Raw genomic sequence first — 144,179 nt, forward strand, 5'->3', positions numbered from 1 at the left:
CTGTGTTTTGAACTATCCTAAAGAGAGGCCAATGATTTAGTGGCTCTGTCATAAACAATATGAAAGTTGTTATATTAAAAGGGAACTGCAAATCACAAAAATACCTAAGGGTCTGGGAGCATAATGCTATGATAGTCTTTGATACCCCCCACACAGGACTAAATCTGTCACAAAGGTTTATGGCCAACTACAAAATCTGAGGAATCTGCTCCAGAGACTGTGAAGGCATCAGATCCCTGATCTTACATGGATATTGGGACAATGAAACTTTCACACACTTAGCTGAGCTAATTAATTCACTCTCTGAGGTCAGTTTGTTTGTTTTTTAAGTGTCCATTTATTACGCCATGTCTCTGCTCTTTATGTGTATATACAGTACAGACCAAAAGTTTGGACACACCTTCTCATTTAAAGATTTTTCTGTATTTTCATGACTATGAAAATTGTACATTCACACTGAAGGCATCAAAACTATGAATTAACACATGTGGAATTATATACTTAACAAAAAAGTGTGAAACAACTGAAAATATGTCTTATATTCTAGGTTCTTCAAAGTAGCCACCTTTTGCTTTGATGATTGCTTTGCACACACTTGGCATTCTCTTGATGAGAGGTAGCCACCGGAAATGGTCTTCCAACAATTTTGAAGGAGTTCCCAGAGATGCTTAGCACTTGTTGGCCCTTTTGCTTTCACTCTGCGGTCCAGCTCACCCCAAACCATCTCGATTGGGTTCAGGTCTGGTGACTGTGGAGGTCAGGTCATCTGGCGTAGCACCCCATTATTCTTCTTCTTGGTCAAATAGCCTTTACACAGCCTGGAGGTGTGTTTGAGGTCATAGTCCTGTTGAAAAATAAATGATGGCCCAACTAAATGCAAACCGGATGGAATAGCATGCCGCTGCAAGATGCTGTGGTAGCCATGCTAGTTCAGTATGCCTTCAATTTTGAATAAATCCCCAACAGTGTCACCAGCAAAGCACACCCACACCATCACACCTCCTCCTCCGTGCTTCACGGTGGGAACCATGCATGTAGAGTCCATCCGTTCATCTTTTCTGCGTCGAACAAAGACACGGTGGTTGGAACCAAAGATCTCAACTTTGGACTCATCAGACCAAAGCACAGATTTCCACTGGTCTAATGTCCATTCCTTGTGTTCTTTAGCCCAAACAAGTCTCTTCTGCTGTCCTTAGCAGTGGTTTCCTAGCAGCTATTTTACCATGAAGGCCTGCTGCACAAAGTCTCCTCTTAACAGTTGTTGAAGATATGTGTCTGCTGCTAGACCTCTGTGTGGCATTGACCTGGTCTCTAATCTGAGCTGCTGTTAACCTGCGATTTCTGAGGCTGGTGACTCGGATAAACTTATCCTCAGAAGCAGAGGTGACTCTTGGTCTTCCTTTCCTGGGGCGGTCCTCATGTCAGCCAGTTTCTTTGTAGCGCTTGATGGTTTTTGCAACTGCACTTGGGGACACTTTCAAAGTTTTCCCAATTTTTCGCACTGACTGACCTTCATTTCTTAAAGTAATGATAGATAATGATATCCACCAGACTTCTGCACAACACAACTGATGGTCCCAACCCCATTTATAATGCAAGAAATCCCACTTATTAAACCTGACAGGGCACACCTGTTAAGTGAAAACCATTTCCGGTGACTACCTCTTGAAGCTCATCAAGAGAATGCTAAGAGTGTGCAAAGCAGTCATCAAAGCAAAAGGTGGCTACTTTGAAGAACCTAGAATATAAGACATATTCTCAGTTGTTTCACACTTTTTTGTTAAGTATATAATTCCACATGTGTCAATTCATAGTTTTGATGCCTTCAGTTTGAATGTACAATTTTCATAGTCATGAAAATACAGAAAAATCTTTAAATGAGAAGGTGTATCCAAACTTTTGGTCTGTACTGTATGTGTGTTTCTTCTGATACTTTGTTATAGCATAACCTAAAAAAATTGAGCCAGGGCATATGTTGGCATAAGTGCAATGCCTAGGTGTGCATTCACACTATGGACACAGGTAAGAAAACCAGGATTTGAAGTTAAGGGTATGTCACACACATACCAACAGTGATCAAACACATAAATTAAAATATACACAAATTAATATGTAAAAATAACAAGCACATAGGGGACACAAAAGCCAGGAGAACAACAATGCATCAGGGAACCTGGTGGCTGCTCTGCATAATCATAGCTGAGAATGCTGGGCACAACAGCTTCAGGACCCATGAAGAAATCGGTGAAGGAGTCTCTCTCTCATAGTTGGATGCAGGGCCAAGGCCGCAATAGACATGGTGAGCATCAAAGCTACTTTGTGTCTCCACTTCCAGGTCCAGGTTCTCATAACTACAAACATAGTTGTGGAGAAACGGGCAACTTTGATGACTAGGTCTACTGTTGCCTCATCCAACTGAATGCCACCGGTGAAGACCCTTCACTTATTCACCAGTATTCCAAAGGTGCACTCCACAAAGCAACGTGCCCGGAAGAGATGTTAATTAAATGATCTTTTCCTGGGCATCTAATCCCCTACGTGGGTATGGGTGTAGCAGGTTAGGCAAAAGTGTGAAAACTTCACTCCCTACTAGGATATAAGGGATAAGGTACCTGGAATTCGGAAGAAGTGTAAGGGTGTGACAAGGACTGTCCTATGCCTCTCCCTCTCTAAACAGTGTTAGTGCAAAATGTGTGCTGATTTGTGACTGTTATCATATGTGGAATTGCATAGAGTTCTATGAGCACTAATGTGCTCAGTTAATGTATTGTAATATAGTGAATGTATAATGTTCTTTATGTATAACATATAGGGAAAGAATAGGGTTAAGAGTAGGACATAGGTATAGTATAGAGTTCATAGATTAGGTTATTAATGGGAAAGGCAGAGTGGAGGGCACTGTAGTTCAGGAAGTTTGTTAGACTCAGTAGAACATATGCACAGCAAGTAATTTTGACATTGTTGTGCATACAGTATATTTCTTCTTTTTGGTGTCTTTTTCGTGCTTTTTCAAGTGGGTTTTAGACATTGTCTGAAAAAGACATCTTAAGCACACAACCTAAGAATGAACACAGTTCATAGTAATGTCAAAAACAACTTTGCTGCGCACATGTTTTGTCTTTTGTTACTTCTTTTTATCACTTCAGGTGATGTAAACCATGAAGCGGATAAAAGAAGTAGCATGTTCCTTCTTTGGGCGACTACTACTCAGAAGCCACTCAGAATGCCGGCGGCCGAGCCACCACAGAAGCGCCGGCAAAGTGGCCAGTGAAGCCGCCTCAGGGAAAAGATCACCAGCTTTTTCCTGAAGCGACTTTGTCTAGGAAAATCTCAGCAGGTGCTCCTGCTTCTTCAAGGCTCCATGTGCATAATGAGTTTTTCGAGGAGTCTTTGGAGCATAAACTGTTTGTGGCTATGTGCACACGGTGTCTTCAAACTGGAGCTGCCGGAGTTTTGTTTCACAGGAGAAATCCACTTCTATTATAGAGAGTGGGCAACTTTCAAACAAAACCACCCGAATATGAACATATTACTTCTCTTAACTGCTCTGGGTTTTGGCATTTTGACATTGCTGCGCATTATATTTATTTTTTAATGCAGTTTTGCGACCCTTTTTCAGGGATATTACGGGAAGAATCTGCCTAAAAAAGTCATAGCCTCTAGGTACACAATGTCTTTTAAACTGCGTCAACCCAACAGGTTTTTCAAGCAAAGGATGCTTAGGAAACTCTGGAATTTCTTTTTCATGTAATGTCTTTTGTGACCTTTTTTGGTTGTTTACGCCTGAATATTTTTACAATATTTTTGTCCACAGGCGGTTTTTTGGAGAGTTTTCTCATCGGTTTTATAAAGTCTTTTTTACTGTTATTTTTTTCACTCGATTGAACAATAAAGAAACCGCTAGCAGTTATTTAGGCAAAAATGATGCCGAAATGCTCCAAATACCGTCTGGCCGTCTTCCGGGTATATTTTCTCATTGAATTGTATTGTAATGTACAGAGCATCTTTCGAGCAGAAAATGACAAAAGAATGGACCGGTCACACTTTTAACCACTTGGCACTTTTAGAAACCTGAAGTGGTTAAAAGACGCTCAAAAGCCTGAACATGCAAAGAAACATAGAAATGCTTGTGTTCATTCTTTTGAATGCTTTTTGAAAATTTATTCAGGCAGAATCCCAGAAAAACTCCCGGTGCATATACAGCAGCCCAATGCCCACCTGGAGTCTGCTTAAAAAAGTGGCTTAAAAGTGTCCCATAATATAGATATAGCGCAGAGCAATGTTAAAACGACATCGCTGTGCATGTGTTACGTCTTATGTCACTTCTTTTAACCACTTGAGGATTCGGAAACCTTGGAGGCGGTTTCCACCACATACAGCGTCTGAAAACCTTTCCCATTGAAAAGAATGAACAATTAAATTCAATTAAAAATGACATTACTGTGCACATGTTATGTCTTATGTCACTTCTTTTAATCATTTCAGGGCTCGGAGCAGAAGCAGAAAAATGCAGAAAAATCCACTATGTTCATTTTTTGAAGACAAAGTGTAATTATATGATTTTGTATAATGATATTAGATCCGAGAACACAGTCTGATCACAGATTCACAGGGATACATACACTTTGCTGTTGGTTTACTTTTCATATGTTCCAAGCAAAACTGATTTTAAATAAAGATAAAATAATGTATTTGTAACCCATAAAAATCAAGTTTTTATTTTAGAAAGCTGTGAATGAATAATATGCACAATCAAGTAACAGAGCACAGAAATGAATTTTAAGTGTACTATTACATGTTCACCAGCAGATGACGACATCGAGCCAATAACCAATGATGAAAAGCAGCTACAGCCAATGAAGTGAAGTAGCATTTATACTAATACACCAGCAGAGGGCAGCAGAATACCAGCTAAGGAATGTAATCCCATCCTAATTAAAAAAAACAGATCACACAAGCGCAGCTCCCCGTCTGAGAACGACAAGGTCAATGTCTGATTTATTGCAATGCATGGGATTAGGTGTTATTTTTGGATTTTACGGCCGGGATGGAGGCAAGGTAGGTGCATGATCGTAGCTGGGTCGTTTAGGGGCAAGGGGTCCTGTCTTTTGGTGTCAGTGCCATGCATAGCGAGTGTTTGGAAGATTTGACATTCCTGGTATGATCCGATGGTGCACGTAAGCCTGGCATGTGATGGATGCTGCGAGGAGGGGCGCAGGTTGTAAAGAGCAAGAGATGAAGAAATGATCCATCAGATGCCATCGCTGGGTAAATTCTAGTGCCCGGATGCTTTGCAGGCTGTGGCACCAGCTGGCACGCTGCAGCTGATCTCTGCTCTACAAGTGATGTCCTCTCACAGGAGAACAGGGACTTCTCCAGCTCTATGGGAACCTACGAGGCACATCTGTCCTCAGGCTTCTTCTTACCTACTTTCCATGTGGGCAAAAACCTCTAAGTGGTGGGTGACACTGAGAAGTCAGTCATGGATGTCAGAGGATGGAGATGACATAGAGACTGCAAGAAAGGCATCCCTGATGTAGCAACAGAAAATCCTTATCTAGGACAATCTGATGGGGGACTGTAGATAAGCTGAACATGATTTTTCCAATGAAAGGTCATGAACTGGTGAAGTATATGTGTAACTGCTGTGTACTCAGGTTGTATAGTGTGTGCATGCTGCTGTGTATTGTATAGTGTAAATTCTGCTGTGTACTTAGGTTGTATAGTGTACATGCTGCTGTGTACTGTATAGTGTGCATGCTGCTGTGTATTGTATAGTGTATATGCTGCTGTGTACTGTATAGTGTGCATGCTGCTGTGTATTGTATAGTGTATATGCTGCTGTGTACTGTATAGTGTGCATGCTGCTGTGTATTGTATAGTGTACATGCTGCTGTGTACTGTATAGTGTATACGCTGCTGTGTACTGTATAGTGTATATGCTGCTGTGTATTGTATAGTGTGTACATGCTGCTGTGTACTGTATAGTGTATATGCTGCTGTGTACTGTATAGTGTGCATGCTGCTGTGTATTGTATAGTGTGTACATGCTGCTGTGTACTGTATAGTGTATATGCTGCTGTGTACTGTATAGTGTATATGCTGCTGTGTACTGTATAGTGTGTGCATGCTGCTGTGTACTGTATAGTGTGTGCATGCTGCTGTGTACTGTATAGTGTGTGCATGCTGCTGTGTACTGTATAGTGTATATGCTGCTGTGTACTGTATAGTGTGCATGCTGCTGTGTACTGTATAGTGTGCATGCTGCTGTGTACTGTATAGTGCGCATGCTGCTGTGTACTGTATAGTGTATATGCTGCTGTGTACCGTATAGTGTGCATGCTGCTGTGTACTGTATAGTGTATATGCTGCTGTGTACTGTATAGTGTGCATGCTGCTGTGTACTGTATAGTGTATATGCTGCTGTGTACCGTATAGTGTGCATGCTGCTGTGTGCTGTATAGTGTATATGCTGCTGTGTACTGTATAGTGTGTGCATGCTGCTGTGTACTGTATATTGTATATGCTGCTGTGTACTGTATAGTGTGCATGCTGCTGTGTACTGTATAGTGTATATGCTGCTGTGTACTGTATAGTGTGCATGCTCCTGTGTACTGTATAGTGTATATGCTGCTGTGTACTGTATAGTGTGCATGCTCCTGTGTACTGTATAGTGTATATGCTGCTGTGTACTGTATAGTGTATATGCTGCTGTGTGCTGTATAGTGTGCATGCTGCTGTGTACTGTATAGTGTGTAGATTCTGCTGTGTACTGTATAGTGTGTACATGCTGTTGTGTACTGTATAGTGTATATGCTGCTGTGTACTGTATAGAGTATATGCTGCTGTGTACCGTATAGTGTGTACATGCTGCTGTGTACTGTATGGTGTATATGCTGCTGTGTACTGTATAGTGTGTGCATGCTGCTGTGTACTGTATAGTGAGCATGCTGCTGTGTACTGTATAGTGTATATGCTGCTGTGTACCGTATAGTGTGTACATGCTGCTGTGTACTGTATGGTGTATATGCTGCTGTGTACTGTATAGTGTACATGCTGCTGTGTACTGTATAGTGTATATGTTGCTGTGTACTATATAGTGTATACATGCTGCTGTGTACTGTATAGTGTGTACTTGCTGCTATGTACTGTATAATGTATATGCTGCTGTGTACTGTATAGTGTACATGCTGCTGTGTACTGTATGGTGTATATGTTGCTGTGTACTATATAGTGTATACATGCTGCTGTGTACTGTATAGTGTGTACTTGCTGCTATGTACTGTATAATGTATATGCTGCTGTGTACTGTATAGTATATATGCTGCTGTGTACTGTATAGTGTCTACATAGTGCTGTGTACTGTATAGTGTGTACATGCTGCTGTGTACTATATAGTGTGTATATGCTGATGTGTACTGTATAGTGTGTATGCTGCTGTGTACTGTAGTGTGCAAAATCTGCTGTATACTGTATAATGTGTACACGCTGCTGTGTACTGTATAGTGCGTACATGCTGCTGTGTACTGTATAGTGTATATGCTGCTGTGTACTGTAAAGTGTGTGCATGCTGCTGTGTACTGTATAATGTGCATACTGCTGTGTACTGTATAGTGTGCATTCTGCTGTGTACTGTATAGTGCGTGCATGCTGCTGTGTACTGTATAGTGTGTACATTCTGCTGTGTACTGTATGGTGTATATGTTGCTGTGTACTATATAAAGTATACATGCTGCTGTGTACTGTATAGTGTGTACTTGCTGCTATGTACTATATCATGTATATGCTGCTGTGTACTGTATAGTGTCTAAATGGTGCTGTGTACTGTATAGTGTGTACATGCTGCTGTGTACTGTATAGTGTGTATATGCTGATGTGTACTGTATAGTGTCTACATGGTGCTGTGTACTGTATAGTGTGTACATGCTGCTGTGTACTATATAGTGTGTATATGCTGATGTGTACTGTATAGTGTGTATGCTGCTGTGTACTGTAGTGTGTAAAATCTGCTGTATACTGTATAATGTGTACACGCTGCTGTGTACTGTATATTGTGTACATGCTGCTGTGTACTGTATAGTGTATATGCTGCTGTGTACTGTATAGTGTATATGCTGCTGTGTACTGTATAGTACGTGCATGCTGCTGTGTACTGTATAGTGTGTACATGCTGCTGTGTACTGTATATTGTGTACATGCTGCTGTGTACTGTATAGTGTATATGCTGCTGTGTACTGTATAGTACGTGCATGCTGCTGTGTACTGTATAGTGTATATGCTGCTGTGTACTGTATAGTGTGTGCATGCTGCTGTGTACTGTATAGTGTATATGCTGCTGTGTACTGTATAATGTGCATGCTGCTGTGTACTGTATAGTGTGCATTCTGCTGTGTATTGTATAGTGTGTACATGCTGCTGTGTACTGTATAGTGTGTACATGCTGTTGTGTACTGTATAGTGTATATGCTGCTGTGTACTGTATAGTGTGCATGCTGCTGTGTACTGTATAGTGTATATGCTGCTGTGTAATGTATAGTGTATATGCTGCTGTGTACTGTATAGTGTGTGCATGCTGCTGTGTACTGTATAGTGTGTACATGCTGCTGTGTACTGTATAGTGTATATGCTGATGTGTACTGTATAGTGTGTATATGCTGCTGTGTACTGTATAGTGTACATGCTGCTGTGTACTGTATAGTGTGTATATGCTGCTGTGTATTGTATAGTGTGGGCATGCTGCTGTGTACTGTATAATGTGCATGCTGCTGTGTACTGTATAGTGTGCATGCTGCTGTGTATTGTATAGTGTGTACATGCTGCTGTGTACTGTATAGTGTATATGCTGCTGTGTACTGTATAGTGTGCATGATGCTGTGTACTGTATTGTGTGTACATGCTGTGTACTGTATAGTGTATATGCTGCTGTGTACTGTATAGTGTGCACATGCTGCTGTGTACTGTATATTGTACATGCTGCTGTGTACTGTATAGTGTATATGCTGCTGTGTACTGTATAGTGTGTATATGCAGCTGTGTACTGTATAGTGTGTACATGCTGCTGCTGTGTACTGTATAATGTGCATGCTGCTGTGTACTGTATAGTGTGTATATGCAGCTGTGTACTGTATAGTGTGTATATGCTGTTGTGTACTATACAGCACACAGCAGCATGTACACACTATACAGTACACAGCAGCACATACTGTACAGTTTGCATGCTGCTGTGTACTGTATAGTGTGTACATGCTGCTGTGTACTGTATAGTGTATATGCTGCTGTGTACTGTATAGTGTGTGTATTCTGCTGTGTACGGTATAGTGTACATGCTGCTGTGTACTGTATAGTGTATATGCTGCTGTGTACTATATAGTGTGTATATGCTGCTGTTTACTGTATAGTGTGTACATGCTGCTGTGTACTGTATAGTGTATATGCTGTTGTGTACTGTATAGTGTGTACATGCTACTATGTACTGTACAGTGTATACATGCTGCTGTGTACTGTATAGTGTGTGCATGCTGCTGTGTACTGTATAGTGTGTACATGCTGCTGTGTACTGTATAGTGTGTGTATTCTGCTGTGTACTGTATAGTGTGCATGCTGCTGTGTACTGTATAGTGTGTGTATTCTGCTGTGTACGGTATAGTGTGTGTATTCTGCTGTGTACTGTATAGTGTGTGCATGCTGCTGTGTACTGTATAGTGTGTACATGCTGCTGTGTACTGTATAGTGTGTGTATTCTGCTGTGTACTGTATAGTGTGCATGCTGCTGTGTACTGTATAGTGTGTGTATTCTGCTGTGTACTGTATAGTGTGTGTATTCTGCTGTGTACTGTATAGTGTGCATGCTGCTGTGTACTGTATAGTGTGTGTATTCTGCTGTGTACGGTATAGTGTACATGCTGCTGTGTACTGTATAGTGTATATGCTGCTGTGTACTATATAGTGTGTATATGCTGCTGTTTACTGTATAGTGTGTACATGCTGCTGTGTACTGTATAGTGTATATGCTGTTGTGTACTGTATAGTGTGTACATGCTACTATGTACTGTACAGTGTATACATGCTGCTGTGTACTGTATAGTGTGTGCATGCTGCTGTGTACTGTATAGTGTGTACATGCTGCTGTGTACTGTATAGTGTATATGCTGCTGTGTATTGTATAGTGTGTGCATGCTGCTGTGTACTGTATAGTGCGCATGCTGCTGTGTACTGTATAGTGTATATGCTGCTGTGTACTGTATAGTTTGCATGCTGCTGTGTACTGTATAGTGTGTACATGCTGCTGTGTACTGTATAGTCTGTGCATGCTGCTGTGTACTGTATAGTGTGTATATGCTGCTGTATACTGTATAGTGTGTATATGCTGCTGTGTACTGTATAGTCTGTGCATGCTGCTTTGTACTGTATAGTGTGTATATGCTGCTATGTACTGTATAGTGTGTACATGCTGCTGTGCACTGTATAGTGTGTGCATGCTGCTGTGTACTGTATAGTGTGCATGCTGCTGTGTACTGTATAGTGTGTATATACTACTGTATTGTGTGTATATGCTGCTGTTTTCTGTATATTGTGTATATGCTGCTGTGTACTGTACAGTGTATATGCTGCTGTGTACTGTATAGTGTGTATATGCTGCTGTGTACTGTATAGTGTGCATGCTGCTGTCTTCTGTATAGTGTGTACATGCTACTGTGTACTGTATAGTGTATATATGCTGCTGTGTACTGTATAGTGTGTACATGCTACTGTGTACTGTATAGTGTGTATATGCTGCTGTGTACTGTATAGTGTGTACATGCTACTGTGTACTTTATAGTGTATATATGCTGCTGTGTACTGTATAGTGTACATTCTGCTGTGTACTGTATAGTGTGTATATGCTGCTGTTTGTGTACTAAACAGTACACAGCAGCATGTACACACTATACTGTACACAGCAGCATATACTGTACAGTTTGCATGTTGCAGTGTTCTGTATAGTGTGTATGCTGTGTACTGTATAGTGTGTGCATGCTGCTGTGTACAGTATAGTTTGTATATGCTGCTGTGTACTGTATAGTGTACATGCTGCTGTGTACTGTATAGTGTATATGCTGCTGTGTACTGTATAGTGTATATGCTGCTGTGTACTGTATAGTATGTATATGCTGCTGTGTACTGTATAATATGTACATGCTGCTGTGTACTGTATAATGTGCATTCTGCTGTGTACTGTATAGTGTATATGCTGCTGTGTACTGTATAGTGTACATGCTGCTGTGTACTGTATAGTGTGTATATGCTGCTGTGTTCTGTATAGTGTATATGCTGCTGTGTACTGTACAGTGTATACATGCTGCTGTGTACTGTATAGTGTGTACATGCTGCTGTGTACTGTATAATGTGCATTCTGCTGTGTACTGTATAGTGTATATGCTGCTGTGTACTGTATAGTGTGTATATGCTGCTGTGTTCTGTATAGTGTATATGCTGCTGTGTACTGTACAGTGTATACATGCTGCTGTGTACTGTATAGTGTGTACATGCTGCTGTGTACTGTATAATGTGCATGCTGCTGTGTACTGTACAGTGTATACATGCTGCTGTGTACTGTATAGTGTGTACATGCTGCTGTGTACTGTATAATGTGCATGTTGCTGTGTACTGTATAGTGTGGATATGCTGCTGTATATTTATTGTATAGTGTACATGCTGCTGTGTACTGTATAGTGTGCATGCTGCTGTGTACTGTATAGTGTGTATATGCTGCTGTGTACTGTATGGTGTACATGCTGCTTTGTACTGTATAGTATGTATATGCTGCTGTGTACTGTACAGTGTATACATGCTGCTGTGTACTGTATAGTGTGTACATGCTGCTGTGTACTGTATAATGTGCATGCTGCTGTGTACTGTACAGTGTTACATGCTGCTGTGTACTGTATAGTGTATATGCTGCTGTGTACTGTATCATGTGCCTTCTGCTGTGTACTGTATAGTGTGTATATTGTGCTGTGTACTGTATAGTGTGTATATGCTGCTGTGTACTGTATAGTGTATACGCTGCTGTGTACTGTATAGTGTATATGCTGCTGTGTACTGTATAGTGTGTATATGCTGCTGTGTACTGTATAGTGTATATGCTGCTGTGTACTGTATAGTGTACATGGTGCTGTGTACTGTATAGTGTGTACATGCTGCTGTGTACTGTATAGTGTGTATATGCTGCTGTGTACTGTATAGTGTACATGCTGCTGTGTACTGTATAGTGTGTACATGGTGCTGTGTACTGTATAGTGTGTATATGCTGCTGTGTACTGTATAGTGTACATGCTGCTGTGTACTATATAGTGTGTATGCTGCTGTGTACTGTATAGTGTACATGCTGCTGTGTACTGTATAGTGTGTACATGGTGCTGTGTACTGTATAGTGTGTATATGCTGCTGTGTACTGTATAGTGTATATGCTGCTGTGTACTGTATAGTGTACATGCTGCTGTGTACTGTATAGTGTATATGCTGCTGTGTACTGTATAGTGTGTACATGGTGCTGTGTACTGTATAGTGTGTACATGCTGCTGTGTACTGTATAGTGTATATGCTGCTGTGTACTGTATAGTGTGTGCATGCTGCTGTGTACTGTATAGTGTATATGCTGCTGTGTACTGTATATTGTGTATATGCTGCTGTGTACTGTATAGTGTACATGCTGCTGTGTACTGTATAGTGTGGATATGCTGCTGTGTACTGTATAGTGTGTACATGGTGCTGTGTACTGTATAGTGTGTACATGGTGCTGTGTACTGTATAGTGTATATGCTGCTGTGTACTGTATAGTGTACATGCTGCTGTGTACTGTATAGTGTATATGCTGCTGTGTACTGTATAGTGTGTACATGGTGCTGTGTACTGTATAGTGTGTACATGCTGCTGTGTACTGTATAGTGTATATGCTGCTGTGTACTGTATAATGTATATGCTGCTGTGTACTGTATAGTGTGTATATGCTGCTGTGTACTGTATAGTGTATATGCTGCTGTGTACTGTATAGTGTGTATATGCTGCTGTGTACTGTATAGTGTGTACATGGTGCTGTGTACTGTATAGTGTGTACATGCTGCTGTGTACTGTATAGTGTGTACATGGTGCTGTGTACTGTATAGTGTATATGCTGCTGTGTACTGTATAGTGTACATGCTGCTGTGTACTGTATAGTGTATATGCTGCTGTGTACTGTATAGTGTGTACATGGTGCTGTGTACTGTATAGTGTGTACATGCTGCTGTGTACTGTATAGTGTATATGCTGCTGTGTACTGTATAGTGTATATGCTGCTGTGTACTGTATAGTGTGTGCATGCTGCTGTGTACTGTATAGTGTATATGCTGCTGTGTACTGTATAATGTATATGCTGCTGTGTACTGTATAGTGTACATGCTGCTGTGTACTGTATAGTGTATATGCTGCTGTGTACTGTATAATGTATATGCTGCTGTGTACTGTATAGTGTGTATATGCTGCTGTGTACTGTATAGTGTACATGCTGCTGTGTACTGTATAGTGTGGATATGCTGCTGTGTACTGTATAGTGTGTACATGGTGCTGTGTACTGTATAGTGTATATGCTGCTGTGTACTGTATAGTGTACATGCTGCTGTGTACTGTATAGTGTATATGCTGCTGTGTACTGTATAGTGTGTACATGGTGCTGTGTACTGTATAGTGTGTACATGCTGCTGTGTACTGTATAGTGTATATGCTGCTGTGTACTGTATAGTGTATATGCTGCTGTGTACTGTATAGTGTGTGCATGCTGCTGTGTACTGTATAGTGTATATGCTGCTGTGTACTGTATAATGTATATGCTGCTGTGTACTGTATAGTGTACATGCTGCTGTGTACTGTATAGTGTATATGCTGCTGTGTACTGTATAATGTATATGCTGCTGTGTACTGTATAGTGTGTATATGCTGCTGTGTACTGTATAGTGTACATGCTGCTGTGTACTGTATAGTGTGGATATGCTGCTGTGTACTGTATAGTGTGTACATGGTGCTGTGTACTGTATAGTGTATATGCTGCTGTGTACTGTATAGTGTACATGCTGCTGTGTACTGTATAGTGTATATGCTGCTGTGTACTGTATAGTGTGTACATGGTGCTGTGTACTGTATAGTGTGTACATGCTGCTGTGTACTGTATAGTGTATATGCTGCTGTGTACTGTATAATGTATATGCTGCTGTGTACTGTATAGTGTGTATATGCTGCTGTGTACTGTATAGTGTATATGCTGCTGTGTACTGTATAGTGTGTATATGCTGCTGTGTACTGTATAGTGTGTACATGGTGCTGTGTACTGTATAGTGTATATGCTGCTGTGTACTGTATATTGTACATGCTGCTGTGTACTGTATAGTGTATATGCTGCTGTGTACTGTATAATGTATATGCTGCTGTGTACTGTATAGTGTGTATATGCTGCTGTGTACTGTATAGTGTATATGCTGCTGTGTACTGTATAGTGTGTATATGCTGCTGTGTACTGTATAGTGTGTACATGGTGCTGTGTACTGTATAGTGTATATGCTGCTGTGTACTGTATATTGTACATGCTGCTGTGTACTGTATAGTGTATATGCTGCTGTGTACTGTATAGTGTACATGCTGCTGTGTACTGTATAGTGTACATGCTGCTGTGTACTGTATAGTGTGTACATGGTGCTGTGTACTGTATAGTGTGTACATGCTGCTGTGTACTGTTGTAGTATGGTGGACTCTATGTCCTCTGGATTTTATGTACCATTGCACCTTTGCGTTTCTTATGACGGTGTCTATCTTGTCCCACGCCAATCACTGTTGCTTATATCAGTGTGTACTGTATTCTTGGTGATGTTGTGTAGTTTTTTATGTCTTTGTATGAGCTGTAAGACACCAGTTAGTTCTGGCGAAGACTTGTTGTGGGTCTGCAGAGCTGAGGGTGTATTTATTATGTGTATCATCTGTATACAGAAGAACTTACAGACCATGAATAGGAGGAGTACGGAGGATAGTCACTGGAGTAGAAGTCATCAGGCTGGTACTTTAAAAAAGGACGGGTTCATTTTTACTCTCCGCCCCGAAACAGGCTGATCTCTAAGAGCCAACCCCACCTGCTGAAGTCTGAGGGAGATGGAGGTGGTGGGACCCTATAAAGTCCCACGAGAAAAAGCCTGGTGGCTGACACTCACTCACTGGCAACCAGCAGAAGGACCTGTCCAGCAGGAGGAGCTGAGATCAGAAGATAATGGCACATGCATGGGGATATGGTCCTGACAATGGTGAGTGATGGCAACTCTTGACAGCTATGTTAGGAGAACAGGTTGTGGCATGCGAACTAATAAGGTTTATTTCTGAAACCATTAACTAAGTCTTGCCCGTGTGTATTATTTGGGTTGACGGATCGTTGGCAATTTTTTGGGGGTAACGTTGGGGACAACTTCTATTTTTGAATTCTCCATCTTGTATATCAGGTCGGTCAGTATCGGTTTTCATGGCTGTCCTCTCGCCATAAATAGAGCGGTCTGCTTTATTCATTGCAGTAGATTGCCTTTTCATTAACATGGAGAGTTTCCCTCCAGGCAGCAGCGCTGGGGAGACACATCCAACTAATTGCATTTGGACGTGTTTCAATATCCTAATCGTTCATCTGACTGTACGGACTCACCCGACACTCAATAATGAAAGGGGAAGTAACAGATGTCCAGAATACTACCATGTCACGGGTCCCTTTAAGAGAACTTACACCAACGGACCAGTGTTCATTTCCTAGGGGTTTAGGAATTTTATTTTGTGTTACCTTGAGTCATCTCCATGCCGGCTAAGATTTTCCAGCTCTCCGTCTTTATTCTAGCGTGACCTTGAAATGACAAGATTGCTAGAATTAAGATAATCTGCAATATTTTTAGCATTTCCTCAAGCTGCCTCTTCATTCTAACCTATTCCGGGCTAATTATTGGTCATGCGATGCTGTGCATCCCCGTGTAGGGTTTCCTGAGAGAAGTCTCAACGTGGAATTGGAAATCTCCTGAATGGGTTAATGTCGTGTTAAGGATTACTCCGGTAAATGCAATATTAACTTTTTAAAAGCTACTGATTAGACTTTGAAAGATGTTGCAAGATTTGTGACCTTGAATCACCTTGTCAGGACTCCCGTTGTTCTCAGCCCTCCCTGCATCCCCTATGGATGGAGCTGTCATTCTCACCATATGTTACAACGGATCGTATTGTGCATTTACATTATTGGCTTTTTTTTAATAGGACCCAACACCTGGCACAAAAGCTTTCCGATTGCACTGGATGATCATCAGTCCCCTATAGATATCAAAACAAGTGACGCCAAATACGACTCCGCTCTTAAACCATTGAGTATTAGCTATGACCCCTCCACTGCAAAAGTCATCCTAAATAATGGCCATGCCTTCAATGTGGAGTTTGAAGACTCAGAGGACAAATCAGGTGAGTTTTTTTGGTTTTCCGGATATTAATATCTCTTTACCATTTATGATAATTAATGCTAAAGATCGTCAAAAGATATTGTATTGTGATGAATTGTCTTGTCAATGGAAATACTTGGGGAGTTCATATGGGGTCATTCATATAATATAGGATAATGTAACCCAGCTCTTTAGTCCAATGTCCTAATCATTGTCATTCATTCATTCATTCATCCATCCATTCATTCGTACTAGTGATAATTCTGTGACATCATGCACTTATTTGACGCTTAAGAAGCCTTCATGCCTCACTCAGATATCTGTTTTTTTCTTGTTCTTGAATGAAAAAGGAGGGATTTCCATCAGTTTGGCCAGTATGTCAGGTTTTACTGTCAGTTAGGGGTGGATATACCAGTGGTGCAATCTGTGCAGCTGCACAGGGGCCCAAGAGGTGAGGGGGACGTTTCTACCTTCAAAGCAGATGGTATATTATGATGAGCTATTAGACTGCAAAGGTCCCATATATTGTTCTTGCACAGGGACCCCTCTGTCTGTGTCTGCACCTGCATCAGTGGTTTTCCCATATGCCAAAAATAAAGAGTTGCGAAGCTTCTCCTGCCCATTACAGAGTTAAAAACATACAGCACACCAATGCCATCCCTGATTTTCACACACTCATTGACCTGTATGGCTAATTTTGATCCGTGATTTGCATCAGAAACCAACATCTCCTACATCTTTTTTGATCCTCTTCACTCGCTCCCCATCCTCATGTCACCACTTCTGTACCTTGGTTCTCATGATTGGAGGGCCGGATCCCACCATATCCTGTAGTATACTGAGCCACCACATGATGGGAATACTCCTTTATTTATCCTATGAGGTTGATTATTCCATATCTAACATTACCATTGGGAGATCTTCCTATAAAGCTCCTGGACCTAGATGCATGTAGAGGTCTTTCCAGTGACCCCCAGGAGAAGGGTATACAGCCGCCCACAATGTGCTCTATTGTGAATGACAACCTAACCTCAATGCTGGAGAGTGGTGTATGCGGCTCTGTGCCTGCGGCTCTGTACCTGCAGCTCTGTATCTGCGGCTCTGTACCTGCAGCTCTGTATCTGCGGCTCTGTACCTGCAGCGCTACAGCCCCACATTCAAGGTTACTGCCGGCTTATCTGCAATAGATATGTTGTGTACACAAGCTTAGAAATGTTCAGCGCTACTGTAATACTTGCTGCAACAGCGGACATTTCTATCATGTGTCAGTGATCACCGCAGAGAACCAGAAATGATCATTATTAGCTGTAACTGTGTAATGTCCTCATAGTGGTTATATACCAGCTGCATACATAATCCCTACAGCTGTGGGGGTCTGCTTTCTATACTCTATATACCTCATTCTTTAGGTGTGTAGCTATTTAGTATTTTGTTCATTGTTTTTGTATTTTGGTTTTGTGCGCATATTTTGTTTGAACATTAAAAATCTTTGACTTTCAGATGTAGCAGAGGTTAGTGTGTGACATAGAGGAGAGGTATGAGTGCAGCCAATGGGGAAGGAATCAGTAAAATGACAAATGCATATGTCTGTCTATTATCTATCTATCTATCTATCCATATCTATCATATCATCTATCTATTATCTATCATATCATCTATCTATTATCTATAATATCATCTATCTATTATCTATCTATCTTTTTCTACATCTAATATCTATTATTTACCTATCAATTAACTATCTGTATGTCTAATTTTCTATCTCTCTATTGATTACATGTTGCCTATTTACCTACATATCAAATATTTATCTACTTATCTATCTATTTATTAAATCTATCTATCTATCTATTTATCTATCTATCTATCTATCTATCTATTTCCATAATCTTATCTATCTATCCACATATCTATTTATCCATCTATCTATCTATCTATCTATCTATCTATCTATCTATCATCTATCTATCTATCTATCATCTATCTATCTATCTATCCATATATCTATCTATCTATCTATCTATCTATCTAAATCTGTGTACATATATCTGATATCTGTCTATCCATCGCCAGCTCTCACGCTATGCTATAGCATAGTTCACGTCCTTACATTCCTTACATATCACAGGTAGCGCCCATCCCGGATACGGAGTCATTGTAGGATTTATTGACTGCACTAAGTGCAGGAATAGTATTAAAATCCAGTTTATGCGATCATTATCTTTCACCTTGAGAGTAGCCATTTCAAGGAGATCATCTGTTTTACAGAAAGAGTCATTCACTTGTTGCACATCTGTACGGTGTCCACCATTCTCGCTGGTTCACCTTCAGGGGCTGCAGAGTCAATGGTGATATAGTGTGAAGTAATAGTGATGAAGGCTGAGGTTCCTGTGGCGCACAGCAGCCATTAGTATCTGTGCGGTGCTGCGTTCCTGCTAACAGCTTGCAGAGTCCCCAGACAGATATAAGCAGCATGTTGGTAGCAATAAATTAATCACTTAATTATTGTCCTCATTTACTATCCTGCGCCTGCAGGTGTTTTACACTTGGACAAGGTGCTGGATTATTGCTGCGGCTGTGTGGGAAGAGCTGGAGAACTTTGCTGCTGACATTGTGTCTGTGCATTGCAGCTCTGCGGTGTCGGCTCGGGCGTTGGAGGGGCTCTTCAGGTCTTTGTGCTCGATCACAATACAAATGTATCAGCGTGGCCCCCGAGCCTGTAGGACGGAATGAGTCACCAAAATAATTTGGTGGATAGTTCCGCAATTCGATCTAAGTAGCCGTCCTCCAGAAATGTATATATTATGTGACCTAGTTTTTCATTTAGACTGTAGCTGTGGTTTGGTATTGTACGTAGAGAAAAGTGGAGTACACCTTGATCTAGCCGCTGTGCATATGTCATCCCTGTGCCGTATATTTATAGTACAAGGCAGGAAGGGGTTAATGACGGTATGAAAAGTTCTGCTACTTTCTAATGGTTTTGTATGTCATTTTCTCAGTTTTCCGATTTTTGCTTGATTTTAGTAAATTAGTTATTGTTTCTGTCTAGAGGATGCAAACATTAGACATAAAGGTAAAACTCCTACTAATGTGTTACGGGATTTAACACTATAATGTACCTAAGTCCTGCACTCATCTTCCTAAATGGGTAAAATTGCAAATTGCTTGCAAAAACAACTTTGTCTCTCATTAATAATCCTCCATGTTCTTAAGAATGGAGGGACTTTTAGTTGTGCAGATTACTTCTTGTTGTCCAGGTGCCTGGCCACCTCTGCAGTCTATTAATAATAATAATCATCTTTATTTTTATATAGCGCCAGCATATTCCGCAGCGCTTTACATACATTATATGGAGACACTGCAGGCTATGGTGGAACATTTTGGCCATGCAGGCTTCTCACAGTAGCATGAGCAATATGCGCCCTGGAGTTGTCTCTACTGAGAAATGGCTCTTGAGACGCTTTCATGTTCCTTGGTGAAGGCCTCTTCATGGTGTTGCCCATTTATCACTGAAGAGAATAGACCTCAATTGCTGTCTTGCTCTACACTATGATAGCCTTGAGAGCGGTGGCGTGAGGTCAGTGGAACACCTGCAGCGGGACGTCTGGCTCGTAGCCCAATGTCAGGCAAATGCTTCTATGGACGCCTTTAGTCTTCATTGCAGGTACACTATCAGTTCAGAGTTACATTGATTTAGTTGTGGAACCAGTGGTACATCCATTTATCCAAAACATCTCAGTAGCCATTTTTCAACACAACAGGCCACATGTTTCTCTTGCTATTGTGAGCAACCTGCATGGTCTAAACATGCTACTATGGTCTGCAGTGTGTCCTGACTAGTGATGAGCGAGTATGTTTTGTTAACCCTTTCGGCGAGTATGCTCGAGCCGAGCACCGAGTAGTTACAGCGTGCTCGGTGATATGTTTGAATCGCTCCCGTGTGCATGATTTGCGACTGTTTGACAGCTTTGTCTATTTCTTACACATTCTTCACATGTAATAAAACTGTCAAACAGTTGCAAATCATGCACACGGGAGCGATTTAACCTTATCACCGAGCAGCTGTAACTACTCGGAGCTCAGCCCGAGCATACTCGGCGAAAGGGTTAACAGAAAATCCTGACTTGTCTGCCATAAAACACATCTGAAATGTCATTGGTTGGAAATTGCAAAGAAGCTGCCAGCAGTGGATCTTGATAATTTGCCCAAGTGCATTTAGCATGGTAGAACATTCCTCAGACAACCATTAATAACCTCACTGATAGCAACCAAGACCTGTAAAGGGTTTCTGCACGTGGCGTTCGTACTCGATACTGAATAAATTAAAGCGTTTTGAAAATTTTGTTTCCATTTTCTCATTATTTGCTTATCATTAACATGTCTATCCATCCCTCTCCAACATTTCCTTCTACAATTTCAGTGTTGAGGAGTGTATTTCATCTTACAGAAGCATTGTGAAAAAATAATGGCAGTGCAATGAAAAAGACTTGGAGACTGCCTATTTTGTATGTAGAGCAGGGATGTCAAACTCAAATACACAAAGGACCAAAGTTAAAAACTTGGACAAAGTAGTGGGCCATCCTTGATATTTATTAAAAAAAATGTCTACAATTGAGGAAGTTTTTCCTTATCATCTAATATGGAAACAAACTTAAAGGGGCTGTCCAACAAACAAAGTACATTTTAATTAATACATCTTAAGAGACAGACCACATTACTGGAGCATTGGGTATTTACTCGCAGGCAAAGAAAAACCCTTAATATTCAATAAGGTCATAGAAGAGCATATCTCACAACTCTGCAGCCCTTACAAAGTAATTTTCCTCCTATTGGAGCCCCTTGATTGCCCTTTCGTTGCACCCATAAAGTATGATGCCAACGCACGGTATCACGATCCTATTGAACCCCCTCAATTACCATGGCAAAATATGGTGACTCCAATACAGTATGATGCCCCAACTGTGATCCCCATACATAGTCCTCCCTACAGAATAACGGCCCCACATAGTCCTCCATACAGAATAATGGGCCCCACATACTCCTCCATACAGAATAATGGGCCCCACATAGTCCTTCATACAGAATAATGGCCCCACATAGTCCTCCATACAGAATAATGGGCCCACATAGTCCTCCATACAGTATAATGGGCCCCACATAATCCTCCATACAGAATAATGGATCCACATAGTCCTCCATACAGTATAATGGGCCCCACATAGTCCTCCATACAGAATAATGAGCCCCACATAGTCCTCCATACAGAATAATGGGCCCCACATAGTCCTCCATACAGTATAATGGGCCCCACATAATCCTCCATACAGAATAATGACCCCACATAGTCCTCCATACAGAATAATGTGCCCCACATAGTCCTCCATACAGAATAATGGGCCCCACATAGTCCTCCATACAGAATAATGTGCCCCACATAGTCCTCCATACAGAATAATGGACCCCACATAGTCCTCCATTCAGAATAATGGGCACCACATAGTCCTCCATACAGTATAATGGGCCCCATATAGTCCTCCATACAGAATAATGGGCCCCACATAGTCCTCCATACAGAATAATGGGCCGCACATAGTCCTCCATACAGATTATTGGGCTCCACATAGTCCTGCATACAGAATAATGGGCCCCACATAGTCATCTATACAGTATGATGGGCCCCACATAGACCTCCATACAGAGTAATGGGCTCTACATAGTCCTCCATACAGTATAATGGGCCCCACATAGTCCTCCATACAGAATAATTGGCCCCACATAGTTCTCCATACACTATAATGGGCGACACATAGTCCTCCATACAGAATAATGGGCCCCACATAATCCTCTATACGGAATAATGGGCCCCACATAGTCCTCCATACAGTATAATGGGCCCACATAGTCCTATATACAGTATAATGGGCACCACATAGTCCTCCATACAGAATAATGGTCCCCACATAGTCCTCCATACAGAATAATGGGCCCCACATAGTCCTGCCTACAGAATAATGGGCCCACATAGTCCTCCATACAGTATAATGGCCCCACATAGTCCTCCATACAGAATAATGGGCCCCACATAGTCCTCCATACAGTATAATGGGCCCACATAGTCCTACATACAGTATAATGGGTACCACATAGTCCTCCATACAGTATAATGGGCATCACATAGTCCTCCATACAGTATAATGGGCCCCACATAGTCCTCCATACAGAATAATGGGCCCCACATAGTCCTCCATACAGAATAATGGGTACCACATAGTCCTCCATACAGTATAATGGGCATCACATAGTCCTCCATACAGTATAATGGGCCCCACATAGTCCTCCATACAGAATAATGGGCCCCACATAGTCCTCCATACAGAATAATGGGCACCACATAGTCCAACATACAGATTATTGGGCCCCACATAGTCCTCCATACAGAATAATGGGCCCCACGTAGTCCTCCATACAGAATAATGGGCCCCACATAGTCCTCCCTACACAATAATGGGCCCTACATAGTCCTCCATACAGTATAATGGGCCCCACATAATCCTCCATACAGAATAATGGACCCACATAGTCCTCCATACAGTATAATGGGCCCCACATAGTTCTCCATACAGTATAATGGGCCCCACATAGTCCTCCATACAGAATAATGATCCCACATAGTCCTCCATGCAGAATAATGGGCCCCACATAGTCCTCCATACAGAATAATGGGCCCCACATAGTCCTCCATACAGAATAATGGGCCCCACATAGTCCTCCATACAGAATAATGGGCCCCACATAGTTCTCCATACAGAATAATGGGCCCCCACATAGTCCTCCATACAGAATAATTGGCCCCACATAGTCCTCCATACAGAATAATGATCCCACATAGTCCTCCATACAGAATAATGGCCCCCACATAGTCCTCCATACAGAATAATGGGCCCACATAGTCCTCCATACAGAATAATGGGCCCCACATAGTCCTCCATACAAAATAATGGGCCCCACATAGTTCCCCATACATTATAATGGGCCCCACATAGTCCTCCATACAGAATAATGGGCCCCACATAGTTCTCCATACAGAATAATGGGCCCATATAGGCCTACATACAGTATAATGGCCCCACATAGTCCTCCATACAGAATAATGGCCCCACATAGTCCTCGGTACAGTATAATGGGCCCCACATAGTCCTCCATACAGAATAATGAGCCCCACATAATCCTCCATACAGAATAATGGCCCCACATAGTCCTCCATACAGAATAATGGGCCCCACATAGTTCTCCATACAGAATAATGGGCCCCCACATAATCCTCCATACAGATTATTGGGCCCCACATAGTCCTCCATACAGAATAATGGGCCCCAAATAGTCCTCTATAAAGATTATTGGGCCCCACATTGTCCTCCGTACAGAATAATGGGCCCCACATAGTCCTAAGTACAGAATAATGGGTCCCACATAGTCCTCCATACAGAATAATGGCCCCACATAGTCCTCCATACAGATTATTGGGCCCCAGATAGTCCTCCATGCAGAATAATGGGCCCCACATAGTCCTTCATATAGAATAATGGGCCCCACGTAATCCTCCATACAGAATAATGGCCCCACATAGTCCTCCGTACAGTATAATGGGCCCCACATAGTCCTCCATACAGAATAATGGGCCCCACATTATCCTCCATACAGAATAATGGCCCCACATAGTCCTCCATACAGAATAATGGGCCCCACATAGTTCTCCATACAGAATAATGGGCCCCCACATAATCCTCCATACAGATTATTGGGCCCCACATAGTCCTCCATACAGAATAATGGACCCCACATAGTCCTCTATACAGATTATTGGGCCCCACATAGTCCTCCGTACAGAATAATGGGCCCCACATAGTCCTAAGTACAGAATAATGGGCCCCACATAGTCCTCCATACAGAATAATGGCCCCACATAGTCCTCCATACAGATTATTGGGCCCCACATAGTCCTCCGTAAAGTATAATGGGCCCTACATAGTCCTCCGTACAGAAGAATGGGCCCCACATAGTCCTCCGTACAGAATAATGGGCCCCACATAATCCTCCATACAGATTATTGGGCCCCACATAGTCCTCCATACAGAATAATGGGCCCCACATAGTCCTCTATACAGATTATTGGGCCCCACATAGTCCTCCGTACAGAATAATAGACCCCACATAGTCCTCCATACAGAATAATGGACCCCACATAGTTCTCCATACAGAATAATGGGCCCCACATAGTTCTCCATACAGAATAATGGGCCCCACATAGTCCTCCATACAGAATAATGGGCCCCACATAGTCCTCCATACAGAATAATGGGCTCCACATGGTCCTCCATACAGAGTAATGGGCCCCACGTGGTCCTCCATACAGAATAATGGCCCCACATAGTCCTCCATACAGATTATTGGGCCCCACATAGTCCTCCATGCAGAATAATGGGCCCCACATAGTCCTTCATATAGAATAATGGGCCCCACGTAGTCCTCCATACAGAATAACTGCCCCCACATAGTCCTCCTTACAGAATAATGGGCCCACATAGTTCTCCATACAGAATAATTGGCCCCCACATAGTCCTCCATACAGAATAATGGCCCCACATAGTCCTCCATACAGAATAATGGGCCCTACATAGTCCTCCGTACAGAATAATGGGCCCCACATAGTCCTCCGTACAGAATAATGGGCCCCACATAGTCCTCCATACAGAATAATGGTCCCCACATAGTCCTCCATACAGAATAATGGGCCACACATAGTTCTTCATACAGAATAATGGGCCCCACATAGTCCTCCATACAGAATAATGGGCCCCACATAGTCCTCCATTCAGAATAATGGGCCCCACATAGTCCTCCATACAGAATAATGGGCCCCACATAGTCCTTCATACAGAATAATGGTCCCCACATAGTCCTCCATACAGAATAACGGGCCCCACATAGTCCTCCATACAGAATAATGGGCCCCACATAGTCCTCCATACAGAATAATAGGCCCCACATAGTCCTTCATACAGAATAATGGTCCCCACATAGTCCTCCATACAGAATAATGGGCCCCACATAGTCCTCCATACAGAATAATGGGCCCCATATAGTCCTCCATACAGAATAATGGCCCCACATCGTGTTCCATACAGAATAATGGGCCCCACATAGTCCTCCATACAGAATAATGGGCCCCACATAATCCTCCATACAGAATAATGTCCCCAGATATTCCTCCGTACAGTATAATGGGCCCCACATAGTCCTCCATACAGAATAATGATCCCCACATAATCCTCCATACAGAATAATGGCCCCACATAGTCCTCCATACAGAATAATGGGCCCCACATAGTTCTCCATACAGAATAATGGCCCCACATAGTCCTCCATACAGAATAATGGCCCCACATAGTCCTCCATACAGAATAATGGCCCCACATAGTCCTCCATACAGAATAATGGGCCCCACATAGTCCTCCATACAGTATAATGGGCCCCACATAGTCCTCCATACAGAATAATGGGCCCCACATAGTCCTCCATACAGAATAATGGGCCCCACATAGTCCTCCATACAGAATAATGGGCTCCACATGGTCCTCCATACAGAATAATGGGCCCCACGTGGTCCTCCATACAGAATAATGGCCCCACATAGTCCTCCATACAGATTATTGGGCCCCACATAGTCCTCCATGCAGAATAATGGGCCCCACATAGTCCTTCATATAGAATAATGGGCCCCAAGTAGTCCTCCATACAGAATAACTGCCCCCACATAGTCCTCCTTACAGAATAATGGGCCCACATAGTTCTCCATACAGAATAATTGGCCCCCACATAGTCCTCCATACAGAATAATGGCCCCACATAGTCCTCCGTACAGTATAATGGGCCCCACATAGTCCTCCATACAGAATAATGGGCCCCACATAGTCCTCCATACAGAATAATGGGCCCCACATAGTCCTCCATACAGAATAATGGGCCCCACATAGTCCTCCATACAGAATAATGGGCCCCACATAGTCCTCCATACAGAATAATGGGCCCCACATAGTCCTCCATACAGTATAATGGGCCTCACATAGTCCTCCCTACAGAATAATGATCCCACATAGTCCTCCATACAGAATAATGGCCCCACATAGTCCTCCATACAGAATAATGGGCCCCACATAGTTCTCCATACAGAATAATGGCCCCACATAGTTCTCCATACAGAATAATGGCCCCACATAGTCCTCCATACAGTATAATGGGCCCCACATAGTCCTCCATACAGTATAATGGTCCCTACATAGTCCTCCATACAGAATAATGGGCCCCACATAGTCCTCCATACAGAATAATGGTTCCCATATAGTCCTCCATACAGAATAATGGCCCCACATAGTCCTCCATACAGAATAATGGCCCCACATAGTCCTCCATACAGAATAATGGCCCCACATAGTCCTCCATACAGAATAATGGCCCCACATAGTCATCCATACAGAATAATGGGCCCCCACATAGTCCTTCATACAGAGTAATGGCCCCACATAGTCCTCCATACAGAATAATGGCCCCACATAGTCCTCCATACAGAATAATGGCCCCACATAGTCCTCCATACAGAATAATGGCCCCACACAGTCCTCCATACAGAATAATGGCACCACATAGTCCTCCATACAGAATAATGGCCCCACATAGTCCTCCATACAGAATAATGGGCCCCCACATAGTCCTTCATACAGAATAATGGCCCCACATAGTCCTCCATACAGAATAATGGCCCCACATAGTCCTCCATACAGAATAATGGCACCACATAGTCCTCCATACAGAATAATGGCCCCACATAGTCCTCCATACAGAATAATGGGCCCCCACATAGTCCTCCATACAGTATAATGAGCCCCACATAGTCCTCCATACAGAATAATGGCCCCACATAGTCCTCCATACAGAATAATGGGCCCCACATAGTCCTCCATACAGAATAATGGGCCCCACATAGTTCTCCATACAGAATAATGGGCCCCCACATAGTCCTCCATACAGAATAATTGGCCCCACATAGTCCTCCATACAGAATAATGATCCCACATAGTCCTCCATACAGAATAATGGCCCCCACATAGTCCTCCATACAGAATAATGGGCCCACATAGTCCTCCATACAGAATAATGGGCCCCACATAGTCCTCCATACAAAATAATGGGCCCCACATAGTTCCCCATACATTATAATGGGCCCCACATAGTCCTCCATACAGAATAATGGGCCCCACATAGTTATCCATACAGAATAATGGGCCCATATAGGCCTACATACAGTATAATGGCCCCACATAGTCCTCCATACAGAATAATTGGCCCCACATAATCCTCAATACAGAATAATGGGCCCCACATAGTCCTCCGTACAGAATAATGGACCCCACATAGTTCTCCGTACAGAATAATGGGCCCCACATAGTCCTCCGTACAGAATAATGGGCCCCACACAGTTCTTCGTATAGAATAATGGGCCCCACGTAGTCCTCCATACAGAATAATTGCCCCCACATAGTCCTCCATACAGAATAATGGGCTCACATAGTTCTCCATACAGAATTATGGGCCCCCACATAGTCCTCCATACAGAATAATGGGCCCCACATAGTTCTCCATACAGAATAATGGGCCCCACATAGTTCTCCATACAGAATAATGGGCCCCCACATAGTCCTCCATACAGAATAATGGCCCCACATAGTCCTCCGTACAGTATAATGGGCCCTACATAGTCCTCCGTACAGAATAATGGGCCCCACATAGTCCTCCGTACAGAATAATGGGCCCCACATAATCCTCCATACAGATTATTGGGCCCCACATAGTCCTCCATACAGAATAATGGGCCCCACATAGTCCTCTATACAGATTATTGGGCCCCACATAGTCCTCCGTAGAGAATAATGGGCCCCACATAGTCCTAAGTACAGAATAATGGGCCCCACATAGTCCTCCATACAGAATAAGGGCCCCACATAGTCCTCCATACAGAATAATGGCCCCCCACATAGTCCTCCATACAGAATAATGGCCCCACATAGTCCTCCGTACAGTATAATGGGCCCTACATAGTCCTCCGTACAGAATAATGGGCCCCACATAGTCCTCCATACAGAATAATGGGCCCCACATAGTCCTCCATACAGAATAATGGGCCCCACATAGTCCTCCATACAGAATAATGGGCCCCACATAGTCCTTCATACAGAATAATGGTCCCCACATAGTCCTCCATACAGAATAATGGGCCCCACATAGTCCTCCATACAGAATAATGGGCCCCACATAGTCCTCCATACAGAATAATGGCCCCACATAGTGCTCCATACGGAATAATGGGCCCCACATAGTCCTCCATACAGAATAATGGCCCCACATAGTCCTCGGTACAGTATAATGGGCCCCACATAGTCCTCCATACAGAATAATGAGCCCCACATAATCCTCCATACAGAATAATGGCCCCACATAGTCCTCCATACAGAATAATGGGCCCCACATAGTTCTCCATACAGAATAATGGGCCCCCACATAATCCTCCATACAGATTATTGGGCCCCACATAGTCCTCCATACAGAATAATGGGCCCCAAATAGTCCTCTATAAAGATTATTGGGCCCCACATTGTCCTCCGTACAGAATAATGGGCCCCACATAGTCCTAAGTACAGAATAATGGGTCCCACATAGTCCTCCATACAGAATAATGGCCCCACATAGTCCTCCATACAGATTATTGGGCCCCAGATAGTCCTCCATGCAGAATAATGGGCCCCACATAGTCCTTCATATAGAATAATGGGCCCCACGTAATCCTCCATACAGAATAATGGCCCCACATAGTCCTCCGTACAGTATAATGGGCCCCACATAGTCCTCCATACAGAATAATGGGCCCCACATTATCCTCCATACAGAATAATGGCCCCACATAGTCCTCCATACAGAATAATGGGCCCCACATAGTTCTCCATACAGAATAATGGGCCCCCACATAATCCTCCATACAGATTATTGGGCCCCACATAGTCCTCCATACAGAATAATGGACCCCACATAGTCCTCTATACAGATTATTGGGCCCCACATAGTCCTCCGTACAGAATAATGGGCCCCACATAGTCCTAAGTACAGAATAATGGGCCCCACATAGTCCTCCATACAGAATAATGGCCCCACATAGTCCTCCATACAGATTATTGGGCCCCACATAGTCCTCCGTAAAGTATAATGGGCCCTACATAGTCCTCCGTACAGAAGAATGGGCCCCACATAGTCCTCCGTACAGAATAATGGGCCCCACATAATCCTCCATACAGATTATTGGGCCCCACATAGTCCTCCATACAGAATAATGGGCCCCACATAGTCCTCTATACAGATTATTGGGCCCCACATAGTCCTCCGTACAGAATAATAGACCCCACATAGTCCTCCATACAGAATAATGGACCCCACATAGTTCTCCATACAGAATAATGGGCCCCACATAGTTCTCCATACAGAATAATGGGCCCCACATAGTCCTCCATACAGAATAATGGGCCCCACATAGTCCTCCATACAGAATAATGGGCTCCACATGGTCCTCCATACAGAGTAATGGGCCCCACGTGGTCCTCCATACAGAATAATGGCCCCACATAGTCCTCCATACAGATTATTGGGCCCCACATAGTCCTCCATGCAGAATAATGGGCCCCACATAGTCCTTCATATAGAATAATGGGCCCCACGTAGTCCTCCATACAGAATAACTGCCCCCACATAGTCCTCCTTACAGAATAATGGGCCCACATAGTTCTCCATACAGAATAATTGGCCCCCACATAGTCCTCCATACAGAATAATGGCCCCACATAGTCCTCCATACAGAATAATGGGCCCTACATAGTCCTCCGTACAGAATAATGGGCCCCACATAGTCCTCCGTACAGAATAATGGGCCCCACATAGTCCTCCATACAGAATAATGGTCCCCACATAGTCCTCCATACAGAATAATGGGCCACACATAGTCCTTCATACAGAATAATGGGCCCCACATAGTCCTCCATACAGAATAATGGGCCCCACATAGTCCTCCATTCAGAATAATGGGCCCCACATAGTCCTCCATACAGAATAATGGGCCCCACATAGTCCTTCATACAGAATAATGGTCCCCACATAGTCCTCCATACAGAATAACGGGCCCCACATAGTCCTCCATACAGAATAATGGGCCCCACATAGTCCTCCATACAGAATAATAGGCCCCACATAGTCCTTCATACAGAATAATGGTCCCCACATAGTCCTCCATACAGAATAATGGGCCCCACATAGTCCTCCATACAGAATAATGGGCCCCATATAGTCCTCCATACAGAATAATGGCCCCACATCGTGTTCCATACAGAATAATGGGCCCCACATAGTCCTCCATACAGAATAATGGGCCCCACATAATCCTCCATACAGAATAATGTCCCCAGATATTCCTCCGTACAGTATAATGGGCCCCACATAGTCCTCCATACAGAATAATGATCCCCACATAATCCTCCATACAGAATAATGGCCCCACATAGTCCTCCATACAGAATAATGGGCCCCACATAGTTCTCCATACAGAATAATGGCCCCACATAGTCCTCCATACAGAATAATGGCCCCACATAGTCCTCCATACAGAATAATGGCCCCACATAGTCCTCCATACAGAATAATGGGCCCCACATAGTCCTCCATACAGTATAATGGGCCCCACATAGTCCTCCATACAGAATAATGGGCCCCACATAGTCCTCCATACAGAATAATGGGCCCCACATAGTCCTCCATACAGAATAATGGGCTCCACATGGTCCTCCATACAGAATAATGGGCCCCACGTGGTCCTCCATACAGAATAATGGCCCCACATAGTCCTCCATACAGATTATTGGGCCCCACATAGTCCTCCATGCAGAATAATGGGCCCCACATAGTACTTCATATAGAATAATGGGCCCCAAGTAGTCCTCCATACAGAATAACTGCCCCCACATAGTCCTCCTTACAGAATAATGGGCCCACATAGTTCTCCATACAGAATAATTGGCCCCCACATAGTCCTCCATACAGAATAATGGCCCCACATAGTCCTCCGTACAGTATAATGGGCCCCACATAGTCCTCCATACAGAATAATGGGCCCCACATAGTCCTCCATACAGAATAATGGGCCCCACATAGTCCTCCATACAGAATAATGGGCCCCACATAGTCCTCCATACAGAATAATGGGCCCCACATAGTCCTCCATACAGAATAATGGGCCCCACATAGTCCTCCATACAGTATAATGGGCCTCACATAGTCCTCCCTACAGAATAATGATCCCACATAGTCCTCCATACAGAATAATGGCCCCACATAGTCCTCCATACAGAATAATGGGCCCCACATAGTTCTCCATACAGAATAATGGCCCCACATAGTTCTCCATACAGAATAATGGCCCCACATAGTCCTCCATACAGTATAATGGGCCCCACATAGTCCTCCATACAGTATAATGGTCCCTACATAGTCCTCCATACAGAATAATGGGCCCCACATAGTCCTCCATACAGAATAATGGTTCCCATATAGTCCTCCATACAGAATAATGGCCCCACATAGTCCTCCATACAGAATAATGGCCCCACATAGTCCTCCATACAGAATAATGGCCCCACATAGTCCTCCATACAGAATAATGGCCCCACATAGTCCTCCATACAGAATAATGGGCCCCCACATAGTCCTTCATACAGAGTAATGGCCCCACATAGTCCTCCATACAGAATAATGGCCCCACATAGTCCTCCATACAGAATAATGGCCCCACATAGTCCTCCATACAGAATAATGGCCCCACATAGTCCTCCATACAGAATAATGGCCCCACACAGTCCTCCATACAGAATAATGGCACCACATAGTCCTCCATACAGAATAATGGCCCCACATAGTCCTCCATACAGAATAATGGGCCCCCACATAGTCCTCCATACAGTATAATGAGCCCCACATAGTCCTCCATACAGAATAATGGCCCCACATAGTCCTCCATACAGAATAATGGGCCCCCACATAGTCCTTCATACAGAATAATGGCCCCACATAGTCCTCCATACAGAATAATGGCCCCACATAGTCCTCCATACAGAATAATGGCACCACATAGTCCTCCATACAGAATAATGGCCCCACATAGTCCTCCATACAGAATAATGGGCCCCCACATAGTCCTCCATACAGTATAATGAGCCCCACATAGTCCTCCATACAGAATAATGGCACCACATAGTCCTCCATACAGAATAATGGCCCCACATAGTCCTCCATACAGAATAATGGCACCACATAGTCCTCCATACAGAATAATGGCCCCACATAGTCCTCCATACAGAATAATGGGCCCCCACATAGTCCTCCATACAGAATAATGGCCCCACATAGTCCTCCATACAGAATAATGGCACCACATAGTCCTCCATACAGAATAATGGCCCCACATAGTCCTCCATACAGTATAATGGGCCCACATAGTCCTCCATACAGAATAATGGGCCCCCACATAGTCCTCCATACAGTATAATGAGCCCCACATAGTCCTCCATACAGAATAATGGCCCCACATAGTCCTCCATACAGAATAATGGCCCCACATAGTCCTCCATACAGAATAATGGCACCACATAGTCCTCCATACAGAATAATGGCCCCACATAGTCCTCCATACAGAATAATGGGCCCCCACATAGTCCTCCATACAGAATAATGGCCCCACATAGTCCTCCATACAGAATAATGGCCCCACATAGTCCTCCATACAGAATAATGGCCCCACATAGTCCTCCATACAGAATAATGGGCCCCCACATAGTCCTTCATACAGAATAATGGCCCCACATAGTCCTCCATACAGAATAATGGCCCCACATAGTCCTCCATACAGAATAATAGCCCCACATAGTCCTCCATACAGAATAATGGCCCCACATAGTCCTCCATACAGTATAATGGCCCCAATAGTCCTCCATGCAGTATTATAGGCACCACATAGTCCTCCATGCAGTATTATAGGCACCACATAGTCCTCCATACAGAATAATGGGCCCCACATAGTCCTCCATACAGAATAATGGGCCCCACATAGTCCTCCATACAGAATAATGGGCCCCACATAGTCCTCCATACAGAATAATGGGCCCCACTTAGTCCTCCATACAGAATAATGGGCCCCACATAGTCCTCCATACAGTATAATGAGCCCCACATAGTCCTCCATACAGAATAATGGCACCACATAGTCCTCCATACAGAATAATGGCCCCACATAGTCCTCCATACAGAATAATGGCACCACATAGTCCTCCATACAGAATAATGGCCCCACATAGTCCTCCATACAGAATAATGGGCCCCCACATAGTCCTCCATACAGAATAATGGCCCCACATAGTCCTCCATACAGAATAATGGCACCACATAGTCCTCCATACAGAATAATGGCCCCACATAGTCCTCCATACAGTATAATGGGCCCACATAGTCCTCAATACAGAATAATGGGCCCCCACATAGTCCTCCATACAGTATAATGAGCCCCACATAGTCCTCCATACAGAATAATGGCACCACATAGTCCTCCATACAGAATAATGGCCCCACATAGTCCTCCATACAGAATAATGGCACCACATAATCCTCCATACAGAATAATGGCCCCACATAGTCCTCCATACAGAATAATGGCCCCACATAGTCCTCCATACAGAATAATGGCCCCACATAGTCCTCCATACAGAATAATGGGCCCCCACATAGTCCTTCATACAGAATAATGGCCCCACATAGTCCTCCATACAGAATAATGGCCCCACATAGTCCTCCATACAGAATAATAGCCCCACATAGTCCTCCATACAGAATAATGGCCCCACATAGTCCTCCATACAGTATAATGGCCCCAATAGTCCTCCATGCAGTATTATAGGCACCACATAGTCCTCCATGCAGTATTATAGGCACCACATAGTCCTCCATACAGAATAATGGGCCCCACATAGTCCTCCATACAGAATAATGGGCCCCACATAGTCCTCCATACAGAATAATGGGCCCCACATAGTCCTCCATACAGAATAATGGGCTCCACATGGTCCTCCATACAGAATAATGGCCCCACATAGTCCTCCATATGACATCGCGAGCCAAATATAATCACCCTGAGGTCCAGAGTTTGATGTAGAGGAATCAATACCTGTCACCTTTATTGCATTATCTGTTTTTATCATTATTGGACTTCATTATGTGTTCCAGCAATTTACGAGCAGCATTGGCTTTGTAATGCACTCATTGAATTATGTATATTATGTGCTCACGTGTCATACCTGGTACCAACAGCACCATTGAGTGGCTCTATAGAGACATCTCTGGTTACAAAATCATTTTTAGTGATGGTGAGCCTTTATCTCCTGTAATGATCCATGACATTATATAAATACTGCGAGTGTAGCCCTCCATTGTAGTAGTTTGTGACAGTATTACCAGCTACAAGGGCGTCCAGTGTTCCTGTCCTTCTCCCTTGCTGCTCCCCTCCTTCTCTATTTGCCTAGGACTTTGCCTGCCTGGTGACAATGCTTTCATTGTCCGTGTTTATTTAACTGTCCGCTGTGTTACTTCATGAGCAGCAAATGGTTATCAACCTGTCAGGATGAGATTCGTCAAACACGCTCAAAATCCAAAATAATTCACTGTGATAAAATAAATACCGAACCTCTGAACCTTCTCATATTTTATGGCTTTTGATGCGCCATATGCACAGATGTGTAATATTCTGCTCCCCTTTAATTAAATAGGTCTGTTTACTATTCTGCTTACATGGATTTGGCATTATTCCTGTTTAGACAATGATTAATGACATGATATATATTGAATGTTGAACCATGGCAGTGGAGAACACTATATTATCATTCATGACCTTCTGATTTCCATTAGTCCTCCGCTTTTCCCCTTTCCCTGTGTTTAATCAGTTAATTGAAGTGCTTTATGCTTAAATGCTATGTACACCTTTACAAAGATTTTTTTTATTATTCATTTGCTTCTTAAATGCAAAGTTAAGCAATTTTCTAAATAGTTCTCATTATTATTATTTACCATATTGCTACTGCAGCTTCTGTAAGTCCTATAATGTAACTGAATGATCTGTAAAAAATACAAATCTGTCAGAGAGCCTTACAACTACCCACATACCACTCTCTCGTCTTACTGTTATAGATAGCAGAAGGGAGAAAGAGAGGGTTGTACCCAAATCAACAGTGGAGAGATGGGAAAGCATGTAAAGTTTTATGGAGAGCAGAGAAAATAGACTATAGATAAGGTTGAAAACACATGGAAAGGAAATAAGTGCAGACCTGGAGCTATGCTGATATATGAAATCAAATGAAGATAGCAGCATCATGAATACACAGAGCTCACATCCAGCCTATATTACTGGGAGAGACACTCCCACAAGAGTAAAATCTGAAACTTGGATCAGGATGAAAATTGCATATCTTAGGGTCTGAAAATGAATGAAGAAATGAATATTGCTGACTTAGTGCAATTACCATATATTAACGAAGTGTAACCACTAACATACAAATATTATATTTCTATGTCAAAAGGTGTACAAAAGTGGCAAAAGTTTGGCCTTTTTACGCCAGTTTCTCCCAGCTTCGCTGAAATGGGTGATGCTGGGTCGGGAGGCAGCTTGGCGGAGGGCATGATGCCACAGCTTGGCTACTTCATGACGAGCTGTGGCATTCTGTGAGCCAGAAATTTCACTCCACTTGTCAGATGCACCAGATTCATGAACAGGCGTGCACCACTCCAGAAATATCAGTACAGTCAAAAACTGGAGTGAGATTTCTGGTGTATAGAACGCAACAGCTCGTCATGGATTAGACGAGTTGTGGTTTCACACCCTTGTCATGCCCTTTCCATCTCAACTCCGCCCAAATTGGTGTATAAAAGCCAAATGCTGGTGCAACTCTGACTTTTCCTAAATTTTACGACATTTGGTGTCTTCACACCAGTTTCTCCCAGCTTGGACAAAATGGGTGGAGCTGGGGTGAGACAGGCGCGCGTCGGGGGGCATGATGCCACAGCTTATCTAATTCATGACTACCTGACTGGAGTGAGATTTTTGGCGTGGTGCTCGGAGATGTACGCCACTTTTCAGGTGTGCATCTCTTCATGAATCATGCCCCCTTATCAAGAAAAAGGAATTTCCTGGGCCATCGTGCTTTAAGAGTAGACGGTAGCCACGTAGCTTCTAGATCTCACCCCCCTCTTTCTATCCAGCTCCATTAGTTAATAAATACCTAGATATGTCGCTTACAGAGAGCTTTTCCTTTAACTTTTTTAAACTGTTTTAGTCTTGAAAAGTCAGGAATAATATGAGACTTTTTTCTACTATTTATAACTAAAAAAAAGTTGATGCGTCTGTTATTTTGCATAATCTGGAGGAGATTGAGCAGGTTATTATGATGTAATTATCATCATTTTACAGTTCCTAGCTAATACTGCTAATGGGTTCCTGCTAGTATCCGAGCCCTATGCATCATTTAGAATCTTTATGACTCACCTCTTTTTTTTTTCATTGTCTCCAGAGAGAATTTTGGTTGTCTGTGATTTTTTTTTTGCCAACTTGTCCCAAAAAAAAAAATCAGACTGACAATTCTGACTATAGCGAATGGTTCTGTATACGCATCGTGGCTGTGTTTTGCATATTTGTCCAATCTGTCATAAATATGGGAAAAGTTCATTCTTTCACACATTTAATCTAAACCTTGAGGAGCGTTGGGCGGTTGAACACCGCAACAGTGCTGGGGTGGGATAATACATCTTGTGTGAAGAATTACCTTGGTCAATAGACGATATTGTCTAGAATCGGTTGTCAAGGCAACAATTCATTAGATAATACTTTTGCAAGAATAAGTATCCTCCATCAATTTTATCTAGATATCAAGGATTTCATAACAAAGCTGTGAGGTCGTTCATCACAGTCACTCAGATATACAGTTTATTGAGCCTGGACTAATATAGAGTAGAGGATATTGCACACTACAGGATAATTCACAGATAAACCTCCATATTTTTCTTTCCAGATAGTTGCCTGAAGTTCAGTATGATTTCTTGATAATCATCACAATATTAAGGATGTATTTCCTAGTGATATTCAGGTTATTGAAGTCTTTTCCCAAAACTTAAAGAAAAAGAAATGCGAATATAAAATAATGCTTTTATTGTATCAAATTTAAAACCATATATATTTCTTATTAATTGTGTCAATCATATTATATTTAAATTTAACTTATCATGTCACTAACAGTTCAGCTCACAGGGAAACAGTCGTGAGAAAATAGACTCCTGACGTACGTTTCGCCGGACTACCGGCTTCTTCTAGCGGCATAAAAATGACTTGCCATTGCTGCCCCCAACCTTTCTTTTTAAATAAATCCTTTGGAATAAAATTCAATTTGATACATTCAAGAGCATTTGCTATTTAAGCTAATATTAATTTGAAAGTTTTCAAATGTATTAATGTCTCCTCTTGCTGAATCTTCCTTTGGAGATGAGGACAGACCTCCCTTTTTGAGACAACCCCTTTAATATTAGAATAATAATAGAACTCTTTTATAACCTATTGTTTTCTCTATTGAAAGTGCCTTGTACAGTAAAATTGTGCTTTTACATCTCCGCATGCAAAGTATTTGCTTGTTTGTGCCAGTTATTTCTACACCTTGGTGCATTGCAGCAAACATCACTGCAGACATTTCAGAACTGGCCCAAATGAATTCATCTAATCAAACTGCAGTTTTGGTTGTCAATGTCACTCATAGGACGAGCCAAGCTCTATATGTAGGACAGGTTTGTCTAAGCTTTTATGCCATTATGCTTGCCGTTGGAACCCCCAAGTTCTGCAACATCTATAAGGCGTGATACTAGTAAAAAAAAAATATATACCATGCATTCGCTTAAAGGGAATCTGTCAACAGTTTTTTGTTATGTAATCCGAGTGCAGCATGATGTAGAGCCAGGGAGCCCGATTCCAGCAATATATCACTTACTGGGCTGCTTTGTAAAGTTTTGATAGAATTCTTCTTTTCTCTGTTATAGATGTAGCAGTGGTCAGAATGCTGAGCTATGTATAACCCCGCCCACACCCCTGATGGGCAACTTCCTGTGTGCATTATCAGCAATCTTCCAATCAGTGGTGGGGGCGGGGTTATACAGTTTACTGGACTGGTTTGCACGTGAGACCTAGTCATGGTAGTGATAATCTACTGCTGATAATACAATGACTGTATTGAAACTACAGCACACAGACCAGTAAGTGACACATCCCTGGAATCAGGCTGTCTTGCCCTTTATTATGCCGCTCTCAGATTAAAGTAATAACCTGCCGACAGATTCCTTTTAATTAGAAAAAGACATATTGTCCCAGCACATCAAGAAAATTCCATTTTATGGTTCCTTTCTTATGAAATTTGAACTGAGCTTAACTTAAACTGCACAACAATAGCAACATTGTTTTACTAGAATCTAATTACTGCTTCACTATGTGGCTTTATTGAACAACCTAATGGCAACTCTAGCGTCAGGTTTCTTGCTGCCTAAAATGGAAAAAAATGTGCAAGATATAGCAATGGAGTGATTAGCAGGTCTTCTCGATCCAGAAAGTAAACTTTTACATGCCGCTATGGTATATGCAGTCTTGTATATTTTTTGCTGCCAATCAATGCAGAAAGCAATCACTTAGAAATCCTTATAATCAGATCAGTGTCAGACAGAATGTATGATTACTTCTTACTGCTTTGTAATCAATGGCCCCATCATCGTATACACATGACATAACATCAATAAGGTCTAATAGATTTTCTGTGAATCATCCTATAAGAAATAGACCATGGGGACAAGTAATTAATTGGCTTCAAGGTCAGCGCTAAGTGGGGTTCTCTTCTGCTGACCCTTAGGGGGCTTTTTGCTAGAACCATGTAAAGTATTACTTTTTGGTCCCCTTGAGTTCAGATATGCAATGGATTTTCCATCATGTTTACCATCTGGACAATCCGCTGTGTATTACAGCAGCAGCATCGTGGATGAGGTTTGCAAAATGTCATTCACACTTTACAAAGAAATTCCGCAGCATGAAATGAGCAGCTCTGCGCGGATTTCACCTTTTCAAACTTTTATTTTTATTTACCCTCTGCCAGAAAATCCAACAGCATTTCTTCAGTGAGAGACCTGGCGAAACGATTTGTTGAGGAATTGTTACGGACAGAGCCCATCCAGGGAAAAATCTCAGCATGCCTGAGTTTGATCCGATATTCGGATCTCTCTCAGCCATGTAGGTCAATGAGTGCCTGGAAAACATCGGACTGCACTCAGATGACATCTGAGTGCAGTACGATCAGAGTTTGATCAGAGTATGATTTGCATAATCAACCTCATTTTCTCGGATGAGAAAAAATTCGGCTGTCTGCACATTGCTTCATCTGAGAGAATCGGGTCTATGGAAATCACACTCTGATCAAACTCTAAGCAGAGTTTTAACAGAGTATGATCATAGTGTGTTCCGATTTTCTCGGATGAGGAGAAGAAGGAGAAAAAAATTTCTCCATCATCTCCATTCTGTCAGTCCGTGGAAATCGGACTGCACTCAGATGTCATGTGAGTGCAGTGCGATGTTTTCCATGCATTAATTGACTCCCATGGCTGAGCGCAATCTTAATATCGGATCAAACTTGCGAATGCAGTGATATTTTCTCCAGACCGACTCTGTCTGAGGAAAAAAATCAGACATGTGCACAGACCCATAGAATAATATGGGGACAAGTGCTATCCATCAAAATGACAGATAGCACTCGTCTGACTGATGGTCATCTGCACGAGCCCTTATAGTATTAAATTGTACAAAATATTCCAGGTGATCTCTGGAGCTCAGTTTGCATTTTATGAACAGAGCTGTGAATTTTTCCTGCCCGCACATTCTGGTCCACAATCTGAGCCTGTATCATGGTCATGCCCTGCAGATCACATGCACAATAGACAAAATGCAATAATGACTGTACAATAGACCATTGTGATGTTTCAGTCTGAGGCTTGGACAGAAGAGAGAACTGTTGTTGTAGCTGTGAATGACTGGTGACAATGTCCAGCAGCAGCTTTGTATTTATTTATTATAGTGCCAGTAATTCAGTGCTTCACAGACATTATCATCACTGTCCCCATTGGAGCTCACAATATAAATTCCCTATCAGTATATCTTTGGAGTGTGGGAGGAAACTGGAGAACCTGGAGGAAACCCACACAAACAGGGGAGAACATACAAACTCCTTGCAGATGTTGTTCTTGGTGGGATTTGAGCCCAGGACCCCAGTGTGCAAGGCAACAGTGCTAACCACTGAGCCACCATGCTGCCCCACTTAGCACTTCTACTATATTATAATTTCACATATTATTGGGAGAGATCTGCAGGCGCAGCATTAAAGGGAGGAGCAGCATGGTGGTTAGCACTGCAGCCTTGCAGCACTGGGGTCCTGGGTTCAAATCCCACCAAGGACAACATCTGCAAGGAGTCTGTATGCTCTCCCCATGTTTGTGTGAATTTCCTTGGGATCCTCCAGTATTATTGTTATTAATAATTTATATAGCGCCATTGATTCCATGTATCCTCCCACATGCCTGATATTATCAACCATAAGCCAAAAAAAAGAGTGCTGACTTACAACCATGAAAAATAAACCTTGACACCACTCAGTAACACATTATTCTTTACCCTGGGTTCATATTTATTAGAACTACAGTCACATTGATTACAAAGATTTGTTAAAACTAGTGCAGAGGAAGAGAGCAACCAATCAGATTAATGTTTCTGTTTTTCTCAGGCCATTTTGAAAATAGAAGAAATAATCTGAGTATAATAATTGAGTATTCTGCATGACTGATAATAATCGTACGCCTGTAGTCTCAAATGGTGTGGTAAAAATAAAGTGGCTGTCCCAGGACGACAACCCCGGACCTCTCATGGGATGGGGATATCAAAAAAAAAAAGCAACAAGAAGGGGTTCATTCTTTGGATCCACACCATGCAGACACACTCTTGCAGACCCCTCACCTCCATACCTAGTGGTTTCCTTTTAGTGGTCAGTATATGCAGTGCCATATATTATCTTTGCTTATATAGCACCATTAATTCCACAGCACTTTACAGACATCATCATCGCTATCATGATAGGGAATTTAGACTGTGCGCCCCTATCAGTATGTTTTTGGAGTGTGGGAGGAAAGCCGCACAAACAACATACAAACTCCTTGCAGATATTATCCTTGGAGGGGGTTTGAGCTCTGGGCCACCGTGCTGTCCTATATACCATATTTCTACAGTGGTCGGTGTTGAGGACTTGTGTGCGTTGGTGATGACTTCAAGTTGACCGACAGAGCTGAAAAAGGCTGGACCCATAATAGTAACCCTCCAAAAATGTTTTTCCAAGGGAAACCTGAATCCTGGGGGGCTTCTGTGTACACCAGTGTTTGTTCCGATATGAGGTCTCTATGCACGTGGGAGAAGTCTGAGGCTGTATTGTCCTTCCTTTCTTCCAGGCTACTTATGAATTGTGCCATGTTCCATCAGATGCCATGCTATTTAGCATTTCACTGTAACATAGTGCCGTACCGTACACGGTCATACAGTGCGTCTTTGACTCCATAGTACAGATCCATTGGGACTCTGTCTCTCTTCACCAGTGACATCAGTGGGGATCATTAACCTCCACTCTATTAGATTTCCATTTGGCATTTAGTAGCTATGAAATCCCCGAAGCTGCGGACCGCTCCAGGTCTATGCAGACCCTTGGTTAAAAGTGTCTCAAGTGTCTCAGTTTCTTTTCCTTCTCCTTCCAAGAGTTTTCACTTTTTTATTTTTCCTTCAATTAATTTCTATCAGGGCTTTTTTCTACGGTACCAGCTGTAGATTTTTTCACTACCATTTTGGGATCCTAACTACTTTCTGATCTCTTTTTAGTCTCTTTTTGGTAAACAGAATGAACAAAAATTTTGGTCATTTCAGTCTTCCATTTTGGTGGGGTAAATATTAGGAAATATTATATGTTGGGACAGTTATGCATGTGGCAATCCCAATTAGGTTTATTTTCTATTTTTTTTTTAGATAATATTTGCATTAAGGCAGTAAGAAGGGGGCGATATTAACTCTTACATTTTTTTTTATTTTTTAATAAATATTTATTTATTTTTACCTTTTTTATTAGCCCCCCTAGGAGACTTAAATCAAGGATCGCTTGTACAATACACTGCAATACTATAGTATTGCAGTGTATTGAAAAATTACCAATCTCTTAGTTGTACAAATATGGCAGACAAGGGGGTCTTCGGTAGGCCTCCCAGCTGTTGTGCCATGTTGTAGGGATAGGGTCCAATGCCAGGGACACTTTCTCATTTCCATCCTCTTAGATGCCGCTGACAATCATGCCAGTAGCATTTATTAGGTTAAACTGCTGCAGAATTAGCAGATACTCCAGGGTGGTGGCTGTATAGCATAAATTGCTGTCGTGTTGTATCGAACGAGCCCAACTCCATGCATGCAGGGCGTACATCTGCTGTACACGTATGGCAGATGTCTCAAGTTGAAACCTGGACAGAGTGGGCCCCTCAGGAGCTGTGGTCCCTGGCACTTGCCCGGGTTCACTGGGTGCTTGTTCATGCTTGAAGAAGAGGATGGCTACCAAGTGAGACTCTTATTGGAGGACATCCCATTTATGCACTACAGATTTCGATACTCAACTTCTAATTCTTATCTCTAGAACAATGGCATCCCATACTGCTACAGTCAGACATCAGATCACAAAAATGTAGCATGGGACAGAGATTATTCAAGAGGAAATATGTTTCCGCTGTGCATTTCCAATGCTGTTCATTATCTTTTATGTCCTGCACTTGAACAATAGGTGCAGGCTCGTACGTGACGACTGATACCGCAGCGCCTTATACAAACAATAAGGTGTTATCTGCCAGGACGCCCAGCGCACGGACACAAAGGATTACTTAACTTCTGGATTGCCTATCACTAGATACACACGGTTACAAATTTCTGCCAAACTGCCTCAGAGCTTTAAGTTTTTTTTGGAGAACCATGAAACACTACCGGTCAGTATTAGGTTACACACTACTGAAGGATTAATTCAGATTTTGTAGAGGGGATAGTGTTGCACTTCTGGGTTTATTTGAGAGATAAGGTTTAACAATTGAACCTGTCCTGTGTGTGGCAGTATGGACATAGAGAACATTTACGGTAGTTGTTAAAATTATAACATCCCCTTTAAATAGTCATTGAGGTGTCTTCTTCCATATTGTGGGTACGTTTTTCTATCAATATTATGGCTGAAACACCTGAACTTCCCGCAGTTGGACTGAACTTAGATCACCATAGAACTCCATAATGATTTACGTTTGGTTCAGAAGAACCATTGGAGGTCCCGATATTGAGATTTCATTCTGCCACTATTAATAGTATTGTCAGCCCAGTATTACCAGAATGGTAACTAATGCGGCATAACTATAATGCTTAGCTATCAAGATGAAAGTTAGGTAACCTTGTGGAAGCTCTAATGGCCAATATGGTCATTGTCACCAATTGTCTGAAGGAACAGGAACAACTAAGAAATGCCTCAATGGAATTTTTGTGGTGTCTTGTATTGGAAGGACCCTCCAATATCCTGGATGGAGCAGATCCCACTACTTGCATCCAGGACCCCAGTAATTGAAATATCTATGGCATCACAATAACATCTATGCCATCCTGGAGGTTTATTAGGTTTCTGAATTTACCCTATACCCTGAAAAAGTGACCCTCATTATCAGCGAGCAGCATTTTCTGTAGATATTGAAATACCCCTTTAATTATGAGTAGTGTCTGATTGTATTATACCTATAATTGCAGTGCAAATAAGTGCTGATGTCTCTTAAATCAAGTAATGTATTCCGGGCACTCGTAACCTTGGTACTAGGAGTGGCATTAATTGATTTTATACCAATCATTCCATGAATTTAGTAGGTTTGAATATTAAAATGGTGTGAGCCTGGGTCCTGCTGAGTACTGATATGCCTTGTGCAGCAGGGTAGGGCACTATGCGTGACAAAGATAATGTGCTAAATATTCACAAATCATGCTGTGGGCCTCATCATCCTCCGAAGTAAACATATTTCCTGCTCCAGGTCATCAACATCTTCTTACAGTATTATATGGGACTGGTTCTTCCTGTTATGGTTCTGGTGCTGACCCTCTTCTATGTTATGGAAGGTGGTCTTTGTCATGCTTTGCCTATACTCTTGATTACTCAACTTTCTAACTCTAATATTAGTTTTAGTACTTTCCACAGCAGGAACCATTCTCTACTTTACATTACATAATGTTCTAGACCCTATGTGCTAATATAGGGACATCGGAGTCTCATGCTCTATAGACTCCCCACTGCCCACTTTCCCTTTATAGCCATACATATATAGAGATACGATCTGTAAATAAATTGCATTACTTAGTTTATACTTATCGAAAGGAGCACCCTTTATTTTATTAAATTTAGAGATGAGACAATCTTCTTCATTTCGGGCAGATTAGCTTGAGCCGCCAGATTCCATTCGGTAAGAATTAAATCAGTCCCGATCGACTTTGCTCCAATTGATGGTAAAAGACATTATTCTCTGAGGTCTCTACAGATCCCAAAACATAAAAAACGGAGACAAGAGGGTAAAATATCATAGCATACATTATGTCCTAACTCCTCAACTATCCGTACGCCGCCACCTCAGCTACTTGTTTCTCCATGTGGTGGACCGGTGAAGAATGGCATGGAGGACTGGGGAGCTGCAGCGGTAGAGGTGGTGTGAGGACAGGTGAGGGCTTAGGAAAGGTGAATATAATGTATTTTATTATTTTAACTCTCAAAAGAAGGCAGTAAAATTGCTCCCATTTTGCTGAATTCATGCAAATTGAATCCTCAAAAATTTCACCTTCAAGAATCAAAAATTTTGGGGGAAATCCTTAACGAATTTGATATGTTATGGAGCGATTCACTTATCTCTAAATACAGTGCTTACGATTCTGCAAGCTTCGGAGCTGAAATCTCCCAGCATTCCTCACTGGCTCACAGAGGTTGATTTTCAGTGCAGAAATTGGCATACAGTGTAGATTTTCATTGTAATTTTTTGTGTATAATTCATCTTGGGTTTCATCTTTGCAATGCCCACACTTGTAACAATTATCACCATGCAGTGCTGGCATCTACTTTATGGGTCCCCCACTGGTAAATGCTGACTTCTGTGGCTCCCAGTTGCTTATAACAATTTTCTGACAATTTTGGCTAAATAATAGCAATCACATTACGACTCTCAATCTATTCTTTACTTTAATTCTGAGTAAGGAAATGATTTATGACGTCATTCTCACCTGACATATAATCAGGTACAAGTAAAGTTCAGATGCCGCATTCCTCCCTCCACATACATCACTCGTCATGAGGGTATTGATTTAACCATAAATTTTGCTTGTTAATTAAAGCAATGTTTATGGGGCTCGTTTTCTGGTGAAAAGAACAATGTTCGGGCCGTATTATATATTTACTGAGCCCTATAAGCCCCCAGTGGATTTATAGCTGCAGACAGAAAAGTAGTTGTGAGCTGTGACAGGTAGGAACCTGACGGAGACTGGGAGACGTGCTGGAAATAGAAGCAATGCTGCATTCTATAATCTGACCTGAGCCTTGTTGATCTCTACAGCACGTGCTGCAGAGAACGTACGTCATGGTGCGGCACTTGGGGGTTCTCTAGTATTATCTAGTATTGTACATACAGTACAGACCAAAAGTTTGGACACACCTTCTCATTTAAAGATTTTTCTGTATTTTCATGACTTTGAAAATTGTACATTCACACTGAAGGCATCAAAACTATGAATTAACACATGTGGAATTATATACTTAACAAAAAAGTGTGAAACTACTGAAAATATGTCTTATATTCTAGGTTCTTCAAAGTAGCCAACTTTTGCTTTGATGACTGCTTTGCACACTCTTGGCATTCTCCTGATGAGCTTCAAGAGGTAGTCACCGGAAATGGTCTTCCAACAATCTTGAAGGAGTTCCCAGAGATGCTTAGCACTTGTTGGCCCTTTTGCCTTCACTCTGTGGTCCAGCTCACCCCAAACCATCTTGATTGGGTTCAGGTCTGGTGACTGTGAAGGCCAGGTCACCCCATCACTCTCCTTCTTGGTCAAATAGCCCTTACACAGCCTGGAGATGTGTTTGGGGTCATTGTCAATAAATGAAGGTCCAACTAAACGCAGACCGGATGGAATAGCATGCCGCTGCAAGATGCTGTGGTAGCCATGCTGGTTCAGTATGCCTTCAATTTTGAATAAATCCACAACAGTGTCACCAGCAAAGCACCCCCATACCATCACACCTCCTCCTCCATGCTTCACGGTGGGAACCAGGCATGTAGAGTCCATCCGTTCACCTTTTCTGCGTCGCACAAAGACACGGTGGTTGAAACTAAAGACTCAAATTTGGACTCATCAGACCAAAGCACAGATTTCCACTGGTCTAATGTCCATTCCTTGTGTTCTTTAGCCCAAACAAGTCTCTTCTGCTTGTTGCCTGTCCTTAGCAGTGGTTTCCTAGCAGCTATTTTACCATGAAGGCTTGCTGCACAAAGTCTCCTCTTAACAGTTGTTGTAGAGATGTGTCTGCTGCTAGAACTCTGTGTGGCATTTACCTGGTCTCTAATCTGAGCTGCTCTTAACCTGTGATTTCTGAGGCTGGTGACTCGGATAAATGTATCCTTAGAAGCAGAGTTGACTCTTGGTCTTCCTTTCCTGGGGCGGTCCTCATGTGAGCCAGTTTCTTTGTAGCGCTTGATGGCTTTTGCAACTGCACTTAGGGACACATTCAAAGTTTGCCCAATTTTTCGGACTGACTGACCTTCATTTCTTAAAGTAATGATGGCCACTCGTTTTTCTTTACTTAGCTGCTTTTTCTTGCCATAATACAAATTCTAACAGTCTATTCAGTAGGACTATCAGCTGTGTATCCACCAGACTTCTGCACAACACAACTGATGGTCCCAACCCTATTTATAAGGCAAGAAATCCCACTTATTAAACCTGACAGGGCACACCTGTGAAGTGAAAACCATTTCCGGTGACTACCTCTTGAAGCTCATCAAGAGAATGCCAAGAGTGTGCAAAGCAGTCATCAAAGCAAAAGGTGGCTACTTTGAAGAACCTGGAATTTAAGACATATTTTCAGTTGTTTCACACTTTTTTGTTAAGTATATAATTCCACATGTGTTAATTCATAGTTTTGATGCCTTCAGTGTGAATGTACAATTTTCAAAGTCATGAAAATACAGAAAAATCTTTAAATGAGAAGGTGTGTCCAAACTTTTGGTCTGTACTGTATGTGTTTTATATGATAATGGATGTATCTTATAGTGTAGATGGGGCAATAGATTTACTTCCGTATTTATGATGCAGTTACATACTCTCTGTATAAATTCTAATAAGGGGATTTTACAGCGCTCATCGCCTCTTGGCTCATCTATATGATATAATATCCTGTATATAGGTGGACATTTTTGCATTATTGAGAAGGGTAGTGTGACTGTGATAGTGTGCTGTGGTGCTGTCACTACAGCTGAACTAGTCCAATAATGGAGTTATATGGTTACTTGCCAGAAATATACATTTTTGTACCTGCTGTAAATGCTGCTGTTCTCTAGAATTTGGCATTGTTTTTCTTATGGTCTTGCCCCTCTCTATCCCTGAGATATGGCCCCTTCTATTTTGCATGTAAATCTAGTTTCGTCATGGTCTCTTTGCTAATTAGAATTGATTTACTTAGAGAAAATAGGGGGATATCTTAAGACCGGAGAGGGGAAGAAACAAAAGAAAAAATGTCAGATTCAAGAGAACAGCAGCATTTTCACCATGTTACATATTTATGGCAAGTGACCGGTCCTCGGAGAAGGTTTTTATGGGTCTTTACAGAGAATCTGTTAGCAGGTTTTTGCTATGTAATCTGAGAGTAGAATGATGTAGGAGCTGAGACCCTGATTAGTAGGCTGTGGGTTCTGTTTCAATACAATCAGTGTTTTATCAGCAGGAGATTATCACTACAGGACTAGGCATCTCGTGCCTCCTAGTCAACTGCTCTGTGTAACCCTGCCCCCACCACTGATTAGCAGCTTTTTGTTAATATACAGTGTACACAGAAAGTAGCCAATTAGTAGCTGGTAGATCTGCAGCAGAGAAAATAGTGTTTGCATCAAAATAACAGCAAGCAGCACAGAAAGTGACACATCACTGGGATCAGGGTCTCTGCCCCTACATCATGCTAATACTGATGACCTATGGTTAGGACAGGTGATCAATATCAGATTGGGAAGGTCTGACACACTCATGTATAAATGTGAGTTGGCCTTCCCATAGGAAATGTCAGAGATATTGATGATAATGTGATACTTTGGCAGACAAAGTGTGTGTATTGTATTGTACTGTTATATAATAATTGTGTAATATTAGGGGCAGAAGGTCCCCTCATGCACCAGGGCCAGGGTGCAATTATCACCCCTGTGCTTCCTATAACTATATGAAGTATATACATTGTTAATGTACATTACAAGTATCATCATGTCCATTGATATAACAAGAAGCTTATTGGAATCTGAATTGTGATTGTATATGTGATATGGATGGTGACTTATTTTACTGGTCGCGTATTCCTCAAAGTCTGTACATTCAGGACTCGGTTGGGAAGCGTGAACATCCATACAACCCTTCACAACCTCACTAGGAAAAATCTATAATGATGTATTTAAGCAGATTGGCAAGAGATTCAGGTCACAACTCATTTGGTTAATTAATACTGATTCTTAAGCCCTCGGCTATCTTTGAAGGCAGAGTCTTAGTGGGTCAATGGTCTCTTAAGAGTTTATTATAAGAACATGAGGATGCACATTTCCTCTGCCACAGATACCTAAGCACTGAGCTCTTGTTTCTTCTGGAATTACAGTACTTAAAGGTGGAGTTCTAGAAGGAACTTACAGATTGAAGCAATTCCATTTTCACTGGGGGTCTTGTGATGGACAGGGTTCCGAGCACACCATTAATGGACACAAATACGAGGCAGAGGTAAGTGTGGAAGATCAAAAGCGTAAAAATGCTCCTACAATGTGATCATTATTGAGCGGTGTGGGAAAGTGCCCTCCTTTACTCTACCTTGCCTCTCGGTGCCTCCAAACTCTGCAGGATGATTGATACTGAATTATAGTCATGTTGTTATGTATTTAGAAGGATTGGACTTTGGATTTTAAAGTGCCACAATCACATTGCTTCTTGTAAAATTATTATAACTATGAAGGACATGTCACAGTGCCAAGGGCCACTTCTGATCATCCAGGCAACAGATGGGTTTCTATTATTTTTATCATGTTTGATATCATTCATGCATTATTAAACATCATAACTTCATTGTTTTCATGTGCTTTCTCAGTTTCACCGTGTGTCAGTGACCTGTATGTGTATAACCTAAAAAGAAGTCCTAAAATAATAAAAAAGACCCTCTAAACTAATATAAAATCACAACCATATAGAAACGACCACCAGAACTGGAGGAAAATTGAGCCAAAAATGTAAGCTTTGGTTCCTTTGTAGCAACACTCTCCAACAGTATCAATTTATCAAGTAGACATAATATATAACACTAATGTGCATGTCCAGGCACAATGTCGTCCAATAGCGTATTAGATCTCCATTTAGATCAACAGATGTCCTATTAATCTGGTCTACAAGCTCTCAAGAATCTAAGATGTCCTTGATGACATTGGACAAGTGCCACAACTACATGGTTTAAACAAATTGATGAGAAGGCCACCAGGCATGAACCTAATTATAAGCATTTCTTTATCAGTGAGGAGCAGAACACTTTGGCACGTTTCACACTCCTCTAGCTTCATCAGGAGGTGTGATCAGTTAAAAAGATAAAACTAGGTTAAATAGTTACAATCTGCTTGTATCATGCACATTTATTCAGATCTATCACCCATGATCCTCAATTTTGTAAACCATACTATAAACCATGGAATGTTTTGTATCATGTTACTATAAATATATTCCATCACACAGCTTACAGGGCCCAGATGCTTCCTCCATCAGCAGTGCAAGCCAAAGGCCATGGCCCCAGTATCAGTATTTGGTCAGTATTCGGTCAGTATTTTTTCTCAGGAGTGGGAGCCAAAACCAGAATTGGGTGATAAATGCAGAATTGGTGCACGTGTTTCTATTATACCTTTTCTCTGATTGTTCCTCACCTGGTTTTGGCTCCCACTCCTGAGAAAAAATACTGACCAAATACTGATAGTGGGGCCATGGCCTAAGAGTCGAATATAGTGAGGCTTCTGAGGATCAGCCATTGTTGTGGTTTTGCTTTGTTTCGATCTCTAGTTCTCTGCAGAATATTAACTTGGTCTCATTGGTGTTTCATTGGCAGCTTCACTTGGTCCACTGGAATACAAAGTACAGCAGTTTTGGCGAAGCTGTGAAACATTGCGATGGACTTGCGGTAGTTGGTGTATTCCTGCAGGTAAGGAAACATAAATTAGCTCATTTAAAACGTTAATATTGGATCATGGATGACATACTATTGCTGCAACCTGCTTTTTTTGTTCAGTTTTGCATTACACCATTCACTTTGCCATTTAGTGAACTGAAAAAAGAAATTCATGGGGAAGTGAAATTTTGAAAAAAGATTCCATCATGAATTATTGGGTTTCAATTTTACGGTGTTCATTGTGCAATAAAAATGCAGCATGATTTTTCTTTCTAAAAACCACATTGGTTAGTGTCACCATTTTCTAAGACCCCATAACGTTTTATTTTTTATTCTAAAGAGCTGTGTGAGGGCTTGGTTTTATCCATGCCAAACTGTAGCATAGAATCATAGAATGGTAGAGTTGGAAGAGACATCCTGGGTCATCTGGTCCAACCCCCTGCTCAATGCAGGATTCACTAGATCATCTCAGACAGATGTCTGTCCAGCCTCTGTGTGAAGACTTCCTTTGAAGAACTCACCACCTCTCGTGGCCGCCTGTTCCGCTCATTAATCACCCTCACTGTCAAATTTTTTTTTTATAATATCTAATCTGTATCTTCTCCCATTCAGTTTCATCCTATTGCTTCTCGTGTTTCCATGTGAAAATGAGAATAAAGATGATCCCTCTATAGTGTGACAGCCCTTGAGATATTTGTACACAGCTATTAAGTTTCCTCTCAGTCTTCTCTTTTGCAAGCTAAACATTCCCAAATCTTCTAATCGTTCCTCATAGGACATTGTTTGCAGACCGGTCACCATTCTGGTCTCTCTTCTCTGAACTTGCTCCAGTTTCTTCATGTCTTTTTTTGAAATGTGGTGCCCAAAACTGGACACAGTATTCCAGATGAGGTCTGACCAAAGAGGAGTAGAGGGGGATAATGACTTCACGTGATCTAGACTGTATGCTTCTCTTAATGCAACTCAGAATTGTATTTGCCTTTTTTGCTGCTGCATCACACTGTTGACTCATGTTCAGTCTATGATCTATTAGTATACCCAAGTCTTTTTCACATGTGCTGTTGCTTTGCCCTATTCCTCACATTCTGTTTATGCTTTTTTCATTTTTCTTGCCCAATTGTAGTACTTTGAATTTCTCCCTGTTAAAAAACAATCTGATAGTTGCTGCTGTTAGGTACCATTCTGTAAGTTGCTGTAGTTTTTAATGATGTTATATTGATGTACATATGATGTTTAGATTGTTCCTCATTGCAATTTATGTCAGAGGTGCTGCGACCAAAAAACAGCAATTTTGTCATTTCGATTTTTTTTTTACCTTTTGACACTTACCTTATTTGTTAACTAATTTTATATTTTGATAAATTGCACTAGCTCCGATCACTGCTGTTAGAGGCAGGTGCTGGCTGTATAACACAGTCTGCTTCATACACCTGCACCTGATATAGAAAGAATGTCATCAAGCAACAAGGGTTTCAGGAGTACATGTCAGGTTCCCAAAGCTTCCCATACTGCCACCATTACTTTATATAGCCCTGTCCTACAATTCCTACCACTATGTCCTTGATGTCCCAATCAAGTATGAATAAGTGAGCGAAAAAAAAATTATTCCAGTCACTAATGACTTCCTCTGGATCATCAAGGTGCTGATCAATCCTGGAATAGTCTACAGACCCTGTAACAATTGAACAGGGAGATATGTATTGTAATGGTGGTGACAGTTTTCCTTGAACAGATAACAAATAAAGGTCACATTTTTTGTGTAATAATAGTAATAAAGGTGATGATAGTTCTAACAACTGTGGGCATATTGTGATTCCACACACGAAGTGTAAATGTCACTGTTTTGGGTAGTTGTTTGTAGACTAAACATATCCAGTTTGACCAGTCACCCATCCTATCTTCTCTTGTCCTATCCGCTTCCTAAGAATGGTGTTGTTATAGGCTTTATAATTGTGGTTATTATAAGAAAGTCACAGTAAACATTTTGCTTTAGGTACCATCTATAGACCTGAACATATGTATGTTTCTATTGTATATTTTTTCTTTGCAAAGAAAATTGAAATACAATATTTTTGCAATATTTCATATTGAAAATGTAAATTAAAATAATTTAAGCGTTTTTGAGCAAATACTTTGCTTTACTGTCCTTGTAAGATTGGGAATTTTTTGAAGTTGTGTTGTCAAGGTGCTTGACAGATTTATTTCTCTCCGTTGGCTTAGAGGTATTTTCTCATGGTTGCTTCCCAGGAGTGAACTACTCTCCAGCCGCCTAGCTTTTTGCTTGCCTGGGGTGGTGTGTTACTGTGACGCTGAGTCACTACTCCCGGACAGGGTAGTCAGGAGGTCCAAGGTCAGATACCAGGATGGCTCATAGTACAGAGGGGCAAGATAAAGACATGGTCAAGTAATGGTTCTGGATCAATTTCAAAGAGGGTGCGTCAAGATAAGGGGATAAGATAAACGGATAGTCAGAGGCCAAGTCCGGGGTCAGGTACCTGAGGTCACAGAGCATCAAGAGCTAAAGGGATAACACGAATAGTCACGACAAATCCTAGGTCCGGCAACAAGATCAGGGAATCAGACACAACAAACAAAGCAAAGCTACAGCTGACAATGGTCAGCTCATAGCCAGCCAGCTAAATAGCAAATGATTAAAAATGGGAGGCACCTGGGCTGTCACTCATAGCGTCTCTAGGCCACAATGAGTGATGAAACTGTGACAGTTACTGAATGATTACCACTTGGGACCTGTGGCATGGTTGCGCGACTGGCTAATACTGTGCGCTCTCCGATGCTGCAGGCTGAGGCAGCCTCGCCTCTGCTGCACAAGAGGAGCGCAGTAGCGCTAAAGTTTGCTGGATTGAGAGCTAACAATGCACTGTAGCAATCTGGTCAGCTTCAGAGCAGCGCTTACAAGCTCTAAAGCAAAGAGCTTGCAAGTGCTGCACTCCTTGCCTAGGACACTAGCTGCCACTGCAGTCTATCAGCTAGGTAATGAGACGTAAATAATAAAATAAAAATCACTCCGATCTTGAGAACAGAGTGGATTTTTAAAAAGAAGTAAATAGTAAAGTTGCTTGTTTTCACATGAAAGAATTTGAGAATAACCCTTTAACTATGTAATTGTCACCTGAGCTCCCACAATGCACTTCACTCCAGTAACATGACTCTAGAAGAACTCTTAATGTACCATTCTGCATAAAAACCCAATGAAGCCTCATGGATTTAAGAAATGGTACTAGATAAATAAGGCAAAAATTTAAACAAAAGTGCTTAATATTACACATTATGAAGTGAAAAGTTATTTTATCTCCTTTAATAAGAATATGATTTGAGAACAAGAATGATATTAAACATAGTATGGCCCGGGCAGAAATTATAATGGAGTTACTTGATGTTTTGATCTTCTGAAGCTAATGTAGCTTTGCCCTCATAAATTTGTGCCTGCTGGTGTAGGGACCAATAATCCCATTTCTTAGCTTTTCTATTTGAACTACAGTCTGTAGAGTAATTGATTTATTTTCCTCACACAGTAGAAGTAAAGTTCTGTAAATGGTGATAGTCCCTAAAGAAAGACACAATATGCCTAAATAATATAATATTCTTAATTAACAAACTACATGTACACATATAAAAAATATTGGCCTGGAATACAATATCCAGGACTTTTACTTTGGATTGGTCAATGTCACTTCACAGTACCACAGGCCAGGGTTATCCTCACACTGACTACCACAACAGGTGGTAACATAACTTCACAAACTTTTCAGAAGGAGGGACACTCCATGCCCTACTCTCCTACCCTACTGGGCCTACTGTCAAGAATCACCTATGATACCACTCCTACTCCTGTCTACTATTAATGCCCGAAGACCAATTATTCCAGTCACGTTACAGCACAGCCAACTGCCGTCTATATGCTAAAAGCTAGTTTCTCCTACGTTGAAGTTCAGTTTAGCCCCTTCTTGATAGAGCTATTGCCTTCCCCACAGCTGAAATTTCTTGCAACTCTCCGTGGCTTGTGACAGAGCTGACCTTGCCCTTTGCTAAAGATTCTCTTAGCCTACACCATACCTGTGACTCTATGTAGGCACTCTCGGCCCACGTTACTCCGTGTCAAGTGTACCATCTACTCTCCGGTGACTATGCATCAGTCTTCTTAGGTGGCAGCAGTTTGTCCCTTTGAACAGCAAGATCCTCACAAAACTCAAGGAACACCTCTGCATAGTGTCCCCTTAGGCACAATATAACCTGCTTTAGTCTCCGGCGCACCAACACTCGCACGATTGACGAGACCAGTCCTAACAGTTAAATAGGTGGCTACACACCGCATGTAGTCCTACAGCTCTCTACTCTCGTGACAAACGACTATCTTATATATACATCTCTTGCCTCCTATCAACGTCGTGGCTCAGCGCTCAAGTGCCACAATGCTCACGTTCACATCACTGTCAGACTTCTCCTAGGCCCACACTAACTAAATCACTTCCTAATTTTGGCTAACGCCTTGGACATCAACATTCCTGGGGTTAGCCATCTTGACAGGACATGGCAGCACTGTTTGCCGGTGCCGGTTCATACAACCCCAGATCTAAAGGTGCACACTTTTATAAATAAAATCAGTAAGAGTCCCAGAAGTCAGAGCCCCGCCAATCTAGAAGTGTTGGCATATCCTACTGATATTCAATTACTTTATAAAATAGGAAAATCCCTTGAAGATACAATCACATGTGTTAGTTTATATACAATATAAGGGAATTATCTATTATTTTTTAACGTTCAGCTAACTTTCTCCATTTAAGTTTAGTTTGCTTAGTACAAAATAAAATCATCAAAATGAAATTCTAATTGCTCTGCTGACCTGTAATGAGTATAATTACGGCTTTGTTTCAGAGACTAAAACAAAAATTAGTAGCCTTAAGTGAAAGTCAATTGTCTGTCGTATGTCATTATACCGTTTTATGTTGTAATATGGTGTTATGTGCCGTGTTTTCAAGTCACGTTTGTGTATTACAGGTCGGCAATTCCAAGCCTGAGCTCCAGAAAGTGATTGATGCCTTAAAATTAATTCCAACAAAGGTAATGATCATCGTTTTTATGTTCCCTGTCACAGAATAAGAGATTGGCGCGATGGGCATTTGAGGGATTCAGTTTTAAATGTGGAATATGTCCAGTAGGATGGAAATAAAAACTTATATGATCTTTGGACTCGTATGTGCTGAGGACACCGTATGACGTGGTTGCCAAATATATCTCATGTGATGTTACCGGTTTATTTTGTATAGTCAACAGCACCACATTATCGTTAATAATGGCCTTTAAGCTAAAAAAAAAAATTGTCCAATCCACAATGAGTATCCAAATAATCTGATTTGTATAAGGCCAGTCTAAGAGTGTTCCCTTCTGATAGCTCAGGTTTCTTGACATATTTTTATTTTTACCCATGTTCATCATGAGAATACCCAAAAAATGGTCATAAAAGCCCAATTCGGGACAAATCAGTGCTTTGGTTGGAGTAATATGAATCCATTTATATCCATTATGCTGTATCATAAATATTCTTATCCTTTTAGGGAAAAGAGGCACCTTTCCAGAATTTTGATCCTTCAGGTTTACTTCCAAAATCCTTGGATTTTTGGACCTACAAGGGATCCCTGACTACGCCTCCTCTCCTGCAGTGCGTCATCTGGAACGTCCTTAAAGAGCCAATTAGCGTGAGCGGTGAACAGGTGTGTAATTTATCTAATATTTATTCATCTTTTCAAGTTCATTCAAAAAAAAATTGATGGTGATCATAATTCATTCATTCATTTCTTCTTCATGCATTCATGTGGATTTGGATTCTGCATTCTCTACTGATTTTAATTTTAAATCTATCTTTATACCAGTCAAAGCTCAAACTTTTTGGAACAGAACTCCAATTCTCCTACATAGCTACAGAGGTAAATAACAAATTCTTTCTGCCTGTAGCCACCACTAGGGGGAGCTTAATGCATACTGTTGTATTAGTAAGATCCAAATATAAGTAGAGTGCAGTAAGCCTCTAGTGGTGGGTGCAGGAACTAGAATTTTATAATTTAAAGGAAGCCTGTCACCATAAAAATACAGTCCAATCTGCAGGCAGCATGTTATAGAGCAGGAGGAACTGAGCAGATTGATATATAATTTTGTGATAAAAGATACCGTACAACCTGGGTTTAAATAATTTAAACCTCTATTCTGCGATTTTCAGTCCAGTGGATGGTCCTGTCAGTGACTGACAGCTTCCTTTGTATAAGTGTGCATACAGAGGTAGCTGTCAGTCACTGATAGGACTGCCCACTGGACCGAAAATCTCAAACACAGCAAAGGTTTAAATGATGAAAAAACAGGTTATATTGATTTCCTTTTCACAAAATTATATATATAGCATCCCATGGTCTATAACATGCTGCCCAAAGATTGGACTGCAATATCATGGTGACTGGCTCCCTTTAAATCTATGATTATGCAGGAGATTTGTAGCTCTGTATCAGCAAAGCAACTCTGACTGATATAAGTATATATTAGGATATGAATCAATACAAAAATGTTGGTCTTATAAAGTATGTCATCACTGTATGATTGGTGGGGTTCTGACCTGTGGGATTCCTCCTCCCCCAATGATGAAAATAGCCAGGTATGTTTTACTCTGAAATGCGTTGGCGTTTCATAGAAAAAATAGTTTGAAGAACCGGTCAAGCACTGTAGGGAGAAATGTTACTTGGCCGGCACGTACCTCCGTTGGCTTCTCCCTGCACCGTTTGACAGGGCTCTCAAATGTGTGTAAATAGGGAGACACCCAGGAGCGTAACTACAATAGGTGTAGGGGTTGCAATCGCACCCAGGCCCTGGAGCCTAAGGGGCCCCAAAAGTCCCTTTGGCTCATATAAAAAGACCAATACTATTAAAGACTTGCAATAATTGGGTGGCTCCTTTGGAGCTTTTGCATTGGGGCCCATGAGCTTCTAGTTACACCATTGGAGACACCTATCAATCACCTGGAGCAAAGCCAGGAAAAGTCGGCCATAGGGAGACGTGACTAATCCAGCGAAGTCTCTTCAAACTATGTTTTATCTGAAAGTTTCAGGAAACAACATACCTGTCTGCAGTCGTGCCTCTAGACTCTGGTACATTCTGCCTGTGGTTTGAGCGGTATGAATCCGACGACAGGTTCCCTTTACGGTACTTTATCCAGAGCGAAGGCTGTTGTGTTGTGGTTTACGTGGGATCTTGCACCTAAATTCAAGGCTTTTATAGTAGTTGCAAAAAAACATAATAAAACCACTGAGTGTACAAGAAGAAAACAGTCTGATTATAATAATTATTGCTCGGGGTCAACAGTACATGTGTATTAATTCATCTCGTGTCATTATACAGATGCATGCTGAGATGTAAGCTGTGTATCAGAAAAAATATATGTTTTAGGCAGTGATAAGCGTCTTTCGTGACTTTCATTTTCCATCACAGTGGAAACTCCCTTATCTCATACCAACAGTGACATGCAACCACCAGAGGCTTTCTGATAAACTCCGAGCCTCTCTAAAGTTCACCCAGGATGTCCTTTATTCTTAAGATGTACCCGAGTATAATATTTTCATGAGCACTAATTGTATTCATAGTATTCAGGTCACCGCTAGTGGTTCTGCGCCCATGCTAGCGTGCCTTCTGCTATTGGCATGACAATTGATGTTGTATTCCAGCTCTGATTAAAAACTTCAAAATGAGTCTTAATATTCAATTAAATGTCACAAACTATGCAGAAATGGTTGTTATCTTCATGATTTTTATATTTATCAAGTACAGATTGGTATTTTGTAAAAAAATAAGCAATAGCAAGACTGCATTCACATGAACTAAATTAAGCTATGGCAAATTTATCAACTTTTATCGGAAGTTGTCCATGGGGTGTCTGTTAAAAAATGTTTGCATGTAGCTCCTCTAGCCCTCCACGTCATGTTCCCCTGATACTGTGATTGGACACTGAGACTCTTTCTGATCACTAAGAATCCCAGCATCAAGCATAAGAAGCCTTCTGGAAGCGTTGGTTTTTGGGAGGCTTTGCTGATGCCCAGGAGATTTGTCAACTCTTCCTGGAGTTCAGATCTCCTCTTTCTCCAAGAGCCTTCCAGACCGCTTGGAGAGATAGCGAGCAACCTACACAGATCATCAGAGGACATATCCACAGTATGGCTGCCCGCGTAATCTGTAATAAGCATTTTGGGAAGTAATGGATTATCTGCTAGCGCTGATACCAGCTGTTTAACCCCCTCAGGTGCTGTGGTGAACAGTGACCATAGCATCTAAGCGGTTAGATAGGCAAGACAATCTTTTTTACAGCCACTGGGCCCCTGCAACATGATCAGGGTAACTCAGAGGGTTTTTTAATGGCAGCCAGGAGCTCATTCGGGGGTCCCAAGATTTTTATGTACACCTCGGATGGGAGGAAACAGCAAATGCTCCTGATAAGATGTTTTAGTGTCAGGCAGATAAGTTTTCTATTTTTTTATTGATGTAAATTCCCACTCCTTATCTTGTTATAATATTGTTATAATATATTTATTTAGCACTGTGTTTCCCAAACCCCATCCTTACGGACCCCCACAGGTCATGTTTTCAGGATCTCCTTAGTATTGCACAGGTGAGAGAATTCCTGATGCCTTGATACTTCAATCACCTGTGTAATACTAAGGAGATCCTGAAAACATGACCTGTGGGGGGCCGTGAGGATGGGGTTTGGGAAACACTGATTTAGCACAAATAGCTTCCATAACACTGGTATTATTGGGGTACCACATTGTATCAAAGATAAAAGATAGTTGGGTACAGTGTATAAATCTACAATTCTTTATACAATATCCTTTATATATCACGCCCCCTGACTAAGCATGGGTAAAACACGCGTTGGGGCGCCAGGACCATATGCCATTACTACCTACCATACTACCACATGTAAGTGTATTAATACCATCATCCTTAGACGACCTTATCCTCCCATTAGGGGTCTATTATACTGTGCCATACTTGGTTCTTGCCCGTCTCAAGAAAGGTGTTTATTATCGGACAAATATGTCAGTTTGTTATTAATATTATATTTTGGATAAGTTTGTCCTTCTATTTGGTAGATGATATTGTGTTTATTTCACCTAGAATCCTCATTGGCTACAGTATTAACCTAGTAAAATTTAATTAAGAGCATATGTATTTGTGTTTGTGATCCTCCATCAGGTTACTCTGTCGTTTTCCTATTTGTTTTATTCCATATGTTTTCATTTCAATAAAAGTTATGTTTTATGAGCCTGAAATTGAAATACTATATGTGTATGCTATAAAATTCATAAAATTGCAAAAAAAAATGTCAGTTTTGAACCTGTAATATGGCTGCAAGATATATGGATACGGATATGGTGCAATAATAACACGGATGCTAAATTGCACAGTTGTTGGAAACTATATCCTATTTTTCCAAAGGGCTAACAAGTTTATTTTTGTTTATTTTAGCTGTCAAAGCTGCGAGGCCTTTACTTCAATGATGAACAGGACAGCCCCTGCCACATGGTGGACAACTATCGCCCACCACAGCCATTGAAGGGCCGAGAAGTTAGAGCCTCCTTCAAGTAGGATCAGGACCGACCATCTGTGCCCAGATCAAACTTGGAACTTTGCTCCAATGTTTCATTATTATCTCTGGCTGCACAAACTGGTAGCAGTTATTTCTCTATGCGAAATCTCTAATCCCTTAGTGAGTATTAGGATCTGATTAATGAAATGTGAAAGTCGAAAGACATAGGCAAATCATTTATAATGTGAGATGTTGCTTACTGCTAAACCAACAGTAGCTACTACTGATTTTCTTCCACAAATAATGTTGCACTAACACGGCGGGCGGAGGGTGGGGTGTTTGATTAGTCCGTAAAAATTAATAATATGTCTTAAAAAGAAAACTTGAAGTACAAACACTGCTATGTATGACTTAATGTGAACTTGTGTGTTTTAAAATGTCATCTGTTTGTTGCATAAAAAAATATAGATTTTAATAGGAGTGTATATATTTTAAAAGTATATGACAGAGTATAAATGAAAAGTTTTATTGGTGCTTACTTTGCACTTAACATGAAGAAAAAGGAGATTATATATGTATTTTTCGATACCTAAATAAATATGGCTACCGCAAACCATTGTGAGTGTTGGTTTTATATATTTACATATAGTCGGTAACTCAAGATCTGTATTAAATTAAAATGTTTAAATGTGATATTTCTGGACGTCGATGGACGTCATGATATTCATCATCGATGGACGTCATTCAATATTCATGATCGTGTGACGCCAAATTACAGCACTGTAAATCCTATATATCATCCTCTGATCTTTGTCATTGTTTAAAATGGGTTACTTGCATTTTTCGAAAATACGCAGTGTAAAAAACTCACCAAAAACTAATTGTGGGAACGTAGCCTAAAGATTTTACATCCAGGTACAAAACACAAGTGGACCCATGCTGGGCTGGACACCCTACCTTACACCAATAGCATCAACTGGAGACTAGCTGTGCTCAGTACCAGAGGATCTTGAACAGACACCTTCTGTCCAGAATATATATATGTATATACTGTATATAGGTATGTATGTATATATATATATATATATATATATATATATATATATATATATACACATACACCTATGTATGTATATACATGTATATGTTTATATACTGTATATATATGTGTATATATATATATAGTCAACTGACATAGTGGACTATCTATAATATTAATGAGAAAGTAGAAACTTGCGCTAACAAAAGAAATATAGTGCTCTGATGTATAACAAGCGTAAACGTATATCCCATGTATTAGCAAACAACAAAGACACCAATGGATAAAATCCATCTACTTTATCATGTAGACAACTTAAAGGGGTTGTCCGGTCAAAACTGGTAAGTCTGCAGTCACTCTGTGTGATTACAGACTAATAAATCCCCCCAGCACAGGCACTGTGCGCTGCGGGGATTTGACGGTTTTAGACCCGATAATGTTGGGTATGTATGAGTTATACATACCCCCGGCCAGTCGGCGCCTCCTCGCTTCATACACTTGAATGGAGGGAGGCCACGCCCTGTCTAGTGATGGCCAACGGCCAATGAGCGTGGCGGACTAGAAGGTGTTGCCTCGCTCAATACAAGTGTATGGAGCGAGGAGGCGCCGACTGTCCAGGGGTATCTATAATTCATATATACCCTCCGGTCCTGGGTCTGCAACCGGCGAATCCCCGCAGAGCACAGTGCCTGCGCTGGGGGGATTCATAAGTCTACACTCACACAGAGTGACTGCAGACGTATCGGTTTTAACCGGACAACCCCTTTAAAACACTCAAGAAATTATGGAGGTAATAGCAGGAAGTGTAAAGTGGCTACGACCAATTTGTGTTACGCTTCTATGGGCTGGGAACACATCCGGCTCATCTGGGCATCCATGCAAATATTTAACATGCAATCAAGAGAAAAATACTGAGACATAGGGGGCGATTCACCAAAGCTTTTTCGCCAGATATCTGGCAAAAAAAGCTTTTATAAGTCGCAATTTTTTTTGCACAAAGCGAGGTTTCGTAAAAAAATGCAACTTCTCGCCTTAGCTCCAACAAAATGGGCGGAGCTGGTGCGGGATGGGAGATTGGTGACCCCCCCTCATCAAATAAATGACGAGTGGCGGCATTCGCTATGCCACAAATCTTACTTCAGCAGAGGTTGGAGTAATTTTTTTGGTGAAGCGCAAGCCTCTATGCGTCTCTCCTGATTCATTAAGAGGTGTTAGTAGTGTCCACTCCCAAACATCCCCTCATCAAGACTTGCGAGAGTTGGCTGAAATGTCTGCCAGCTAAATGATCAACTGAATGATCGTTCAGCCGACAGTCATACAATGTGTATGCCCAGTATAAGTATTTTTCTCAGGACTTCATATTCAACACCTAGACTGACTGAAGGATACAGAGAAAACCAGGCCAGGAAGGGAAGGACATGTCTGCTACCCAAGCCTGCCTATCATTAAAAATCCAGGTTTGAAAACATGAAGGACCAAAGCCCTTAGCAGACTATACTTTCCTTAGGGATGATATATATATACTTTCTGGATCCTCATATGCATATGAGAGGAATCTGAGGAAATATAGCAATCCCCAACCTCTTGTCCTGTCACTATCCCACAATGGCCGCACACATACTAACTATTTACCACACAAGCATAAGCTACATCAGCTCAGCTTAGAAGGAAGGTACGGTGCCAATGAATTAAAATAAATATTTTTATTATTGCATATATTAAAACAAAAAATATAAAACAATTAAAAAGCAGAGACCTTCAGGTTCCCTTAGCGTAAACACTTCATAGCCGTACAAATATTACACACAGCCCAATAAATAAATGGTAATAACGGTTATACCTACGAATTCATCTTTTGTACTTAATCAAGTGTAAGATAATAGATAGAGCTATACCCAATAAGAAAAAAACATTGATTATGTTTGCAGAATGCGTTGCAGACTCATACTTACATGTGGCTGAAGGTATACTAAGCCACATGTAAGTATGAGTCTGCCACCCATTCTGGGCACATCTCCTGCACATTTCCACTAACATCCCAGATATACTAGTTGGTATCTCATTATACATATAGGGATTTGAAATTGTTTTGTGGTTTTTGCAGGGGTGTTTTTTCCACATAGGTTTTGTGATGATTACCTTGTAATTAACCCCTCTTCACACAAAGATCATGGGATTTAATACAATTACCCCTTTTTTGTATATGCACTTGCACTTTTCAAATTATTGTGGGGACAATTGATCCTATTACTTTATTATTGGGTTTATAATCAATGTTTTTTTCTTATTGGGTATAGCTCTATCTATTATCTTACACTTGATTAAGTACAAAAGATGAATTTGTAGGTATAACCGTTATTACCATTTATTTATTGGGCTGTGTGTAATATTTGTACGGCTATGAAGTGTTTACGCTAAGGGAACCTGAAGGTCTCTGCTTTTTAATTGTTTTATATTTTTTGTTTTAATATATGCAATACTAAAAATATTTATTTTAATTCATTGGCACCGTACCTTCCTTCTAAGCTGAGCTGATGTAGCTTATGCTTGTGTGGTAAATATCTAGTTTCTGGAAGTATTATTCTGACCATTGTGCTATATACACATACTAACTAGTAAGGTTAAAAAGTAGGTAAAACTATACTATAGTTTAGTCTAACATCCTTTAGTGTTGTTCAAGAGGAAGACCAAAAAGGAATGCGAGGCAGATTTTTGTCATTTTGTAGAAATAAGCTTTTAAGGTAAAAATATGCAAATAGCTGAATAAACCAATGGTTTAGCAACCTGCCTATATCTTGTGATACTATCTCTTATAAAGGGTATTTAGCCCCCTACTTAGACTGTTTGAAGCATTTTTCCCTAATTAAGTTGTCCCCTAATGCATTAGTTTGTCCGCAAATCTTTAGAGATGAAATTAGTTTTAAGGTTGAAGGAAGACTAAGTCCATCTAGTTCAACCCATAGCCTAACATGTTGATCCAGAGGAAGGCAAAGAAGAAATTGCTATAAGATAGACTTAGACTAATATACTTACACTGCATACGGCCAGTTTTACATCTTATTTTACAATATTAACCCTGACCAATCACCTTTAGATCTGAAATAACAAATAAAATAGGTTTACTAAATATGTTAGGATTTAAGGTAGTTATTGACCCTTCATTAAGCCTGCCCCATCTAACATTTCATTTGAGCTATAAAATTGAGTTGTATGGGTCTGAAATTGATAATACCTATTGATCATGAGGTTTTGAAAAATACCACATGACCTCCTACGATATAAAATATAATCCCCCCCCTTTACTCTCTCTTCTAAAAGTCACATACAGTGGGTAGGGTCAGTCTAGGCTGCTAGAGCTGCACTGATGGGCCCATAGCTGGCATGACATTGAAATCCAGAATCACAGTAGAAGATACAGGCACCGATTCATCAGTGCAATTTTGCTAAAATTCAGCTGCAAATTGCTTTGAACAGTCACATTTTAGAAGTTGTGCAAAAATTTCTTGACTTTTGGCATTTTCATGCCAGTTTCTTCCAGCTCTGCCATAAAAAATCCTACACAATTACAAGAGGACATGCACATGCTCTGTATAGATAGAGAGGAGGTCATTTGGTGGACCCAAGGAACCCCAATAGGACCAGGTAATAACAACAAATAAATGAATTGTTATATTATGCATTTGTAACATTTTGGGGGTTTATCTTTTAGCTGAAAAATTAATTTGTAACTACTTAGTTTCAGTGAGTCACGATGCAGAATAACATGTCAGTTCTCACATTCTGTACAGGCACTGACTAGCTTTATCACAAGGGGATGTGACAAAACAGTTGTCAACATAGTTGAATTTATTTTGCCATAATCTTTCCACAGTGAAAAGCTTCCAAGTGTAGTTACATAAACTCCAAAATATATTACACCTGCATTATACTAATATAACTGCTATGCAGCCTCTGTGCTACATTCAGCTACTGGCTTGGCTTCCTTGCTCTCATACTGTCTCTATTTTCTGTCTATCTGATGACTTCTGTATGGCATTTTACCCCTTTAGCATCTGACTAGTGATGATGTAGAATATAAGCTCTTATGATCAGCCGGGATCTTTTCTCTCTCTCCTGTAGAGTCTAAGTATTTATGATCAGCTGGGATCCTTTCTCTTTTTCCTGTAGAGTGTAAGCTCTTATGCTAAGCCGGGATCCTTTCTCTCTCCTGTACAGTGTAAGCTCTTATGGTCACCTGGGATCCTTTCTCTCACTCTCTACTGTAGAGTGTAAGCTCTTATGGTCAGCAGGGTCCTCTCTCTGTCTCCTGTAGACTGTAATCTCTTATGGTCAGCAGGGTCCTCTCTCTGTCTCCTGTAGACTGTAATCTCTTATGGTCAGCAGAGTCCTCTCTCTTTCTCCTGTAGAGTGTAAGCTCTCATGATCAGTGGGGTTCTCTTCTGGAAAGTGTAAACTCTTATGGTCAGCGGGGTCCAGTTTCTCTCTCCTGTAGAGTGTAAGCTCTTATGGTCAGCGGGGTCCAGTCTCTCTCTCCTGTAGAGTGTAAGCTCTTATGGTCAGCGGGGTCCAGTCTCTCTCTCCTGTAGAGTGTAAGCTCTTATGGTCAGCAGGGTCCTCTCTCTGTCTCCTGTAGACTGTAATCTCTTATGGTCAGCAGGGTCCTCTCTCTGTCTCCTGTAGACTGTAAGCTCTTATGGTCAGCAGGGTCCTCTCTCTTTCTCCTGTAGAGTGTAAGCTCTTATGATCAGCAGGGTCATCTCACATGCTCCTGTAGAGTGTAAGCTCTCATGGTCAGCAGGGTCCTCTCGCTTCCTCCTGTAGAATGTAGGCTCTTATGGTCAGTAGGGTCTTCTATCTCTCACTCGCTCCTGTATAGTGTAAGCTCTCATAGTCAGCAGGGTCCTCTCATTTCCTCCTGTAGAATGTAGGCTCTTATGGTCAGTAGGGTCCTCTCGCACTCGCTCCTGTAGAGTGTAAGCTCTTATGATATGCGGGGTCCTCTCTCTCACTTCTGTAGAATGTAAGCTCTTATGATATGCGGGGTCCTCTCTCTCACTTCTGCAGAATGTAAGCTCTTATGATCAGCAGGGTCCTCTCTCTTTCCTGTAGAGTGTAAGCACTTATGGTCAGTGGGGTCCTCTCTCTCTCTCTCCAGTAGAGCGTAAGCTGTTATGGTCAGCAGAGTCCTCTCTCTCTCTCCTGTAGATTGTAAGCTCTTATGGTCAGCAGAGTCCTCTCTCTCTTCTGTAGAGTGTAAGCTCTTATGATCAGCGGGGTCCTCTCTCTCACTTCTGCAGAATGTAAGCTCTTATGATCAGCAGGGTCCTCTCTCTTTCCTGTAGAGTGTAAGCTCTTATGGTCAGTGGGGTCCTCTCTCTCTCTCCAGTAGAGTGTAAGCTCTTATGGTCAGCAGAGTCCTCTCTCTCTCCAGTAGAGTGTAAGCTCTTATGGTCAGTGGGGTCCTCTCTCTCTCTCCAGTAGAGTGTAAGCTGTTATGGTCAGCAGAGTCCTCTCTCTCTCTCCTGTAGAGTGTAAGCTCTTATGGTCAGCAGAGTCCTCTCTCTCTCCAGTAGAGTGTAAGCTCTTATGGTCAGTGGGGTCCTCACTCTCTCTCCAGTAGAGTGTAAGCTGTTATGGTCAGCAGAGTCCTCTCTCTCTCTCCTGTAGATTGTAAGCTCTTATGGTCAGCAGAGTCCTCTCTCTCTTCTGTAGAGTGTAAGCTCTTATGATCAGCGGGGTCCTCTCTCTCACTTCTGCAGAATGTAAGCTCTTATGATCAGCAGGGTCCTCTCTCTTTCCTGTAGAGTGTAAGCTCTTATGGTCAGTGGGGTCCTCTCTCTCTCTCCAGTAGAGCGTAAGCTCTTATGGTCAGCAGAGTCCTCTCTCTCTTCAGTAGAGTGTAAGCTCTTATGGTCAGTGGGGTCCTCTCTCTCTCTCCAGTAGAGTGTAAGCTGTTATGGTCAGCAGAGTCCTCTCTCTCTCTCCTGTAGAGTGTAAGCTCTTATGGTCAGCAGAGTCCTCTCTCTCTCCAGTAGAGTGTAAGCTCTTATGGTCAGTGGGGTCCTCACTCTCTCTCCAGTAGAGTGTAAGCTGTTATGGTCAGCAGAGTCCTCTCTCTCTCTCCTGTAGAGTGTAAGCTCTTATGGTCAGCAGAGTCCTCTCTCCTGTAGAGTGTAAGCTCTTATGATCAGCGGGGTCCTCTCTCTTTCTCCTGTAGAGTGTAAACTTTTATGATCACTGGGTTTCTCTCTCTCCTCACCGCCATGTGTATTTTCAGGTTTTCCAATATTGAGATTCATGCAAGTTTATTTGCCTCAAATCGAATTTCTGTTGGAAAATTTGTCAAAGCCGACTAATTCGAATTTCAAAGGATCCGCTTATCTCTACACCTGACCAATCATTATTGAATTAGATAAGCATTTAATGACCTGCAAAGATGCTCCACCTTTCCCTATCTATTCTATCTCATGACAACAGCTAAGCAAAAGAATTATGTGTTATTGTGTCATTTATAAACATATGTTTTCTGATCATACTGTAGATCCAGGCTTGCCCTGCCCTGCACTGGTGTAGCCAATATCTTGCAATTTCTCCAACATAGATGTTTCACAGCTGGACCGTCTTATCAGGTGGAGAAGGATTCTCTGAACATATATCAAATCCAGACTTGGTTACCCACATTTTCTAGGTTGCAGCCTAGTAATAATCAGACAGTAGGGCTTGTTCTTCATTTGTGTATCACTACAATGTAGAGGAGGGAGAGAGTTACTTGTGAGAAGCCACTAACATTGGTGGCTTTAATGTAACTAATGCTCTGTTCCACGTGGGACTTTTTTGCATAAGAATATCCCAACCATTCATTGATGTAAATATGTCTGATGATCAAATGGCAAAGAAACGCCTATCAAGCTCTTCCGAGGGATGAAACAGGATAACGGTAATGGGGTACATATAAAACCAGAATGTATGAACCAGACTAAAGAGCACGTTTTTCCCTTTGGATCCTGATTGTTGATCGACTGGATCAACTTTCAGAACAAGAGTTTTACAGAGTGACTGCAGACTTATTGGTTTGGACCAGACAACCCCTTTAAGGGAGGGTTTACATGAAACAGCTTTGACATTACTTTTGTATGGGCAATTTATGTACCTTTACAAATTAATCATGTTTCCCTTTAGACCTCTCTTCTCAATACTAAATAAATGTAATAATTCTAATCTTTCTTCCCTTGTAAAATCCTCCATGTTTCTTATCTGTTTCTAGCTCTTCTTTGTACTCAACTCAAACGCCACGGCATCCTTTTTATGAACTGCTGCCCAGAACCCGATGAGGCAGCACTAAAGCTTTAAAAATGTTAGTATTCTGTTCCTGTCCGGACAATATCCTGCTGGTCCTACAAGCAGCAGATTGACATTGCATGCTGTTATTTAGTCTGTGATCTACAAGTACACCCAGATCCTTCTCTACAAGTGATTCTCCTAGTTTTACTCTTCTTACCACATATAATGCTGCATATTATTAGTGCCTAGATGCATAACTTTACATTTACCCAATTTAAGCCTCATCTGTTAAGTGATAGCACAAACACTCATTTTTTGTCCAAATCAGCTTAGTTTAATCTGCAAATGTAGAAACAACACTATTAATCCCGCTTTCAATATAATTAATAAATAACTTGAATAATAGCAGATGTAGTACTGACCCTTGGACTACACCACTTGTAACCGGGGGCCATTCAGAGTACCAATCAATCATCACAACTCTCTGGGTGCAGTCTTTGAGTCAGTTTTCTATCCAATTCCAAACCTTACTTTCCAAGCCAATAGATCTTTTCCTATTAGGTGATTATGGTAAACTGTCAAATGTCTTTGCAAAGTCCAAAAACACTATATCCATAACTTCCCCCCTGTCCAGGTTTCTACTCATCTCATCATAAAAACTTATCATATTAGTTTGAAAACTTTTGTCTTTCATAACACCGTGCCCTGCTATCACTTGTAATCTTATTTTTTTGCAACGTATTCTTGTATATAGTCCTTTACAAGACCCTAAAACATGTTTTTCTGTACTATTAATTCATACAATAAAAATTAAAACGACGGTTACTCTGTAAGACAACAAGCCAAGTGAGCAGGCGTTGAAGGTCACGCATTTTTAGCAGACAATTGGTGGGTGTAAAAGGATAGTCAAGACCCACATACACATTTGGGAAAAGTAGGTCAAACATGCCAATTTCGGCAGGACCAGCCAACTATCTGATAGTGACCTCCTGACTCTCCCCAACAGAGTGTCAGGGAAGAGAGGAATCAATCAGTTGGAATTTCAATGCATCATCCAATCCTTTTGTTTTTAGGGGAGCTACCAAATGTATCTGACAGTAGTTTTGTCCTCTCTCCCCATTGAAAATACATCAGGTGAGCCAAGTGTTTATACATTTTGTATGGGAGAGTGAGGAGAGATTGCTGTCTACCTGTTCTTCAGACAAAACCAAAAAATAAGCCAGAGCACATGTTGTTATAAAAACAATCTATAAGTGTGCATTCACATTGTGGCCATTTAACAGACAGAACCTAAGATAAAAAATAAATGAGCAAATACCCTGCGACAAGTGAATAGTAACAGTACATGTAAATAATATAGGGTACTTAGTTAACACTGTTTTGATCAGAAAAGCATAAAAGCCATCCCGCTGAGACAAGGTGTACCCAATCGGGACGGTACCTAACTCTTGTGAGTCACCTGTTCTGCAGACAGCAATGACCAGGTAAGTCTAGCTCCAAGCCAAACCCACTAATAACCCTTTGGGTTTACACCTGGGTTTTGACAACTAAGATATATATTTTTCATTATTTTATTATAATGTAAAATGTTAAAGGCACTGCTAGAGAATAATTGAAGAAGAATATGTTGAATTTATGTCCTTTATAATGGTTGCTTACTTCAGAAATTTCACAGGACATTCACTTACACTCTACACTACACTTGGGATCAAGATCCGTCATCCAACGCCAACTTGCCTCGAAATGAAAGAAAAAAACACTGCATCATTAAAATGTCATTCAGACCATGTGGATGTAAGGAGTTCAATGTAGAATCCATCTGGATTCACTTTGAGCAAGACGGTGGTGGACATCACCCTTCTGTATGCCAACAAGGACACAATCAATGCTCAGCACTTTCCACAGTGTGAACTCACAAGAATGATGAATGTTGTAGTTTAAAATGCAGTGAAATGGGTTCTATAATGTTACTAGCAGATTTGGACTTTATGATATTTCTTACGTTCTCACGACCTGAACCTTGAGTTCCTGTGTTGTGAGCCCAGCATAAACTTTGGGACAAGGACAGATGGTGTAGTCTGCCAGCATCAGAACAGACACTCTAGAATTGTTATTCCATTGGGAATGCAAGAATTTTTTTAAAACAGACATATACGGTTTGGTACTCAGACTTGGCTTCCTAATGTTCTAGCTACTGTAGGTACTGTATACATTGTACTACAATCAACAGTCAATCCATCCACAGATAAAATGTGTTTCACTAACCGCTATCTATTGTTCGAGAGACTTGAGATGTCAGCGCCCACACGAGTGATATGAAAACTAAACGTGATGTGTTAGCCATGCGTGTTGGAGAACTGTCAGATCAAACTCAAACCAGACAGCTCAGATGAGCTAAAAGCACTATCAGGCGATGTTATTTTTGGAAATTCCATGTGTCCATTCATAACCAATAACTTTGTACTATCTTCATTGAGCTGCTCATCATTCTTGCCTATGGCATATAATTAGTCTATTTTTTTGTATACATTAAACTCATTACATTAAAAGGAGCATAATAATAGATTTAATAGATGTAACACATACACCTTAGGCTCAGGATTATGTTAATATTGGACATAGTTTTCTAACACGTAGACGATCAGCAATCATTTAATAGCCTATTCAGACAGGTAGACCGCACTTCAATACACATAGAACTAGAACTGAAGATGCGCTGCTGCCAACAATGCTAGAGAATGGGCGGTATGCTACCGAGAACAATGATATTCTATGCACACAGAGAGATTGTTAAGATGATTGTTGTGTGTGAATAGAATATTATTGTCCTTAGCAGCACATCTCCATTTACACAGGACCATGTGCTGCCGAGAATGATAATCTTTAAGCTATCTTAACCCCTTAATGACAGAAGCATTTTCCATTTTTGTGTTTTCGTTTTTTGCTCCCCTTCTTCCCAGAGCCATCATTTTTTTATTTTTTGGTGAATATGGCGATGTGAGGGCTTATTTTTTTGCGGGATGAGTACGTTTGAAAACATCACTGGCTTTACCATATCGTGTACTGTAAACCTGGTAAAAAATTCCAAGTGCGGTGAAATTGCAAAAAAAAAGTTTGCTAAAAAAAAAGGCACAATTTTCCGAGACCCGTATCGCCTCTTTTTTTCTGGATTTAGGGCTCGGTGAGGGCTTGTTTTTTGTGCGCTGAGCTGACGTTTTTATTGATACCATTTTTGGGTAGATCCGGTGTTTTGATCGCCCGTTATTGCATTTTATTGCAATGTTGTGGCAACCAAAAAAAACGTAATTCTGGCGTTTAGAATTTTTTTTCCGTTATGCCGCTTACCGATTGGATTAATTCTTTTTTTTATATTGATAGATCTGGCAATTCTGAATGTGGTGATACCAAATATGTGTTTGGTTTTTTTATTGGTTTATTTTGTATGGGCCGAAAGGGGGGTGATTTAAACTTTTATCTTTTTTTATTTTTTTAATATTTTTCAAAACATTTTTTTACACTTTCTGCATGATTCAATAGTCTCCATAGGAGACTAGAAGCAGCAGTTGTTTTATCTCCTCTACTGTATACAGGCGATGAGCAGATCGCCTGTATGCGACAGAAATGCTCACTTGCTATGAGCGCCGACCCCCATCCCCACACTAAATCTCCCCACACACACTAATACCCCGATCCTCACACTAAATGTCCCCATGCACACTAAATACCCCCATTCCCACACTAAATGTCCCTCGTTACACTGAATCTTCTGTGGAGTACTTACCACCAATGCTCTCTTTTGCAAAGCCAGCGAGCGACGTCGGCAGTGTGATCACATGACCTGATCACGCTTGCTGACGTCGCTCTGACCCAGGGGTCAGAGCTTCAATTGTACTCGCGTCAATTGTTCACTGGAAGCCAGAACGCTGCACCTTTTATGCACTGGCTGTCACCTTGACAGCAGGGTCAGAGAACGTCCGACTCCCAATCTCGTGGGCAGCAAAATGCAGTCGTTGGGGGAGACAATTTGGACAGCCACATTAGATGGCCCGATGACGTTCCCCATGCCAACTGTGCCAGGGGCAGATGCCCGTCTGCTTCCCCAAGATACGCTTCTCTGTGTGACATCCGTGTGCACGTATGTGGCATCCGTGTGGCATCCAAGTGACATCCGTGTGTCCGTGTGCTGTCCATGTCCGTGTGCTGTCAGTGTCAAATGTATGGAATAAAATGCAAGGGAGTCTGTCACCCTCTGGCACTTATGTACTTATCTAATATGGCCATACAGGTGATAGAAATGTAAATTTATACCTACTTGTATGCCTCATATTAAAGGTCTTATTGCTGAGAAATGTCTTTTTATTCCTACAAGTTTCTGATGTGTTTCCATCCTGGACCCACAAGAAATCCTGCCTCCTTTGTGAATTATAATGTTTCCCCCCTCCCCTGCACGTCACAGTGCCCTGTGACGTGCAGTTGCCGTGGCCAAATCCGGCACCTGCGCACTTCACCTTTTACACAAGGCGCACTTCTTCCTGCCGTCTATGTTCATTGTAGAGCAGGGATCTTATGCGCAGGCGCCGGGAAGTCAGAGTAACTACATTGTTATGTATTAAAGATGTTCAAAGATAGAGATAGATAGCGACGGGGAACATGATAGATAGATAGAAATATGTCAGTGTGATTTATAATCAGTGCTTTGCATGCTTATTTTTCTGTACTTGTATTTATTGTTTAAATAAATAAAAAAAACGACATGGAGACCGTTTTAATTTTCCTAAGTAGCTGAAGGAAAGCCGACAGCTGGGGGCTGGTGTTAATATTCTAGGAAGGGGCCAATAGCTATAAAGGTTCCCAGCCTATTAATAATAGATCACAGCTGTTTGCTTAGCCTTTACTGGTTAGTAAAAATGGGGACCCCCCCAAAAAAATTATGTGGGGTACCCCCTATATTTACTAACCGGCAAAGGCTAAACAAACAGCTGTGGGCTGATATTAATAGGCTGGGAAGGGGCCATGAATATTGGCCCCCTCCCAGACTAAGAACATCAGCCCTCAGCCGCCCCAGAAATGGCGCATTCATTAGATGCGTCAATTCTGGTGCTTAGATCCAGCTCTTCCCACAGGTGGGGTAATAGTTTTGGGGTTGATGTCAGCTGTTTTATGTCTGCTGACATCAAGCCAAGGGGTTAGTCATGGAGAGGTGTCTCTCAGACACCGCCATTACTAACCCCATAGTCAAAAGTAATAAAGACAGATGCAGAAAAAATGTCCTTTAATTAAAAAACACTCCCCCACAATAACCCTCTTTTACCCATTTATTAGCCAAACAATAAAAATAAATAATCCTCACCTGTCCGCCGATAATCCATAATGCTGTTTTCCCATGACGATCCCAACTCTGCTACATCCGGATGGATTTCAGCCCGTAGCTGTCTGTTTAGCCTTTGTTGGTTAGTAAATATAGGGGGGACCCTACGTCATTTTTTTGGGCGGTCCCCATTTTTACTAACGAGTAGAGGCTAAGCAAACAGCTGTTATTAATAGACTAGGAACCTTGAACCTATGGCTATTGGTCCGTTCTCAGAATATTAACACCAGCCCCCAACTGTCATCTTTCCCTCAGCTGGTTAGGAAAATTAAGGGGGACCCCATAGGAGAACCCAGAGGAAACCCATGCAAATACGCGGATAACATACAATCTCCTTGCAGATGTTTTCCTTGGTGACTTTGAGCTCAGGACCCCAGCGCTGCAAGCCTGCAGTGCTAACCACTGAGCCACCATGCTGCCCCTCTCATCAGCGTCGCCTGGTCTTGCTGATCGCAGGGAGACCAGGCGACAATTTTAAGAGTTGCATTCAGCGCTAACTGTAAAGCTTTTCCCAGATGCCGGTACATATCACACTGATGACACATATGTGTCATTACTGTGCATGTGTGCAGCACGCATTTCCTACGTGCAGCCAAAAAAAAAAAGACATGTCTGCTGGTCTTTCACAGACATACGGTCTGTATAAAAAACTTGACATATGCGCACCATCATTAAATACAATGGGTGTGCGTGTATCCGTATTTGCTGTCCTTAAAAAACGGACCACATAGGAACATAAAAAACGGACATTTAGGATGCATTTCCATTCGTCGAAACTGTTAAACAAATCCCTCAACTACATGTAAGCTAATCGATGGTCAATTAATAGCCTGCTTAGACAATCCAACCGCCTTACCTTGCCCACAGAATGAGTAATATTATACTTCTGGGCGCATAGAATATCATTGTTCTCGGCATCACATCTCCTGTTTATATAGAACAATTTTCTTTAAGCAAGCTTAAAAATAATTTCACCTGATGAGGGAGCGTTTTGCTCATTTGCCAGACGATTGGAAGCCTAAGTAGACAGGCCGATAATCAGGATATGAATATTTCCAGTAATGCTTGTTTCCTATTAATGGCCAGTATTAATGGTTCCTTAGTTACCTATGTGCAAATTTGTGTGGTGTCATTTTCTTAAGTGTATTATCAGCCATCAATAGCTTTGCTCCTAAATCCTCATTAACTGTACAAACTTGTTACTGAAAGCTCACAAGTTTGTGCTAGTCCTATGTCTTTCTTTGATGGTAAGTAGCTGCCTGCTGGCTACCATCATCCTCCATATTAACTTCCATGGTGTTAACCCACAAGGTCACTCAAAAACCCATATTATGTAATTCTTTTTAAAACAATTATTAGGTACATCAAAAACTTTCACTTACATCCTAGAGGGTTGTACGCCCTGTTTCTAGTACTGGTTTCCTTGGTTTCATCTGGTCATAGAGTGGAAGGAATGGGTAAACTGGCTGGCTCTTATATGATCAATATCGCTCAAATTTATGGGGTTGGTATTTATGTGGGAATAAAGTGATGGTCAATGAATTAGACTGACAGTGTTATTGTGGAAATTATGTAAAAAGATTGACATACCACATATACTCTGCATAGGTATCCTTTGATCAGACTGTGCGAGCAGGCAGAAGGTCATCACATCAAAAGATGGATAAGACCAATCAGTTTTATTGAACAACCTAAATATCCTGAGTATCTTTGGAGAAACACTTTAATTTATAGACTGTAATTGTGCTACGCCAAATGTAACTAGTAACTAGGAAAAGGGAAGTTTCCCATTTTAATATATTGTTGATGACATTTTTACAGCACCTCCTCCAAAATAACGATCATACATGCATACAATAATCTGTGTCAGCTTACGATACTCTGATCAGTCATAACATAATACCATTGGCCCAATATTGTGCGAGGTCTCCATATGGCATGTACAAGACTTGCTGCTTTAGAGATTGCTCTGTACGCCACAATTTATCAAAGTCGCTCAGATCCTGTTCCTTACACTTGCCCATTTTTCCTGCTTCCAACACTTCAGCTTCGAGAACTGACTTGATGACTTGATGTCTGATATAACCCATGTGTGATATGTGCCACTTTCATGGGATAATTCATGTTATGCACTTAAAGGGTACCTATCATTTAGGATGAATTTACATATATCATAGAGATTAAAAAATGTTGCTTATCGGTGAGGGTCCGAATCCTGAGACCCCTACAGATCGCTCAAAACACTGTTCTGGCATCAGGCAGAAATGCTCAGCATCCACATGAGCTCCCGCACCTCTATAACATGAAAATTCAGATAAAATGATAGATCCCCTTTAAGCCACCACTGGCTTTAATGCTACAGATGATATGTGTATATACCCCCTGTATGACACTAAAACACGGATTAAGAAAACATACAGTCAAATATAATATTTTGTGATATTTATTCTAAGGGACAATAGTTACTAATGCATAACTATTCTAGACCACTATGTATAGTGAATTTCACTAATAAAGGGGTAGGCAATATACAGGGTGATAATCGATTTGCCTGACCCGGTCCATCGGCCACAACAGTAATGTCTGGCCCTGGAGCTGTGCGTACTGTACCATACCTGACGGCATCCGCGACTCTTCTTTTGATTAGACGGCCAGGTGGGACGTCATTGTTGCGGTGTGACAAACAAGCGATGTTGCGCCAAGCCGGCTTATCGAAAGAAGAGCCGCGAATGCCGTCAGGTAAGAGGCGGCTCTCATTGTTCCCGTCCTACGTCCATAGATTACTGTCGTGGCTGATGGACTGGGTTGTGTGAATTGATTCACACCAACTCCACTAGGAACTTTATCGTTCTTTCTTCAAAAATGCTCGAAACAGACTATAAAGTCTCTAATATAAGAATTCTAGTTTGTATAGGGCCTCCTCATTATTTAATCCAATATTCATTGACTGTATAGATTACCAGTCCAAACATGGCCGTTGATGAAGGGGCATGCGACCAGACACATCCATCAGCCGTCTCAAATTAAAAGGGTTGTCCAGTACTTTGTATTACCCCCCCAATGTATCCCCTGGGGCCCCTAAGGATTTTTGTAATTACCTTGCGTTGCAGATACTGCCTGTGAGCGGCGCTATCACTGGCCGCTCACAGGCATCACGTGACCCCTGGCTGCAGCCGGCTCTGACATCCGCTGACGTCACAACAAGTGCTGGCAGCAGCCGGGGGTCTTTGTCTTCCGCGTTCCAAGTGGATGCTGGGCTGTGGGCAGGGTTACCCCCTTGCGTCACTCCCGGCATCCACCGTGTGCTCTGCCTCTCCCCATTCATTAGGAAAAGCGCGGGGTGGATGCTAGGTGTGACGCGGGGGGTAACCCCGCCCACAACCCAGCAGCCACCGCGGGAACCCCAGCGCTAAATCACGCCTCACTTGTCGTGACGTCAGCGTGGGGTCACGTGATGCCTGCGAGCGGCCACCGGATTGCAAACTGTTCCACTTTTTTGGATGAAACTCTGAGTGATTTTTTATATGCTTGTGTGAACCTGGTCTTACTGTGTGAAGTGTTAATTAATGGAGGTCACTGATGGACGGGTGTGGGCGAATGATTCACCATCACCCAACCATGTTAAGACCAGAACTCCTAGCAGTCAGCGATAAAGAATGGACTAAATAACTTGGTGGCATTATACAAATTAATATATTAGTGCCCATCTTCTAATAACATTTATATAGGTTAAGGTGAAAACTGTCAAGGAGAAAAACTTTCTTTGTTGCCCATAGCAACCAATCAAAGGGCAGCTTTCATTTCATAGAGGGCTTATGAAAAATGAAAACTGTGCTGTGATTGGTTGCTATGGGCAACTATGTCTTTTATAATAGTTTTCATGAATCTCCCCAAGAGTTGGCAACCTCCCTAATCAGTCTAGACCACCAGATATAATAGTTTTTTACTATTAAGCTGTTCCACGCTAAGATTAAAATAGTAGTACTATCACCGCTATTACCACCAGTGTTGGACTGGGGTGGCAAGGGCCCACCTGTAACATTGATTGGGGGGCTCACTGTTTAGCTACATGCAAATACACTGTGTTCCAAATTATTATGCAAATAATATTTTCTCAGATTTTCCCAAACTACCTATATGAATTGCAGTCATTGTAATTTTCCAGTCAAATAACTATTAGAGTACAATTGAAAGATTTTTGTACAATTTGGAACATGCATTTTGAGTGCAGTTTGAGTTTTTTATTTTTTAAAAAATATCCTGTTATCATAGGCAGTTTATACAAACACCTTTCAATTGTACTCTAATAGTTATTTGACTGGAAAATTACAATGACTGCAATTCGTATAGGTAATTTGGGAAAATCTGAGAAAATATTATTTGCATAATAATTTGGAACACAGTGTATATTATATTACCCTCTTTCACAAATGTACTTCTACTTCTATATAAAAATAAACTAGGTAGTTTATTGACTGAATGAAAGAAGGGGGCTGGAGGCAAGTGCAGCTAGAAGGAAGCCCCACATGACCGGGATTGGCCAGGGGGGTGAAATTTTAAGACAAAGGGATCAGGATTGGGTATAAGCGTGGAGGGGCGGGCATTTAAAGGGGAGGGAGGGGGAGTATATTAAGAAAAGTGGGGGAAAGAATAGTCAGTCAGGCAAAGGGAGTCATGATAGAAAGTACAGAGAAAAAATACACTAGAAAATTGTAAAAAACAAACAAAGCATTTATTGTGGACGCTGACCGGGTGTAATGGACACCATGGACTCCTTGATCAACAGGCTGCGGGACGCAGCTCGACCCAGGCGTGTAGTGTGGCTGGAGTCGCAGCTGGCAGAGTTGCTGGGCAGTTACTCTGCAGAAGAAGAACCGCCGGCGGGTGCAGGAAGGAGAGTGAGGAGAACGCGGCCCCCCGAGAGGCTCTCACCCCAGATGTCCGCACGCAGCAGGCGCAGGCTGCGGAGCCCCTCAAGGGACCCTGAGTCAGGTGAGCATGGCGGTGGAATCCCCCGCCGCCGTGCCCGCCACTGCAGGAATCTGCCCAGCCGGCCTGCGGGCGCTGTTGTCGGATGGTCGCAGTCCGCGACCGGAGCGAGGGCCCCACCGGAAGTGCGGCCTGCTCCGGCGGTGAGCCGCAGTACCAGAGCCCGTGCCACGCCGGAAGCAGGGTCCGCACTTTAGCCACGTCACCAGTCTAGGGGCGGGGCTTCACCGGATGTTCGGCCCATGTCACTTCCTGAGCCTGGGTCACGTGACCGGGCCGGACAGGAAGTGCCATGTGCACCATCAATGCCGTCCCCCGCAAATATTACTGGCAGCAGTGCCCGGCGGTGGGCGGCACACAGAAAAGGGGCCAGCAGGAGCAGCAGCATGGCAGGCACACCTGGTGACGTTCCAGTCGGGGTGCCTGCTAGAATATCCAGCAGGGGAGGAGAGCTCATCGCTTTTACGGGCAGGCAGCAGCAGTTGGAAGACCTGCTGCCTGGCCCTAGTCACCATACTCAGGAAAACAGAGCGGCGGGCAGCAGCATGGAGTTGCCTGGCAGACACCCACGTTTCAGCATGGACCGGGCTGGTGAGTCTAGGTCCAGAGGTCGGGCAGGACCACGGACGGCAGGAAGGACTGGCGCAGTGACGGGCGGAGGACGAGTGGCGGAGGCATCAGCACGTGCTCAGGTCCCCCCTGGTGACGAGGAGGCCGGGGGCGCAGGCCTAGAGCAGCAGCAAGATTTTGGAGGATCGGAATATGGAGAGGATCGGGGCGTCTCCAGGAGTCAACGGGATTCGGGACGTACGGCTGGCGGGGACACAGCACCTGCGCAGCTCGGTGAGTATGTGTCTATGTCTGGTTTGTCGCCCGCAGGGTCATTAGTGGAGGGAGCAGGGGATAGACAGTTGGTAGGGCCCAGTGGGGAAAATGTTAGGGGGTGGCGTGGGTCGGATGTCGTAGGGCTCAGGGATATATTGGCTAGCATGTCGCAATTTCTGGCAAGAATTGATGGTGGTCGAGTCAGGGAGGCAGGGTTGTCTCTGGTGGGGGCTTGGTTACCTAGTCAACCTGTAGTGTCGCAGGTGGGGAGTGACTTGGCAAGGTCGGCGGTGTGTGTTGAGGGGGTACCTTCGGGAGTATCGGTTTCCGTGCAGTCAGAAAAGGTTACAGCAGATGCTTTAAAACTGGATGATAGGGCAAAAGGGGAGGTATATGTGTGCTTTGAGGGACCGTTGGGGGCACACTTGAAGAAAGAGGTTAAAGAAAAAATCTGGTGGGATGAATATGTTGAAATTTTTTCCCTTCTTCCTATGGAAACGTTTAATTTGGACAAGGGAAAAAAGGACGACAGTAGAAAAGAGGAGGATGAGAAGCGCATGTGGAAGTTGATTCCTCAGACGTTTGTCAATTGGTTGCAAGCTTTTGCAATAATGGCTAGCGTCATTGGAGAAAAAGCTCCGGATAATTGCTCGGGTTTATTTTGTTACCTAGATGCTATCGGGGAGGCTCATCGTACTTATGGGGGTCAGACATGGTTACGATACGACGAGCAATTTCGGCAGAGGAAGGCAGTCCGCCCGGAGATTAGATGGGATCAGAAGGACATAGGGCTGTAGCTGAAGGTTATGGCTCCGGTGAGGTATGGGCAGTCCTTTCACGGGAGCAGCAGTAGTGGGAACCAATCAGCAGGACACTGGGGAAGTAGTCAAAGGGCACAAAGCTATAAGAGGGAAACGGGAACTTGTTGGCAATTTAATGATGGCCAATGTAAGTACGGGAACTCCTGTAAATTTAAACATGTGTGCTCCCATTGTAACGGAAGTTCACACGGAGCAGCTAAATGCTTTAAGAAGGGTAGGGGAAAGCAGCCAGTGGGTACCGGCCAAAGGGGTGACTCCGGTGAGGCTTCACGCGATGACCCCTTTTCTAAGTAGGCATCCGGATCAGCTGAAAGCTAAGGTCATTTCAGATGATTTTTTGGAGGGTATTAGAATTCCTCCTCCTGGTCACGAGGTCCCCTTTTCTGTTAAGAATTTGATGTCGGCTTCCCTTCATCCGGAAGTGGTTAGTGTGAAGATGGCAAAAGAGGTTGAATTGGGTAGGATGGCTGGACCGTTTCAGGAATTACCTAGTAGCGAGGTGATTATTTCACCTTTGGGGGTTGTGCCCAAGAAAGAGCTGAATAAGTTTTGTTTGATTCAGCATTTGTCGTACCCAAAGGGGCTTTCGGTGAATGATGGCATTGCGCAGGAATTGTGTTCGGTTGAGTATACATCATTCGATGCAGCGGTGCAATGGGTACGGAGATATGGGCCAGGATCGTTGCTAGCTAAGACTGATATCGAGTCGGCTTTTAGGTTGCTGCCAGTTCACCCGGATAGCATCCCGTTGTTTTTGGAAAGGGAAATACTATGTGGATAGGTGTTTGCCAGTGGGTTGCGCAATTTCGTGTTCCTTGTTTGAAACGTTTAGTACCTTTTTGGAATGGGTGGTGAGGGACTTGGCATCAGTTCAGTTGGTCATTCATTATTTGGATGACTTTTTGTTTATTGGTCCTCCGCAATCGTGGTTGTGTAGGAATTTGTTAGGTACTATGGTGTGGGTTGCAGAGTATTTTGGCGTACCATTGGCGGAAGAAAAAGCGGAAGGACCTTGCAACGTTTTAAGTTTTTTGAGCATATTAATTGATACAGAGATGATGGAGTGTCGGTTGCCTGATGATAAATTGAGTTTGCTAAAGAAAGAAGTGGATAGAGTCAGGAGGTTGCATAAGGTGACGCTGAAGGAGTTATAATCACTGTTAGGTCGCTTGAATTTTGCATGCAGGATCATGCCTATGGGTAGGATATTTTGTCGTAGGTTGTCAGGGGCGACAGCAGGAGTGCGTGCGCTGCATCATTTTATTCGTTTAAATAAGGACCACAAGGAGGATTTGAAGGTTTGGAAGTTGTTTTTGGAAAATTATAACGGCAGGTCGTTAATTCAGCATGAGTTTTTGAGCAGTTTTGATTGTGAGATTTTTACAGATGCTGCGGGAGGTGCTGGTTACGGGGCCTACTGGAAGGGGCGTTGGAGTGTTGGAGTTTGGCCGAGTGTGTGGGAGGAAAGGGGTCTTACTAGGAACCTGGCGTTTTTGGAACTGTTTAACATTGTTGTTGCGGTTTCAATTTGGGGGGAATGTTTTGCGAACAGAAGAATACGATTTCATTGCGATAACATGGGAGTGGTGTCAGTAATCAACAGCTTGTCGGCCTCGTCTCCTCCGGTGATTAGGCTGCTGAGGGGACTGGTTCTATGTTGTCTTAATTTGAACGCTTGGATTACGGCAGTCCATGTTGCAGGTGTACAAAATTCCATCGCAGATGCCTTGTCTCGTTTCCAGTGGGATCATTTCCGGGCGCTGCACCAGAGGCAGAAGACGTGGGACAGGAATGCCCTTCGCATCTGTGGCAGCTGGTTATGGAGGAGCGAGACGGTTGATACGGGAGTCCATTACAAGGCAGACCTGGTCATCATATGAGGCATCGTGGCGAGTATGGCAAAGTTGGATACTGCAGTGGGGTTTGGTGGAGAATGACGGCGATAGAGAGATGGCGGTGTTGTTTCTTGTGGGAAGGGCAGCGGAGATTGGGTGGTCTGTTTCAAAAGTTGGTAAATTCGTTGCCAGACTTGCATTTGGTTTTAAATTGCAGGGGAAAAGAGATGTTACGAAGTCCTTTTTAGTGAAGTAAGCACTTAGGGGCTTTAGGAGAGGAGGTAAGGTGTTAGATAAAAGAAGACCGGTGTCTTTTAGCATCTTGGAACGGTTGGGTTTAGTTTTGGATAAGATATGTTCAGGGACGGCGTCACCACCCGGCGCACCCGGGCAAGTGCCGGGGCCCTGAACAGAAAGGGGGGCCCACTCATCTGGGTTGCTTGCTAATCTATCGCTATGTGTCATGTGTGTGAGCAGCGCTGCGGTACTGCCCGCAGCATCCTTGGTTACCGCCGGCCGGCAGATCCTCTTCTGGACAGCGGGGGGCCCGCACTCACCTCGGTTGCTATGTGAGCGCTGCCCGCCGCGTCCTGGGTTACCGCCGGCAGGCAGATGCATCCTTAGCTTCCTCTCTCCTCCGGCTATTGAGTGCTCAGCGCTGCAGACATCCAGCCAGATGGTGGCAGTGCTGTGCACCATCTATTCTTACCGCAACTGCACTGCCTTCTGACTGGGTCCCTCCTCCGAGCTCGTGCTCCTCGGAAACCAAGAGCCAGCCACAGCCAGCACACACTGCGACCGACCGCCGGTAACTTTTTCTGTGCACGTCTTACTCTTATCAATGTCTTTCTATCTATAGATACATGATGTCACAGTGATAGTCACATTCATCATCATGTATCTATAATTATAAAAATAGAAAGACATAACTTGACTATACTATATATCTATCTAAGCACAGCAGCACACACACTACTACTAAGCACAGCAGTACACACAATACTACTAAGCACAGCACTGTCTGCAGTATCTTAGGAAATCCTGTCTGACTGTGTGGAATAGCAGAGAAGGAAGGGGCAGCAGGCAGGGCAGAGGTGGGCATGCCGCATGATGGTGCCTGGCTGGTCTGCAGCTGCTATAGGAGGGGACTGGAGGGCTATACTTAATGGTCTGACTCTGACCCACCATCACCAACATCCCTACCCGTTCCATTCCTTCTCTGCCATTTCTCACAGACAGGGCTTCCTGTTTATACTGCAGTGTGCTGACAGGAGGAGCAATGGCAGTAATTCACCCAGTGACAGCCTCCACATAGTGGAAATGGAATGGCACCAGTGGGTCATGGTCAGACCGTGCCAGAAGAAGGGACCGGCCAGTGCAGCCACACATAGATACGCACACGGCACACCATTAAGTATAGCCCTCCAGTGCCCTCCTAGGCATGCCTAGTCTGTCTGCTCTGCAGCTGCTATAGGAGGGGACTGGAGGGCTATACTTAGTGGTGTGCCGTGTGCGTATCTATGTGTGGCTGCTGCATGGGGCATTATGTGGGGGGGAACAGCCTTCATGGGGCATTATGTGTGTGTGTGGGGCGGGGGACAGCCAGCATGGGGCATTATATGGGGGGGGAGTGACATCCTGCATGGGGCATTATGTTGGGGAGGGAAGTGACCTCCTGCATGAGGCATTGTGTGTGTCGGGGAGACAGCCTGCATGGGGCATTAGGTGAAGGGGGGCACAGCCTGCATGGAGCGCTATATGGGGGCCAGTATCCTGTATGGAGCGTTATATGAGGGCCAGTATTCTGTATGGAGCATTATATGGGGGCCAGTATTCTGCATGGAGCGTTATATGGGGCCCATAATACTGTATGGAGGACTATACTGTCCGGTCTGCACTGTGCGCTGTGAGGATTAACTGGTTTCTGAGCTTTTGTAGAATTTACTATAAATATCGCTCATGTAATGTAAGAAGTGAAATCTGTGGCATTGTACTATATATATACAGTACAGACCAAAAGTTTGGACACACCTTCTAATTTAAAGATTTTTCTGTATTTTCATGACTATGAAAATTGTACATTCACACTGAAGGCATCAAAGCTATGAATTAACCACATGTGGAATTATATACTTAACAAAAAAGTGTGAAACAACTGAAAATATGTCTTATATTCTAGGTTCTTCAAAGTAGCCACCTTTTGCTTTGATGACTGCTTTGCACACTGCACTGTACTGTACTGTATATGTATATATATATATATATATATATATATATATATATATATATATCTTTCTCTGCGGTATCTGTGCATCATGAATCATGGTATGTGTTAAAGGGGCCCACTGAGACTCTTTCGCCCAGGGCCCACAAAAACCTGGAGCCAGCCCTGGATATGTTGTTCAGTTTTTGAAGCTACACTGTTTAGGTTAGCTTTTTCATTGGCATTTTTTGGTGCGCTGAGATTAGGCGAATTGGTGGCACCGAGCAGGAATAGGATTGGAGGTTTGTTTGCAGTGGATGTGAGCTGTTGGGATAGGGGCATTGAATTTTGGATGAGGCATGGGAAGACAGATCAATTGGGCAGAGGCAAGCGGGTAGGATTGGGTGAGGTTAATGGATCTTTCATGTGCCCAAGGAAAATGTTTAACGGCGTACTGGCAGGTTTGGCTTGGGCGAGTGGGTCCCATATTGTGCCATGAAAATGGGGAGTTTTTGTCACGTTTTCAATTCATAGCCGTATTTAAAAAAGGAGTTCGGGAGTTGGGCCTTCGCCCCGAGGTGTACGGCTCACACTCTTTCAGAATTAGCGCGGTGTCAGAAGCGGATGGTTTGGGTTTAAGCAAGGACGTGATAAAATGTATCGGGAGGTGGAGTTCTGATCGTTATCTGTCTTATGTACGGCATTAGGTGGAGGGGGCTGGATTTGTTTTATCTTGATAAGTGTTGAATACCTTATGGTTGCTTGCTGCAGGTGGCGTTCCGTTCTTAGCATGGATTCTGGGACACTCTTTCGTCCACTGGGGGGCGCTGCGGGCGGACGTGAGGCCAGACGGTAGGCAATTGGGTTTTAGCAGAGGGCAATTAGTGGTTTGGTGGCTGGGCTTTAGAGGGATGGTATGGCGAAGAGTGCTTCCTGAATTTCATAAGGCAGCCTGTTTGGACCGTATGCCGGATGTTTTGGTGGTACATGCGGGTGGGAATGATTTGGGGGCTCGCCCGGTTAGGGAATTGATTAGGGACATTCAATTTGATTTTTTAACGTTGTGGACATCCTTTCCTGAGGTGTTGACGGTTTGATTTGATATTGTGCCAAGGCAAAAATGGAGGGAGGCTAGATCATTGAAGTGGATTAATAGGGCGAAAGTGAAGTTAAATAGAGCCATATCAGCTTTTGTGTCCAGGAACAGGGGAGTGAGCGTTTGACATTTTGAACTTGAGGCGGGGGTTGGAAATTTTTGGGCAAAGGATGGTGTGCATTTGAATGACATTGGGATTGATTTGTGGGCATTGGCTATACAGGAGGGGATTAAGAGGGCGTTGGCGGTGTTGGGGCACTCACGAGCCTGAGGTAGTCAGGGCTGTTCGTTTTTGGCGTGGGGTGGGGTTCTTGGAGTTGGCACAGAAGTGTCGGTGGGAAGTATTTGGTAAAATTACAGGCAGTTGGTTAATTGGAGTGGGATCTGGCATTTGGTTTTTGGGCTCTGAACGGGGTTTTACCCTGGGAGCTTTTGGTGCCCTTGAACTGGTGATGGATGGCTGAGGTTAACATGGCGGTTCGAGTTTTGGTTTAATTTATGCCAGATCTATTTTTAACTCCAAGATGCCTCCCTTCTTATTTATTTTTATAACATTGTTAATATTTAATGTTGTTTGTTAATAAAATGGCCGCTGTGGCCAAATTTATCCAAAGAATTACAGGTGTAGTGTTTTTTATTTGGTGGGAAAAGGTGAGTGCTGGAAGATGGGAGGAATAATTTTAAAGGGTGGAACCCGAGTTGGCCGTACACGGTCAAGAAGGGGGCTGGCGGCAAGTGCAGCTAGAAGGAAGCCCCACATGACCGGGATTGGCCAGGAGGGTGCAATTTTAAGACAAAGGGATCAGGATTGGGTATAAGCGTGGAGGGGTGGGCATTTAAAGGGGAGAGGAAGTATATTAAGAAAAGTGCGGGAAAGAATAGTCAGTCCGGCAAAGGGAGTCATGATAGAAAGTACCCACCCACCCTCTTTTTCTGGTTGGTATCTTCTCGACTATATTTGTGAAGGAGTGGTGGTATTGCTGGAGGAGATAAAGGAGTAAGATAGACATACAGTATGTCTATATTTTATATATATAAAAAAATAAAAAAAAAGAGGAAAGGTGTTTGTCGCAGTGGCTTGGCGGGGGTGGGGTTCTTGGAGTTGGCACAGAAGTGTCAGTGGGAAGTATTTGGTAAAATTACAGGCAGTTGGTTAATTGGAGCGGGATCTGGCATTTGGTTTTTGGGCTCTGGACGGAGTTTTACCCTGGGAGCTTTTGGTGCCCTTGAGCTGGTGATAGATGGCTGAGGGTAACATGGCGGTTCGAGTTTTGGTTTAATTTATGCCAGATCTATTTTTAACTCCAAGAACCCTCCCTTCTTATTTATTTTTATAACAATGTTAATATTTAATGTTGTTTGTTAATAAAATGGCCAATGTGGCCAAATTTATCCAAAGAATTACAGGTGTAGTGTTTTTTATTTGGTGGGAAAAGGTGAGTGCTGGAAGATGGGAGGGGTAATTTTAAAGGGTGGAACCCGGGTTGGCCGTACATGGTCATGATTGGATCCTGCTTTTGTCTGTACACAGTGAATTAATGTATTGGACCACTATCGGTCATGTTGGGGGTAAGTGGCTCACTCATGCATAGGGGCCCACCGGAGGATTCCCCTGTTCTACTGTGGGCCAGTCCGAGTCTGATTACCACTTCCTTATCCACCCTGTGTGATAATATGTGATATAGTGAATGTAGAAAAGCGACAAAGCGAGTATAAAGCTAGGGCTACACGGCAATACGTGTCACCTGATTGCAATTCTCAGAAAAGTTTTCCAGAGCTGTGGTTGCAGAAGAAAAAGGCAAAATCGCATATAATCTACTAAACATTGAATTGTTATGCTTCAGAGTTTGACTAGTTCAGTGACCACCATGGTCATAGTCTTCCAGGAAGAAGACTTTACACTTGATACGCAAGGATGGCGCTGAAATAGGAAACCAAATAAAAAATCAAAGCTAAACATGAGGCAGATTCCCATTTTACTTACTTTACATTTTACTTTTCTCTTGTCCTAACCAGGATCACCCCAGTAATTTGCAAACATAACACCTCTATCAAATAACTGTTCCCTAAAATGGGATTTCTAACACACTGTCAAGAAATGGTTACACATTATGTTCCCTTTTATTTTTTGAACAAAAAATTTGTCCTTGAGGACAAAGGAAGGAACCGGGTGCCATGTTCTGCTCTGCCAATTATTATATCACCATGAGAAAACCATTGAAATTACACATAAAAAAAAATCATGTCCCAATTTGGCAGTCGCGCATATTTTCAGCTTGGCTCAATGATTACCAGAGATGGTACTGACAATTATGTCCTAATTTATCTGTTACTATTCATCTTCTTGGATACCTTCCTCTTTTCTATCCTCAAATAAAATGCAACAATTGCTTTATGGAGGAGATATATGAGCTTACTTTGCTTTATGGCTATTTATTGACATCAGTCAGAGCCATGAGAACTAAATAAATGAAGATATTTGTCTAATTTGTCTTAGCAAGACAATTCCTATTTTGAGCAAACAGTTAAAACAGCTCTTTTTCCAGGTGCGGCCTGAGAAAACCCTAATGCAGGGATGCTGCTGTATTACATGACCAGTCATTCAACTGATTCCATGCAATACAGGGACTGACTGAGACTGCTAGAGCAAGAGCGTGTAATTATAGGCGGTACAGAGGTAGCAGTAATACCTGGTGCTTGATACTATGGAACGCTCAATATCCTAAGACACCAGTATTATACATGGCACATAGTAATTGATAGGCCATGTCGCATATTTTGAACTCAGGCCAATGAGTGTAAAGTTACATTTTCGATATAACGCTACAATATACAGGTGCATCTCACTAAATTAGAATATCATCAAAAAGTTAATTTATTTCAGTTCAATACAAAAAGTGAAACTCATGTATTATATAGAGTCATTACAAACAGAGTGATCTATTTCAAGTGTTTTATTTCTGTTAATTTTGATGATTATGGCTTACAGCCAATGAAAACACAAAAGTCATTATCTCAGTAAATTAAAATAATTAACAAAAAATACCTGCAAAAGCTTCCTTAGCGTTTTAAAAGGCTCCTTAGAGTCTGGAGGAAGAGTGGAGAGGCCACAATCCAAGCTGCTTGAGGTCTAGTGTGAAGTTTCCACAATCAGTGATGGTTTGGGGAGCCATGTCATCTGCTGGTGTAGGTCCACTGTGTTTTATCAAGACCAAAGTCAGCGCAGCCGTCTACCAGGAAATTTTAGAGCACTTCATGCTTCCCTCTGCCGACAAGCTTTTTGGAGATGGAAATGTCATTCTCCAGCAGGACTTGGCACCTGTCCACACTGCCAAAAGTAACAATACCTGGTTTGCAAACAACAGTATCACTGTGCTTGATTGGCAGCAAACTCGCCTGACCTTAACCCCATAGAGAATCTATGGAGAGAATCTATGGGGTATTGTCAAGAGGAAGATGAGAGACACCAGACCATGGTGCTTATTTTTTCTTTGCTGGGTAAAGTTATGTTCACATTTTACCTTAAAGGGGTTCTCAAAGGATGAGATAAAATGGAGTCCCTGATATAATTCAAACTGCTGCCCATCAAAGTTATCTGTCAGTACGGGATGCAGATGTGACGCCTCTACTTCGGGAAAGCCCTTTAGTTTACCCTGGGTGTTGGGGGACTCGGTGTCGGGTCCTCTGATGGAGAGATGGGATACAGCCGTGGCCCGGACCCGACCCGTGCTCAGGGCCGTCATATTAAAAGGAGATGGTGGTGGGCTTACCCGGGTTGAGTGGTTGGTTAACGACTACGCCACCTGTGGTGCCTGGTGAAGGGTCACCAGCGCCGTTGCAGTCCGCTGAGGCATGATGTTACGGTGGCCAGAGTTCTTACTACTGCCCACAGGCGGAGCAAGGCCTCAGGGCAGAGGGACAGGATGGAGGGGGTAGTAGTTGAGGAGAAGGCATCCTGCATCCTGCTGTGTGGCGCAGAAATAACAGTCCGGAGGCCATAGGGGTGAACTTCCAAGGCTTTACTCACTCAGATGGCAAAGGAAGGCGCCTCCCTGCTCCCCACGGAGTCCTGCGTTCACCAGAGACGGGGGCCCGACAACCTCCGAGTAAGTCCAGCATTCAGTCGTGACCCTACAGCAGAGTGTTCCTGAACTACAGACCGATTCCCTTCCTGTCCGTGTGTGTGCAAATAGGCCGGGTCTCCCTCTGAGCTCCTCTCAGAACAAGGGCACGGGGGCAGCTCCGCTCCGTCCGATACCCGGTGGGATCCTCTGGGCCTAACCGGACTTTCCCGTCCAGGACGTAGAGTAGCAAGGTCGGGTGTCGGGGGCCGGTACCCCTCTTGCAGCCGGAGTCCCACTGAATATATCAGGTCGCCGAGGACAGGTGGCGTACACCGCTCCGTCTGCATCCTGCCTGGGATCCATTTGCTATGGAGCCACACTCTTAAGCTCCGGGCCTTCTTGATCCTGGTCCTTGGCCGGGTTGAGACATTCCTTGTCTGCAACCTACCTCTCGTCCCAAGGCCAGGGTATGAGGGCTGTGTCCCTTGCCGGCGCAGGCCCACACAGGATCTGCGCTCCCGGAGGGAGGTCACATTACACACAGTAGTTGACAGCAACCAAGACAGCACAAGAACTTGACTAACCAAAGACCAAGATCAAAGATGGCTTTGAATTAAATCTGAAATCTGAAGTGTAACTAACTTGTAAGTCCTCCACCCTCACCCACTAACTGGTTCCTACTACTTTGTGTTCCCCAGTCTCCCTGCAACCAGGGGAGCAGCACCTAGTGCATACTAGCTCCCTCTGGTGGAGAAATGTGGTGTTGGATGCAAGGGCTGGGTCACGACTATCACACTGGCCTTACCTCAGAGGAGGAACACCACACTCCATTAGAGAAGTGAAGCATTCCTGTGGTGGTCGAACCCTCAGGGGCGCCACATTCCCCCCTGGTAAAACACAGCACGTCCGCGGGCTGCAAAAGAAGTAACACCCAGGAAATTTTCTTTTTATAATAACAAGAAAACTATCATCCCTTTATGGGGGCACATATCCTTAAACGTTGCATAACAGGGTATATAGTATAAAAGTACAAAAGCATAAAATTATAAAAGTGCTAGCATTTTTCCAGAGACATTTGTGCAAACAGACAGGTAAAAGTGCAAGGACGCAGAGTCAGTTCAGAAGTGCGAGGGACCTGTCCTAAACCCCCCCAACGTGGGCCCTGGGGTGGCTGCAGGGCATAAAGATCCCGAGTTGGACCTCCCACAGAGCCACCCTGACAGGTTTTTCTTCTGAGGTCTCGAGGTAGAAGAAAGGCACGGTTTCACATAAAACCAATATGGAGCACCTAAAGAGATGCAAACTATATACAATGTAAAGAGTCTGTCTGCTGCAAGTCCGCAGGGACACGTGTCTCTAGAAAATCAAAGTAAACATAACGTGGGAAAACAGTCAACTGAGCTCAACTATAACAACAGCCGGGGGCTGCTCAGTCCATGTGTTCCCGCCGGGGAAAGGGCTCATTCCTCCCGACAGAGGCTAGCCGGTCCTCCGCAGAGGAGTGCGCAGGGGCCTTGCTCCTGGACACTTTATGAATATCCAGGGCATACCAACCTCGCTCTCCATGGTGGCGGGTGTACGTTACCACGTCGCCCACGGCGAGACTCCGGCCAGGGTGTCCCTTCTTGAGCTGGGGCTCGACGTCATGCCGATTAAAGAAGATGTCCCGCTCCAGCCCGGGACTCCTTATGAAGCCCCATCCTGCCTCACGGTGGAAGTGTGGCACCCCAGGGGTCTGGTTTTCCACAGTAATGTAATGTTATGTCTGAGAGCAGGTGGGAGGTCCTTTGGTCAGGGATCCTGTGCATGCCACACCTCCTGCCCAGTCTTGGGAGGGGAAGAACTTCCCCTGTATAAACCCGGGGCTGAGGCAGGGTGAGTCAGACAAGTGGAGTAGAGACAAGAAGCAGCATAGGAAACAGCAGAGTTACAAGGAGTCAGGGGCTGGCAGCCGCAGAGCTCGCCCTGACTAAGAAGACTTCTTTCCGGACCCGGAGTCCGAGGCTGTGGGGACTAACTCCTACCCAGCAGCAGAATCCGTCAGGCAGGGGATTTCAGGTCCTCTGGCCCAGAAGCCCGAAGGCACGGTCACACGCGTGGGACCAGCACCGCCATCGTGGAGCGGAAGCCATTAGAAGGCCCCGAGTCACCGGCCATACGGGTGAGCACCACACGGTACACTCAGGGACGTGGGCTACTTACATCAGCTTCTAGCAAGGTAGCCAGAAGAGTACAGTCAGTTTGGGAGGCCTACAACTACGCCTGGCCAGGGGAGATCCCATCTGCTCAAGGACTGACCAGGCCCCGTTCGCTAGCAAGTACTCCGGGAGGGTCTATCATTGTCACCAGTAAAGACCCTGAACTACACCGTACCGTCTCTGAGTGGTTCCTGCTACCCCCATCATCCACGTCGGCTGCCCTGAGACCATACCCCTCCCGTTGGGGGTTATACTATCACGCTGCATAATCCTACCATCGGCCTCAGCGGTCTGCCCCGCAGCAGCAGCTCCCTGGCTGCACTCAACGGGTGGCGTAGTCATCAACTATTTACTACTAGTAGACTGCCGTCCAGTTTGACTCCCTGGGCACGGACCGGGTCACCGCCACGAGACTACAACCCTCCACGGATCCGGCTCCGGGTAAGCTCCCGCGTGCGCACCGCAGCGCGACACAGGCCCAGGGGCGCGTCAACTTTGGCGTAGTCGGCAGGATTTCGTGCCCGCAACCACCGGGTACTGCGTGCCTGAAAAGCAAAGACTGTTCAAACTTACCAGTGGTGAAGATTCCCGCTATCCGTGGAGGTTTCCCGCCATCCGGCGCCATCTTCTACCTTCTTCCCGCCATCCGCGAAGTTTTCCCGCCATCCGGCGCCATCTTCGACCTTCTTCCCGCCATCCGTGGAGTTTTCCCGCCATTGGACGCCATCTTGAGGACGCCGCGCGGGAAGAAGAGGGGCGTGGACTCCGAAAGCGCGCGAGAACTGAAGCCCCGCCTCACGTCCGGACGTTGCGTAAGGTCCTGGAAGGAGCCCAGCAGACGCCAACGTCACAGGAGCGCGACGGAAGGTCCTCAACCCTGACGATCCACTGCGGAGCCGCGGCCTACGGAAGAGGATCATCGCAAGGTAGGCCACGGTCCACTAGGGGGGAGGAAGATGTCGGATACGGAGGAGATCTTCACTGCCTCAACCCCCGCCAGCGCTACCGCTGCTGCAGTTATGCCCTTCACCATGCCCTATATCCCGGGAGCAGCTTGGCTACCCCAGTACTCAGGGGAGTCACATACCCTGCATGACTTTAGAGAAAAGCTGGATAGCCTCTTCCAGGTGTACCCCCTCACAGAAGAGCAAAAAGTGAGCATCCTGGTGGCCCAACTAACAGGGGCAGCCAAAAGGGAAGTAAAATCCTGGCCACCTGGGAGGAAGACTGTCGCAGGGATACTAACCCGGCTGAAGGACACCTTTGATACCCGCACCTCAGCCGAGATTAAGCTTAGATTCTACGGGTGCAAGCAGCGAGCGCATGAGAGTATAAGGGACTATGCACTAAACCTACAAGAGGCCCTGAGGGCCATAAAGCAGACCGACCCTGATGGGGTGGGAAACGAGGACAGGCTGTTGACTGAACAATTTATAGAGGGTTTATATTGCAATGCCCACCGAACCCAGTTGCGGGCAATGGCCTTACAGGATCCCCATCTGGACTTTGCACAGTTCAAGGACAGAGCCATCCGGGTGCTCCGAGAACCGGCACCAGGTGGCGTTGTGACCCACAGACGCCCCACTACCACTTACTGCCAGGAGGCGGCGCCCTTGTCAGCAGGGCCTGTGGGAGCTGATGCGCAGGCTTTGGACAATGACCCGGCTCCAGACCTACACCATCAGGTCCAAGAGCTAGCTAAGAGCGTTGCTGCGCTAACCCGAACTGTGCAGTCTTTACAGGTTTCCACCCCAGGGAAGATCCAGCTGGCATCCGGACCGGAGGACATCCCGTGGCGTCGACCAAGGAGGACCCCACCGGCCAGAGGAAGACCCAGTGACCGATACAGTGAGGACGGACGACCCATCTGCCGCCGCTGCAATCAACCCGGACATATGGCAAGGTACTGTTCTTTAAACGGGCACAACCTGGGGTAGAGGGCCAACCCCCAGGAAAAAGATCACCAGGCCCATCGAACTGGCGCGACAGATATGTGGGAGGACGTCCAGTCTTGCCTGTGGTACTGGATGGCATTCCCATGAGTGCCCTACTGGACACCGGGTCACAGGTCACCACCATCCCGTACGTGCTCTTCAAGCAGTACTGGAATGACTCGGATATTACCCGCTACCCCGACGACGACTTGAGTATCATCGCCAGCAATGGTCAGCCCGTGCCACAGATCGGATTTAAAGAGGTGACCATCAAAATTGGTAGAGTCGAACTGGCCGCACAGGGACTGATCATTGTAGATATTGATAAACATGAGAGTCACCCAAAAATAACTCTAGGAACTAATGTAATTGAAAATTGTCTTGCAGAGGTGATTTTCCTTTTACAGCAGGTTGCCAAGAATGCCAGCTCCGGCGAGCAGCGGGTGCTCCAGAAAGAGATCCGGGCACTGATGCAACGGCAACAAGTGGAACTCTCCGGCGGTGAGATTGGTAGCGTAAGAATGTGTGACCCTTTTCCTATTGCCATGCCCCCAAAAAGTGAAATGATGATTTGGTGCCGGGCAGCTATTGGTCTGAGAGGTAGAGATTACCAGGCAATGGTAGAACCAGTTTACTCAGACAGTAGGCCCACCATTTTGACAGCACGGGGGGTCGTCAATGTACGCCATGGGAGGGTGCCCGTTCGCATAATAAATATCGGGGAGAGGGAAGTGTACCTGCCCCGGTATGCCACGCTAGCCAAATTATATATCACTAATCAAAATTCTATACAATCTGTGGAACCCTTGCCTCCATCTCACCCGGAGGAAGGTAACGGCTCTAAGAAAGACATGGAGGACTGGTGTCAGCAACTACATCTGGGTACTGACTCCACTCCCTCACATCAGAAACAAGGAGTCTATCGGGTGGTTCAAGAGTATGAGAGAGTGTTTAGTAAACACCCGTTAGACTTCGGGCGAGTCAAGGGGGTAGAACATCGCATCCCCACGGGAGATCATCCTCCCATAAAAGAGAGGTATCGACCCGTACCCCCTGCACATTACCAACACGCCAAGGGGATGCTTAGAGACATGAAGGAGGCTGGGGTAATCCGGGATAGTTGTAGCCCCTGGGCAGCCCCATTAGTTTTAGTCAAAAAGAAAGACAACACCATGAGGATGTGTGTAGATTACCGGAAAATCAACCGTATCACACACAAGGATGCGTACCCCTTACCAAGGATAGAGGAGTCATTGGCTGCTTTAAGATCTGCTAACTTCTTCTCTACCTTGGATCTCACTAGCGGGTACTGGCAGGTTCCTGTAGCAGAGGCGGACCGGGAGAAGACCGCATTCACCACCCCGATGGGACTTAGCGAGTTCACCTGCATGCCGTTCGGACTCTGCAACGCACCAGGAACCTTCCAACGCCTAATGGAGTGTTGTCTGGGCCACAGAAACTTCGAGACGGTCCTGTTGTACCTGGACGATGTCATCGTATATTCCAAGACGTATGAGGACCACCTGAAACACCTGGCGGAAGTGTTCGAGGCTCTGGCGAGTTACGGCCTAAAGGTGAAACCCTCCAAGTGTCACCTCCTGAAACCAAAGGTGCAGTACCTGGGACACGTAGTGAGCGCTGACGGAGTGGCTCCCGACCCTGATAAAATCACCGCAATTAAGGAATGGCCAAGCCCCTCCAGCGTAAAAGAAGTGCGGCAGTTCCTCGGGTTGGTAGGCTACTACCGAAGGTTTATTCCCGGTTTCACCAAAAAGGCAGCACCTATGCAGGACCTCCTGATAGGCCAGTCCCGGAAGGCCAAGAACCAGAAGCCGCCCTTCAAATGGGAAGAGCTGGAAGAAGAGTCCTTCCGCCAGCTGAAGATGGCCCTCACGGGGGACGAAATCCTGGCGTACCCGGATTATAGCCAGCCCTTTATCCTCTACACCGACGCCAGTAACATCGGGCTAGGAGCCGTACTGTCCCAGATCCAGCAGGGGAAGGAACGAGTAATCGCCTACGCCAGCCGAAAACTGCGACCCACCGAAAGGAACCCCGAGAATTACAGCTCATTTAAGTTAGAGTTCCTGGCCGTAGTATGGGCAATCACTGAGCGCTTTAAGCATTACCTCGCTTCTTCCCGGTTCACCGTGTACACGGATAACAACCCGCTGACACACCTGGACACGGCAAGACTCGGTGCCCTGGAGCAGAGGTGGATGGCCCGTCTGTCCAACTACGAGTTCACAATTAAATACCGGGCAGGACGCTCCAATACCAACGCGGACGCCCTGTCCAGGATGCCCAACCTGCCGGACGGAGGAGAAGATCCGGAGGGACTGGAAGAAGTTGAACTCCCTGCGTTCCACCGTCATGGGACTATTCAGTATTCCCACCGGGTAAGGAGTAAGCAGGCTGCTACGTTGAACCCCTTACCCCACTACAACTGGGCGGAAACGCAAGACAGCGACCCTGCCGTCCGACTGGTGAAGGAGATGCTGACTCGGCCGGAGGCTCGCCTTGAACCAGACGCTCCGGAGGAAGCCAAACAACTATGGGCAGAGAAGAGTCGACTGTTCCTTTACAAAGGGAAGTTGTGCCGCAGAATGGTTAACTCCCGGACGCATGAATTACTCTGGCAAGTAGTGGTGCCACGAAGAGACGCAGCCATGGTGATGGAGGCATACCACGACGGAGCTGGACACTTTGGGTGGAAAAAGCTGGAGTTCCTGCTGCGCGAGCGGTTCCACTGGGTAGGCATGAGGGGAACCATCGAGAAGTGGTGCAGAGATTGTGGCCCGTGCAACCTGAGAAGGAAGGACCGAGCCAGCCAGAAGACTCCCCTGCAGTCCATCGTCACCCGGCAACCGTTGGAACTGGTAGCCTTGGATCATGTAAAACTGACCCCAAGCAGAAGTGGCTACGTCTACGCGTTAACCATCGTGGATCATTACTCCCGGTTCTTGGTTGTCGTCCCCGTCAAGGACTTAACGGCTCAAACAGCAGCTAGAGCCTTCCAGCAGCACTTCTGCCGTCCACACGGGTACCCGGACCAAGTGCTGACGGACCAGGGACCTGCCTTTGAAGCGGAGGTCTTTCAGGAATTCTGCAATCTGTATGGCTGCCGGAAGATAAGGACAGACCCCTACCTGGTTACGTCTCCCTGTGTTGGTGAAATGGACACCTTGCTCTCTTCAGAGACTGCACCCGGTTGCGGACACGCCGTAACCATCTTTATATGTTTTCTTATTGTATTATTAATGTTTTTGCCTTGTTATGTTTTTCTAAATGTGTTTAGTCCCGGAGTACTAAATTTCACTAGGGGGGAATGTGGCACCCCAGGGGTCTGGTTTTCCACAGTAATGTAATGTTATGTCTGAGAGCAGGTGGGAGGTCCTTTGGTCAGGGATCCTGTGCATGCCACACCTCCTGCCCAGTCTTGGGAGGGGAAGAACTTCCCCTGTATAAACCCGGGGCTGAGGCAGGGTGAGTCAGACAAGTGGAGTAGAGACAAGAAGCAGCATAGGAAACAGCAGAGTTACAAGGAGTCAGGGGCTGGCAGCCGCAGAGCTCGCCCTGACTAAGAAGACTTCTTTCCGGACCCGGAGTCCGAGGCTGTGGGGACTAACTCCTACCCAGCAGCAGAATCCGTCAGGCAGGGGATTTCAGGTCCTCTGGCCCAGAAGCCCGAAGGCACGGTCACACGTGTGGGACCAGCACCGCCATCGTGGAGTGGAAGCCATTAGAAGGCCCCGAGTCACCGGCCATACGGGTGAGCACCACACGGTACACTCAGGGACGTGGGCTACTTACATCAGCTTCTAGCAAGGTAGCCAGAAGAGTACAGTCAGTTTGGGAGGCCTACAACTACGCCTGGCCAGGGGAGATCCCATCTGCTCAAGGACTGACCAGGCCCCGTTCGCTAGCAAGTACTCCGGGAGGGTCTATCATTGTCACCAGTAAAGACCCTGAACTACACCGTACCGTCTCTGAGTGGTTCCTGCTACCCCCATCATCCACGTCGGCTGCCCTGAGACCATACCCCTCCCGTTGGGGGTTATACTATCACGCTGCATAATCCTACCATCGGCCTCAGCGGTCTGCCCCGCAGCAGCAGCTCCCTGGCTGCACTCAACGGGTGGCGTAGTCATCAACTATTTACTACTAGTAGACTGCCGTCCAGTTTGACTCCCTGGGCACGGACCGGGTCACCGCCACGAGACTACAACCCTCCACGGATCCGGCTCCGGGTAAGCTCCCGCGTGCGCACCGCAGCGCGACACAGGCCCAGGGGCGCGTCAGAAGCGGACGACCTGCCCTTCTTCACGGGGGCTTGGGTCGGATGCCTCCCTCTGGCGGGCCCTGGACTTGGCAGCTTTGGCCTGCACTTGAAGCTGCTCACAGCGAGGCTCCCGCTCCTGCTGCTCCCGACTCAGCTGCTGAATTTGCTGGGAGCAGTACTCGCTCCTCCTCTGAGCTTCAGCTCGGGTCTCCCTGGGGAAGCCCATTAGGTTGCCCCCCTGGTTATCCCAGGCCACTCTTCTGCCACCGGGCAGGTAACTGTGGGGGCCGGAAGCGGCGTTAGGGGTTGCTGTGGCAGGCCCAAGCATGCGGACCATTCCGGGTTGGGGCCCGTGGACCCCCATGCAGAACTGGGTTCCTCCGGGTCAGGTGGTGAGAGACCACGGAGGTCTCCGGAGATGGCGGCGGTTTGGGGCTCCACAGAGAAGGCTTCCTCCCAGGATACCACACCTGGGAACTGGCACTTCCGACTCACCCGATGCTAGGCCGCAGGCGCCCTCCAGGGACTCTCCTTCTGGGGCAGCCGCCTCCTGGGTCAAGGCCTCACTGCTTCGCCTCTCCTCTCGCTTCCGCATAGCCGCCTCCATAAGCTCCCGGGCCAGTTTGGCTGGTGTTATGATCTGCTACAGGGACTAAGGAAAGACAGGAGATCTGTCCCTACAATAGAACTAAACTAGATCATTACGATGTAACGGGGAACCTGATCCTGCGATCAGACCCGCTAAAGTCCTCGGCTAGTCTGTACGAAGACCTATAGAAGTGAGGGAGGGATCCCTACAAGAACTATTGACTGGGATAAGTTGGACATCTCCTAGCAGAAATAGTAGCAGTCAAAGACAAACACACAACAAAAAGCATAGAGGTCAGAAGACCTAGCAAAACTAACAGAGAACGGCAACAGAGCACCAAGCTAGCTCAAGAGTAGTAAATACAATGAAGGCCAGGAGGGCGGAGCCGGATTAAATAGGCAAAAATGGTCATGTGACCAGCAAACTAAAAAAAACCTAATAGGAGAGTTCTAACAGTACCCCCTCTTCTAAGAGGATCCTCCGGATCCCCTAGGCCCAGGCTTACCAGGAAACCTCCTGTGAAAAGCTCTGACAACTCTGGAAGCAGAAACATCATCCGCCCTCACCCATGAGTTATCCTCAGGTCCGAAACCCTTCCAAGCGACGAGATACTGCAAACTCCCTCTATACCGTCTAGAATTTAGGATGCGGGAAATTTCATATTCCCCGTCCTCCACCACCGGAGGAACAGTGGCAGAGGCGTCACCATCCGACACATCAGCTTTTTTCAACAGAGAAACATGAAACACCGGGTTAATCTTCCAGGACGTAGGAACCTCCAACCTAACAGCAGATTGGTTAACTATCTGAAGCACCTTAAAGGGCCCTACGAACTTGGGACCCAATTTTTTAGAAGGAATCCTCAATCGCAGATTCTTAGAGGACAACCAAACCATGTCACCAACAGCAAACAAAACCTCTTGCCGTTTCCTATCAAAGTACCTCTTAGATTTTTTGTTAGCCTCCTGAAGATTACCACGCACATCCGTCCAAACTCTCTCCAAATCACCGGAAAAACTCTCCTCCTCAGGCACAGCCGAAACCAATTTGGAGAATGACCCAAAAGACGGATGTCTCCCAGAACAACAAAAAAAAGGCGAACACCCAGCAGAAGAGGATGTATGGTTGTTAAGAGCAAATTCAGCAAGTGGCAGAAACTCAGACCACCCCTCTTGATTGTCTGCCACAAAACAACGCAAGAACTGCTCAACATCCTGGTTCTTCCTTTCTGTCTGGCCATTAGACTCAGGATGATATCCGGATGAAAACGACAAATGAACTCCCAACCTGTCACAAAAGACACGCCAAAAACGAGCCACGAACTGAGGTCCCCTATCAGAAACAATGTCAGTAGGAACACCATGTAGTCTGACAATTTCCTTGACAAAGGCCTTAGCGAGTGTCTTAGCGCAAGGCAGTTTGATGAAGGGAACCAAGTGACACATCTTGCTAAAACGGTCCACGACCACCCAGATGACCGTGAAACCTTCAGAGGGGGGAAGGTCAGTAATAAAGTCCATAGCCAGATGTGTCCAAGGTGCACTAGGAACCTCCAGAGGGCAAAGCAACCCCGCAGCAGGAGCATGCGAAGACTTGGATCTAGCACACACAGTACATTGGCGCACCCACTTAATGACTTCCTTCTGCCATCCAGGCCACCAAAAACTGCGACCCACAAGTCTCTTGGTCTCAGAAATTCCTGGATGACCTGCCAACCGAGACTCATGACACTCAACAAACAAATCTCTCCTAAAGGTCCTAGGCACAAACAACCTCCCATGGGGAGTGTTAGATGGGGCATTCTCCTGAGCTTTAAGAATCTCATCCTCCAAAACGGAGTCCAAAGCAGCAATCACAACACCTTCTTGTAAAATGCTCTCCTCTTCCTCCTCAACACTAGTGTTGAGCCACCCCCGTAGTGTTCGAGTTCGGTTCGGTTCGTCGAACACCCGTGTGTTCGCCGAACTGTTCGTCGAACTGTTCGTCGAACACCTTCGAACACCGTTAAAACCAATGGCAGGCAAACAAAAACACATAGAAACACATAGAAAACACCTTCAAAGGTGTCCAAAAGCTGACAAACTGCTCAGAAGACATAACTAACACATGGAAAAGTGACAAGTACATATAGTCATGCGAAAATAAAAGAGGTGGAGGAGTAAAAGGAGGGGGAGACACAGACATAGGCATGTCATGCCCTTCTAAAATCCAAAAAGTGAGAAGCCGACACGGCCAGTCCGCTCCTGCCCGTGCCACCTCCGTGTCGCCGGGTTTGTGCCAGAGCCGCGGTGAACCCTGATGGCCAGCCCCCCTCTCCCAATACTGGTGCCTGTCCGCTGGTGGGTCGAGCGAGCCCCCCTGTGGTGGAGGCAGCTCTAAGCTTTTTAATTTAAATTGTCTCTCTAATTTGAATGAATACACTTTAAATCCATTTACAAGGATCTATTGGAGGGCAAGTCTCATGCCAGCAGCCGCGGTAATTCCAGCTCCAGTAGCGTCCACTAAAGCTGCTGCAGTTAAAAAGCTTTTATAAGGATCGAGCTCGGCTGTCCACCGCAAGGCATCCTACTGCCAGTCCCAGCCCCTATGCCTTGGGGTGCCTCCTGATGCTCTTCACTAAGTATTCCATGGTCCCGAAGCATTTCCTTTGAAAAAATTAAGTGTCTAAACTACAGGTGGTGTAGCTTGCTTAACAGCCGGGATAATCCGCTGACTAGCAGACACTGCTACTAGGCACAAAGTATTTCCTGGGCTAGATGCAGTTAAAAATTTGTAATTAGATACTCTCGTTGGATGCTGAGAAAGCATTCCATAGAGTCTCCTGGCACGCCATATATGATTCTCTTAAAAAGCTTGGGGTAGGGGTCTAGGGGACCCTTTTATAGCCAAAATCACGGCCCTGTATCGCAATACGTCACCTAGGCTCAAGATAAATGGAACTGTAGCACCCTGAGGGCTCGGTTGCTACAGACGTATTGCACCTCACCCAGAGGTGTGATATCTCACTCTCAGGTAAGGATGGAGTGTGGATCAGGACCCGACACCTGCATGCATTACACCACATTGCCGTGGGGCAGGGCGACCAATATGCCCCTGAGATGGGCACGACAGTCCCTGTCCATGGCTGGAGTGGGGGGAGGGAACACTGAGGAAGGGGAACCCTGTAGTGCAGGAGCAGGGAGGAAGCAGTTCCTGGGTGCATTGAGAAGGGAGTATAAAAGGTGGGCACCATCTTAGTTCAGTGCAGAGAAGTCTGAGCAGAAGTGGCAGGGAGCAGGGGCTCTGCATGAGCTCTGCTCCGGAGGCGGGCCTAGTAACAGAGGCCCAGGCCTGCAAGAGGGAGAAGGAAGGAAGAGGAGCGGAGAAGGCTCCAGGAACGAGGAATGAAGGGATCCCAGGGGTGCGGACGGGCGAGTCGCCACCGCACGCCCGAATCCACCTGCGTGGAGGGGTCAGGCCAAAGGGGGAGACCGGTCCCCGAACTAGTGGAGGCAGGAAACGACCCTCAGCTAGAAACCGAAGGCTCTGACATTTTATGTGGCGCAGCCCCTCGCTACACCCGCTAGGAAGGCACCACATAGAGTCAGGGAAACTGGCGCCAAGTTTACCAAGAGGAGGCCCGAGGCAGCCGGACAGAAGTGTTGGTAAGAAAGGCCAGACAAAGGACACACAAAGGGGGTCCTGTGAAGTGCTCCAAAGTTATCTGGGAGTTGTCTGAGCCCCTCACCTGGTGAGCACAGTACGACGTGGGCAGCCGTTACCTGCAGACGTGGTCTGGATAATAAGAACTGTGAGTAAAGGCCCTGGACTGCATCACTGACTCCGTGTCGTTACTGCTGCTGCCCTGCACCATCACCCCCATCCTCCGCATACACTGCCCTGAGGCTATACTCCTCCCGTGGGGAGTTATGCTACGCTCTGCTGCACCCACAACACCAGCCTCAGCGGTCTGCCCTGTAGCGGCGGTTCACTCTGACCGCAATCCAAGGGTGGCGTAGTCGGACATTTAAACATCAAAACCACATAAATAGTTCCGCCACTGGTTTGACCGCCCTGAGCCACGGAACCGGGTCGCCGCCACGAAGACTACAACCACCAGCATCCACCAAAAAGGGTCCGGCTCCGGGTGTCCCAAGGCCCAGGGGGTGCGTCAGAACATTTTCATCACCTTTCACAATCACCAATGGGACAAGGCAGGGATGTCCTCTGTCCCCTCTCTTATACATCCTAGTGACGGAGCACCTGCTCTCATCAATTCGCCATAACCCCAATATTAGGTGGATTGAGGTGGGAGGCACCGAGTACAAGTGCTCTCTATTTGCTGATGATGTCCTAGTATATATCACTCAATCACATATATCCATCCCTGCTGTTATGGCTGAAATAGATCACTTTGTTACATGGTAAAATTTTAAAATCAAGGCAGCGAAGTCTGAGGCCCTCGATGTCTCCCTCCCCAAATCCATATAGGATTCCATCCAGTCCAACTTTCCCTTTGCCTGGCCCTCACAGAGTATCAAATACTTAGGAATTCCTATTCATAGAGACCTCTCCCATCTATGTTATCTTAATTTTGGGCCCTTTATTGAACAATTCCATACAGACCACGGTTGGCAAGTTAGAACTGTAAGATTCACTACGTGAACCACTGGTGTTTTGTGGAAAAGCACATGTACACTGCGTTCCAAATTATTATGCAAAAAGTGTTTAGGAGTGATAAGGGAAGAATTTGTTTGTTTGTCAGTTAAACTCATTGATGGTGATGTGTGTCAGGGCTCTTTATATCACTGTAAGCAATTGCAGACACCTGTGCTAATTAGTTTGGCAGGTGTGTCCAATGAAAGGCAAGACTACTTAAGAAGGCTCTCTCACATTATTAAGCAGCCTACATTTTCTGCCAAAATGGGAAAGAAAAAGGATGTGTCGGCTGCTGAGAAGCAACAAATTGTGGAGTGTTTAGGTCAAGGCATGACTACAATCAACATTGTGCGATGATCAGGATGAAGTGTCTTGGCAATCAAGAAGTATGTAGCTGATTCACAGTACACACGTGTGCGTGCTGATAAGGGCAAATTGAGGACTCTTTCCTACAGGCAATTACGTCAGGTTGAAAGAGCAGCGGCAAAAAAGCCTTGTCATAGCAGCAGACAAGTTTTTGAAGCTGCTTGTGCCTCCAACGTCCCCCGAACAACAAGATGCAGGGTCCTTCAGAGGTTTGCAGCTGTGCATACGCCATCCTGTCGACCTCCTCTATCCACTTCACACAAGCAGAAACGGCTCCAGTGGGCCAAACATTACATGAAGACTGATTTCAAAACTGTTTTGTTCACGGATGAGTGCCGTGCAGCGCTCGATGGTCCAGATGGATGGAGTGGAGGATGGCTGGTTGATGGACACCCCACGCAAACACGGCTACAGCGCCAACAAGGAGGAGGTGGAGTAATGTTTTGGGCTGGAATCATGGGGAGAGAGATTGTCGGCCCCTTTAGGATCCCTGAAGGCGCTAAAGATGAACTCCATAATGTATGTGGATTTTCTCAAACAGCACTTCCTGCCATGGTTCAAGAAGAAGAACCGTGTATTTCACAGCAAGATCATTTTTCTGCATGATAATGCACCATCTCATGCTGCACATAAAACATCTGCATCTCTGGCTGATATGGGCATAAAAGGGGACAAACTTATGGTGTGACCCCCATGCTCCCCTGACCTCTACCCCATTCAGAACCTTTGGAGCATCATTAAAAGGAGTGTCTATGATGGCGGGAGGCAGTTCACATCTAAGCAACAGCTCTGGGAGGGTATTCTGTCCTCATGCAAAACAATTGAAGCAGAAACCATCCAAAACCTGACAAATTCAATGGACGAGAGAGTTCAGAAGCTCCTTTCGAGCAAGGGGTCCTATGTGAAAATGTAACATCACCTAGAATAAAGTTTTGAGTTGAAAACTGTTTGATTTCAGTTTCTAACAACCTGCTAATGCTTATAATTTCAAAAATGACCATTTTTTTGGTCTTTATTAAAATGAAAAGGTTGATCGAAAAGTTTGGGGGATCTAAGAGTGTGGCAACCCAGTAGTCATGATTACTTCGAATTCTGACAATATGAGGGTCATGCTGCAGGTAGTGCAGCAAGAAGGCACTTATGTGTCTTGCGCATCTCGGAGCCCCAAAATTATTTTCCGGGCTAGATGCAGCTAAAAATTATTTTTAATTTTAAATCTGGTGGAGCTTATTATAGATGGCCTAATAGGATCAGTGCTGCACACTGCTACAAAGCCCAAATTATTTTCCAGTCAAGATACAGATAAACATGATTAGTAATTTGAAAGCTTAAAACGGTTGGTAGGGTGATTTTAACCAATCATCAAGCTTTTACTCTCCCCAGGATGACACAGGGGTAGAAAAGTCGTTTCGGATCCATGATTTGTTCATCTTTATGAACGTGAGTCTGTCTACATTATCAGTGGAGAGCCGCGTGCGCTTATCTGTCAGCACACCACCAGCAGCGCTGAACACACGTTCAGACAGAACGCTGGCTGCGGGGCATGACAAGATCTCCAAGGTGTAAGTGGCTAGCTCCGGCCATTTATCCAGATTGGAAGCCCAAAAAGAGCAAGGGTCCAGTGACACAGTCGTGGCTTCAATGTTTACTTGGAGATACTCCTGTACCATCGTCTCTAGGCGTTGACTATGTGTCAGACTTCTTGTCTCCTGTGGCCTTGCAAAGGATGGGCTAAAAAAGTGGTGAAATGATTCCGCAAAATTGATGTTACCAGCAGATACTGTGGTTCTGTTACGGTTTGAGTGCTGAACACTTGACGGTCCCACGGTTGGCAAGTTGGAACTGTGAGATTCACTACGTGCACCACTGGTGTTTTGTGGAAAAGCACATGTAAGATTCTGCAACAGTCTCTGCTGATACTCCTGCATGCGTGCATCCCTTTCTATGGCAGGAATAATTTCGGCAAATTTACTTTTGTACCGGGGATCTAACAGTGTGGCAACCCAGTAGTCAGGATTATTTCTAATTCTCACAATTCGAGGGTCATGTTGCAGGTAGTGCAGCAAGAAGGCACTCATGTGTGTTGCGCATCCAGGAGCACCAAGTCCCTGTTGTGTTGGTGGCGAGGTAACAATCATGCTTCTTTCCTCTGTCCTCTCCCCCCAACCTCGCACAACAGAAATGTGATCAAGGTCTCCCTCATCTGATGAGTCTTCCATCAGTTCGTCCTCCACTTCTTCCTGGGCTCCTGCACCTTCCTCACTAGTTTGGCTGCTACCATGCGCCCTGGTAAAACCATCTCCCCCACCCTCACATGCCTGCCGCCTTGGTGCTGCCGACCGTCTGGACCTTGCAGATGTTAGCCCTTCCGCATACAACTCCTCCTCCTCTACTTCCTCCACCTCCTCTTGTGCCACCACCTGACTCCGAATTCTGTTTAACATGTGCTCCAGCATGTAAATCACCGGAATAGTCATGCTGATAATGGCATCATCAGCACTAAACATCTTCGTCGCCATTTCAAAACTGTGCAGAAGGGTGCATAGGTCCCTGATCTGAGACCACTCCTCCAGCGTGATTTGCCCCACCTCTGGATCTCGTTGGCCCAGGCTATACGTCAGAACGTATTGCACCAGGGCTTGTCGGTGCTGCCACAGTCGCTGCAACATGTGCAGAGTTGAATTCCACCGGGTAGGCACATCGCATTTTAGCCGGTGAAGTGGCAGGCCCAACGACTTCTGTAGAGATGTAAGTCGCTGAGCTGCGGGATGCGAACGGCGGAAGTGAGCACACAGCGACCGTGCCCTCTGCAGAAGGCCATCTAGTCTGGGATAGTGGGCTAAAAATTGCTGGACAACCAGGTTCAACACGTGAGCCATACAAGGCACGTGTGTGACATTGCCCCGGCGAAGGGCCGCACCCAGGTTTGCAGCATTGTCGCACACGGCCTTCCCTGGTTTCAGGTCCAGTGGAGACAGCCATTCATGAAATTGGTTCTCCAGAGCTGACCACAACTCCTCAGCTGTGTGACTCACATTTCCCAGACATTTCAAAGTAAAAACCGCCTGATGACGTTGAGCCCTACTGCCAGCATAGTAAGGAGGTGTGCAGGATCCCTTCTGCGCAGTTAGAAAGCTTGTGGCATGACCAGACAGGCTTTGGGTGCAGGTGGAAGACCGAGAGGAGGTTGAGGAGGCAGAAGCAGTGGAGGAACTTTGACATAAAGAGGATTGACGCACAACTCGTGGGGACGGCAAGACTTGGACAGCAGCCCCTTGTCCTGCTGTCACCATAGTTACCCAGTGCCCAGTCAGCGACATGTAACGCCCCTGTCCATGCCTACTCGTCCAAGTGTCTGTGGTGAAATGCACCCTGTCACACACAGAGTTTCTCAAAGAAGCGGTGATGTTGTGTGCGACATGCTGGTGGAGCGCAGGCACACCTTTCTTTGAGAAGTAGTGCCGACTGGGCATCTGGTACTGGGGCACTGCGACGGACATAAGGTCTCGAAAATCCTCTGTGTCCACCAGGCGGAAAGGCAGCATTTCTGTAGCCAAGAGCTTGCAGATGGTGAAATTCAACCTCTTAGCTTTCTCATGGCTAGGAGGAAATGGTCTTTTACTTGTCCACATCTGAGGGACCGAGGGCTGGCTATTGTGCTTAGACGGGGTTGATAAGGGTGTCCGCGGCAAACTGCCGGTCTGTGAGGAAGATGCAGGCGGACATGTTAGGTTGCCTTGATCCAAAGGTGGTGCTATCGATGTCGGACAGCGCTCAACACAAGCTGGTGTTACCACCTCCAAAGAAAATGATGACCTGCCAATCACGCTGGCTGTTGCGGGTAAAGAGGTGGCAGGTCTGCGCCCCAAAACAGGTGTGACTGCTGTCCCCCTAGTCACAGAGGATGAAGAGGCCGCGGATGCACAAGATATGGCAGACGGTGGTTGGCCCGGCCGGCTAGGCCGCATTGTAGCACACTGAGCTTCCCACTGCAACTTATGCTTCATGTCCATGTGCCGGTTCATGCATGAAGTACTCAAACTATGTATTTTTTGGCCTCTACTTAGCTTTTGCTGACAAATGTTACAGATAACACGAGTTGGGTCATCTTTATCGATCTGAAAAAATGCCCAGGCTATGCAAGGCTTAGCACCCATGCGACCTGAAGAGCCACCACGACTTGTGGTGAGAGGCAGAGTTGTGTTTGAGGATGCAGTTGTTGACGTGCTTCCAGTACTACGTCTCTGTCCAGGAAGGCGCAACCTGACCTCGTCATCACTAGCATCTTCCTCCACCTCCTCTGCTGACCTCATCTCTTGGCTGACTGTGGGTCGACAGTAAGTGGGATCTCCAACCTCATCATCATCACCCTGTGTGTTATCACACCCGTCGTCCTCAGAGCCAACCTGTTCCTGCCCTGACAAAAAACTAAAGTTGTCGCTCCAATCAGGTATTTGAGTCTTATCATCGTCTTCCTCATTGTCTCCACCAACAGGAGTTACAGTTTGGGAATGAGGGTCTACATTATGGTCAGAACCTTCTGCGTCTGGTCCTGGATCCGACTCATAAAGATTCTGGGCATCAGTGCAGATCATTTCCTCGTCTGGATTCACAGAAGCGCTGGAGTCGACCTCTGATTCCCAGGCTATAGTATGAGTAAACAGCTCTGCAGACTCAACCATCTGTTCTACCTCATACTCAGACGGACAGCTGGAGATTTGGGAGCTGTGAGGAAGCAAGTGCGATTTGGGTGACACCTTTGAGGACTGGAGTATTTGTGATGTTGAAGTTGATGTGGAGGAGAGCCCACTTAAAGGAGCACTTGATATCCGTTGAAGCACCTGCTGTTTTTGTGCCTCATCTGGAATTTGTAGCGATTGGCGTGGCCGTAAGAAAGGGATCTTATCACATTGTCCGCTAAAAGAAGTAGACATTTTAGTTTGGCTGGAAGATGGTCTTTCTTCTGCAGATGTTACTGTTACTTTAACACCTACCCCACGGACACAACCTTTTTTCCCCTTCCCAACACGCCTATTCCCCTTTCCACCAGCAGCAGGCCTTTTTCCACTCATTTTGGTGGTTAACTAATTCACAACTCTGGAGTTGTTTGCGCAAAAAAACAATGGATGGTAACCGAGCAGAGCTGAGTGGCCAAACTGTGGTATTAGGCCAAAACTATTGGCTGGGTTAGATGCAAAAAAAAATTATATTCAATTTGCAACCTGATGGAGGTCAGTATAGATGGACTAATACAACAAGTCCCACACACAGCTAGAAGCCCAATATTTTTTCAGAGGTAGATGCAGAAAAAAATATATTCAGTTTGCAACCTGATGGAGGTCAGTATAGATGGACTAATACAACAAGTCCCACACACAGCTAGAAGCCCAATATTTTTTCAGAGGTAGATGCAGAAAAAAATATATTCAGTTTGCAACCTGATGGAGGTCTGTATAGATGGATTAATAGAACAAGTCCCACACACAGCTAGAAGCCCAATATTTTTTCAGAGGTAGATGCAGAAAAAAATATATTCAGTTTGCAACCTGATGGAGGTCAGTATAGATGGACTAATACAACAAGTCCCACACACAGCTAGAAGCCCAATATTTTTTCAGAGGTAGATGCAGAAAAAATATATTCAGTTTGCAACCTGATGGAGGTCAGTATAGATGGACTAATACAACAAGTCCCACACACAGCTAGAAGCCCAAATATTTTTTCAGAGGTACTGTAGATGCAGATAAAAATTATTTTTAATTTGCAACCTGATGGAGGTCAGTATAGATGGACTAATAGAGAAAGTCCGACACACTGCTAGAAGGCCAAATATTTTTTCAGAGCTAGATGCAGAAAAAAATTAGATTCAGTTTGCAACCTGATGGAGGTCAGTATAGATGGACTAACAGAGAAAGTCCCACACACTGCTAGAAGGCCAAATATTTTTTCAGAGCTAGATGCATACAAAAAATTATTTTGAATTTGCAACCTGATGGAGGTCAGTATAGGTGGACTAATAGAACAAGTCCCACACACTGCTAGAAGGCCAAATATTTTTTCAGAGCTAGATGCAGAAAAAAATTATATTCAGTTTGCAACCTGATGGAGGTCTGTATAGATGGATTAATAGAACAAGACCCACACACAGCTAGAAGCCCAATATTTTTTCAGAGGTAGATGCAGAAAAAAATATATTCAGTTTGCAACCTGATGGAGGTCAGTATAGATGGACTAATACAACAAGTCCCACACACAGCTAGAAGCCCAATATTTTTTCAGAGGTAGATGCAGAAAAAAAATATATTCAGTTTGCAACCTGATGGAGGTCAGTATAGATGGACTAATACAACAAGTCCCACACACAGCTAGAAGCCCAAATATTTTTTCAGAGGTACTGTAGATGCAGATAAAAATTATTTTTAATTTGCAACCTGATGGAGGTCAGTATAGATGGACTAATAGAGAAAGTCCGACACACTACTAGAAGGCCAAATATTTTTTCAGAGCTAGATGCAGAAAAAAATTAGATTCAGTTTGCAACCTGATGGAGGTCAGTATAGATGGATTAATAGAACAAGACCCACACACAGCTAGAAGCCCAATATTTTTCAGAGGTAGATGCAGAAAAAAATATATTCAGTTTGCAACCTGATGGAGGTCAGTATAGATGGACTAACAGAGAAAGTCCCACACACTACTAGAAGGCCAAATATTTTTTCAGAGCTAGATGCAGAAAAAAATTATATTCAGTTTGCAACCTGATGGAGGTCTGTATAGATGGATTAATAGAACAAGACCCACACACAGCTAGAAGCCCAATATTTTTTCAGAGGTAGATGCAGAAAAAAATATATTCAGTTTGCAACCTGATGGAGGTCAGTATAGATGGACTAACAGAGAAAGTCCCACACACTACTAGAAGGCCAAATATTTTTTCAGAGCTAGATGCAGAAAAAAATTATATTCAGTTTGCAACCTGATGGAGGTCTGTATAGATGGATTAATAGAACAAGACCCACACACAGCTAGACGCCCAATATTTTTTCAGAGGTAGATGCAGAAAAAAATATATTCAGTTTGCAACCTGATGGAGGTCAGTATAGATGGACTAATACAACAAGTCCCACACACTGCTAGAAGGCCAAATATTTTTTCAGAGCTAGATGCAGAAAAAAATTAGATTCAGTTTGCAACCTGATGGAGGTCAGTATAGATGGACTAATAGAATGATGCTATGCCCAAAAGATTTTACTTCACTAGGTGCAGTAAAAAAATTGGTATTCTATACACAGGTGGTATATCTTGCAACACAGATAGGCTACTCCACTGACTAACACACTCTGCAATAGGCCAAAAAGGATTAGCTTTGCTAGATTCAGCCAAATGCTGTGAAAAAAACTTGCACAGCACTGGCACAGACCTGCCTGGTAAAAACTGATAGGAACTGATGTAACCTAGTCCTGAAAAGGACTCCAATTACAATTAGTCTTTACTCCCACAACCTATCTATTTAAGAGCACAGACCTGCCTGATAAAAGTCGTAGGAAATGCTGTAACCTAGTCCTTAAAAGGACTGCAATCACAACTATTCCCTACTCCCAAGCTATCTGTATATTTGTGCGAAAATTGGCTTGAAATTAACAAGGTATAGCGCACACAGCAACAGCGGTGCCGTCTAACACGCAGCTGCAGCAGTGAGAAAATGGTGGCGACGGGGAAAATGGCTTGGTCTTATAGGGCAAGGACATGTGACATACACTGCCAATGACACATGCCCTTGCTTGTGTGAAAAAAAGCACTTCCTCCATGTGTGCGCTGCTGATAGGCTGACAGATTGCACCTCCCCACTGTAAATGCGGGAAAGAGAAAAAAAAATGGAGATCTTCATTGTTCCTGCAGATATCCATCCCCTGCCCCTCCCCCCACCCCGCTGTATACTCAAACTGCGTATTAACATTAATTTTCATCATTACTGAGAAAAAATCCAGTTATGATTTTGGTGCACGAACAGTTATCGAACATAACCTCGAACAGCCGAATTTTTCTCAAATTGTTCGTGTTCGCCGAACGGCTCGAACACCGCCCAAAACAGCTCGAATTTGAGATTGGCGAACAGTTCGAGTAGAACAACGCTCATCTCTACTCAACACCGACCATGGGAGAAAAGCTGCGAGACAAAGCATCCGCTTTAACATTCTTGGTACCCGGGATGTAAGTAACGGAAAAATTAAACTGCGAGAAAAAAAGTGCCCACCTAGCCTGACGGGCATTCAAGCGCTTGGCAGCATCAAGATAGATCAGATTTTTATGATCAGTGAAAACCTGAATGGGAAATTCAGCACCTTCCAAGAGGTGACGCCAGTGTTCAAATGCGAGTTTAATCGCCAGCAATTCCCGATTACCAATATCGTAATTAAGTTCAGTCTCAGAATTTTTTTTTGAAAAAAAGGCACAGGGATGTACTCCATCCTTGTTTTCCTGAGACAACACCGCACCAACCCCCACCGAAGAAGCATCAACCTCAACCAAAAACGGCTTAGTCACATCAGGATGCATAAGGATGGGAGCAGAGGTGAACCTCTCCTTTAGAAACACAAAAGCTTCAATGGCCTCAGAAGTCCACTGAACCGCATTAGCACCTTTCCTGGTGAGATCGGTCAGCGGTTTGACAATAATAGAAATTTTTTTTATGAATTTTCTGTAATAATTGGCGAAACCCAAAAACCTCTGTATCGATTTCAAACCAATAGGCCTAGGCCATTCCTGCACAGCTTGAACTTTATCCGGGTCCATCTCAAAACCTTCACTGGAGATAATGTAGCCCAAAAAACTAATTCTCTGTACAGCGAACTCACATTTCTCCAGCTTAGCAAAAAGCGAATTGTCCATTAATAACTGTAATACCTCACATACGCTCCGCCAATGAGACTCCAGATCAGGCGAATAAATCAGAATGTCATCCAAATACACAACCACATTTTTGCTGATTAAAGGTCTAAGGATGTCATTAATAAGATTCTGAAAAAATGCTGGAGCATTGGTAAGACCAAAAGGCATCACCAGATTCTCAAAATGACCCACAGGAGTGTTAAAAGCAGTCTTCCATTCATCACCCTCCTTCATGCGCAACAAATTGTATGCCCCCCAGAGATCAATTTTAGAGAACCACTTGGCCCCCACTAACTGGTTAAATAAATCAGGAATCAATGGCAGTGGGTAAGGATTGCGTACAGTAATTTTATTAATCTCACGAAAGTCCAGACAAGGACGTAAACCGCCATCTTTTTTTTTTCCAAAAAAAAATCCAACAGCCACAGGAGACTTGGAAGGCCTAATGTGACCAGCGGCCAAGCTTGTCTGTATGTATTCCTCCAAAGCCTTTCTCTCAGGAATAGTAAGATTAAATAAACGACTTTTAGGAAGAGTCGCTCCAGGGACAAATTCAATGGTACAATCATAGTCTCTATGGGGAGGCAAAATTTGTGACTCCTCCTCAGAAAAAACTCTCCAAAAATCCTGAATAGGTACAGGTAATTCCCCTTTTTCCACCGCAGCAATACGTCCGTTACAACACTTGTCATAACACTTAGGGCTCCAGGACTTAATTTCATTGGTAGACCAATCCAGTACAGGATTGTGCAATTTTAACCAGGGTAACCCCAATATAACTGGAGAAGGCAAATTATCCAATACCACCAAATCCAAATTCTCTTGATGAATACCATTAATAGTGAGGGGAAATTCACAGACCTTATGAGTAACACTCTTCAAGGGAGAGCCATCAACAGAAACCACAGCAATAGGGGATGACAAAGTTTTAGGTTCTAATCTAAGTTTTTCCAAGAATCCCCCATCAATCACATTCAGAGTAGAACCACAATCCACAAATACCCGAAATTCAATTAATTCATCCTGAGCAGCGGTAGTAGCAGATAGGAATACTCCCTTAGAATTTAAACAGGCAATACGTGCATGACTGACCATTTTTTTTTCTTTCTTCATACGAAGCACACAGTTCTTAATAAAATGACCAGAATTTCCGCAATAGAAGCACAAGCCTTCAGAAAGCCTGCGGTCTTTTTCCTGAGAGCGGGGTGCCATCGCCCCAATCTCCATCGGCTCTCCATTGTCAGCACAGACCCTCTCAGGACTCGGAGCTGACATAGCAGAGGATTTGCTCTCATTAACCCTTGCACGCAGTCTCCTGTCCACCCGTATAGCTAATTGCATTGCCTCCTGCAAGTTTCCAGGTGTGGGATAAGCAATCAGTAAATCCTTAACCCTTTCACCTAGCCCTGCAAGAAACAAGCTTTTCAAAGCTGAATCGTTCCACCCCACCTGGGCAGACCACCGACGGAAGTGAGAACAATATTTTTCCACATTACCTGATCCCTGCCTCAAACGTCTCAATTCAGACTCAGCAGATGAGACACGATCAGGATCATCGTACAACAAACCCAAAGCATAAAAAAAACTATCCACTGATCTAAAGCACGAATCACTAGGTTGGAGAGAGAAGGCCCATCCCTGAGGATCTTTGCGCAAAAGTGACATTATGAACCCTATGCGCTGTGATTCATCACCAGAGGATCCGGGTCTCAAACGAAAATACAATAAACAAGCATTTTTAAAAGAAAAAAAATCTTGTTGTTCGCCAAAAAATAAATCAGGCAGACGTACCTTTGGTTCCACAAAATGTGCTCCAGAACAGCTACTCACGTGTTGTTGGAGCTTGGCCACCTCCAGAGAGAGTCCCTGCAAGCGTTGAGCCAAATCTTGAACCGAGACCATGATGGAAAACTGGAGGTCTTTCCTTAGAGAAAATTTTTTTTTTTTTTTTTTTCTTCTAGGGCTGAACTTACTGTTATGATCTGCTACAGGGACTAAGGAAAGACAGGAAATCTGTCCCTACAATAGAACTAAACTAGATCCCTACGATGTAACGGGGAACCTGATCCTTCGATCAGACCTGCTAAAGTCCTCGGCTAGTCTGTACGAAGACCTATAGAAGTGAGGGAGGGATCCCTACAAGAACTAGGGACTGGGATAAGTTGGACACCTCCTAGCAGAAATAGTAGCAGTCAAAGACAAACACACAACAAAAAGCATAGAGGTCAGAAGACCTAGCAAAACTAACAGAGAATGGCAACAGAGCACCAAGCTAGCTCAAGAGTAGTAAATACAATGAAGTCCAGCAAGGCCAGGAGGGCGGAGCCGGATTAAATAGGCAAAAATGGTCATGTGACCAGCAAACTAAAAAAAAACTAATAGGAGAGTTCTAACAGTTGGCTCATAGCTGGGGACCGCAGGGGCTTCCAGGTAGGGAGGGGATCTGGCTCCGTCTCCGCTGGCATCCATTGTGACGGCTCGTGGTGACGATGCTGGAACTCACACAACAATGGCTGCGCCTCTTCGTCTCCACCTCCTTTTTTTTTTTTTTTGGGCAGCTCTATGGCTGCAGGCCGTCTGGCACTCCCTCGGACGTCCCCTCCGGGGTGATGGACACTACCCCGCGGACAGTCTGTAATGGAAGGGGCGGTCTGATCTTTTGGCGCCATTGGGGAGCCAGGCCCACGATGGGAGGTGCTGAGACACTGTCCTTCCTTCACATTATGGTGTCCGTTCTTCTTGGGCGGGCGCCATTTTAAGTGGAAAACGACAGTCTGTTTAGAAAGGTGTGCAGTACCCGGTAGCAATGGGCACTCTTCTCCGTTGCTGCGGGCACGAGATCCTGCCGACTACGCCAGGTTGTGACGCCTCTACTTCGGGAAAGCCCTTTAGTCTACCCTGGGTGTTGGGGGACTCGGTGTCGGGTCCTGTGATGGAGAGATGGGATGCAGCCGTGGCCCAGACCCGACCCGTGCTCAGGGCCGTCACATTAAAAGGAGATGGTGGTGGGCTTACCCGGGTTGAGTGGTTGGTTAACAACTATGCCACCTGTGGTGCCTGGTGAAGGGTCACCAGCACCGTTACAGTCCACTGAGGCATGATGTTACGGCGGCCAGAGTTCTTACTACTCCCCACAGGCGGAGCAAGGCCTCAGGGCAGAGGGACAGGATGGAGGGGGTAGTAGTTGAGGAGAAGGCATCCCGCAGTGTGGCGCAGAAATAACAGTCCGGAGGCCATAGGGGTGAACTTCCAAGGCTTTACTCACTCAGATGGCAAAGGAAGGCGACTCCCTGCTCCCCGCAGAGTCCTGCGTTCACCAGAGACGGGGGCCCGACAACCTCTGAGTAAGTCCAGCATTCAGTCGCGACCCTACAGCAGAGTGTTCCTGAACTACAGACCGATTCCCTTCCTGTCCGTGTGTGTGCAAATAGGCCGGGTCTCCCTCTGAGCTCCTCTCAGAACAAGGGCACGGGGGCAGCTCCGCTCCGTCCGATACCCGGTGGGATCCTCTGGGCCTAACCGGGCTTTCCCATCCAGGACGTAGAGTAGCAAGGTCGGGTGTCGGGGGCCGGTACCCCTCTTGCAGCCGGAGTCCCACTGAATATATCAGGTCGGCGAGGACAGGTGGCGTACACCGCTCCGTCTGCATCCTGCCTGGGATCCATTTGCTATGGAGCCACACTCTTAAGCTCCGGGCCTTCTTGATCCTGGTCCTTGGCCGGGTTGAGACATTCCTTGTCTGCAACCTACCTCTCGTCCCAAGGCCAGGGTACGAGGGCTGTGTCCCTTGCCGGCGCAGGCCCACACAGGATCTGCGCTCCCGGAGGGAGGTCACATTACACACAGTAGTTGACAGCAACCAAGACAGCACAAGAACTTGACTAACCAAAGACCAAGATCAAAGATGGCTTTGAATTAAATCTGAAATCTGAAGTGTAACTAACTTGTAAGTCCTCCACCCTCACCCACTAACTGGTTGCTACTACTTTGTGTTCCCCAGTCTCCCTGTAACCAGGGGAGCAGCACCTAGTGCATACTAGCTCCCTCTGGTGGAGAAATGTGGTGTTGGATGCAAGGGCTGGGTCACGACTATCACACTGGCCTTACCTCAGAGGAGGAACACCACACTCCATTAGAGAAGTGTAGCATTCCTGTGGCGGTCGAACCCTCAGGGGCGCCACACAGACTGAAGACATACAGCTCCCGAGATGCGTCTCTCAACTGACAAGAGTTGTATCACACACAGGGCCGCCAACAGGGCATTACTGCCCATACTGGCGTATGGGGCCCAGTGAGCAGAGGAGCCCGGATGGAGCCCCCTTCTGTTCACCGGGTCCCAGCGGCATGAACTTGCCTCTTTGGACGCAGGTCCACGTTAAATCTATTGCTGTGGGGGAGACTTCCCGCACGGCAATAGTTAACAGGTGCCAGCCAATCACAGGCCGGCAGCTGACGTCACTGCGCACATCATTGGCATATGACATCAGTGTTGGCCTGTGACTGGCTGGCGTCCGAGCTTCAAATCAATGAAGGAGCGTCGCCGCCGTGGCAAGGTAAGGAGAACTTTTTTTTTTATACAAGACATGCGGGCAGAATTGGAGCTGAGACATGATGGGGGCAGAATGGGAGCTGAGACACAATGGGGGCAGAATGGAAGCTGAGACATGATGGGGGCAGAATAAGAGCTGAGACATGATGGGGGCAGAATGGGAGATGAGAAATGATGGGGGCAGAAGAGGAGCTGAGACATGATGGGGCAGAATGGGAGCTGAGACATGATGGGGAAGAATGAGAGCTGAGACATGATGGGGGTAGAATAAGAGCTGAGACATGATGGGGGGCAGAATTGGAGCTGAGACATGATGGGGGCAGAATGGGAGCTGAGACACAATGGGGGCAGAATGGGAGCTGAGACATGATGGGGGCAGAATAAGAGTTGAGACATGATGGGGGGCAGAATGGAAGCTGAGACATGATGGGGGCAGAATAAGAGCTGAAACATGATGGGGGCAGAATGGGAGATGAGAAATGATGGGGGCAGAAGAGGAGCTGAGACATGATGGGGCAGAATGGGAGCTGAGACATGATGGGGAAGAATGAGAGCTGAGACATGATGGGGGTAGAATAAGAGCTGAGACATGATGGGGGGCAGAATTGGAGCTGAGACACAATGGGGACAGAATGGGAGCTGAGACATGATGGGGGCAGAATAAGAGTTGAGACATGATGGGGGGCAGAATGGGAGCTGAGAAATGATGGAGGCAGAATAGGAGCTGAGACATGATGGGGCAGAATGGAAGCTGAGAAATGATGGGGGGCAGCATGGGAGCTGAGACATGATGGGAGCAGAATGAGAGCTGAGACATGATGTGGGCAGAATGGGAGTCGAGACATGATGGGAGCAGAATGGGAGCTGAGACATGATGGGGGGCAGAATGGGAGCCGAGACATGATGGGGGCAGAATGGGAGTCGAGACATGATGGGAGGCAGAATGGGAGCTGAGACATGATTGGGGCAGAATGGGAGCTGAGACATGATGGGGGGCAGAATGGGAGCCGAGACATGATGGGGGCAGAATGGGAGATGACACATTATGGGGGCAGAATGGGAGATGACACATGATGGGGGCAGAATGGAGAGACATGGGGCCAGGATGAAGACATGGGGGCAGGATGTGGGACATTATTACTGTAGGGGCTAATTAAAGGATATTATTACTGCTGAGATGTATTTTATTTTTGAGGATACTGTTTTCAGTGGGGGGAGGGATCCTGTTACTGTGCAGGGCGACACTGTCCCTTTTTTTTTCATCTGGTGTAGTGTAGAAGTTGGGGAAAAATTGGGGAATGTGCTCTGGAAACTGCTCTAGTTAACTGTGTGTTATTTTCTGCAGAGAAGAGTCCTGTCTTGAAGAAGTGATGGCGGTCTGTGCTGGATGAACAAGAAAAGCTAAGATGAAGGACTTCAACTAGAGACGTCACCGGTGAGTCAGTGTGTTACCTGTACACTGACACTATACACTACATACTATACACAGGGCTCCTGTGTTTAATGTCACTGGTGATCCCTGTATTACCTGTACATTGACACTATATACAGAGCTCCTGTGTATAATGTCACTGATGATCAATGTATTACCTGTACACTGGCACTTTATACAGAGCTCCTGTATATAATGTCACTGGTGATCACTGTATTACCTATACTTTATACACTATATACAGAGCTCTTGTGTATAAGTCACTGGTGATCCCTGTATTTCCTGTACACTATACACTATATACAGAGCTAATGTGTATAATGTCACTGGTGATCCCTATATTACCTGTACACTTACACTATGCACTGTATATTATGTGCAGAGCTCCTGTGTATAATGGCACTTATAGTACTATTAGTATTGTGTTTTTTATTAATGATCAGTATTGTAGTAGTCAGTCACTATGCCATGATAACATGTGGTCTGGTCATGGTGTGACTGTATTTTTCCCTTGTATATGGTATTATTCAGTCACTATGTGGTGGTAATATGTGGTCTGGTCATGGTGTGGCGGTATTTGTTCCTCGTATGTGGTATTATTTGGTCACTATGTGATGGTAATTTGTGGTCTGGTCATGGTGTAGCGGTATTTGTTCCTTGTATGTGGTATTAATCGGTCACTACGTGGTGGTAATATGTGGTCTGGTAATGGTGTGGCAGTATTTGTCCCTTGTATGTGGTATTATTGGTAATTTTTAAAAAATGTATGTGACACAGAAAAATATACTTAAAAAGAGTATTGGGTATTATAAGAAATGTTTATTAGGTTAGAGTACAGTAGGGCCCGGCCGGAAGAGTCTCCTTGTCCTGGTGGCCTCTTAAAAATCTTTTGGCCAAAACAAAATCTGATGGCTATGTATGTGATATGGTGTTCGATCGGAACTGTTAATTTGTGATTGGTGAGGACGTGGTGCTGAAGTGGAGTTTTTCCAAGAGTAGGTGGTGGGACTGTGGAAGGTTCGAGGGGTGGAGGTGGAGCTGGGGTGGAGCCTGGGGTGGAGTCTCAGGGGGGCCCAAAAATTTTGCCAGTATGGGGCCCTGAAATTCCTGGTGGCAGCCCTGATCACACATCCTGCATAAGCGGCTGGGAGCATGGCTGCAATATGTGAAGACATATGTTTTAACCCATTTTGTGCTAGGCGAGGATGTCTCTAGCTTCATCCTCCTTCTTGTTCTCTGTCAGTTTAATAGCTTTATATCAGTAAACAGAAACTGACTGCATCCAACTGGAAAACAAATAAACATTGAGGAGGATGAAACTGGAGATAACCCCCATTGTGCCCAACAAGGAAAATATATATTTCTTCACATATGACAGCCAGGTTCCTGTCCACCGACTGAGGTATGGATGATACAGCTGTTGTTAGTTGAAACACAGGTCTCGGTATCTGTATATTTTCTGTCTGTATGCCCATCATGAGACGTGACTAGGATGGGCTGCAATTTTAATTATTTCAGGGACACAATATACAAGATTTACTAATCATTGAGGTCCAACCAATCCAGAGAACTAGGCTTTGCAGAACCCCATCTAGAATGGAGCGGAGGTGTGAATGCTCAATCTCCACTCCATTGATTGCCTATCTGTCTTCTTGAAATAGATGAGGCAGCAGCAGTGATTACAGTATATATGACATGATGGACCAGATGTTTTATCTGCCATCATGCACACCAAAAGCACATCAGAAAGCATAAATTCACTGCCTGAATAGAGAGATTCTGTTGTATGTAGACTATGTCCTTTTTCTTGCAGATGCCCTGAGTTCCGACTCTATGGTGTTCTGGGTCAGCAGATTGGACCAATGGCACAAGAACTGGCTCAGTTTGCAATAGGTATAGAGTATAGTGCAGCCTCCAGTGTTATGTCAGAGAGGGTCTTCAAAAGGCCAGGTGACTTTGTCATACCTAAGCAGTAGTGATGAGTGAGCATGCTTGTTACTCGAGATTTACGAGCATGCTCAGGTGTTTTCCGAATATCTTCAGCGTGCTCGGGTGTTATGTTTGAGTGACTGTTTCTTACCATGTGTAACCATCGATTTACCCATAGTCATATAAGTTGAAGTGACTTGAACATTACTAAGCCTGTTTGCAGTAAGGAGTTCAGTACAGTCCAAAGAGACTTAAGAGTGTTACACACATCTATTCAATTTGATTTTTTTAAAAATTGGACAAAGCCGCCGAATTTGAATTTCAAAAGATTTGCTCATCTCTAGACCACAGTCAAGTTTTTATCTTTTGCTGAGAATAAACTGTACTGTAAAACTGTTTAACATTTGTAACATCCCCTCAAACTTTGGCAACGACGCGCCTGCTTTACAGATGCTCTTCCATTACCTTGTATCTCTCTTCTCTCCATGCAGTTCTACTTGACGCTCTCTCTCTGCATATCCTATGGGGATTCTGTGCTGTTAAATTAGAATTTAGGTTTCTTCCTACTCCTTACTGCTGAGCCAAGCCAATCTCATTCAATTTGATCCCTTGAATGGTGTCTACGTTGTCTGGAACATAAAGTCACTGGCAGAATTACTGGGTGTTTAAGTATTTCTCATGTACAGTAAAACGTCCATAGTGCCATATACTGAATTTTCTGTACTGAGCCATTGGTCTTCCCAGTTCTGGGATTATAAAATGTCTAATCAGGATAACTACTTCTCACTATTTACTGTTTATAGTTCGTTGACTTTAAAGTTATAATATCTTCTAAAGGTTCAGTAATTTTGCTATTAATAAGAATATTCAGGACAAACAATGCCCCTCCGGGATATAAAATGGTTTTATTTTCCGCCATGCTGAGCAGAACGCTAAGTATAATTTTACTTGCATGTTGTATGAGACAAAGACCTGCAGGAAAGTCACTTTTAGCCTCAGTTCCAGCGCTCTGCCCGCTGTTCTTCTCAATCTACCCAGCTACAGGATTGTTAGGAGTGATTGCAGTCTTATTTTCCAGATCAGGCTGTGGGTGTTCTGCCATCTCATTGTCCTGGATGTTCTTATAAATAAAACTCACTTCTCACCTTCCCTCTTAAACATATGCTGAGTTTCTGAAAGCTTTATATAGAAGAAGAGGTTCATTCATTGTTACAGCCCTTGAACAAGTAGAAAATGCCAGAAAATCATGTCACAGAATCACAGGGATCTGTAATGACTTGACAGTGACAATATAAAGTGTAAGTGATTACTGAGGCTGTACAGTCTATTAAGCACAAAATGTACTTAACGATTTACTATAAAGAGTATTGTGCGTCATGTAATAATATCACGAAGTGAAAGGCGCAAAAATATAGGAACTTTTTTTTAAAGGTATAGGTTTCTTACACTTCATTTTGATGCAGGGTGCAGTTAAATTCAGAACTGAATTATCATCCCAAGGCAGTGATGGTACTTCTCTAGTGAAGAACATCCATAGTTGCTGCGATGTGTCTACAATGGCCTCTTTCTGTTCACCCAGCCGGTGCTAGACTTTTAGGTAACTTGGTATCAAGAAAGGGTAGGTCAGCTCATCACTTAGGGCTGACCTCTTATTTGCAATGTATTAATCATTATGATTAGATAGATGTTTTAGATTAGAAAGAAAGTTCTGCTTTTTATCCAGAAACAGAGGGTTAAACTGACGTTAACTGTCAGTAGAATTTCTCTTTACAATGGAATACCGGAAACATATGAGTTCCCACTATAAGTTCCTTTTATTGCTTGTTAACAATGAGACAAGTGCATACTCAGCAGTTTAATAACAAAAGACTGACCGTCATTTCCAAACAGAAAACAGGTGTGTACATGGTGCATACTAAAAGTAGCCATCTCCATATATAACTAACACATAAAGTTGAAATATGAATTGCATTACTGCTCTCGAAAATAGGGAAAATTGGGAATACTTAGCGCATAAATTGGGCAATTCATGTATACCGAGCAGCCGCGATAAGGTGATTCTCGTTGGTGGGAACCTATCTAATGTGACTCCTCGTTCCCAGCAACGAGAATCGCCTTATCATGGCTGCTGGGTACACATGAATTGGCCAATTTATTCTCTAAGTATTCTCAATTTTCCTTATTTTCTAGAGCAGTCATGCAATTCATATTTCATATATTTCATGTTTTTATGCTATAGCGCCAGAGTGCTACGTTATTTCTTAGTCATACTTAGCAGGGTGTCCAGCTCTAATACATTTTGATCAAGCTTATATAGGCAAAACAAGATAACTAACATACATTCATATATCAACGGCAGTTTGAGGACGATTCTTGTAACAGGCTATAGATAGAATTCTTAAAGGGGCTGTCCAGTACTATTGATAATGCCCCAATGTATTTTTATGGTGAAAAGAAGTATCTTTGTAAATATCTTGCTTTGCAGTTACTACCAGTGAGCAGCACTATAGCTGGCCGCTCACAGACATCAAGTGACCCCCCGCTGCTGTCACATCAAGTGAGGCGTGACATCAGTGACGCGGTCCCCGCGGTGGCTGCTAGGTTGTGGGCGGGGTTAGGTTATGCTGTGCGTCACACCCAGGATCCACCATGCACTTTCCCGATGAATGAGGAGAGGGAGAGCGCTCGGTGGATGCCGGATGTGACGAGTGGGGTAACCCCGCCCACAGCCCAGCATCCAATGTGCAACGCAGAAGAGAGACCCCCGGCACCATCCGGAATCATGACGTGACATCAGCAGATGTCAGAGCCGTCTGCAGCCGGGGTCACGTGATGCCTGTGAGCGGCCAGTGATAGCGCCACTCACAGGCAAGAACAGCAGCGCAAGTTATTTACAAAGAAACTTCTTTTAACCATAGAAATACATTGGGGCATTATCAATAGTACTGGACAACCCCTTTAAGAATACTGGGTTCCACAGGTGCCGTTTAGAGTTTCTGCACTTCTCGGGAATTCAGTCTTGAGTGTGACCATGGACCGCAGAGATAACACTTGTTCCGCTAGTAATTTATGTTTGTCACGCTATATGAGTTTTGGAACTATAGTTCTATGACTAAGGTTATACAGTTTTAATCTCTATATTGATATAAATGATAAATAGTAAGCAATAAATGATATGGTTATTACAAATTTTTTTAAAACATTAATTTTTCACTTTGCACATCTTGCTGTGATATTGTGGCACCCTGCTACCCACAGGTACCACAGGACCCAAAAGGCTGCATGGACGGACTTCTCCACGAGAGGCCCTCAGTACACACAGACACCTCCACCCTTCCACCTCATACCACCAGAGGGAGCCTTGTTAGGGATATATATACTGGAGGGTGGAGTTAGGTAGGCAGAGTGTGCTGACACTGTAGAGCAGCGAAGAAGCAGGACATGTTAGCTGCTGTGCTGAGGGCAAGTTAAGGCCTAAAGCACGTGCTGAAGCCTGAGGGCCTAGAGCGTGGCCAGAGGCAAGGAGAGAAGAAAGAAGTGTTGGGGGGCAGAGGAGCATCTGAGGCTCACCCCAGAACACAAGCCGGACACCGGGTCCACGCCTACAGGGTCCTCTACGCCCAGTAGGAATAACCGGTATACCAAGGGGATTCTAGACCCCTGGTCAACCTAAAGCTGCAACCATCCAAAGAACCACGAAGGCCCCAGCATCCAGGGATAGTGGTACTCAGAGGAAAGTTCTTACCACCAAGCAGACAAGTGAGAGAGTGAGAAACAGTACAGAAGCTAGGTCTAGTTCCAAGCAGGTCAGGAGCTTCAGAGAGAGAGAGGAAGAAACAGACAAGGAGGCCTTATACCCACTCACTGGGGAGAGTCCAGAAGTGCACCCTTCCTACCAAGTACCCTGGACCGTATCTGCCGTCTACACCAATAAAGGTACTGAAGTGAATCCCCTATGTGCGTGTCTGTTATTCTCCCCTGACCTGGCTGGGCCACCTCTCACCTGCATCCCTTCCATCCACCCTGTCCCGGGGGCCCGCTCCACCTGTGGGGAGCAGGAACATCTCAGCTGCCATCCCATCACCCCCCGGAGGTCTGCAGCAGTGTTGGTACCCATTACCAGGAACCACAGGTGGCGTCACGAGACAAAACTGTTTATCATCCCTTCAAGCAACAACCCCTTTTAAAAGTGACCCCAGGGTACGGGCCCCGGAGCCGACCGCCGTGACATCCCAAGAAGGTAAAGGCCCGGGTACCTAGTCCCCCATCTTCCCCTGGGCGAGTCAATATATAGCCCTTTCTTTGAAAAAACAGGTATTGAATGCAACTGAGGAAAATAAAGTGTGTCCTTAACCTAGGGTGCCGCTCATAGCACTGCTTTTGTCAGATCACCTCCCATCCTCTTATCCCAAACCCTGTAATTCAGACTAATAGCGCTCTGATTCCAGAAGGCATGTTTCACTCAGTTGTCTTCAACATGGCTTTAATATTCAATACTTTATTCCTTGAGAAGGAACAGGAATCAAAAAAGCAAAAACCAAACATAAATAAGAAACTCGGACATTTTAATTTGGATCTAGGAGGAATCAGCAGAAACTGGTGATTTTATGCAAACAGACTGTCATTTCACACACTGGTTTGACATGCGCAAGTAGGTCACTGTGATGATCGCTTTTGATCATGATAACAGATTGCTCTATGCAGAAGGAAAGGGGATGGAATATTTAAGAAAGTTCTTATTTGTGGGAATTATACAGTCTATGTGGTGACTTACTGTCACACTGCTTGTACAAATACATAGCAGTATATCACATGTGAACATCATATACGATCCTCAACTTCAGATTTTTACACAGACACAATAGAAATAAAAGAAGCAAAATCAAATATTTAGACATAGTCATAGCAGCAGTATAATATTACTACTTTCTGATAGCTAATTAAAGCTTAATTTAAAGAAGAGTTTAAAGGAATCTGTCACCAGGTTTTTGCTATGTAATCTGAGAGCACCATAATGCAGGAGCAGAGACCCTGATTCAAGCAATGTGTCACTTAGTAGGCTGGGTTTTGCTGTTTCTATACAATCAGTGTTTTGGCAGGAGGAGATTATCACTACAGGACAAATGACTTTGTGCCTCCTAGTCCAACCACTCCCCCAGCACTGATTAGCAGCTCTCTGTCACTATACAATGTATACATAAAGCTGCTAATCAGGGGTGCGGGAGGATTTATACAGGGCTCAATAACTGAACCTTGCTATATCTGCAGCAGAGAAAACTGTGACTATATCATAAATGCTGCACCCAGTAAACTACAGTAAGTGATACATTGCTGGAATCAGGGTCTTTACATTATGATGCTACCAGATTATAGGGAATCTGTCACTGTTACCCCTTGTGAAAATGAAAACTCTGAGGCTAAAATAACATTTTAAGGAAAGAAATGTTATTTTTATTACTTTCAGGACCCATATGGTATACAATTTTGTGAAACACCTGTGGCATCAAAATGCTCACTGCACCCCAATATGAATTTATTGAGGGGCATATTTTGTAAAATGGGGTCATCTTTGGCATGATTCTGCTTTCTAGCAAATCAATGTCTCTTGTAATGTGACATGGCACTTGAAAACCATTACACCAAAATCTGCACTCCAAAATGCCGCTCCTTCCCTTCTGGGCTTTTTAGTGTGCCTAAAGGGTAGCTTCTGACCACATATGGGGTATTGGCGTACACAGTACAAATTGCAAAACGAAAAAAAATCTATTTTCTCCTATAACCCCTGGGGCAATTCTCTGGAAAGTGAAACCATGGTGTCAAATTTCAAATTTGTGTTAGAGATTGAATTTTCATTCTTTTTAGAAAGAACACACGCTAAATTAATGGAAAAAACTATAGCCACATAAATATTGAGCAGATTGTCTTAGAATTCGCTTTGTAAACTTGAATGTTTCTTAATAGGAAAAAAACACACAAAAGTATCTTATTTTGAAACAAGTTCCACCCAATAACTATCAGTTGCATTTAACTCTATTTATTTATGATGAAAGACCCATCAGTTCACTACAAATTGCACACATGAGAGAATGGGTAGTTGCATTCTTGAACACTTGAGACTATACTTTAAATTCCACATTTCATTGTCCCGTGCATCACGCAAAATCTTCATTTTTTCTTCTTGTGCAAATAAAAAGTACATACATATTATTAAACATTGAAATACACTTTCAAAACAGAGTAATAACTAAGATAATATAATTGAAATAATTCCCATACGGTCCACTGAGAAACAAAAAACAATATATCATGTGTCCGGTGCATCACGGCTCAAAGCACATTATCTTCAAACTTGTACTGTCCTCTTGAGTTCACCAGGACTGGAGTTGTTGTTTTCTTTAGAATTTGTCCTACTGAGTTAAGTAACTTATCAGCCTTCACTGGCCATTTCCAGGAGAGAAAAAAAAATCGTCGGCATGTCCTATCTTTCGGCTAGAATCGCTGCCCCTGTAGCTAACACAATTTGAACAATTTACTGAAAAATCACCAGAAAATCTACATGCAGGTGCTTCCTTCTGAAAATGGTCAAAACCCAGAGATCGCATGCGATAAAGCGGTGTGAAAATCGCAATCACCTGTGTGCATTAACCCTTAGAGCGTGAGTGCCTGATCTCTTAATTCCACAACTCTGTAACATCGAGACAGCTGCTTGTTGCAGCCTGTAAGGGCTAAAACACACATATATTTTCGGTTCGTCCGAAAATCAGGAGCTTGTCCGAATTTAATTAATTCGTCCGAAAATACATTTTGAACTCTGTTTAACCCCATTCAAACACATGGGTTTGAATGAGGAGCTATTCTTCACAGAAATTCGCATGCATTGTTAATTAGTGATGCAAAATTCTGACACACACAGGGCAGTGTACAGAATTCGTTTTAGCCCTAACCCCCTTGAAACCCATAGGTTTCAATGGTGTCCGATAGTGCGCCGAAATTCGGTCCGAATTTCTGATCGAAAATCGGAACACACTTCGCCAGTGTGTTTTAGCCCTAAGGGTGCCCTTAGTTACTTATCCACCTGAAACTTTCCTCTTTGTTCAGATTTCCTCCAAAAAAAATAGTTAATCAGTTGCAATATGGAAAATAAAATAACAATATAACCATATACAGTGGTGGCCAAAAGTATTGGCACCCCTGCAATTCTGTCAGATAATACTCAGTTTCGTCCTGAAAATGATTGCAATCACAAATTCTTTGGTATTATTATCTTCATTTAATTCGTCTTCAATGAAAAAACACAAAAAGAAATGTCCTAAAGCCAAATTGGATATAATTCCACACCAAACCTACAAAAGGGGGTGGACAAAAGTATTGGCACTGTTTGAAAAATCATGTGATGCTTCTCTAATTCGTGTAATTAACAGCACCTGTAACTTACCTGTGGCACCTAACAGGTGTTGGCAATAACTAAATCACACTTGCAGCCAGTTAACATGGATTAAAGTTGACGCAACCTCTGTCCTGTGTCTTTGTGTGTACCACATTGAGCATGGAGAAAAGAAAGAAGACCAAAGAACTGTCTGAGGACTTGAGAAACCAAATTGTAAGGAAGCATGAGCCATCTCAAGGCTACAAGTCCATCTCCAAAGATCTGAATGTTCCTGTGTCTTCCGTGCGCAGTGTCATCAAGAAGTTTAAAGCCCATGGCACTGTGGCTAACCTCCCTAGATGTGGACGGAAAAGAAAAATTGACGAGAGATTTCAACGCAAGATTGTGCGGATGGTGGATAAAGAACCTCGACTAACATCCAAACAAGTTCAAGCTGCCCTGCAGTCCGAGGGTACAACAGTGTCAACCCGTACTATCCGTCGACGTCTGAATGAAAAGGGACTGTATGGTAGGATACCCAGGAAGACCCCACTTCTTACCCCGAGACATAAAAAAGCCAGGCTAGAGTTTGCCAAAACTTACCTGAGAAAGCCTAAAACGTTTTGGAAGAATGTTGTCTGGTCAGATGAGACAAAAGTAGAGCTTTTTTGGGAAAAAGCATCAACATAGAGTGTACAGGAAAAAAAAAGAGGTATTCAAAGAAAAGAACACGGTCCCTACAGTCAAACATGGTGGAGGTTCCCTGATGTTTTGGGGTTGCTTTGCTGCCTCTGGCACTGGACTGCTTGACCGTGTGCATGGCATTATGAAGTCTGAAGACTACCAACAAATTTTACAGCATAATGTAGGGCCCAGTGTGAGAAAGCTGGGTCTCCCTCAGAGGTCATGGGTCTTCCAGCAGGACAATGACCCAAAACACACTTCCAAAAGCACTATAAAATGGTTTTAGAGAAAGCACTGGAGACATCTAAGGTTGCCAGCAATGAGTCCAGACCTGAATCCCATAGAACACCTGTGGAGAGATCTCAAAATGGCAGTTTGGAGAAGGCACCCTTCAAATATCAGGGACCTGGAGCAGTTTGCCAAAGAAGAATGGTCTACAATTCCAGCAGAGCATTGTAAGAAACTCATAGATGGTTACCGGAAGCAGTTGTTCGCAGTTATTTTGGCTAAAGGTTGTGCAACCAAGTATTAGGCTGAGGGTGCCAATACTTTTGTCTGGCCCATTTTTGGAGTTTTGTTTGAAATGATCAATGATTTGATTTTTGCTTCATTCTCTTTTGTGTTTTTTCCTTGCAAGCAAATTAAATGAAGATAATAATACCAAAGAATTTATGATTGCAATCATTTTCAGGAAGAAACTGAGTATTATCTGACAGAATGGCAGAGGTGCCAATACTTTTGGCCACCACTGTAGGCAGTCGACAACTGATGAAGATACAATTTCTCATCCATCATACATGAAATGTCTCATGTAGGTAGTGTGACAACTGAAGGGAAAAAAATGTCCCGTGCATCACACACAAAATGTCCCGTGCATCACATTCACAATTAGTCATTTTTTAAGTGTATATTTAGGAATTTTTTAAAAAAGGTTCAAGCAATATCAAGAAAAACTATCATTGCAGTCCAAGGCTGAATATGGCTGTGAAAAGCTTCTTCAAATCACAGAAGTAATGAATTAAAGCAAGTAATAAGCTTCTAGCTCATTTCTCTGAGTCCCGTGCATCACGCATATTTTATGTATTTTTTAACATTCCTTTTTTGATATAAGAATTTTTCTTTTCCTTAAAATGGAATAACAGGAAGGTGTAAAAACTAGTAAAAGTGATTAATCAGTAGACATAAAATAATCTAGGATGTTATATTCATTTAATTACATGTGAATGTCCCGTGCATCACGCAGAGAATCACCCACTGGTGAAAATAGAAAAATTGGAGCGAAAGCAACATTTTAGTGGAAAAAATGCTAATTTTTGTTTCCACATTACAGTGGTAAAAAAAATTCTATAAAGCATCTGTGCTCACTACATTCCTAAGTGATGTCTTGAGATCGTTTAGTTTTCTAAATGGAGTTACCCTTTTGGGTTTCTGCTTTTTTTGCACCTCAGGGGCTTAACTAGTGTGACTTGTATTGCATAATCTATTCTAGCCAAAATTGTGCTTCAAAAGTCAAATAGCGCTCCTTCCCCTTTGAGCCCTGCCATGTTTCCAAACAGTAGTTTAGTAACATAGGTTGAATAAAGACCTACAGTGCAGACCAAAAGTTTGGATACACCTTCTCATTTAAAGATTTTTCTGTATTTTCATGACTATGAAAATTGTACATTCACACTGAAGGCATCAAAACTATGAATTAACACATGTGGAATTATATACTTAACAAAAAATTGTGAAACAACTGAAAATATGTCTTATATTCTAGGGTCTTCAAAGTAGCCACCTTTTGCTTTGATGACTGCTTTGCACACTCTTGGCATTCTCTTGATGAGCTTCAAGAGGTAGTCACCGGAAATGGTTTTCACTTCACAGGTGTGCCCTGTCAGGTTTAATAAGTGGGATTTCTTGCCTTATAAATGGGGTTGGGACCATCAGTTGTGTTGTGCAGAAGTCAGGTGGATACACAGCTGATAGTCCTACTGAATAGACTGTTAGAATTTGTATTATGGCAAGAAAAAAGCAGCTAAGTAAAGAAAAACGAGTGGCCATCATTACTGAAGAGGAATAACCTCATGACCCAATATCAATATGGGTTTACTAGGGCCTGTTCTTGTCAAACTAATCTGATCAGTTTTTATGAGGAGGCAAGTTCTGGACTGGACCAAGGAAATGCGGTGGATGTTGTGTATATGATATGGACTTTTCAAAAGCTTTTGATATGGTTCCACACAAAAAGTTGATACATAAAATGAGAACAATGGGGATAGGGGAAAATATATGTATGTGGGTTAAGAACTGGCTCAGTGATAGGAAATAAAGGGTGGTTATTAATGGAAAACACTCAGACTGGGTCACAGTTAACAGTGGGGTACCACAGGGGTCAGTATTGGGCCTGCTTCTTTTTAACATATTTATTAATGACTTTGTAGGGGGCATACAGAGTAATATTTCAAGATTTGCAGATGACACTAAACTCTGCAGGGTAATCAATACAGAAGACAATTTTATATTACAGGAGGATCTATGTAAACTAGAAGCTTGGGCTGATAAATGGCAAATGAGCTTTAATGGGGATAAATGTAAGGTAATGCACTTGGGCACAGGAAATAAAATGTATAATTATATGCTTAATTGTAAAACACTGGGCAAAACTGTAACTGAAAAAGACCTGGGTGTATTGGTGGACGACAAGCTCACGTTTAGTGGCCAGTGTCAGACAGCTGCTGCAAAGGCAAATAAAATAATGGGATGCATTAAAAGAGGCATAGATGCTCTTGAGGAGAACATAATTTTACCTCTATACAAGTCATTAGTGCGACCACACTTAGAATACTGTGTACAGTTCTGGTCTCCGGTGTATAAGAAAGACATAGCTGAACTAGAGCGGGTGCAGAGAAGAGCGACCAAGGTTATTAGAGGACTGGGGGGTCTGCAATACCAAGACAGGTTATTACACTTGGGGTTATTTACTTTGGAAAAACGAAGGCTTAGGGGTGATCTTATTACTATGTACAAGTATATGAGGGGACAGTACAGAGAACTGTCTACTGATCTTTTTACTCTGAGGCCGGAGACGGGGACAAGGGGGCATCTTTTACGTCTGGAGGAAAGAAGGTTTAATCATAATCACAGACGGGGATTCTTTACTGTAAGAGCAGTGAGACTATGGAGCTCTCTGCCGCATGATGTTGTAATGAGTGATTCACTATTAAAATTTAAGAAGGGCCTGGATGCCTTTCTTTAAAAGTATAATATTACAGGTTATATATACTAGATTCCTTGATAGGGCGTTGATCCAGGGAACTAGTCTGATTGCCGTATGGAGTCAGGAAGGAATTTTTTTCCCCAATGTGGAGCTTAGTGTTTGCCACATGTTTTTTTTTTGCCTTCCTCTGGATCAACATGTTAGGCTATGGGTTGAACTAGATGGACTTAGTCTTCCTTCAACCTTAAAAACTATGTTACTATGTATGTTACTATAGGTATAACATTTTGTCTAATTTAACTGTAACCCACAATGTTACCTGTATCAAGGAAATCATCCAGCCCTTTTTTGAATGCCGTTAAAGTGTCTGCAATCACTACCTCTTGTGGTCAGCATTCCACAGTCTGATTGCTCTGACTGTAAAGAACCCTTTCCTGTTTAGGTGCCGAAATCGCCTTTTTTCCACCCACAATGAGTGCCCCCTGGTCCTTAGTATAGTCTTTGGAAGGAATAAGTCATGCGCCCGTCCTTTGTACTGACCACACATATATTTATACATGTAAATGAGATCCCCTCTGAGGCATCTTTTTTCTCAGCTAAACAAGCTCAACTTTTTTGACCTCTCATCATATGAGAGGCCTCCATCCCTTGTAATAATCTAGTTGCCTGCCTTTGAACTGACTCTAACTTCTGAATATCCTTTTTAGAATGTGAAGCCCAAAACTGGATCCCATATTCCAGATGTGGCCTCACCAGTGATTTATAAAGGGGTAACAATACGTTGGGATCGCGGGATTTTATTTCTCTTTTTATACACCCTAAAATCTTGTTTGCTTTTGCGGCTGCTGCTTGACATTGAGTACTGCTGCTCAGCTTACTTGTAACCAGAATACCCAAATACTTCTCCTGTTCTGTAGTCCCGAGTATACTCCCATTTAATGTATATGTAGCAATAGGATAACTCTGTCCTAGGTGCATTACTCTACATTTATCTACATTAAACCTCATCTGCCAAGTGTTTGCCAATTCAGTCATCTTATCCAGATCGTTCTGCAATATGGTAATGTCAAGATTAGATTTTAAGATCCTACATAGTTTCTATCGTCAGCAAAAACTGACACTTTACTTTCAATCCCATCCCCAAGGTCATTAATAAAGAGGTTGAAAAGAATCGGTACTAGCACAGATCCCTGCGGCACCCCACTGCTGACTATGTCCCATTTAGAGAACGTACCATTTATGACGACCCTTTGTTTCCTATCATTTAGCCAATTCCTTACCCATCTGCATATAGTTCTCCCAAGTCCTTGCTTCTGCAGCTTCAGTATAAGGCTGCTATGTGGTACAGTATCAAATGCCTTTTTAAAGTCCAGATAAATCACATCAGCTGCATTACCAACATGTAGATTTGCACTTACCTCCTCATAGAACCCCAACATGTTAGATAAACACGACCTATTTTTCATGAATCCTTGCTGATTATCATTTATTATATTATTCTCTGTGATATAACTCTGCAGGTCATCTCTTATGATGCTCTCAAAAACTTTGCACACTACTGATGTCAGACTTACCGGACGGTAGTTACTTAGATCCACCTTCTTACCTTTCTTAAAAATCGGTACCACATTGCCTATCCTCCAATCCTGTGGCACTACCCCTGTTACTAGAGAGTCTAAGAATATGAGATACAGCGGTTTGTCAATTACTGAGCTCAATTCCCTCAGTATCTGTGGATGAATACCATCTGGTCCGGGGGATTTGTCAATTTTAATTTGTTCAGATGCAGGCATACTTCTTTTTGTGTTAAACTAGTTATTTTTGGAGGTGAACTTTGAGTTTTGCCCTGTTGAAAGATTCCTGGAACAGACTGTTTGTTGGTGAACACGGATGAAAAGTGTCTGTTTAATACCTCAGCCTTTTCTTTGTCCTCTATAATTATCTTGTTATTATCATCTTTTAAAGGGCTGATACCATCTGATTTATTCTTTTTGGCATTGATCTATTTATAAAATTGTTTGGGATTTAATTTAATGTCCCTGGCGATTTGTTGCACTGTAGATCATTTTTGATAGCTTGATTTCTTTTTTACATTTCTTATAAAGGTCTTTATACTTCTGAAATGCTATTTCTGTATTCTCGGCCTTCAAGATTTTGAATGCCCTTTGTTTTTGTCTTATTAAACTTTGCACTGTCTTATTTGTCCATAATGGTTTCTTTTTATTCCTAGACATTTTATTATCAGAGGGTATAAATTTTCTACAGGATTCTAGTAGTATTTCCTTAAACATGCCCCTTTTACGTTCGGTATCCCCAGTTACCATGACATGGTCCCAGTCTACACGATTAAGCTCTTCCCTTAATTTGTTGAAATCAGCTTTCCTAAAGTTCCAGGCTTTTACATTTCCTTTTTGATTTTTTTTTATTAAATATTACATTGAAACTTACCATATTATATTGGTCAATGTGTCCCAAATGCTCCCGGACCTGTAGATCTGAAATTGTATCTGGTCTATTTGACAGCACCAGATCCAGCAGATTACCTCTCCTGGTTGGTTCATCTACCAGCTGAGAGAGGTAATTGTCCTGAACTGTGGATAAGAACTTGCAGCTTTTAGTACAACTGGAAGATTTTATGTCCCATTGAATATCTGGATAGTTAAAATCCCCCATAATAAGGACCCTATTATTATTTGCTGCATTTTTAATTTGTTCCAGCATTTCATCCACTACCTGTTCAGCTATATTAGGAGGCTTGTAACAAACTCCAATTAGCAGCTTTCCATTATGGCCATCCCCATGTACATTTACCCAGACTGACTCTACATTGTCGCAGCTCCCCCAATGTCGTCACTGATCACAGGTTTTAAGTTGGATCTTACGAAAATACACATCCCTCCACCTTTCTGTCTTTCTTGTCCTTTCTAAATGTAGTGTATCTGTGGCGCCCCTGCTGTGCATTGGTGCCACAGAACCCAGAAGGGTGCATGGACGGACTTCTCCACAAGAGGCCCTCACTACATTCATACACCTCCACCTTCCACCTCAGACCAGCAGAGGGAGCCCGTGAGGGATATATAAAGGGAAGGTGGAGCCAGGCAGCTCAGTCAGAGTCTAGTGAGTGATTCAGCAGTGAGTTTAGAGTTCAGTGTTCAGAGAGGAACACAGCTCACAGTGAGCTGAGAGCGCGCCGACGCTCATAGAGCGTATATATATATATACCGGACACCGGGTCCGTGCCTACAGGGACTCTCTACACCCAGTAGGAACCACCGGAACCCCTGGAGGACTACAGGTCCCAGGTCCACCGAATGCTGATTGTAGTACCAGGGCTAGGAGTCACAGAGGTCCCAGCGTCCAGGGAGAGTGATCTCCAAAGAGAAGGCCCTACCACCAGGTCAGCAGGTGCAGACAGAGACAGTAACCAAGCTAGGCCCAGCTCCAGGCAGGCCAGAAGCTTAGAGAGTAAAGCAACGGATCAGGAGACCCTATACCCGCTCACTGGGGAGAGTCCAGAAGTGCGCCCTTCAGCTGGAGTTCCCTGGACCGTGCCTGCAGCATCACCAGTAAAGGCACTGAAGCTTACCCCTGTGTGAGTGTCCATCCTTCCTCCAGGACCGACCTGCCGTCTCTCCCCTGCACCACCATCCAGTACATCCCCTACACTGCCCTGAGGCCTGCTCCACCTGTGGGGAGCTGTCCCATCATTTGCTGCCCTAACATCTGCGTCAGAGGACTGTTGCAGCGCTGGTGATCCTCACCAGACACCACAGGTGGCGTCACGAATAATTCCAAAACCCCCAAATAATAGAAGTTTTCCCCATTTCACTGACTGCCCTGGGTCACTGACCGGGCCAGCCGCCGTGATATCCCCCGGCAACCAGAGGCCCAGCTGCAGAGTACCCCATGGCCCTGGGGGCGCGTCATTGTTTTGGCGTCACGAACAGGATTGCGTGCCCGCTGCCATCGGGTACTGTGCGCCTTTATTGAACTGAACTGTGTGTTAAACTGGGGTGAGGAAAGCCGCCATCATCGCGCTGCAGCGCGGGAAGAAGAAGGGCGTAACCGCGGGAACCTGGGAGGCGTAACCGCTAGAAGGGCGCGAAGTTGAGGACACGCCCCGCCCTTGACATCGAATGAGCAAGCGCCAGGTGTTGGAAGGAGCCAGAGTACGCTCTGACGTCAGACGCAAGCGATGCAAGGTCCTGAAAGAAGACCGTCGCCCGCGGAGCTGCGGCCTACCTGTGGAAGAAGGTAGGCTCCGGTTCACTAGGGGGGCGCAACAATGGCCGACGACCAGCAAGCCGCCGGAGCATCGGTTAACGCTCCTGATGCCCAATCTGCACCCGGCGCCACACAGGACGGAGCGGCCGCTCCACCAGCAGGGGTCGTAACTCCGTTGATCCCTATGGCCCTGCCGTATATCCCTGGAGCGAAGTGGTTCCCCCAGTATAATGGTAAACCGGACACACTGTCCGGATTCAAGAGGAAAATATGCGGCATACTGGATATGTATTCTATGACTGGCAAGCAGAGAGCCGCTGTAGTGTTAGGACAATTGACTGGTGCCGCTGAGCGAGAAGTTGAAACCTGGCCAGCCGCAGATCAAGAATCAGTGTCCATCATCTTTAAAAGATTGCAAACATCGTTTGAAAACCGCACTGAGACAGATCTCCGGATGAGGTTCTACCAGTGTGTCCAGAAACCCGAGGACAGTATCCGGGACTATGCCTGGCACTTACAGGAGTCCCTGCGGGCCCTGAAACAGGTTAATCCAGCCAGCATCCATGAGGAAAATAAAATGCTGACGAAACAGTTCATCCGGGGGTTGAAGTCCCAGGAGGAGAGCAGAACTGTACGGTGGTGGGCCTTAGACCATCCAGATGCCACCTTTGACACCCTTAAGGACATGGCTATAAAGGGCCTGCAGCCCCTGAAAACCACAGACACTGCTATCCAGCGTTACCAGGGTGGGGCCACCCCAGTGCCTGCAGCACCCACCGCTTCTTCACTAACGTCCGAAACAAGGATGCAAACAGTGCCCCCTAGCGAGCTGGACAGCCTACGCTCTGAAGTGCACCAGCTAAGTAAAGCCCTGGCCACTGTCATGAGCACCCTGCAGCTACAGACGGAGCCTGAGCCGGAAGGAAGGATCCTGCTAGCCGACAGCCCTGAGGATGTCCCCTGGATGAGAAGAAGAAGGAGGACAAAGCCACCCCGTAGGAGGACAACACCACCCCGTGGGAGGACCCACGACCAACGTCGCCCTCCAGGAGAGTTCATCTGCTATCGCTGCCAGAAAGCAGGCCACAGCACGCGGACCTGCCCTTTAAACGAGGAAACCCTGGGGCCGAGGGCCGACACCCAGGAGTAGACCAACCAGGCCCATCAAACTGGTACCGCCGGTTCGTGGGAGGAAGACCTTTCCTGTCCATTGTGCTGGACGGCATCGCGACACCAGCCCTGCTGGACACAGGATCTCAGGTAACCATCATGCCTGATGTCCTCTACAAAAGGTTCTGGTCCATAGACGAACTTCACCCGCCAGATCCAAACCTTTCCGTGTATGCCTCTAATGCCCTCTCCCTTAAGCTAGTCTGGGTTAAGGATGTGGCAGTAAAGGTGGGAAGAGTGGAACTGAAGGACCAGGGACTAATTGTAGTAGAGACTAATCCGATGATACAGACTTGTATATGGTACTTGGCACAAATATTGTTAGTAACTGTTTGGGAGAAGTGTTGTTCTTGCTCCAACAGATGGCTGACACCGCCAGACCAGGGCAGAGGAGGGTGCTCCAGAAATAGATCCGAGCCCTCATGTACCAGCAACAGGTAAAGCTATCAGGTGGTGAAATTGGTAATGTACGGCTGACAGACCCGATACCCATTGTGATTCCCCCAATGAGTGAGATGCTGATTTGGTGTAGAGCAGCAATAGGTCTCAAAGGACGGAGCTACCAGGCAGTAGTAGAGCCCCTTAGCTCGGAGCATAGACCTACACTCTTGACTGCCAGAGGGGCAGTGGATGTACGCTATGGGAGGGTGCCCGTACGCCTCCTAAACTATGGGGAGGACGAGATTAGATTACCACGCTACGCCACTGTTGCCAAACTGTACACAGTAGATAACAACTCCAAAAACACAGTGGAGTCCTTAACCTCACCAGACGAAGTGGAGGATAATGACCCGGGAACCCAGGTGGAGGATTGGTGTCAACAGCTCCATGTTGGGACAGACACCACTCCTGCCCATCAGAAACAGGGTGTACACCGGGTGGTTCAGGAATACGAGCAGGTATTCAGTAAACGCCCACTTGACTTTGGGAGGATTAAAGGGGTACAACACCATATCCCCACAGGTGACCATCCACCCATCAAATAACGTTACAGGCCCATTCCACCAGCACACTACCAGAAGGCGAAGGAGATGTTGCACGACATGAAGAAGGCAGGGGTAGTAAGGCATAGCTGTAGTCCCTGGGCAGCTCCCCTGGTCCTAGTCAGGAAAAAGGATGGAAGCATGAGAATGTGTGTAGATTACAGACAGGTAAATCGCATAACACACAAAGATACATACCTTTTGCCCCGTATAGAGGAATCCCTGGCTGCATTAAAGTCTGCAAATTACTTCTCCACCCTTGACCTCACTAGTGGGTACTGGCAAGTAGCTGTTGCTGAGGAGGATCGGGAGAAGACGGCCTTCACTACCCCGATGGGACTCAGCGAGTTCAACAGTATGCCGTTTGGACTCTGCAACGCCCCCGGAACGTTCCAAAGACTGATGGAGTGCTGCCTGGGACACCGCAACTTTGAGACTGTACTGCTATACCTGGATGACGTGATAGTGTACTCCAAAACGTACGAAGACCATTTGAAGCACCTGGCAGAGGTATTTGAGTCACTGTCCCGGTATGGGATGAAGCTGAAGCCCTCCAAGTGCCACCTGCTCAAGCGAAAGGTACAGTACCTGGGGCACATCATCAGTCCAGAAGGAGTAGCACCGGACCTGGAGAAGGTCACTGCCATCCAGAAATGGCCGGAGCCGAAGAGCCTCAAGGAGGTACGTCAGTCCCTGGGACTAGTCGGTATTACTGGAGGTTTCTGAAGGACTACACCAAGAAAGCGGCGCCTTTGCAAGATCTCCTGGTAGGACAGTCTGGGAGAGGCAGAAACCCCCCGTTCCAGTGGGGTAAGGAGCAAGCTGAATCCTTTGAGGTGATGAAGGAGATCCAGACCGGCGAAGAGATCCTAGACTACCCTGACTACAGACAACCGTTCCTGCTGTACACTGATGCCAGCAACGAGGGATTAGGAGCTGTGTTAAGTCAGAAGCAGAATGGCCGAGAGAAGGTGATCGCCTATGAAAGCAGGAAGCTCCGCCCGACCGAGAGGAACCCAGAGAACTATAGCAGCTTCAAGTTGGAGTTCCTGGCCCTGGTCTGGGCCATCACCGAGTGGTTCAAGCACTACCTGGTGGTGTGGGGTGCATGCACGTGTCCTTATTCAGCAAAGTGTCCTATTCGACAAGTGTCTCTGACAGTCATTTCAATGGCAGTCATTCAGGGCAGGAGTCAGGTAACCCACACTTTGTACTCTTTGCTATCTATGCATTTTATTCCTGTGTCCTTATTTCTATGTGCTTTTTTCATACACACTCACCGCCCCATCCCCCCTCCAGCACCACACATCCATATCTGCCCCTCACTCCTTCCCTCTCCCATGTACAGCTCCCATGCTCTTTTGAATTTCCTGAAAAATCTCACTCTGTCCCATCCAAAGGTACTGCACAAGAAACCATGTCACAAATCCAAAAACTATCTGCTCTTTCTCTTTTTACTGCTACTACTCATTTCAGGGGACATCTCTCCTAACCCCGGACCACCCTCCACCAACCTCAACCTCTCCCCCACCTCACATCGAAACCCTGCTAACCTAATTAACATCAGCTGTACTCCTTCATCTCCCTCCTTCAACTGCGCACTGTGGAATCCACGGTCTGTATGCAACAAGCTTCCTTTCCTGCACAATTACTTTCTGTCCAACTCTCTCAATCTGCTGGCCCTCACTGAAACCTGGATCCAGGACTCTGACACTGTCTCCCCTGCTGCTATTTCTCATGGCGGCTTGCATTTTTCCCATTCCCCAAGACCTGCGAACAGACTTGGTGGTGGAGTCGGCTTACTCCTGTCCCCACAATGCACCTTCCAGGTCATCCCGCCAGTACCATCACTCTCATTCCCTTCTTTTGAGGTACACACCACCAGGCTCTTCCATCCCCTCTCCCTCAGAGTAGCGGTCGTATACCTTCCCCCAGGCTCACCCACCCAGTTCCTTGACCATTTTTCTGCCTGGCTGCCACACTTCATGTCCTCAGATTTACCAACCCTTATCCTGAGAGACTTCAACATCCCCATAAACAGCCCCACCTCCTCATCCGCATCCCAGCTTCTATCTTTAACCACTTCTCTCGGCCTCTCACAGCTTTCAACCTCTGAGACACACAAAGATGGAAACACCCTTGATCTGGTCTTTGTCCGGCTTAGTTCAATCCCCCACCTAAATAACTCCGCTCTTCCCCTCTCTGATCATAACATTCTCTCCTTCACGCTCACAAATCCTCGCCCGCCCCAGCACACTCCTACCTATCACACATTCAGAAATCTACAAGCCATTAACCCTCATACACTCACAGACTCCCTTCACTCATCACTGTCCCCAATCTCCTCTTCTTCCTGTCCTAATCTGGCTGTAAACCACTACAATGACACTCTCAGAAGCATGCTGGACTAATTAGCGCCCCTCACCCTCAGAACCTGTAAACACAGAGCAAAACAGCCCTGGCTCACACCGCAAACCCGATTTCTCCAGCGATGCTCTAGAAGTGCCGAACGGCTATGGAGGAAAACTCGGACACCAGAAAACTTTATCCACTACAAATTTATGTTAAAAACATATAACTCTGCCCTTCTCCTCGCCAAACAGACCTACTTCACCACCCTGATCTCCTCACTATCCAACAACCCCAAAAGACTCTTCGATACCTTTCACTCCCTCCTCAGTCCTAAAGCGCAGGCCCCCACCGCGGACATTTGTGCTGAAGACCTGGCTTCCTACTTCACAGAGAAAATAGAAACCATCCGTCAGGAAATCAGCTCCCAGCCACAAAGTGCCGTGACTCCCACCCCCCCGCACATCCCCTCTGGATCCCTCTCCACATTTGACCCAGTCACAGAAGACGAAGTCTCCAGGCTCCTCTCTTCTTCTCATCCCACCACATGCACCACTGACCCCATCCCCTCACATCTACTCCAGCCTCTTTCTTCAGTCGTCACTACTCATCTAACTAAATCTTCAACCTCTCCCTCTCTTCGGGTATCTTCCCCTCCTCCTTCAAACACTCCATCATCACTCCATTATTAAAAAAGTCCTCTCTTGACCCTTCCTGCACAAACAACTACAGACCAGTCTCCAATCTTCCCTTCATCTCTAAACTCTTGGAGCGCCTGGTCTACTCCCGCCTTACCAGCTACCTCTCCACTCACTCTCTTCTAGACCCAACACAGTCCGGCTTCCGCCCTCTACATTCTACAGAAACTGCACTCATCAAAGTAACCAATGACCTTCTGACAGCAAAACACAATGGTGACCACTCTTTGCTCATTCTTCTTGACCTCTCTGCAACCTTTGACACCGTTGACCACCACCTCCTACTCTCTATGCTTCACTCAATCGGCATAAAGGACACTGCTCTCTCCTGGTTCTCCTCCTACCTATCTGACCGCTCTTTCAGTGTATCGTTCGCTGGCTCCACTTCTTCCCCTCTTCCTCTCACTATTGGGGTTCCTCAGGGTTCAGTCCTTGGCCCTCTTCTCTTCTCTCTCTACACAGCCCCAATTGGACAGACAATCAGCAAATTTGGTTTGCAGTATCATCTTTATGCTGATGACACACAACTATACACCTCATCCCCTGACCTTACCCCCGCTGTACTACAGAACACCAGTGACTGTCTGGCCGCAGTTTCTAAAATCATGTCCGCTCTCTATCTGAAACTCAACCTCTCAAAAACTGAACTTCTTCTGTTCCCGCCGTCCACTCACCTCTCTAAATCTGACATCTCTCTCTCAGTGTGTGGCACCACAATAAGGCCGAGCAAGCAGGCGCGTTGCTTGGGCGTTGTGTTTGACACCAATCTCTCCTTCACCCTCCACATACAATCTCTTGCCCGCTCTTGTCGCTTGCACCTGAAGAACATCTCTAGAATCCGCCCCTTTCTCACCTTGGAAACAACAAAAACCCTCACTGTTGCCCTGATCCACTCCCGCCTTGACTACTGTAACTCTCTCTTAATTGGCCTCCCCCTCGCTCGACTTTCCCCCCTCCAGTCCATCCTTAATGCTGCAGCCAGGGTCATCTATCTGGCTAATCGTTACTCAGACGCTTCCGCTCTGTGCCAGTCATTGCACTGGCTGCCCATGAATTATAGGATCCGATTTAAATTGCTTGTTCTCACCCACAAAGCTCTCCACAGTGTGGCACCCCCCTACATCTCTTCCCTCATCTCTGTCTATCGGCCTACCCGTTTTCTACGCTCTGCAAGCGACTTTCGACTAACATCCGCACTAATCCGTACCTCCCACTCCCGGCTTCAAGACTTCTCCCGAGCTGCACCTATTCTTTGGAATGCTCTACCCCAAGAAATTAGGATGAACCACAATTTACACAGTTTTAGGCGCTCCCTAAAAACACATCTGTTTAGGGTGGCCTATCACGTTCCCTAATCAAAGTCCTTTTATATTCTCATAGCCCATTCCTTATTTCTCCAAACATAAGTCTCCACCCAACCAAAAAGCACTAGATACTGGCTGGTGATAAGCTCATGCAGCCTCTATCTATCCCTCATCCCCTCAAGATGGCTGGACCATCCTTGTAAATAAGCCATTGTACTTTGTGTCACCCCCACCTCATTGTAGATTGTAAGCTCTTAGGAGCAGGGTCGTCATTATTTTTGCTGTAATTATTGTATTATCTTTAGCTATGTTACTTATGACTGTTGTACATGAACCTGTGAATTGTTAAGCGCTGCGGAATATGTTGGCGCTATATAAATAAAGATTATTATTATATTATTATTACCTAGCCTTCAGTAAGTTCACTGCCTACACTGATAATAACCCCTTGACTCATCTAGAAACAGCCAAGTTAGGAGCCATGGAACAACGATGGATGGCTCGGCTGTCAAACTACCAGTTCACCATTAAGTACCGGGCAGGCCGCAAGAATGCCAATGCCGATGCCCTGTCCAGGATGCCTCACCAGTCGGACACTGAAGAAGAAGTGGATGACCTGGAGGAGATTGAGCTACCTGCCTTCCACCGCAATGGAATGGTCCACGAGCAACGAGCCTCCAGGAGGCATCGCGGTAGGTCGTTAAACCCTTTGCCTCACCACAGCTGGAAGGAGACCCAGAACAGCGACCCGGTTGTCAGCAATATCACAGAACTGATAACCCAGGAAGGTTCCTCCCTGGAGAAGGATGCGTCTCCACAAGCCAAGCAACTGTGGAATGAGAGAAGCCTGCTGTTCATCTATAGGGAGAAGCTGTGCCGAAGGTACGTCAACCCGAGGACCCATGAGATGGTATGGCAGATCGTAGTGCCCAGGACGGACATCCAGATGGTGTTGGAGGCCTACCATGATCAAGCGGGGCACTTTGGCTGGAAGAAGCTAGAAACCCTGCTGAAAGGTTTTTATTGGGTTGGAATGCGCAGTTCCATAGAGAGATGGTGCCGGGATTGTGGA

The 144,179-nt window shown here is 44.4% G+C and overlaps 1 protein-coding gene across 1 annotated transcript; it reads left to right on the forward strand.

The window, feature by feature from the left end:
* Positions 1-4,918: 4,918 nt before the first annotated feature.
* On the forward strand, positions 4,919-61,413 carry LOC141265879 (carbonic anhydrase 2-like). Its single transcript, XM_073679536.1, has 8 exons — positions 4,919-5,058; positions 15,110-15,302; positions 16,282-16,479; positions 49,685-49,803; positions 51,161-51,253; positions 56,237-56,299; positions 56,794-56,949; positions 60,740-61,413. Exons 2-8 carry the CDS (start codon positions 15,269-15,271, stop codon positions 60,857-60,859), a joined length of 783 nt encoding a protein of 260 aa, XP_073535637.1. The 5' UTR covers positions 4,919-5,058; positions 15,110-15,268; the 3' UTR covers positions 60,860-61,413.
* Positions 61,414-144,179: the final 82,766 nt, after the last annotated feature.

Source organism: Phyllobates terribilis, unplaced genomic scaffold (genome assembly GCF_046119375.1).
Source record: "Phyllobates terribilis strain yellow unplaced genomic scaffold, ASM4611937v1 Scaffold_4__5_contigs__length_816908805, whole genome shotgun sequence".
NCBI classification, from domain to species: domain Eukaryota; kingdom Metazoa; phylum Chordata; class Amphibia; order Anura; family Dendrobatidae; genus Phyllobates; species Phyllobates terribilis.

Bases quoted from the DNA above. Each gene is read 5' to 3' on its own strand.
- LOC141265879 (XM_073679536.1), top strand. From the start codon at position 15,269: ATGGCACATGCATGGGGATATGGTCCTGACAATG. The intron at 49,804-51,160 runs GTAAGTGTGGAA...TTTCATTGGCAG, and splicing joins GACACAAATACGAGGCAGAG to CTTCACTTGGTCCACTGGAA. The intron at 56,950-60,739 runs GTGTGTAATTTA...TGTTTATTTTAG, and splicing joins TTAGCGTGAGCGGTGAACAG to CTGTCAAAGCTGCGAGGCCT.